The sequence below is a fragment of the Chenopodium quinoa genome, unplaced genomic scaffold, assembly GCF_001683475.1.
Source record: "Chenopodium quinoa cultivar QQ74 unplaced genomic scaffold, ASM168347v1, whole genome shotgun sequence".
NCBI classification, from domain to species: domain Eukaryota; kingdom Viridiplantae; phylum Streptophyta; class Magnoliopsida; order Caryophyllales; family Amaranthaceae; genus Chenopodium; species Chenopodium quinoa.
The window spans coordinates 599,045-743,223 of NW_018744589.1; the positions used below are offsets into that span (position 1 = coordinate 599,045).

The following is a 144,179-nucleotide window of genomic DNA, read 5'->3' on the forward strand; positions in this document are numbered from 1 at the left end:
ATATGGATTACTTATTTAGGGGTTACTTGTATTTTTAATTGTATTTTTTTTTCGGGGGTTACTTGAATGGGATAATTCAAGGGTTACTTTTATGAGTTACTTATTCAAGAGTTACTTGTATGAGTTATTTATTTAGGGGTCACTTATAAAAGTTACTTCAAAGGTTACTTGTATGAATTACTTATTCAGTGGTTACATGTTATTTATTCAAGGGTTGCTTGTAGGCCTCGTACCAAACCAGTAACACCCTACAAGTAACCCTTGACCAAAACCAGTAACATCGTACAAGGCTACAAGTAAACCATGACCAAACTAGTAACGCCCTACAAGTAACCCTTGACCAAAACCAGTAACACCCTACAAGGCTACAAGTAACCCTGACTAAACCAGTAACCCTTGATCAAAACCAGTAACACCTTACATGTAACCCCTGACCAAACCAGTAACACCCTACATGTAACCCCTGACCAAACCAGTAACACCTACAACTAACCCCTGACATAACTAGTAACAACCTACAATTTTTTTTACGTAGAATGTTCGATCTAAGATTCCACGAAGAAAACAAGCTCAAATTTCTTTGGTTCTCATCGATTTTACTACTTCAAATGTTGTTGATGATCTTAAGGAAAATTAACCACAATTTATCACAGCAATTTGACACCAAATTTCTACAATTTCGGGTTTTTATTGCAGCAATTTGGCAAAGAGGAGAGAGAAAATGGGTGGAGTAAAGATATGATTGTTGGTGATGTGTGGTTTGGCTTGAAGAAGAAGCTAAGAAAAGAGGAGAGAGAAAATGGGTGGAGTATAGATATGGTTGTTGGTGATGTATGGTTTGGCTTAGAGAAGAAGTTAAGAAAAGAGGAGAGAGAAGAGTGTGGTATTTTAAAAAAAAATAATGGATGGTCACACCGTGTGGCCAGCCACATACAAAAAATTGTTTTTAGCAAAATAACGCAAGGTTTTAAGCAAAAAAAAAAAATAAGACTTAGGCAAAATAAGACTTAGGCAAAATAACTAAAAAATATTGGGTATGGAGTACCGTGATCTAGAAATATATAATACTAACTCGGATAATTTGGCAAAAAAATCAATTACTAAAAAAGGAAATAGACATCTTATTTTAAAACCCTTTAAAAATAAAACTAAGCATCTAATTAAAGGATGGAGAGAGTATAACAAATGAATATTAATAAATTATTCATTGAGATGATTCCAACATGTATTTAGCTATAGTACTCCGTATTATATTTATTCTTGTATATAAATCACAAACAATTAACAGAGGGAGTATAATCAACAGGTAATATAAAAATTGGACAAAAGCAGCTCGTCAAACTAGCTCAAAGAAGCAACCTACAGTTAACATCTTGCAACCAATATATTTATGTCTATTATTATATGCTTATTCTGTTATTCATGGGATCTAAACCTTCTACCTTAACGAATTCAAAAAATACACGTATGAGCTAATAAATTCAGATGATCTAAACAAGTGCTCTATATCTAGACTTATCCTTTCCTAAGCCAAGATTATACATTCTAATTCGTGTGTCATGTGGTGTCTCACGGTCTCACCAATTTTTTTTTTCATTAATCAATTCAACTTTATTTAAAAAAATAGATGATCATGACAGCATAAATTATGACTCAATAATCAATGATTTATTATTATTAGTCACACATGTTATCTCCTAGTAAAATCTTGTCAATTATTTTGCCATATTTCCTCATACAGGGAATCCTACGCGCACGATGCACGCGATACATCTAGCCATCGTAGTGGAGTTATAAATTCGAATCTCAAAGTTTACGTACTTTGAGTTGCTGTTGAATAATACTTGTCTTAGGTCGATCAATAAGAGATTATATCTTAATTTATTTAATTGTGAAAACATGTTTTGTGTTATGATTATTTATTTTGAAAATGATTATACTACGTATATATTATAAGTCACCAATGTATGTATTACTATGTAAAAAGGCAATCAAAGCTATTGCATCATTCTATAACTACAATAGGAGTGTTATGGAGAGGACAAAACCCACATTGAACACCATGGCACAAAGGCTATGTGAATTATTATATTTCCCTGCAATTAGATAGTATTTGAACCATATAATGGAGGAGATAGCATTTATGAGCTACGAGTATTTAATTGATGATGTATGAGTACATCTTAACTCTTTCCTATAATCATAAACTATAAGCTTTTCCTAGGATCAAAATCGAGACAATGACACAGTAACTAAAGCAAAATACATCTTCAAACAACCTCTTAATCAAAAGCATAAGACTATAGTACCTCATATGTAAGACATAACTGCTACATTCCATAGAAGACTCATCAAATGAGTTGCTTTGTTTGACTCCCCTATAAACACAACTAAAAGAGATTACATTAAAAGTATTACTCTTATGTGTGTGTGTGTTTTTTTTTTTTGATTCATTTATTGGTATCCGAGCAATAATTACACTTTACAATCCACCACTACGAAGGTACCATTATTGCATTCATCCTTCAACTCCACCAATCTTGAGCTGCCCCAACTCTAACCAGATACAGGCGTCCGAATAGTATGCTTATTCACCTCTTCGTATAACATAAACAAATAGATTGCACAAACTTTACATTTCCTTTAATTAGTATAAAAAAAACAACCAGTAGGGTCATCATCCTTATAGAATTATCGCAACGGTGGGTGGTGACCGGGAGCAGTATTTTCCAGCAACCAGAAAGGAGTTCGTGAGAAAAGAGGAAATTGAGAAATTAGGATTTTTGGCCTTTTCGATGGAATGATAAGAAGGAAGATAAACAAAAGAAATTGAGGACAAAAATACGAAAGGTTAAATACTTAAATACATCAAAATTTTATTAATTTTAGTTGGTGGTAAATATGTCAATTAACTTTTTTAAGGGTATAATAGTCTTGACACTATTCATAAGAGTATTTTCCCACTTTTTATAAGGTAGGGAGTAGGGATATTCATTACAAATAATAGTATCAACTTCAATTGGACTTTTGGATCCAAAAGTTTTCCTTGTATATTCGCTTAAAAGTTAAAAACATTCTTTATAATCTTTTACATCTTTCCCATCATTTTTCTTAAGAAAATAACACCACAAAAATCACATAACTCCACAAATTTTAAAACTTTTATTATAACACCATCAGAAACCCCAAAAAAATTTGATTTCACCACCACTTAACTTTGTCATCCAAAAAGTCATTAATGGGCCCCATATTTTACACGCGTCAATTATTTAATGGATAAAAAAATATGAAAAAATAAGAACAAAAAAGAATTTTTTTAAAAAAGAAAAAACCATAAATCTTAACCTAGACACCACCAACGCCAATTCCCATCGCCGTCACACCTAGCCCCCACCGTCGTGATCCAATCCCAGCCGACCACCTTTGGCCGACGAAACCAACCCAACCGACCACCCTTGACCATCGAAACCAGCCCAACTATACCCCAACCTCAGCCCCAATTTGGTTTTTGGGTATGGGTTTGAGTTCAGGTAAGGATGATGGTGATGGTGAGAGTAAGGGTGAGGGTGAGAGGAGTAGGGTAGTTTGTGGGTTTGGTCGTTTGGGTATGGGTGTGGGTTGGGGTTTTGGTGGTTCGGTGACAGTTTTGGGTAGGGGGAGGAGTTCGGCGACGGTGGTGGGGGTAATGTGATGTTGTCGGCTGGGATGGTTTTGACTGGGGTTTCGGTGGTTTGGCGACAGTTTTGGCGGTTCGGAGACGATTTCGAGTAGGGGAGACGACGACGGGTGCTGGGTTAGGGTGACGACGGGTGTTGGGTTAGGGTGAAGAAAGTGAGTGGGAACCGGCGCCGATGGTTGGGGTGGGTACTAGGTTAGGATTTTAGGGGGTTTTTTTTAATGCAACATATGATTGACACGGGTACAATGTTGGGCCCACTTAACGGTTTTTTTTTTGGGATAGCAAAGCGAAGTGGTGCCGTGGTGGTGAAATCTAGTTTTTGGGTTTTTTTTTGTGTGGCGTTATGATATAAGTTTTTTTTGGTGTTATAATCCAAATAGTGACAATTTTGTTGTGTGATTTTCTAAAAACACATTTTTTTCATATTATAAATCACGTATAGCCCCTTCTTTTTAGGAGGTTCGGACTCAAGACTCATCTTTCATTCATTACATAATTTGGGAACTCACCATTCAAATTTCATCAATATTTTTTTTTTACAAGAAGAAAAGGGGTTTCATTAATAAAATATAGCCATACAACACTTACATATAATTTCTAAGAAATTCATAATTCCACCACAAGTACACACCTTAAAACTAAATACATCGCATATTTGATTAACGTAAGTTCGCACTTATTCGGCTTGAAATCCACTGGTGCGTAGTCGTTTGAATGAAAATACTCATGTGCTTTTTCCAGATTCTTGTAGAGATTATGAAGGCCTAGATCTTCAAATTTCACCATACAAACATAAAAAGAAAATAAACTCAAGAGGTAAATCATATCTCAAGGATGAGATCTATTTATTGAAAACAATTAAAAGGTTTTTTGGGACTTACCACCGGTAGAACACCAGTGGAAGCCCATACAAAGATTCACAATTGAAAGCAAGAGGAAAAAAATGGTAGAGATGGAGAAAAAAGGGAGAAGAGAGAAGGAAAACCTTCAACAAAATTGAAAAAACCTAGCAATTGAGGCTAGGAAAAACGCTCCAAAGAGAGAAAACCTGGAGGGAGCCAATCATATTTCATCCATATAGGCGGCGATTGTGTAAGGATGTTAAACGAATTTTATGAAGTAATTGTTTGATTTTTAATTCAATTTAATTGATTTACTTTAAATTTTTGTACAATTGGCATCATTGATTGTGTAGGTTAGCTAAAAAGTAACTACGATATATTTCAATCTTATTACACAATTACACCTATTTGATCTCTGCTTAACTTTAAATTTTCTATTACTTTTAAATATGTATATAATTTAAAAGGTGTCTTCCTAATTTTGATGATAAAAGATTTGTTTGCGTTATTCATATGTTTTGCTTCCTTTTCCTATTGTAATTGAATATGTATTACTCCCCCCGTTTTTAAATACTTGTTACATTTCTTCACGTGTAAAGTTTTAGAAGAAATTAGAGAAAGTAATAAAATAGGGAGGTAGTGGGGTAGGTGGAAGAAAAAAAAAAATTTAAAAAAAAAAGAGAAAAAAAAGGCAAAAGTAGTGAAAAAAATTGGAGGAGAGAGAATATGAAATTAATAAAATATGATTTATGTTGGGTCTACTAGTTGAGAAAAATGAATTAAATATTGTAAAAACTTTCCGAATAAGGAAATGGGGCAACTATTTAAAAACGGCCGGAAATGGAAAGCGGAACAAGTATTTAAAAACGGAGGGAGTACAATGTATGTCTTATTTAGGGAGTAGTTTTGTAATTAAGGCTCCGTTCACTTCACCTTATTTTGACTAAATTGAAATTATTTTTATTGAACTAAAATTATTTTTGTTGAACTTCAATTATTGTTACTGAATTGAAATAAATTTTACCGAATTGAAATTATTTTTGCTAAACCTAAATTATTTTACTGATTTTCTATTATATTTCTTCTTTAAGTTTACTGATTTTTACTGAACTGAAATTGTTTTTACTGAACTGAAATTATTTTTGCTGAACTAAACTAATTATTACTGAACTGAAATTAATTTTAATGAACTGAAATTATTTTTACATTATTTTATGGTGAAGTGAACAGAGCCTAAATGGGCATGTTTTTTAATTACGATGACTATTAGCAATACCTTAATAATGAAAAATGAAAGGTAAATCCCAAAATGAGAAAAGTATGAAAGGTGAATTCCCAAAAATGCATTTGGCTCTTATGTTTTGTCTAATTTGGAATCTTATAAGATCCTATTGAATTTGTCTCGATTATTAGTTTCCAAATGTGTAAATTTTATATTTAGTTTTTTTTTTTTTTCTGCAATACGTGATTTAAAGTCTTAATTACAATACTCCATTGAAAACAGTGTCAAAAAAGCTAATGAGACAAACATAATAATTTTTTTTTAAAAAAAAAGGACATTTAAAGGGAGCGGTATCAATAAGTAAGAAAATAATATATTTTAGTAAAACAATAACTTATGTAAAATTGGAAGTAATAAATATTCATGACAATTCAAATAAAGCAAAAGATGTATTGAGTATAAACAAAAAATAAGCCAAAATTAAAAATTTTGTATGTGAAGATAAAAATCATAGTTATTTTCATGCAATTGTGCATGCACGGGATCTATGCTAGTCATGCTATAAAAACGCATTTCTACTGCCCATTTCTAGACGAGGACGAGTATGTCACTAAACATTATCCTTTGAAAATTCCAAAATCCCCATTGTTCTTAAGTAGAGTACGTCAAAGTCATAAATTATATAGGTTAGTCATTTCTCTACACTACAAAACTTTGAGTCATTTCTTCACTCCCACCTAAACTTATAAATAGATGAACCTAAAAACTGTCCACCAAATGAATAAATAGTGTTGTCAAGGATTTTATATAATAAAAGACAAGAATTGACAACTCTTATCAAGAACCCCCATTTAACTTTCAATACATTGCTTACTAACACATGTTGAACAAATGAACTTTATTGGTACATTTCTATGTTTTCTTAAAAAAAAATAAAGAGCTTTAAATGTTTCACAAAATGTGGTTTTTGGTTGGGAGATTATTTATGAAATTATAGTTGTTGATTGGAGTTAGATATGAGAAGGGATATTGTACACTCATTTTCACAATTCAATTAGCCATCTTTCTCATTTATTGCCCTAATTTATTGCAGTAGGTAGCAGATTAATTTTTTTTTTTTCTTACAAATAATAAAATAAAATTAAAAACAAAAACACCTTAAGTTCTTGGCATATGGTTAACAACATTACAACAGCAAACATAACATTTGGTAGACATTAAATATGACTAGATCATGGTACAATTAAAGGGTTGACAACTAATATAGAGGTACAAACTGCAATGATTTTACAGTGTATAATCACTCTTTCACAACCCAAAATCTGGCCAAGAAAGCTGGACAATTCATCACAAGTTTATGCTCTGAAAGGTCTGTTGCCTGAAAATTATTAGCAGATAAAAACATAAATTAGATTCAGTATAAGAGATCCGGAATCGAAACTTCTAGCAAATTTGCCTGCAGATGCATGTCCTTATTATGCAGCCTGAAGTGAAAAGCACATTAACAGTTTTTAGTAGCCAAATCTCTGGTGAATCAGATAAAGGGAGTTACAGATAAACATGCACATTCAGCATGTAGCTCTTGCCAGATCTTCTAGAAAACGCACACAAAGACGCAAACCTTCACGTGTCATTTTATATTATATACTACTTGTATATGATTACGATAATCCTTGAATAAAACGACATACAACCACCTACTAACCTAGTGAACATCATCCATTCAAGTAAACAGCTTCTATAACAGGAAGTTTTATCTTTATGTTGAATTAAGGATGGACCGTTGGGGAGCGGGGTGTTCATCAGTCACCAGAATGAGTCTCTAAGTCAATATGCATACAACAGGACTAGGTACTTCCGAAACAAATCTATTAAAATTTGTGAGTGTCCCACTTGCTTAAAATTCATACGTAATTGATTACAATTATAGAAGCCTACAAAATGTAGTGCACATATTTGGAATACCCAACGTGACATAAGAAGGAATAACATGAGCAACCTTTCAAAAATTCCATTTCGCGCAGTGGCTAAAGGAGTAACAACAATTGATATACCAGGAAATAAACTTACCAAATATAAGTTGATTGATGCTTCCTTGGTTGGCTGCTAACCTGCAATAAGCGGTACAAGGTTACGATCTTAAATTAGTAAAAATCTGAAATCTTATTACAAACTGTTGTCACCAACGCTACTTCAGTATTAACAGCAGAAGAAACATAACTCAAATCTTAGAACAACCAATTAGAGTTGTTCAGTTTAGAGAGGGCATTTCTTACTAAAGTTACTGCCATGATCTATGTGATGACAATTCTGACAGTAAATAAATTCCTTTGCCTGTAATAAAATCACTGCAGGGGACCAAGTCAATTTCACAAGTGGCACATTCATTTGAGAGCAAAATAATCAGGAAAATTAAGTTTATATGACTGAGTGACTGACAAAAAAAATGAAATAAATAAATAAATTTGCAGACATCCAGCATTTTGAATTTCTATATGCCAATCCCATAGCAAGAAATAATTCTAACATTCATGATTACCTCGGTTCTCGGGTTCTCGTAGCAATCAATATTTTTTTTCCAATTACTTCTGCAATGCCCTATAAAGAAGCCTGAATTACAAATATAAACTTTAAAAGATCAGAAATTTGTCTAAACAATGTTTTGATCCAATGACATACACATTAACAGACAGTTAGATACAATATATGTCAGATATCCAGAATCTAAAAATACAAGAAAAAGGGAAAGGAAAAGTTAAAGGGGTATGGAGATTAAGTTTATCAATTTAGGGTTAGAGTTAATACAAAGTGGCCCACTGACTTTACCCTGTATAAATCTTATGAAGAACAAAGAATTGTTGAAAAACTTTTACTTGTATTTTTTACTGCTTAAAAAGAGAGCATAAAAAAATAAACAGCCTGGACCAGTAAAAATAAAAATAAGGGTGATTGTAGGTTGTAGTTGTTATTAATGCTTCCATAATCTTTTATGAGTCAAGCCCATGTCCTGAGTGATTGAGAGAGATACAGACAGATTGAAAGGGATAGGAAAGACACTAAAAGTTTACCTAAACAAGATGATATGTTTTTTATGCTCACAAATTCTTATAAAGAGGCACTTAAAGGAACAACTTTCCTTACAAAATAATATATCAAAAAAACACCAGTAAATTTTTTTTTTTTCCACTTAATTTCTCTCTATTTGTTTCCTCTCATGGAGCTTCTCACAGCACTCTATCTATTTCCCTTCTTGTACATCGCTTACCTTCTATGTAAGCGGGTAATTAATAAGAGGGATCAATGCTGCTACATGCTTCACTATGAGTGCTTCAAGCCTCCAGAAGATAGGAAGCTAAGCACTGAAAAGTGTGCCAGCATTGTATTCCGAAACAAGAGACTTCGTATAGAGGAATTTAGGTACCTCTTGAAAACTATAGTGAGTTCTGGCATTGGAGAGTCAACTTACTGTCCTAAAAATGTCATTGAAGGCAGAGAAGCAAGTCCTACTCTTAATGATGCCCTGGAAGAGATGGATGAAATCATCTTCGCAACACTTGATAAGCTATTCGATAGGTCAGGGATATCCCCAACAGATGTTGATATCCTTATCGTCAATGTCTCCTTGCTAGCAACAGTTCCTTCTCTCACATCCCGGGTTGTTAACCGTTATAAAATGCGGCACGACATTAAGACATTTAACGTCACTGGGATGGGTTGTAGTGCAAGCCTCATTGCCATTGATATTGTCCAGCAACTTTTTAAAGTATACAAGAATGTGAACGCTATTGTCGTTAGCAGTGAATCTATGGGAACACACTGGTACACGGGCAGAGACCGGTCCTTCATGCTCTCCAACTGTCTGTTCCGCACAGGGGGTTGCTCAATGCTCTTCTCAAACAACAGACATTTGAAACATCGGGCTATTATCAAGCTCAACTACTTGTTGAGAACCCACCTTGGAGCTGATGATGAGGCCTACAATTGTTGCTTCCAAAAAGAAGATGATGAGGGGTACCCTGGATTTTGTCTCACCAGGCATCTCCCAAAGGCAGCTGCTCAAGCCTTTACTGAGAATCTTAAGGTGCTGGTGCCTAGGATTTTACCGTTACGGGAGCTGATCCGATATCTACTTATATCTAGTAGTTGGACAAAGGGTGACCTTGAAAAAGTTGGACAAGGATTAAATTTCAAGGCTGGTATTCAACACTTCTGCATACATCCAGGTGGCAGGGCTGTTATTGATGGTACAGGAAAAGGCTTGCAGCTCAGTGATTACGATTTGGAACCCGCTAGGATGGCACTTCACAGATGGGGGAATACCTCAGCTGCTGGCTTCTGGTATGTTTTGGGTTACATGGAGGCTAAAAAGAGACTCAAGAAAGGGGATAAGATTCTCATGATTAGCTTTGGGGCAGGATTCAAGTGCAATAATTGTTTGTGGGAGGTGATGCAAGATTTAAAAGATAGGAATGCTTGGGATGACTGCATAGATGAATACCCAGTGAAAACCATAGTAAATCCTTTTATGGAAAGGTACAACTGGATCAATGACGAAACATTGAGCTTTGTTAGACTGGACTAGAGAGGCAAGAACACCACCAATACTGTTAGCATATTGTTTTTCATGTATGTTGTTCTTAATCTTGAACTTTATTTGTGTTTTCTTTTTATTATAAAAGTTTAGGTTTCCAGCATAATTGCTGATTATAGGGCCATATTATTCTGGTTATAGGTCCATGTAATTCTTACACCAATCTGATTGATCTAAAATCTCCCCACAAAAAAGAAACGAGAGAATAATGTTATTTACTTATTTTCTTGGTTTTATAATTAGAGTGAGTACCTCAATTTTTTTTGCAAGTATTTTCTGGAAAATGCCCTTATCACCATGTTATACTCGAAATTGAGCACCACCCAATAACCAAACACGACCCTCTGGAGCCTTATCCGCTAACAGTAGACTCAATTACTCCATAACAAACTCTACTACCAGACCATGGCTTAGGATGAGGATTATAAGGGAGAAACATGTCTAGTGGAAAATTAAATGTCACATAAAAGGTTGGGTAGCATGATAAAACACTTCCAAATATAGGTGATAGGTACTAAAACTACTCCCCGGCCCCTCTGTTCTTTCCCCTCCTGAAACCACCATCTCTGGTTCTCCACCAACCCTTCTTGTATGCATGGCTTCGGATCTAATAACCCTTACCCTCAAATGCGACTACACCAACGGGGTCACGTCTTGTTTTCCCAGTGAAGATTATGAAATTTAATTTACTTCCTTATATTAGAAACAACATACAGACATACAGTTGCTTGCTAATTCATTACATTACCATAACAAACATTCTTCTAGGATTCAAGCTAGCACACAATCTTATGAAAATCAATGGAACATTAGCTATTCTTAAATTGGTTTAATAAAATCAAAAAAATCAGTTTCCAACTAAACAGGACATAATTATTAAAATTAAACTGTTCACATCACATATGAAGCAAGTCTTTGTCTATAACCACGAAAAGCGATAGTCTGGATAATAAGAAATTAGGTGTAAATAAACAACTCATTAATCAACCTATTCCTAGAATATACATAACTTGCTTAAACATAACTTGGAAAGACAGCTATCATCAAAACAGTCTTTAATGCTTGACCAGTCAGTAAGTGAATTGAATAAATGGCTCCAACTCTAACGCTACTTTCAGAGGTTGACATTTCTTAACCAAATCAATATTATCCCTCCATTTCATAGAGGAGAAAGAAGGCACATTACTGTGGTAGGTCAAAATGCTACTAGTACCACAAGAGCTTCTGAAAGCAGAACTTAATTCAGTCATCAGAAGTCCACAGCCCTCAGAGAGTAGTTAAAAGGTTTGCTATAGAAAAAGAGACTCTAAAACTTCCTAGCATGGCAAATGCAACTTATCCTGAGTGCAACTAAATTTAATATTGACTGATGTATTTGGAGACGATATAGTCATCACACCTTCCTCACTAGGATATTGCAACTACTTTTGTATCCGTTGACTCAAAAAATTATTTGTATTGAAGTTCCTTCCAGTAACACGTCAAATATACCATTGGCGACATATTTTGGTTCTAACAAGTCTTTTCATTTAATTACCCATTCTTATGATATCTGTTAGCATTATTATTGAGCAGGAATCCACAACACAAATATACCTCCTACATGCACAAGCTTTCTTCTATTCTTGTTCGAGATATACTCTCTTTAACAAATTCTCCTCAACAAAAAGTGATTAACCCAAATGATCTTCATCTCTGGCCTACAACCAAATATACATCTATTCAATTCCCATACCTTCTCTCTTAGGGTCCCAACCCAGGACTAACTATACATCTTTAAAACAAGCACAGATGTCTAAAATGCTGTTATCAATAGCAACCCATAATCATTACCCAAATAGCTACTTAAATTCTAGATTATTGGCAACTGAACAAAAAAACACTAGGATGCAATTCATTAACCTAACTGCATCGCCAGATCTTAATCTAAGAATCATGAGCACACTATAAAATTTAACTGAATATTTCACAGAACAATATCATAATTGTCCCATAAGTTGTCACTTTCCCAAAGCAAAACTATAGATGAGGGACTAACTTTGATTAATCCATAAAAGGGGTATGACCACTCAAAGCATGGGTTATAAACATAACTGGGGTAATGAGAGACTGATAACCACTTTCATGGGCAATGCAGGTGTGGTTTGCAGCTGTTGCGGCCTTGTGTTTTAATCTCAGTAAGCTCCAAAATCCTTAACAATGTGGGTGTGATGCAGTAATGTTGCTGAAATTTACCACCATGACCATGATATAAGATTTTGACCGAATCTCCATATCGCAAATGGGTTTTGAGGTTAACACAACCAAAATATTTAGCCGCAACAGTCACGTACTGCCCAAGTTGCCGACAAAAGTGTTTGCGACCAATACGGCTATCACGTCCATATAAGAGATTTAAAACCATGCCATGGCCTAAAGTGTGCGATTGTGGTCACAAAGCATGAGCGACAGAATTTTCACCCGACAAAAAATAAGGAGAATATTTTTTTTTTTTTTTTTTTTTTTTTTTTTTGAGGGCAAGGAGAATGAATAATTTAGGAACAAAACAAAATGACCATAATCCCCTGTTGCCAACAGAGAGCCTTTACTCCCTTCAATTATCCAAGAATTCACTGATGCTAGAGTGCTGCTGTGACAGACAAGTAATGGAGGAGGGTCCAGAAGGCAATTTATGATTATACGTTCTGCATGTGCATAATAGAAAGTTTTAATTTCACAGGACCAGAAAGGACAGATGATGGATGTTCAGTAATAAGTAACCTCTTACAACCTTTCCTTCTACAACCACTTCTCCTAAGTCCTTTACTCCTTACTAATGAAACATGAAAAGTAAAAACAATACTAAATCTGCAACAAACTAAATCCTCAGATCTTTCACGTACCACAATTTACAAAAGCATATTGTGGGTCTTCATTAACATCCGCCCTATGAATTTTAAAAACATATAAGTGGGTCTTCATAAACATCCACATCCTCTATGATCATTAGATGAGCAATTTGATCATTTCTAATCTTCTTAGTTCTACATCTACTCTCTTAGAGTTCATCACCATCACATTGTTCCATCTCATCAAGGCATTCAGATGCCTCCTCTTAGCTGGTACTTTTATTTAACATACAATCTTCCTAAGGTGTTCCTCCATTCTAACAAAATAATTTCCAATTATTTGTCCATTGGCTAGGAATCTAGGATCTGTGTTACCTAATCCGTGATGCGTTTTGATACACAAGTATGCAGAACATGATTTGCTACCTAATTCTGTTCTAAAAGCCCAAAAGTGTTCCATCGTACCAGTACGAAATTTGTAGGGGGGGAACCGGAGTTTAGGTAACACTGGCTAGGATAATTGATACTACTTCCATATAGCTTTTACCCAAATAATTGAGTTATATAATAGGTCCTCCTTACTCCATAGGACACTCTTTGGTCTTGATGCATCCCCAGAAGATCTTAGAACGCCATTGAGATATGCTCTAGTGTCAGAAACAGTCTTAATAGAGAATAACATAAATCACTGTTCATACCTTCAATTCTCTTGGAAAGCATATAACTAAGTGAAGACTCCCACCAAAAGACAAAATTTAAACAAACTCCTAGCATATCAAATGAAAAACACAACTGTAACATAAATTTTAACTCCTTCCTATATACATGTGAAATGTCAGATGTAATATACCCTGTCAGTATGCAAAACCAATTCAAGGCACAAGCACATTCAGAAGAAAAAAAAAAAGAAATATTGCTACAAAGCTAGTTCCCCTACTGTATGAGGGAGGTACAGTATCAGATGTAGAAGCTAGAGGCCGGTTACATGCATTGTGGCATTATCTTCTATGGTGACCTATACCCTCTGCACAATACACATTAGATGCAATCAAGTATATTCCTATATGATATCCACCCATGTATCCACAATGAGCTAATGCCATGAATGTAGATCACTCTTTTCACCCAATCTCATACTCTCTCTTGTTTTTTTAAGTGTAACACTTCCCATAATCAGCCGTCTTTTTTACATGCAACAATTCTAAAAATGGAAATCTTGTACACTTTTGTATCATCACTCTCCAGTCCCCACCCATAGTCTCCACTCTACTTGTTTATTATTTCCTTTCTCTCACATCACTTACTTTAAAAAAATCATTCACCCACTTTCTCTTTTCTATAACTTTTAAATTTTCCAACAACCTTACTTCCATATTAGTTTAATAAATTCAACTAAAGCTCCAAAAACTACATAAAGTCAACTTGTTGAATTGAAAAAGAAAAAAAAAAAAAAAAAAGGAATTACTCATTTTAGTCATCCAAATGTGCTACACTACTAACTTCACCTACTTTTTTATAAAAGGGTCATGGGTCTTCTCTTCATAATTGTGAGAGATTACTGTTAAGATATATTAGTCATAATATATCTTTGACTTTGTAAATATTCTGTTTCCTAGTTTATAGCTTAGAATATTTTGTATATAGTTTTTACCTAGTTTATATTAATTAATGACTGAAGATAAGCCTTGTACATTGTATATATTGACTGTGAAATGCAATGAGAAACCCATGGAATACATTTCCTCCATATGACATCCACCCACGGTAATCTCTCGTCTTATTTTAATTTGAGCAACCATCATAATGGTATTGTTGTTGGTAGTGGTCATACTATTCCGATTCGTGGTTGTGGTAATGCTACTTTACCGTCCCCAAATCCTTCTTTATCCCTCTCTAATGTCCTACATGCCCCCAAACTCATTAAAAATTTGATTTCTGTTCGTAAATTTACCACTGAACTATGTGTCTGTTGAGTTTGACCCTTATGGTTTTTCTGTGAAGGATTATCGGACGGGGTGCCAATAATGAGATGTGATAGGGACATCCGGGATAGGGACATCCGGGATCTTCTCTTCATAAAGACTTTTTTATAAAAGGGTCATGGGTCTTCTCTTCATAATGCTTTTATCCACTCACTACCACTTTCTCACATTCTTCTCTATTAACCTTTACAGCTTTAGCATCTTCTTTTTGGCATGATTGATAGGGACATCCGGGATCTTCTATTTTAAAGACTCTTAGTAATAATAAAAGCATTGAATGTACTCACTCCTCTAGCTCTAGTGTTTGTCATTCTTGTGTACTTGAAAAACATATTAAATTGTCGTTTATTTCTTCTACTTCTACTACTACAAGTCTACTATGCCTTTTGATATTGTTCATAGTGATCTTTGGTCATCACCCGTTTTGAGTTCATCGGGCCATCGATATTATATGCTTATTTTGGATGATTATTCTAAGTTTTTGTGGACATTCCCATTAGCTAAGAAATCGAATGTTTTTGATAAAGTCTTTGCATTTCAAGCATTAATTCGAACCCAATTTGAACAACCTATTAAAACATTTCAATGTGATAATGGGAGAGAATATAATAACATACCTTTTTGGGCTTTGTGTGAGTTTAATGGTATGTCTTTTTGTCTTTCATGTCCATATACTTCATCACAAAATGGGAAGGCCGAGCGAAAAATTATATCATTGAATAATATTATTCGCACTCTTCTCGCACATGCATCGTTGCCTTTATCATTTTGGCATCATGCATTACCAATGGCAACTTGTCTTCATAATATACTTCCAAGTAAGTTACTAGAGTCTAAGTCTCCTCTCGAAATTCTCTATCAAAGGAAACAGTCTCATTCTCATTTACGTGTCTTTGGTTGTTTGTGTTACCCCTTATTTCCGTCCACTACTATAAATAAACTTCAAGCTTGATCTACACCATGTGTTTTCTTAGGGTTTCCGTCAAATCATAGGGGTTACAAATGTTATGATCTATCTTCTCATAGGATTTTCATAAGCCGACATGTTGTGTTTGATGATTTGGTTTTTCCTTTTGCTAAGTTGCATACACCCACCTCTCACACTTATGAATTTTTGGATGAGGGTCTCCATCCATCTATCATTCACCATATGCAACACACGTCTGGGCACCCACTGACACGGCCCAACCGTCACCTGGCAGGCTTCTCACACAAGCCCACCCACACCCCTCAGCGCTGACCGTGTCTCCCATCTCCTCCAACCCAAACCGCAGCCCATCGTCATCTCCAACCCAACCTCCTAGCATGGTTGGACAGAATAGATCACAAGCTGGGCCAGTTCAATCGGCCACAGCCCACTTGCAGTCTACCCACACAGCAAGCCCAAGTACTTCACCCTCCTCCCCTAGCCCACAAATTCACGCTCCAAATCAAATACCTACTTCTTCTATTGTCACACGAAGCAAAAACGGTATTATTAAACCAAACCTGAAATATAAAAAAAATTTCACGGATGCACTTGGTCAAGGTCAAGGTCGAGGTGTCCAACCAAGTTCCATCAAGGTCTATACAAGGAGAAGGCAAGTCAACCAAGATGAAGGGGAAAAGCATCAGCAGCAGCAAGCACCAATTAGGGAGGATACAAGCTCCAATTAAGAAGATGACAAAATTAATTAAGAGGAAGAGAAGGAAAGAAAGCAACTTAGTTTCTTTGTGCTATTTTATGTCTTTCTATTTTAGCCATGTATCACATGTAAGCTTCAAGGTCTTCTATGACCACCTTAGTATAAGTAGTGTAAGCTGTAATTTAGAGAGTTATCCAGAAACTGAGTGAAAAACACCTTGTGAGAGTGGTAGCCTCAAGCTACTAGAGAGAGTGATAGCCTCAAGTTATCAATTGTAACCCCTTCCTATCTTTAATCAATCAAGCTTTAAGCCTTCGTTCCCATTATTTGTTGCAGTAAATTATTATTAGTTCGTTCCCGGAAGTCAGTTCATCACAAAGTGGTATCAGGCGGTCTTGCGGCTGCCAGTGACCGGAACCACCAGTCCGACCACCAATTAAAAAAAAAAAAAAAAAAATGGAGACTAATACTTCAGAACGCCTGGACGCCATGGAAACAACGCTCAAGGAGCTGAAAACTCAGATGACGTCCATCGCAGAAACACTACAAACGCCAGACGACAACCTCACACGAGTAGTAGCGGCCGCCGTGAAATCAGCCATGGAAGAGGAGCAAAAAATCCAGAAGAGGCCGTGGCAACCGCGGTCAACAAGATGGACCTCCGCCTCTCGACAACCTCAGGGCCACTATTGACACTCGGGCTGCATTGATCGAGGGAAGGTCGCCAGACTTCAGCGAGAATTGGAGAAGACAAGGCCGCCAGACCAGCAACAACAACAACTTAACCCTACGTTCACACCGTTGGAAGATGAGAACCACCCACCACCTGAGTTTGAACGTGCTGCAACACTAATTGGTGGGCGGTCGTTCGGAGAACAGGACTGGCACCCACCGGAGCCAGGCGGGGGGCGCGGCGGCAATGGGAGAGGAGGTGGAGACGGCGGCGACTACGGCGGTGGTGGACGCTGGAAGCACAGAAAATTGGAGATGCCCATTTTCGACGGCTCCGATCCCGACAACTGGACTGCGAGGGCTGAGATGTACTTTGAGGTATATCGCCTATTGGAGAGGGAGAAAATGGAGGCGTCGGTGGTCGCCATGGATGGGCCGGCAATGAAGTGGTTCCATTGGGAACAAAAACGCCGGCCGTTCTATGGGTGGCCGGACCTCAAACAGAAAATTTTGAGTGAATTCCGTCCATCTCACCATGGATCGTTACACGAACAATGGCTGGCCGTAACACAGGAGGGGACGGGTTCGGTGGCGGAGTATCACCGGCGATTTATCGAGACAGCGGCGCCGTTAGAAGATGTGCCAGAGAGCATCATGTTGGGTCAGTTTATAAATGGACTGAGGAAGGAAATTAAGGCAGAGCTAAGGTTGTTAAATCCTCCAAATTTGGAAAGGGCTATGGAGGTGGCAGGAAGAATAGAAGAAAGGAATCGGTTTGCGGAAGAGAAGAAGACTACTGGTGGTGGAGGATGGAAGGCTGGGCTGAGCTACGGTGGGTCGAGTCACAATGGCCCAGTAGAAAAGAGTGGGGGAGGAGCTGGGCTTATAAGAACTTATGGGCTGCCAAGTTCCTTGGGCCCAAAGACTTGGCCCAAGGCTCCTGAAGCATCTCAAGGGTCCGTCAACCAAAATCCATCCCTCTCAAGCTCCAGCAGTAGGGCAGTAGGGTCGACGCGCCGATTAACCGAGTCGGAGATGCAAGAACGAAGGGCAAAGGGGCTTTGTTTCCGGTGTGATGAACGGTGGGGAGTTGGCCATCGTTGCAAACGGAAGGAGCTCACGCTCATGGTCACCGGTGAAGTAGAGGAGGAAAAGGTTGAGAGTGAGCTAAATGAAGAGGAAGAGGCGTGGGAGGCTAGTGAACCCGTGGTAGGGGTATCGTTGTGTTCGGTGGTTGGCCTTTCTAACCCGAAACCCATGAAGTTGGGTGGAGAAGTGAAGGGGCGACGGGTTGTAGTGATGATTGACCCGGGAGCAACCCATAATTTTATTTCAAAACAACTAGTATCGGAGTTATCATTAGAGGTGCACGGGAATGGAGAGTTCGGGATAGCCCTCGGAAATGGAGAAATGATAAAAGGGCGGGGAGTGTGTAAGAAGGTGGTGGTCAAGTTGGATGGTGGAGTTTCTATCACCGAGGAGTTCTTACCCTTGTCCTTAGGAAATGCGGAGGTAATACTCGGGGTTCAATGGTTAGAAAAGTTGGGGTCCGTGGTGACGAATTGGAGGACGCATGTCATGAGGTTCGCCGTCGCCGGAGTGGGCGACCCCACCCTCGAGAAGTCACAAGTATCCTTGAAGGCCATGGTGAGAAGTCTAAATAAAGAGAAGGTGGGCATCTTAGTTGAAATCAGCAAGATGGATAAGGAAGGAGAGGCCCAATCTGGAAGGCCCAATCCTGAATATGTTGGGGCCTTACTTAAGAAATATCATAATGTATTTCAAATGCCCAACGGTTTACCACCACAACGAAGCCATGAACACTCCATTACACTCAAGGAGGGAAGCAACCTCGTGAGTGTCCGACCTTACCGGTATCCTCAAGTTCAAAAAGACGAAATCGAAAAGCTCATATGCGAGATGATTGAGGCCGGAATCATAAGGCCTTCGACTAGTCCTTTTTCAAGCCCGGTTTTGCTAGTTAAAAAGAAGGATGGGTCATGGCGGTTTTGCGTTGATTATCGGGCTTTGAACAAGGAGACGGTGCCGGATAAATACCCGATTCCGGTCATCGATGAGTTGCTTGATGAGCTCCATGGGGCTAAAATTTTTTCGAAACTCGATTTAAAATCGGGTTATCATCAAATTAGGGTTAAACCCGATGATGTCCCTAAAACCGCATTTCGTACCCATGAAGGGCATTACGAATTCCTCGTTATGCCTTTCGGTCTTACGAATGCCCCGGCGACTTTCCAATCATTGATGAATGATATATTTCGTCCTTACTTGCGCAAATTCATCTTAGTATTTTTTGACGACATTTTGGTGTATAGTAAGGGTGAGGATGAACATGCAAGGCACTTGGAGTTAGTGTTTGGGATTTTGGCAGGAAACAAGTTGTACGCCAATTTGAAGAAATGTGAATTTGGTCAAGTAGAAATTGCTTACTTGGGCCATGTGATTTCTTACCATGGTGTGGCCATGGATAAGGAAAAGGTGCAAGCAATATTAAAGTGGGCCTATCCAAGAAACTTGAGAGAGCTTAGAGGCTTTCTTGGGCTCACGGGGTACTACCGAAAATTCGTGGCCCAATATGCCCTCACAGCGGGCCCACTCACGGCCCAACTCAAAAAAGAGTGTTATGGTTGGACCGATGAAGCCACTCAAGCCTTCAACCAACTTAAAGAAGCTATGGTTACCGCCCCGGTACTAGCAATGCCGGATTTTGAGAAAGAGTTCGTGGTAGAAGCCGATGCATCGGGCTATGGGCTCGGGGCTGTCCTCATGCAAATGAGGAGGCCCATAGCATACTATAGTAAGATGTTGGGAGTTAGGGCCCAAGAGAAATCCATTTATGAAAAGGAGCATATGGCCATTTGTCTAGCCATAGTTCGTTGGAAGCATTACTTGATGGGCCGTCATTTCGTGGTGAGAACCGACCAACAAAGTCTACGGTACATCACTCAACAACGAGAAGTCGGGGGGGGCTATCAAAAGTGGTTGCGGAAGCTTGTGGGATTCGACTTCGAGGTGCAATACAAACCCGAGGCCTCAAACAGAGTGGCAGATGCGCTGTCCAGATTAGGCCGGGAAATGGGCCAGAAGGTGCAAGAAGCCCAATTCGCTGCTCTAGTATCTTCAACTTGGGTGAATTGGGCTAATATGGAAAAAGAATTGGAAGAGGATATAAGGTTGGGCCAAGTCAAGAAGGGCCTTGAAAATGGTGAGGGTCCATCAGGCTTTACACTTCAAGGAAATAGGCTTCTCTACAAAGGCAGAATCGTGATCCCTAAAAGCTCAAAATTCATAACTGAGTTGTTTGAGGGAGTACCACGCCACCCCCACTGGTGGTCACGACGGAGAAGTCAAGACCTATATTCGAGTCGCGGCAGATTGGTATTGGCAAGGAATCAGAAAGGACGTGGGAAATTTTGTACGCGAATGTACAATTTGTCAACGGAACAAGGTGGCTCAACGCCACCCTCTCGGCCTCCTACAACCTCATCCAATTCCAGGGGCAATCTGGGAAGATCTTTCCATGGATTTCGTGGAGGGGCTACCCTTGTCCAAGGGAATCGATTCCGTGCTAGTGGTGGTGGACCGGCTATCCAAGTATAGCCATTTTATTGGATTAAAACACCCCTTTAATGCGCTACGGGTGGCTGATTGCTTTATTAAAGAGGTGGTGAGACTTCACGGGTTTCCGTCTTCAATTGTCTCGGATCGTGACCGAGTATTTATGAGCATTTTCTGGAAAGAATTATTCAGACTCCAAGGCACTCAATTGAAGCGAAGTACGGCCTATCATCCACAGACGGACGGCCAAACGGAAATTGTTAACAAGGGGCTCGAGGTATATCTCCGGTGCTTTGTAGAGGGGCAACCGAGGCAGTGGGCAAAGTGGTTAGCGTGGGCTGAATATTCGTACAACACCTCACCGCACACATCGACCAAGATGACACCCTTCAAGGTTGTCTATGGTCGTGATCCACCAAAATTGTGGCGGTTAGGGGCAGGGCAGACGCCGGTCAGTAGTTTGGAGGAGGATTTGAAAGCGAGGGACTTCGTGCTGGAGGAATTACGCCTCAATTTGGTAAGAGCTCAGCAGCTAATGAAGGAGTTTGCGGATCGGCGAAGAACAGACGACGAGTTTCAGGAAGGGGAGGCGGTATATTTAAAGCTCCGACCATACCGACAGCGGTCTCTGGCAAAGCGGCCGTTCGAAAAATTAGCGGCGAGGTATTATGGGCCGTACACGGTGGTTCAAAAGGTGGGCAGGGTTGCATACAAATTGGACTTGCCATCCTCGTGTAAGCTACACCCCGTGTTCCATATTTCGCAGCTCAAACGGGCGGTAGGGGCGGCGGCTGTCAATCCGAGTATTCCAGAGCAACTCACTGACGACATGGAATTGGTAGTCGAGCCGGAATCAGTCCTAGAAGTTCGGCCAGAGAATGCAAGCACAGGGAACGGGTGGGAAGTCTTAGTCAAATGGATGGGATTGCCGGAATTTGAAGCGACATGGGAGGACGGCGAGTCATTGAATCAACGCTTCCCGGACTTCCACCTTGAGGACAAGGTGAGTCTTTTGGGGCGGGGTATTGTCACGGATGCACTTGGTCAAGGTCAAGGTCGAGGTGTCCAACCAAGTTCCATCAAGGTCTATACAAGGAGAAGGCAAGTCAACCAAGATGAGGGGGAAAAGCATCAGCAGCAAGCACCAATTAGGGAGGATACAAGCTCCAATTAAAAAGATGACAAAACTAATTAAGAGGAAGAGAAGGAAAGAAAGCAACTTAGTTTCTTTGTGCTATTTTATGTCTTTCTATTTTAGCCATGTATCACATGTAAGCTTCAAGGTCTTCTATGACCACCTTAGTATAAGTAGTGTAAGCTGTAATTTAGAGAGTTATCCAGAAACTGAGTGAAAAACACCTTGTGAGAGTGGTAGCCTCAAGCTACTAGAGAGAGTGATAGCCTCAAGTTATCAATTGTAACCCCTTCCTATCTTTAATCAATCAAGCTTTAAGCCTTCGTTCCCATTATTTGTTGCAGTAAATTATTATTAGTTCGTTCCCGGAAGTCAGTTCATCACAAATTTCAATACTATGGTTTCTAATGTTACGAAGTCCCGTCTCCCTCGTAACCCCATTTCTGCTCTTCATGACCCGACTTGGAAAATGGCTATGGATGATGAATTTCATGCTCTTATTAATAATAAGACGTGGGAGTTGGTGCCCCGTCCACCTCATGTTAATGTTATTCGTTCTATGTGGATTTTTACTCATAAGGTGAAATCCGACGGTTCTTTTGAGAGGCATAAAGCCTGCCTTGTAGATGATGGAAAACACAATAGATTGGCATTGATTGTGGGGGAAACTTTTAGACCGGTGGTGAAACCGGCTACTATCCGTACTGTTCTTAGCTTGGCTTTGTCTAAAGCTTGGCAAATTCATCAACTTGATGTGAAAAAATGCTTTTTTGCACGGTGAGCTTAAGGAGACAGTCTATATGCATCAACCCCTTAGTTTCCGTGATCGGACCCATCCTGACTATGTGTGTTTACTACGGAAAATCATTATATGGTCTTAAATAGGCACCCCGAGCTTGGTACAAGCGATTTTCTGATTTTGTTGCTTCAATTGGTTTTACTAACAGCAGGAGTGACAACTCTCTCTTTATGTATCGTGTTGGCTCGGATGTGGCTTATTTGTTACTGTATGTTGATGACATTATTCTTACAACTTCTACTAATGCTCTAAGGCGCTTTTATTATGTCCCTTCTTAGCTTAGAGTTTGCTATGAAGGACTTGGGTCCTCTTAATTACTTTCTTGGCATTGCTTTGACAAGGCATAACGGTGGATTATTTTTGTCACAACGGAAATATGCTGAGGAGATCATTGACAGGGATGAGCTCATGTAAGTCTTCGGCTACTCCAGTTGAAGTTAAGACGAAGGTCATTGCTTCGGGTTCCCCGTGCAGATTCGACCTTGAAACGCATCCTTGCTGGGGCGCTGCAATATCTCACTTTTACGAGGCCGGATATATCTTATGTCGTGCAACAAGTATGCTTACACATGCATGATCCGAAAGAGACTCATATAAGCGCATCATTCAGTACATACAAGGTACTCTTGAGCATGGTTTACATCTTTATCCATCATCTACTTCTACACTTATATCGTATACTGATGCTGATTGGGGTGGGTGTCCCGATACGAGACGTTCCACTTCCGCATCTGGATATTGTGTATTTTTAGGTGATAATTTGATATCTTGGCCATTTAAACGCCAATCTACTCTTTCTAACTCTAGTACCGGGGTGTTGCCAATGTAGTTTCCGAGTCATGTTGGATTCAAAATTTGTTATTGGAGCTACATTGTCCGATTAAAAAGGCTACATTGGTGTATTGTGACAATGTGAGTGCTATTTACCATTCGGGTAATCCGGCACATCAACAGCGGACCAAGCATATCAAGATGGACATACTTTTTGTTCGTGAAAAGGTGGCTAGGGGTGAAGTTCAAGTCCTCCATGTTCCTTCTAGGCACCAAATTGCGGGACATCTTTACAAAAGAACCACCACGTGTGCTCTTTGAAGATTTCAGAGATAGTCTCTAAGCGTCTGTCCTCCTCCCGCTTTGACTACGGGGGTATGTTAAGATATATTAGTCATAATATATCTTTGACTTTGTAAATATTCTGTTTCCTAGTCTATAGCTTAGAATATATTGTATATAGCTTTTACCTAGTTTATAGCTTAATTAGTGGCTGAAGATAAGCCTTGTACATTGATAAGCCTTGTACATTGACAGTGAAATGCAATGAGAAACCCACATGATACATTTCCTTCAATTACAAACACCCTTTGGTTTATGTTCTTGAGAGGTGGGTTGTACACTTGTACTTTAAGGGGTGTTTTTGAGAGTTACTATAAATTTTAATTGATATGTGAGGGGTGTTTTCCTCGTAAACTCTCGTTTGCCATTACCTTCTATTCACATCTTATATATGTTCATCTCTCACACACACACACTAACACACTATGAATATTAATTCGGTGGTCAAAAGTATTGCGATGGCAACATAGACAAAACCTTAATTTCTCTTGAAATCCCTAAATCACTAGTACAACAAGAGTAGTAAACAAAACCGCCAAGGCAAGTCAATTCCATTCTATGTAGTTTGTATCTCTCTGTTTATACATTTGGTTTCTTTTTATATCTTTACTATGATTCTTATCTCCCGTCATTAATCTATACTTATACATTAAAAAGCATTCCTAAAATTGTTTATATGTCATGTAGTTCTACATTCGTTGTGTGCCACATCATCATTTTGTGCCGCATAACCACTAGCATGGCAGTAATTATTTTATGTCATCATTTTCTTGAAAAAAACATCCCACAAGTTTCGAACATTAAACCTCATGGATGTAAGATAACATTTCTTACAATCTTAGCCAATTGTAATTTATGTCAACTATTTACACATAAATAAATTTATCTTTACTTAAACAAAAAAAAAAAGATAAAGAATATGTGGAATAGTCTCAACAATAATTCAAAGACAATGGAGGATTATTCTCTTTAATCTACTTTTTTTATTATCATGTTTCAAAGTAACAATCCGGTGCAACGCTCGGGCCATATACTAGTTATTGTTTTAAAAAGAGAGTGGACAAACATGATACTAAGGGTTTTAACATTAAGATGTGGGGAGTTAAAATATTTTCTTATATATAGTAAGGAATGAGGTCAAGGAGAGGTTTGAGGGGGACTTTATGATCCCTATTATCAGTTCCATCAAAAAGATACAATCAAACATCCCTAGCATATTTTTGCAATGGTGAATTGGTGCTATTACTTATATCAAGGCCTTCACGGCCTTCAAGCTTTGAGTTTTAGATATTGTTTTTGTCTCTTTCTTATCTTAATCAACATGTGACAGCCATAGAGAAAAATCACAACTGTAAGTCAGCAACCATGGTCTCAGACTTTTCGATAGTGTGAAAAAGCAAGCACCTTGCTAATTATACAAACTCTTAAATAGACCTAGTTCACATTAATTTATAATAAACCACTAATAGTAGGATCTCTATGTTTAAATGTTGCAATTTAAACATAAAGGTTGTGATATTAATACAAAGGTCACTACGTTAATAGGAAAAATTGTGAAGAATAATATGACCTTTCACCCGTCTTCCATAAATAAAACGACATTTTGATTATTTCGAAGTAAAATGACCTTTGACATGGATCTGCTCAAAATAGAATGCAACCAGTTGTTGACCTATTTAATAGGTTAATGGTAACACCTGTAGTGCGGTGATTGGTCAATTTTTTACAAAACTATTTTCTCATAAATAATTTATATTATTATTAAAAAAAAAACAAAAAAAACAAAAACAAAAACAAATCCATCACTGCTAGTCACCAGTAGCTCCAGCCCATCATTGCCCAACCACCACCAGTTCTTACAATCATACCCGCCCTCCTGCTCCAGTCCTCACCCCTCACCGTAACCTCCATCCCCAGCCCCAAAACCCACCATCCCGACTAAAATCTGATCCCAACCCCCACCCTAAACCATATCCAACATCAAACACCGTCCTTTACCCGTACCCTCCACTACATCGACAAACTCGATCTTGCCCCCACCAGCCTTGCCAAAACTCCTACCCCATCTTTCCACCATGAACCCAAACCACACTTCCAAACCTCTACGAGCCCAAAACTTCGCAACGAAACCCCTTCTACCACCACTATTTTCAAACACAACCGTAAAATTGATTAGCCCTGCAGGGATACGAGAGGATTTTGAGAGCTGCAAGAAGTGGGAGATGAAGGGAGTTAGGGGGCCTTGCGGGAAAGAGGGAGGTGACTGGTGTCACCTTGGGTTATAGGCGGTGGCTGACATAGGGAAGGAGAGGAGGAGGCAGAGTAGTTACAGGTGGAAAGGGGAAGGTTTAACTTTTTTAAAATAAAAATCATTTCATTTAAAAGAAAATTGTAAAAATTCAAATAAAAATCCTAATCAATCACTATGTGACACGTATCTGGTTTAACCTATAAAACAGGTTACCGGTTATTCATTCTTTTTAAAGAAGATGTATGTCAAAGGTTATTTTATTCCAGAATAATCAAAAAGTTGTTTTATTTTTGGAAAACCGGTAAAAGGTCGTATTATTCCTAACAATCAAAATAAAAGTCATTGTATCATTGCGAGGTCCACTTTTCTTAAATACCGTGATAAAGTGCGCGTTGCAACTATAAGGAAATGGAGGAAGTAGCATATTAGATGTCAGTATAAAGAATATCAAGGCTGAATAGACCAATTCAATAACAGAATGGACTTAAATTAGTTCCATGAACACACCCACTTGGCGTAATTTAAGAAAACTTGCACAGGCAGTAGCCAATACTTATTGGAAAACCAAAAAGTCCATGACAATTGGTAAAAGAAGGTCATGAACAGCAATTCATATACAGATAAAAATTCCAAGGGAAATTACCAATTTACCACAGAGGTCAGAGGTACCCATAGAAACTGACATCTCTTGGGAAGTGAGTTCTCACGCAAAACACATAAAGGCCTTTGAGTAATTAATTCAGGTAAACTGAGAAATATTTAGGACCTCTCAAAAACAGGGTTAATCAGAGAGCTTTTAGCTTACCTCAGCAAAATATTCAGCTTTTCTTTTTTAAAAGCTGCTGCTATATACTAGTCACCAAAGTAGCCAGAAACTTCATTTAATATAGTTGCAGCATTGCAGTTATGTGAAATGTCAGATCTCATCTCAGCTGCATAGAAAAGGCAATACAAATGAGGCACAAAAAACCAACCAGCCCAAGGAAAATAAAATCAAACTCCCTAGTGGCACAACCTAGCTAAGAAAGAACATAGATTGCTCCTCAAAGGAATCATTTACAGTACAAATTTGCATACCCCCTTGATTTAGATATATGAACCCCTTGCAACCATAATGTGGACCTCATTAGTCTTCTAAGTCATTTTATAGTCGTTATCTCATCATCATGGTTTTACTTTCACCTCAAATAAATATGGTTAAATCAAAACAGGTGGAGAAATGCTCAGCTGTTCATTACTTCATAAATAAGTTTGATGAGTTCACATAGGTTTAGGTAAGGTCAAACAAGTTTCACTACTGAGTTTGGTGAAAAAGACAACACATTGATCACAATGTTACTCATAATTTAAACTAGAGTGCTTAAGATACACGCCATGACTTGTCTAGTCATCCAGATAATACATTGTCTCCACTTAGGCACAATCAAAGATTGGCTTTAAACATAAATTTAAGACTCAAACTGTAATCATCTATAAAATAATTTGGCCTGATAAAATCCTGTTCTGTGGCCTTGCAGTAAATCTACAGCAATTCCTCAATCATTCACCTTCACACAAACTAGTCAGAGTAAGGAAAATTACTAGTTATGGAAGAAGTGTCATCTATAATGTTTAAACTTAGCTCATTGAATATAATTAACGCTTTTCACATGTTATGAATTATGATCCTCAACATAAGTTTTGTAATCATCACTTTCCCTATGATAGCACATATTCATTGAGTAGTCCAGCTCAAAAAACAATGAAATTGAATAAATTAGACCCTGCAGAGTCCAAAAAAGTAATATTACTCAAAACTAAATCTTTTACACCTTAAACAAATTCTAAAAAAGAAAATCAACTTCATCTATTTATAAGTCTCAGAGTCCCATTTTTTTTGTTGTTACCCCTTTTCTGGATTGTTGTTCACATAATCACGTGGGAAACAATTTGTAAAATTCTTCTGCTAACCCGCTGAATCCTAATCGAACTTACATTGTTTTCCAGCGAAATATTAACTCGGAGAAAAATGAGGAACACCAATCTAAAAGACAACATATTGAATCTAAAAGGCACAATATGACATGTGTCTGTGTTAAGTATACAGGCAATGGTTCATTGTTGTCACAAACAAAATAGCACACGAAAGTCACAGGCTGCCATTCGGAAATAGGGTCAAGAGCCTCAACTTCAAAGACAAATATATGAGGTGAGACACAAATAAAAGTCTACATGACGGATTATCTTAAAGGTTTTTTATTAGCTCTGATATAATTTCATACAGGTTTTTGCTTTGCAAAATTATGTAGTTAACTATGTTCTATAGATTAAATTTCTTAGTAATTAGTCAATATGTTTTTATTTCTTTCCCTGTTATTGCATTAAATTAGCAGATAACTATTCTAAGGTTTAGGATAATCTCAAACCCATACCAAAAAAACAATTTCTTATCATCAAGCCATCCCTCACTTTTGTAAATAACAAGCTGGATCTCTCAGCACATAACTTCATCCTCTCCCTAATAAAGCACCAACTACCAAATGTTTGGAAGATACTCAACGCGCTTTTCCAATATTTATAAAGTAGTAACTTAAAATGACATTGCTGAACAACTGTCTTAAGCCCACACTCTGCATAACTGGTGCCTTTTTCATCCCAACTCGTCTACCTGTTTAGATTTGTGAGTTGTGATTCAAACACTTCCCCAACAAGTCAACTAACTTCAACTTGTCCAAGAGGTCTTCCCCAAAATCATCTACATCTCCTCATCACAAATACTCCCTCCATCCTAAAATGGATTTCATACTTACCTTCAAAAAAAAAAATACTTGCCATTCAAGTAAATTTTCTGTTACTCTCTCTCAATTCCTGTACTTTCTCTAACATTTTACCCTATCTACTATTCTAAATCTTCAAGTGACACCCAAGTACGATATCTATTTAAGGATAGAGGGAGTAATAAGACCTTAGTACTTGGCTTAGGATTCTCCACGCAGCCTCTTATAAACTACCTAAGAAATCAACAATCACTTGTCACCGTGAGATCTTCACATTCTCTGCAGTCTTCTCACCTTATTATTGCCTAAAATCCTCAAACACAAACCTGTCCTTAACAGTTGGGATAAACTTGAATTCATATCATCTTATAAAAATCAAGTGCCACACCATGAGTGGTCATTTGCCTGTTTTTAGCCTTAGAACTTTGAACAAGTCCTTCCAAAAGTGAAAATTATGCATAATTGTTTGATTATTTTAATTGGGTATTGGGTAGTGGTATGTACACCACATATGGTGGATATATTACATTCCTTTCCATCCCCAGTCCACTATCGAGAATTCTGCACCTATGCCATGGGCAGGTGCAGGGATATTAAGCATGTCAGCTGGGTTGTCATCCCTATTTCTTAGTACAAGAAATCGGAATGACCTCTAAAGGCTCTAATTGGGTTTTTCTCCCTTGATGGAACCCTCAGTTGGTTAACACTTCATTAAATGAGATGCCATTTTCTTAAGAACCTACATTAATAACATGGTAAGGAAATAACTTCTTACTTTCTTAGTATGAGTAACTAGACCTGCCTCTCTGCTTTAACCAATTAATATATTTGGTAGATAGCTACTATCCTGAAAAGTAACATACGAGGATACACTGAGGCTCTGAAAGGCAACTGAAATGCCTGGTTGTGTGAGCCAACTAGCCAAGTGGGTGTAGCATAAGTGGTAAGAGGAGCATGGGATTCTGGCAGAAGGTGTGAATACTGATGATTATAATATCTCTGTTGGCCAATATAACCCCGTGCCCTCCAAATTGATATGGCTTCGATAAATATTTTCCCTTGGTTTTAGCTGAGTGATTACATAACTGGTTGAGCTACCTAAGAGGATAGAGTTGTCGTAAATCCTTTGACTTTTCCATTAGGTTCAAGAAAGGGAGCCTATCTGAACTCTCAGATTTACTAATTTTCAATTAGACAAAGATAGATATTCCCTAGAATGGTTGATCAAAACAGTATTACACCAGATTCTGAAGTTGATCATAAACTAAACTGGCTTTACTGAAAAGTTTGATCCCCAAAGGAACACTTATTTTTGGGTGTAAATGTGCCACAAAGTGTAAATGATGCTACTGGGATTCTATCACTGTGTCTAATACAACGACTACTCCCCTCTCCCCAACTTCCAAGACTTTACCGTGTTTGATGGCAATCACTTCAGGAAAACTATATGCCATATTTGGCTCATCCTATCCTTGATCACATTAATTAGTTCTGAAGATACACGATATTGAGAAACATATCCAAGTCCCCATTTTGGCTACAGCCCAGAAGGAAATTGTTATCATGTGGCTCCAGTTTCTCAAAAGCGCCAGTGAACCAACTACTTAGGTCTTAAGAAACAAGAGAAAATTGTAGACAAACCCCTAAATTGTACTCCGTAATAAAGATTTTTGTAACAAATAAACCTCAATTTGCAAAGCCTAATCCATCATAAAAGAGCATGTACGAGAACGTCCGTGTAGCAACAAAAACACAATAGTTTTTCATCTAATCTCACAGTATCAACTTATAACAGTAAAATTCCGCTTCCTGGTCTTAAAAAAAATACTGAATTTATCTCTTATTTGATCAATTTCTACTGATGATTCTTCACTCCCCTCATTCAAACTCAAAATAACAGTTTTGCTGTACACTTTTTTTAGTCCCAAAACCGAACATTTTACCTTTTGAATTCAACAGATAAAATCTAAATTTACAATTTCAAAGAAAAAACCAAATCCTTCTTGAGAAAATTTACACTTTGTTTGGATAGGAAGAAATGGAAGGAAAAGAAGAGAAGAGAAATGGAGGGGGACAAAATCTCTTGTTTGGGTAAAAGATTGGGGGAAGGAAGGGGAAGGAGAGGGAGGGATCCATTTTCTCTTTCTCTATAATAACCATAATCTCTCTAAAATTGGAGAGATTTGGAGGGAAAATGGAGCTCACCTCCTCCTCCCTTTCTTTTCCCTTCCCTTCCTCCATTTTCCCTCCCCTTCTTTTCCTTCCTTCTTTGCTATCCAAACAAAGCGTTAGTACGCATATCTCTGCAATCAGTTTGTATAATAATATCAACTTTTCAGAAATAACTCCATAATTCTATAAATAATTGTCAATAACATAAACATGGAAATGTCACAAATACTTCAACTTGAACACCAAATTACTCAAAGAATATTAAAATCCACAACACCAACAAATAAAATCAAGCAATTTCACAAGAATTTGCAGCATTTCCATTTCAGAATATACTAACATAAAACCCCATTAATCCCCTCTTTATGAACAAAACCCCACTTCATGCAATCAACTTATACACCAAAAAAAATTAAAAATTAAAAATAAAAAAGTCAATTGGAAGAAAATTGTACATACCCAGTTGCAATTGAGCAAGATAAAATTCTTGGAAATAATGTGGGTATTTAAATTGAGGGTTTTTCAAGGGATTAAAAGACAGGAGTATTGAGTACTGCGTAGTAGCTAGTAATGGCGAAGCAGATTGAGAAAGAGAAGTGTGTAGAATAGTAAATGCGCAAAGTCTCGTGGCTCATGCATATGATTCCCTGAATTTGAACACATTCTAATGATTGCCAAATGCCAACCAAATTCTTTTCTTGTGAATAACTATTCAATTTAGTGGGGTCGTGCTCCGATGATGACCGACTTTGGCCGGTCCACCACCACCTTCCTATGTTCTAGTAATATTTGTATAGAATTCCTAATATTTAATTTAACACTAAAGATATATATTTTGTTATTTTATTTATTTTACGTGGTGCTTGAATTTAAAATCCCAAATATGTAATTAAATATACATTACTCCCTCCGTCCCTAAATTACATTCCTCCTTTCTATTTTTGGTATTTCAAAATTATATTCCTCCTTTCTATTTTTGGTAAGTTTTTTTTAGTAAATCAACTCTCTTTTTCTGTTTTATATTTAATGCTTTCTCACTCATCTTTACTTAATCTCACTCATAATCCTTGTGCCAAATTACAATAAATATGATTGGTTAAAAAATTTCAATTAGGAGCATGTGATTGGTCCTTTTTTTTTGCAAAGGATGGATGACATGTCATGAGTAATAACTAATCTATCTTTGTATTTTTCATTGCATTATCTAATTATTGTTATTTGTCTTATTCTTTCCTCCTTAATTCCCGTGTAAATTTCCAAAGAACAATGTAATTTAGGGACGGAGGGAGTAAATAATAAATTTATTGTACATGCCATTAATATTGCTTTAGGTGACAATTTAAATTTTTAATTCAAAAATAAGGGTATGTTCATATTTACTTAACTGAATTTAATAGAGCTGAAATGAATAATTTATGAGAGATGGAAATTAAGAGCTGAACTGAATTGAACTGATTGAAGATGAACTAAACTGAACTGAAATTAAGCTGAAGTGATCAAGCCCTAAATGACAAATCTTTTTTTATTGATTAAAATAAACTCTTTGCTTATGTGTTTTTTTATATATTCGTTTTGTTTCAAAATGTTAGTCTCGTTTAGAATCTTTTAATTATTAAAAATTAGGGAGAATTTTCTAAATTTCTCTCTCTCTCTGTGTATAAGGACAAATATAGTCCTATGAGATTTAGTTTTATTCGTCTCGATGAGTACATTATTAATATCTAATTTTTGTAATATTTTCTAGGGAGCGATTAAATATATTTGCGATCAAAGATTTGCATTGATATATGTAAAAAAATATAATTATTAGTTTTTTTTAATAGTTTAAAATTTAATTATTTACTATTCGTTGTTTTTACATATGTAGCAAAATTCTAAAATCTTATTTGTCACTTTTTCTTAGGTGGCGAGTGAATTTTTGAATTCTAAAATAAATTATTAATCTAATTTTTCATTGGTCAAAATAATACCCTTTCTTATGTGGCGCGCCGAATTCTCTCCAAAAAATGCCTACTTTATTTATATATATTTGATTTGATTATGTTTGTCATTACACAAATTCAAATGTTAATATCTTTAATCATTGATAAGCAAATATTATTAAAAGTTGATATTTTGAAAATATATACCGTGACAAATCTAACAAGACACCACGTGACAATATTTTTCATAACGTATAAATTACAAAATACGGTCAAAGGGGAGTGTGTGAATATCAATTGGCTATTGGTGTAGTGGTGATTGAGACTACACTTGGTATGGAGGACCCGTGTTCGATCCCCTGCAACAACAATTGGAAGGGGAGTGGAACCAAACCACCCAGAACTGATCCCCGAATCCGGATTAGCCTAAAGAGTGAAACGGGTATAACACCAAAAAAAAAGGAGTGTGTGAATAATGCTAGTCAAAACGTGTTAACTAAAAAAAACAGAGGTAGTATGTGTATACAATGCATATAGGATGTATAAAAATGTAAATTTGGCAAGCTTTAGAATTAAAAATAAAAATAAGTCCACTCTACATAACCATAAAAATATAAGTTGTCCTTCTTTCAAAAAAAAAAAAAAACCTCTGTTCTATTAATATTGCAACAAGGAGGAAATTACGCATCCCAAAACACTTATATGCTAAATATCTATAATTGTGTAAGAGTAAAAATTATAAAAAGTTGATATTGTGAAAGTATTAAATGAGATGAATCCAACAAGATCTCATTTGACTATATTTTGCTTAATGTATAACTCATATTATACGGTCAAACAAGAGTGATGAATAGTGCAAAAAATCCATTGTTGCAATATTAATAGAACGGAGGAAGTATAAGTTATCCTAATAGTGCTTTTTGTGTAGTATTATGCATGTAATGGTATTTTTTGTCATCCTATAGGCTGAATATTTTCCTCCAAAATGTCTATCATTTGTCACCTATTATATATGTAGGGTATGTTCACATTTACTGAACTGAACTGAACTGAACTGAACTAATTGCAGCTGAACTAAACTGAACTGAATATTTTATGAGAGAGGGAAATTAGGAGCTGAACTGAACTGATTGGAGTTGAACTGAACTAAACTAAACTAAACTGAACTGATTGGAACTGAACTGAAATGAAATTAAGTAAATGTGAACAGACTCGTAGTGGTACATTTTCCATTTTGTTTAGCAATGCGCTAAGAGTTAATCAACTCTCCCTAACTTTTTAAATGCAACACTTTGGCTTTTTTTTTTTAACGAAATACAAAATTTATAACCATTTAACTTTAACATAGATCACATACAAACTTACGGAGTTCATTTTGACTAGTAGTATTGCGTATCTAATATCATATCATATCACTATTGGGTCTCACAGCCACGTTAGGTCTCGCAGCCAGGTCATGAGATAGATACATTTGATGTCATGCCATATAAATGACAGCTATGCATAAAAACGTCACGTTGGATATTAGGGGAGCGTTACCGGATAGGTTTTTTAGGATATAAATCTATTTTTTTACTTTTTTGGAGTTTTATCTTCAATAATCTTATAATCTTTCACATGCAAAGAATAATTTATAGTTTCCAATACTATCTTATATTCCATGTGTCTCAAAATAATTAACACGGTCAAACTTTACTCACATGACAATGCACTAATTTGTCCTTATATTTATATAATTAAATATGAATTTCTATAAAAAAAAATATAATTAAATATTAACGAAAATTATACTGCCTCCTTTTTCTATAATTTGCAACAAAGGGGTATTATTTGTGACTTTGTGAGATATAAACATTCCTTTGTCGCAAATAATAAGAAATAGAGGTAATAACAAAATTATATTATTACCTACTCTCTCCAACAACATATTTTAATTATTCAACATTGAATTATTGATGGTGATTAATTATTCAAGAATTATTTTGAAAATATTGATTGCTAGAATGATTTATGTTTGTTTAATTAGATTGATACTAAATGAGTCATCACCATGTTAAAATGTAAATTCATAAAGTAAAAAAAGAATACGCTCTAAAACTCTTAAAACATTTTTACCCTGAGTATAAACATATTATATTGGAGGAGTTATGTGATTTTATATCTGATCATATTTTTATAGAGGTGCATGATGTTGTATTTTCCTTTTATATTATAATGCGTAGGAACGGAGGTACGTGCTATTTGATTAACTCTTGAGTAGTTTAGCCCAAATTTAAGGTCAATAATTTGGTTGAAAACTCCATCGATGCATTATCTAAAATAAAAATTAATTAATACATAGTATTAAGTCAAGTGAGTCATATTGCTTAACCGTTTAGTACCTTGTTTGGCTACTAGGTGTTAGTAAATAAGCAAATATAAAACGATAAATACTTATCTCAGCGTTGTGTAGACCAAATTGATAATAGCCGCGTCGTGGAGAACCACTGACCTAAAAGACGATTTTGCGCTACCTCCCAGTGCAGTAGACTAGAAGCGGTCGCCCTCCAGGATAAGCACGGCGCCGGAGTTTATGTGCACTCACAAACCTGACTGGAACCCAGAATACTTGCCCAAAAACCGAAGGGATATTTTTATGAGGAGATGATAATATTTCTTAATTTTTTTTTTTGTGTATCTTGTGGAAGCCAAGGATGTGCGTAGATCAGAGAAGAAAGCAATGGCCAACATCTATTACAAAGGAAAATTGCCAACTTTTATAAAGAGGAGTATCATGTGCCATTGACAACCTAATAAAATGGGTAATCAAAGAGGTAACAGCTAGGAATTAATATCGACTATGAATGAGCATAACCCCCGAATTATGAATGGATTCTCAACAACTTAATTCAAGCGAATAGACCACGAATATTGTAATAGATACAAAATATTCCAATAACAATAGCCCATAACCCAATTACCGCTTCTCAATCAAGTAGTGCAAAACTACTCCAAAGAATAATTGACATGAAGCTTTGGTAAATTATCAAAGTGGGACTCTCTCTATTATTTCCTCACCTTATTTGTGTTTCACTCAAGAACTTCCAACAATCCCCCACAGGTTCGAAGATGTGAAAAGAAAGAAAGAAAATTGGTTTTTGGGCAAAAACAAAACAATTGCATAAGTGTCAATGTCTCGCGACTTGAATTAACACATAGTGGACATCAAGCTATGATCTCTCACCTACCAAGTGACTTTCGTCTTGAACTCAATAGGGAGTTAGGGACCCGTCACTTTGAGCCACACAATTGAACATGTATAATATTTAGAAATTCCGCGAATAAAGGTGACGCATTATACTGGCCATACGTCCAGTCTGGATGCTCATAGGTGCTATAGAGTATAAGCCCACAAAATACTCATAGGAAGCGGCCACACTTCCACACCTAAGTAGGTGAACTCCATCAAGTGTAAGCTACAACACACCTCCAAAATATGGATATGGGTTCATTAAGAGTCTTATGCTCAACCTCCTTCTCATTTGTAGCTAAGCACAAACAAACATGTAGAGATGGACAAATAAAATAAAAATGTGCTTCCGAATTATGACATAATGTTCCCCTTTGAACTCATGGTGAGTAGGAGTTCACTATTTCACAATTCATACCACGGGCTTTAGCCCCATCTCTTCCGATGTTTCCAAAACTAGTTTTTTTTTTTCATAGGCCTTTAGTTAACGGATCCGTAACATTTCTTTTAGACTTAATGCACTAGGTGAAAAAAGGGCTTTGGCAGCGGTTCAAACCCGGTCGAAGGCACCGGTTTGAATAGCTGCCTATGTGGGGGGTGCCATAGGGTCAAATAGGCACCAGTTAACCGGTGTCGTATGCCTAATTAGGCACCGGTTAACCGGTGCCTTTAACTGCTCTCCCGCCATTTTTTTTTGGTGGTAGCTATTTTAGGCACCGGTTGGTGCCTAACCGGTGCCTATTCACCAAATTTTTTTTTCCCAATTTTCGTGCAATAATATTTTAAACAAAAAACCTGTTTCCAGCAATAATAATAACCTGTAATTCCAGCAATTATATTAAATATAATAATTTACAATATTATTATTATAATAACTAATAATAATAATATTATTAATTATTACAATAAGATACAAAAATAATATTAAAAACAAGAATTCAATTATATATATAGATATAAATATTCCCAAACGCAATACAAAAAAAAAAGTTGCTTACATATACAAATAATAGTAAGTAAATATATAATGAATAATAAGTTATATAGTTCAAAAGTTAACATAAATAATTTACAGTTACAATGTCATTTACATGTTGAAGGTGATAAAAGACGCCAACATGTCACGAACTTCATTAAGCTCCTTGATTGTCAATGGACCATCCTTTTGGACCTTGCAAAACTTGAAATACAAAAAAATTATGTTAAAATTAATTAATTAGGCAAAACAATATGTATTTTATCAAATATTACCTATATGACTTCTATGTAGCCCATTTTCTACATTACTTATTAAATGAACTATTTCTTTCTCATAACATGTTAATGTTGGGTAGTTGTATGTGTGTAAGCCCTAAAATTGTATAGGAGAGCATTTTATTAAGGTTTATAACGCTTTTTACTCAAAATGGCCCGAATATGGCCTATATGACTTTACTTTGCCCATTTCCTACATTTCTTATTAAATGAACTTTATTTATGTCATAACATGTCAATATTATCTAGTTATAGGTGTATAAGGAAAGAAATCACATCAAAAAAACATATTAACACAAAATGGCCAAATATGGCCCATATGACTTCTATTCAGCCCATTTTCTACCTTTCTTGTGAAATGGCATTTTTGTTTCTCATAGCATGTCATTATTGGGTAATATTAGGTGTCTAAGGCTAGAAATCACATCAATATAGCATTTCAATAAGTTTTAGGACTTACCTCATCAAGTTGTTGAGTGTCCGTACAATGAGTCACAATGTCAAGCATGAATCTCATCACATACAAAGCACAATCAAGTCCATTCTCTTGTTGTGCGCACTAGCATATGACAAACAAATCACATTAGTGAAACATGCAAGGAAATGAGAAAATATTTACTAACATAGATTTTCAAGATAATCACAATATTAGCAAAATTACCAACGGTGACTTCCATGTTGAATCCTTCGGAGCACGACAATGTAGCTTCTTCATAACACTGTAGTAAAAAAAAAGTACATTCAAATTTGATTAGTCGTATGATTACTAAATTAGTTATTATTAGCAATAATCATCACTAGGTTGCTATATATATTTACTTTTGCAATATAGACTTCACGAGCCACTTCTCCGATGATCGAGCTGAATCAAGGTGATAAATTGTGTTAGTGGAATTACAAATCACCATGAGGCTCCAATGCTCCCTACATAAGTTCAAAATAGACAAGAAAATTAATATTTAGGAGTCAACATATAATGAGGCCAAATCGATTGAATTTGACATGGTTAGTCTTACTCTCTATAACATGGGGCGAATATGAACTTGACTCCCGCACGCTCTGATTCCCTGATACTCTGTTCAACATAGTACAACACATCATGAGGTTTGCCTATGATTCTAGTAGTGGATAACTGCTCGGGGCATAACCACCCAACTTTACAAGGAGAATCAGTGTCAGTTAAGTGCTCCTGTAGTGCTCTGCGTGCATGAACATTGAATAATTAATCAGATGTAGGATAATCACCATCAATTTGAATAACTTGAAAAAATTATAGATTATGTGGGCATTGAAGTACCTCATGAATGTTTGAATGAGGGAAATGTTAAGCTTTGCACCACGTAGAAATTCCTTCATATCTTCTTTGCTGATCCATGCAACTGCATCCTCATCATAGTGGAACATTGTCTTAGGAAGTGCAACTTCCATGGGATCGACCAAATGACAAGAACGGTTGTGAAGAAAGGTCATGTCAGCAAAGAGCGATTGAAGAACAATGTCTTCAACAAGTGGAGTAGGTGGCATGGGCGAACCTTTCGAAGAGTGCAACTTCGACGCTTGTTCATTCTTGGACCGTTGTTCACTTAGCTTCTTCTTAGGTTGATCAATTCTTTTAGGCTTCTCCACCCTCTTTCTCTTTGAAGTTTTGCTTCCATGCGAAATCTAAAATAGTTTGAGAAAGAATAATTTTATAAGTTGAGAAATGAAGAAAATGGCTTTATTTTGATGAAATGGCCACAAAAACTTTAGAACTTTGCTTTTTTATGCAATTTCAACACACAATCACTAATAAATATGTAATTATGATATGGTTTGAGAATGTATAAGTTTATTAGTTGAGAAATGATGAAAATAGGCAAGTGAGTAGCCATTTCGGCTCAAAATGGCTTTATTTTGATGAAATGCGCCAAAAAACTTAGAACTTTGCTTCTTTTATGCAATTTCAACTCACAATAACTTATACATATGTAATTATTATATGGTTTGAGAATGTATAAGTTTATTAGTTGAGAAATGAAGAAAATAGGCAAGTGAGTAGCCATTTCGGCTCAAAATGGCTTTATTTTGATGAATTGGACCCAAAACCTTAGAACTTGGCGATTTTTATGTAATTTCAAATGACAAACATTTATAAATATGTCATTTTAGTTTTTTTGAGATGCAAGGAGTTTTAAGTTGAGAAATGAAGAAAATAGGCAAGTGAGTAGCCATTTCGGCTCAAAATGGCTTTATTTTGATGAATTGGACCCAAAACCTTAGAACTTGGCGATTTTTATGTAATTTCAAATTAAAAACACTTATAAATATGACATTATGAGTTTTTTTGAGATGCAAGGAGTTTATAAGTTGAGAAATGAAAGAAAATAGGCAAGTGAGTAGCCATTTCGGCTCAAAATGGCTTTATTTTGATGAAATGCACCAAAAAACTTAGAACTTTGTTTTTTTATGCAATTTCAACTCACAATAACTTATACATATGTAATTATGATATGGTTTGAGAATGTTTAAGTTTATTAGTTGAGAAATGAAGAAAATAGGCAAGTGAGTAGCCATTTCGGCTCAAATGACCTTGATTTTGATGAATTGGACCCAAAACCTTAGAACTTGGCGATTTTTATGTAATTTCAAATTACAAACACTTAGAAATATGTTATTTGAGTTGTTTTGAGATGCAAGGAGTTTATAAGTTGAGAAATGAAGAAAATAGGCAAGTTAGTAGCCATTTCGGCTCAAAATGGCTTTATTTTGATGAAATACGCCAAAAAACTTAGAACTTTGCTTCTTTTATGCAATTTCAACTCACAATCACTTATACATATGTAATTATGATATGGTTTGAGAATGTATAAGTTTATTAGTTGAGAAATGAAGAAAATAGGCAAGTGAGTAGCCATTTCGGCTCAAAATGGCTTTATTTTGATGAATTGGACCCAAAACTTTAGAACTTGGCGATTTTTATGTAATTTCAAATGACAACCACTTATAAATATGTCATTATGTGTTGTTTTGAGATGCAAGGAGTTTATAAGTTGAGAAATGAAGAAAATAGGCAAGTGAGAAGCCATTTCGGCTCAAAATGGCTTTATATATTTAAAATTGCTCAAAATTTTTTTTTTTTAATATTTGCAAGTTCCGCCGCCCCAGGATACCCGAGGGAGCCGCCCCCGCTGCCGGAACAGCGAAGGCAGCCCGCGCCGAGGCCACAACAGCCCCGACAGCCGCATGCCAAGGCTGTAGCAGCCACGACAAGTGGCTGCCATGTCTGCTGCAGCCTCGGCAGCAGCCTGCCTGGGCTGCTTCTGCCTCGACAGGTGACTGCCATGGCTGTAGCAGCACAAGCAGATGCTGCTGAGGCTGCAGTAGCCATGGCAGCCGTCTGTCGAGGCTGCACCAGCCCAGGCAGGCTGTTGTCGAGGCTGCAGCAGACATGGCAGCCACCTGCCGTGGCTGCTACAGCCTTGGCATGCGGCTGCCGGGGCTGCTGTGGCCTCGGCGCGGGCCGCCTTCGCTGTTCCGGCAGCGGGGGCGGCTCCCTCGGGTGTCCCGGGGCGGTGGAACTTGCATATTTTTTTAAAAAAAAATTTGAGCAATTTTAAATCAACTTGGCGGACCTTGCATATTGTAAACAAAAAAAAAATATTTGGCGGTTTTATTTTAAGAGTGCCTAACGGTTTAACACTTACAAAAATTGAGAAATAAATAATTTACCTCCTTAATCAACTTCACCCATGCACGTGGCCAATCAACGAAGCTACCTACAGCTTGCCAAAGCGTTGTTATCTCAACCTCCTCTATCGGTACGGGTAGTGGGATGTCTTCGAACCCCGCAACCACTGAATAGATCCCAACCGAGTAATGATGTGGCCCCGCCGTAGCACCCGTCGTCAGTTGGGCTCTACCATATGCCACCCAACTCAACGCTGTACTATTTGCATGCCCCGGGGCTAGAAGTGCACATCGGGTGTCTTCCTAGACAAGTATATATATAAAAAGAAGATAGTTAAATAGGACTTTTACAACAGCATAGATAATATAACAAAATTCATTAAGGTAGAGGGTTACAAATCACCTGTAACTCTGGAAATTCATGCGGTGTTGGATTTTCAAGCTCCCTCAAGTCCGCATGTGTAGGAGTAGGAACCTGCAACAGTACATCAATCATTGCACCTCAAATCTCAATTAACTCGGTATTTTAAAACTTTTAATAACCCAATTGATTTTACCTCAGGTGGCACATCTTCACCACGTATCTCATCTTCTCCATGTCTATCACCTTCTTCTTGTCCTTTTAGTTCAGAACATGAGTCGACCGGGGTACTCGTGAGGAACGACAAAGCGGTAAGTTCATCAGCTTCGCCCAAGCATTCAATTCACCAACTAACTCGTTGCGTACTTGTTCCTTAATTGATGCCACCTTGGCATCCAACTCCCCCGGTGAGTTAACACTGGCTCGAGATCTACCCGATTTTGTGTATTCGGGACCCATCACCTTATTCCATCCAAGCAATGACCCTCCCGAACCTACTACTCGTCCTGGATGGTATGGCCTTCCCAAAGCCATGGTGAAAGGGTCATTCTGCACACTTGGTTCAAATTTGCCTTCCACCATCTCTTGAGTGTGCTCAAGCTATAACATAAGGAAAAATGAGGTCAGTAAAACAGTTAATGGTTTGTACAGTGATTTAGATGCAAAAGTGACTTAACTTCAACAATTCATAGGTAACTTACAAGCTTATCCGCCTGTTTTTTGGCTTCCGGACCCTTGATGACCCATTTTCCGGTTTCCTTATCAAACGTATGGAGAGAACAAAAGAAATCACCGGCCGACTCACCAATGTAGTGACCGTGGAACTAGAGGGTTCCTTCGATGCCACTAGAAGCGATTTAGGGTATAAACCCGAATCGACCCACTCAGGTCTCTTTTCACCAAAAGTCTTAGGACCCATACGATGGACGTATTCCTTCTTTTCTGCATTCTTTTTATTTTGCTCTCGAAGTTCCTACAAAACTAAAAATGTTAGTGTCATTGCTACAAAAAGTGTAAAGCTATTATTCAATTGAGATCAGATTTACACAAACTTACAATGGCTTTCTTTTGAGTCTTCATTCTAACGAACTCTTCCCAATCATCTTTTGACACGGTAGGCCATATTTGCCACGGGAGACGGTCATCCTCATCAGCATTCTTCTTCTTTGATTTGTTCTTATTCTTGTAGATCCACCCATTAGTCAACTTGGTCTTAAAGCCTCTAAATCTTTCCGCTAATAAAGATTCAAACACCCTTCTCTTCTCAGGATCATTAGGAATAGAAAACAGCCTCTGCAAGCACAAATTAAAACCGATTATTAGTTTTTGTTTAGTAGCAACCATAAGGTTAAGGTATCTTAAATTGTCTAGATGTGCCAAAAACACACTTACCCTTGTATCATCCCAAAATGTTTGAATCAGACCCGGAGGTACTTGCCGCATTACAAGTGTAATGGGGATTTTCCGCGAACATATGCCAACTTGATTAGCATATTGTCGACGCCATTTGGGCCCGGGTTGGCCGTTGTTGTCATACTCCAAGACCATGGGACCGTCCGGTTTCTTAAAGCTTCTCGTCGGACCCCTTCTTTTTCTTTGAGCCGGTGCCTTTTCCCCCCCTCCACCACCTGTGTTGTTTTCATCTTGTCCTTGACCTTGACTTTCAGGATTCAGGTTCTCACCAACAATCTCACGTGTTGTATTTACAATAGGCGGTGCACGCTCAGCTGAAATTTCAAAATCGTCAAGCCTACGCTCGAACTCATCTTGAGCCTGATCCTCTGGCTCACCCAAGTCATCCTCCTTATTCACATCATAAGGCTCATCATCATCGTCCTCGTCCTATCCTCGTACTCGTCCTCATACTCATCATCGTCAATGTCCTCTACACAATGAGGATCATGATCGTCCGCCATGAGATATAAGCACCTGTCAAAGCAATCATAAAACAATATTAGTGTATACTAAAGTATATGCATGATAGTTATTATGTTTAAGTAGAAGCTATTTAAGCCATTTTCACCTACTTATTATGGTCCTATAACCTTGTATATGCATGATAATGAGTACAAAATGGCAATTTCAATCTACAAACATGTTAAATATAATGAATATAGGTTGTTAGAATGAATAAATGTTAGTTCATACACAAAACAAAAGGAGTTGGGTTAAGTAGAAGCTATTTAAGCCATTTTCACCTACTTATGGTCCTATAACCTTGTATATGCATGATAATGAGTACACTTAGGCAATTTCAAACTACAAACATGTTAAATATATTGAATATAGGTTGTTAGAATGAATAAATGTTAGTTCATACACAAAACAAAAGAATTGGGTTAAGTAGAAGCTATTTAAGCCATTTTCACCTACTTATGGTCCTATAACCTTGTATATGCATGATAATGAGTACATTTAGGCAATTTCAAATTACAAATATGTCATTTTCACCTACTTATGCTCCTATATACATGATAACTAAACTATATTTGCAATGAAACCATTACTAACTTTTAATCAAACTACCTCAATCTGAAATTCCTTCGTTGTGGTCTGATCGCATATAACCTGCTTCGTTGTCTATGTCATTTAGTACAACAGGTCTAGGAACAGTGAAAGGTGCTGAATCATCAAACGCATCATATTCTTCCTCATCCTCAACATCTCCAATGCCTAGGATTCTTCTTTTTCCAGCTAGCACTATAGACCATTTTGAATCCATTGGGTCAGTTACGTAGAACACTTGCTTAGCTTGAGATGCAAGGATAAATGGTTCCGCACTATCATTCAAGTGGCCAAGATCTACAAGAGTAAAGTCCTCATATTTGACGTTACGCCTGATATTATCAACCCACTTACACTTGAAAAGAGCAACCGTGAAGTCACAATAATCAAGCTCCCATATTTCTTGAATTCAACCATAGTATGACAACTCTGCATCGACAGGTGATTTATCCTTAGAACTTGCAAACTCCCTTGACGATGCCACAAGAGTTACACCACTGTTTTGGGTGGAGGAAGATTTCAAATCACGACCCTCGGTCCAAAAAGTGTACCCATTGATGTCATATCCCTCAAATGAACGGACATCATCCCTAGGACCGTACGCAAGCCAGCGTACTGTATCGATCACATTAGTATCATTCAATCCACTCATTACTCGATCACGAAACCAATCAACAAACCTCTTATTATGCAACTGCATAAGTTTCCTTTCACCTTTGGATGGAAATTTGTCACGCAAACTAGCCATGTGCTCGTCTAAATATGGGTGCACATCTGAAACATGGTGCAACACATAAAGGTGTGCTTGTAAGAACTGATCTCGGTCTGGTGACATTCGTTTCGACCCAATTGTGCCATGACCATCAAGTCTACCTTCATGTCGAGAAGTAGGAAGACCAATAGGTTGAACAAGGGCTATGTAGTCCGCCACAAAGTTACCTATCTCCTCACCCACGGTCCCTTGCATCATACTTCCTTCAGGGTGAGCCCGGTTCCGTACTTTATCTTGTAATGTACCCATGTGTCTTTCAAAAGGGTAGCACCACCTCATGAACACTGGACCGCACAACTTAATCTCACGCACCAAATAAAGAACCAGATGAACCATTATGTCAAAAAATGAGGGTGGGAAATGCATCTCAAATTTGCACAAAGTCACAACCACATCTGCTTGCAAAGCATCTAGTGTAAAAGGATCAAGAACTTTGCTACAAATTGTATTGAAAAATGAACAAAGGCTTGTAATCGCTTCCCTCACGTGTTTTGGTGGAATACCACGGATCGCAATCGGTAGGAATACTTGCATCATAATGTGACAATCATGGGATTTCATACTTGTCAGCTTCAATTCTCCATTTAAGGTTACAAATCTTTTCATGTTAGATGAGTACCCTGATGGAACCTTAATGTCGTACATACATGCACAAAACATACGTTTCTCTACCCTTGACAATGTATAGCAAGCCGGGGGTAAATAATTCTTTTCATCCTTCCCTTTACCCTTAACTTTCTTCTTTGACGCATCTTTGGCCTTTCCCTTTCCCTTGCTCTTCTCCTTCCCTTTTTTCGAAATATTTTCATCTTCTATTCTCGGCTCCTTCCCCTTTCTAACCTTTTCTCGAGGCCACAATTCTGGACGAATCCCCATCTCTTTCAAATCTAACCGTGCACCCTTTTCGTCCTTTGTTTTGCCTGGGATATTCATAAGCGTCCCCAAAAGAGCATCACACACATTCTTCTATATATGCATCACATCAAGACAATGCCTAATTTCATGTTCTCTCCAGTACGGAAGCTTCCAAAAGATTGATTCTTTCTTAAACAGAGCAGCTGAGACCACAGTTTTTTGTGATTTTCCAAACACCGTTCGTATCCCTTTCACCCGAGCACTAATCTCAGCACCAGTCAATGGTCTAGGCGCAGTATCCTCTTCCACGGTTCCATCGAAATCCTTTTTCTGCCTACGGTACGGGTGATCACGCCTAAGGAACCTTCGAGTCCGTAGGTAGACATCTTTGTGAGAATGAGTCAGGTATACGCTTGATGTGTCATCAATACATATGGGGCATGCTTTTTTCCCTTTAACCTTGTACCCACACAAGTTGCCATATGCAGGGAAGTTATTCATGGTCCACATCAGGGCTGCACGCAATGTGAACATCTCATTCTGATGAGCATCAAAAACGAAAACCCCTTCGTCCCACATCTTTCTCAAGTCGTCAATAAGCGGCGCAAGGTTAAACATCTATGTCGTTTCCAGGTTTCTTAGGACCAATTATTAGCAATGAAAGCATTACATACTTACGTTTCATGCATAGCCAAGGAGGCAAATTATAAATCACTAAAAGTACCGGCCATGTGCTGTGTTGGGTACCAAGAGTGCCAAATGGATTCATCCCGTCCGTGCACAACCCAAGCCTTAAATTTCTGACTTCATTACCAAATTCCTCAAACTTCAAATCAATGTTCTTCCACTGTGGAGAGTCAGCTGGATGCTTCAGCATTCTGTTTTTCTTTCTTCCCTCTGCATGCCACCTCAAGTTTTTAGCGACTTTTGGTATTGAGAACAGACGCTTAAACCTTGGAATAATGGGAAGATACCACAACACCTTAGCAGGAGGTCCCTCGTGCCAGGATTGCAACTCATGCGCTTGTACCGCGACTGCTTGCATCGTGGACACTCCTGCAGTTGTTCATACTCATTTCGATACAAAATACAGCCATTAGGACATGCATGTATCTTCTTATACTCCAAACCAAAGGGACACATGAGCTTCTTTGCGTAATAGTAAGACTTAGGAATTTCATTCCCATCAGGCAACATATCACTTAATGCGGTCAACAAAGAAGTAAAACTGATGTCCGTCAACCCATGCTTCGACTTAATGTTGAAAAGTGTTAGCACGGCCGATAGTTTGGAGTATTTTTTGCACCCGGGATACAAAGGCTTTTTGGAAGCCTCCGATAATAACTCAAACACTTCACCTTCAACACCATGCAACATCTCATCCACTTGTTCATCCTCGACCTCATCCGCCAGATCATCATCGACTCCATCCTCACCATTATCAACAATATAGTCATCATTCTCGTATTCCTCGTCCACATGAATCTCATTGCTTCTAACACGCACATCATTCCGATCAAGATCCCCACTGTACTCTCCACTTTCTCCGTGCCAAATCCACACATGGTATAATTGCCTAAACCCACGACATAATACATGATCTCTAATGATTTCAACACTTATCGACCACATTCACATTATTACAATCAACACAAGGACAATAAAGGCCTTTGCCACCCAGTTTGCGTTGATAAGCTAAATCCCTCTCGCAAAACTCTTGAACCCCATTTCAAAATTCCAATGTATCGTGTCTACCATACATCCAACCACGATCCTTCTCCATTTAGTAAATTGTCTCTAAACATATATAGCACCATATAATTTATAATGTGTAAGTGCTACATATTTTATGTAAATCAAATTCAAGTACAAAACGTGAATATACCATTCATATAGTGAAAAAATGCGTGTTTCCAAAGGGTCCTTATCACTCCAACCTAACCCATCCTTGAATGTCTACTCTCACTAGTGAATGTATGTCAACTTTCCAATTTTAAGGAAAATTCGGCAGCTTTTCCCCCTATTTCTCCAAGTATACGATGTAGATAATTAATTACCCACATATGTACCCAGAGAACATAGTGAGGAAATGGTAAGCCAAGATGTTCCTTAAAATCGAAAAGAAAACATACATTCACCACCTAAGTGAGAGTACACATTCAAGAACAGTCCCAACCGGGGACTATTAAAGACTTTCTCCTAATGAGAAAGCCTTGAACGGGTATCTAGGCATATGATGATGCAAGTATTCTATATATTGTTGTATTTATTTGCAATTAAACAATACACAAGTTGCAATTTCATGAATAAACTTTTATTAAATAGATAAATAGAAAGAAATATAGCTAAGTAAAGTTTATAAGTCATACCAATATATCAACTACCCACTTGAGCTCAATATGTAGTCCTCAAGCTAATTAAACTCGTGCTTCAATTCACAAATCTATTAAAAAAAAACAATAAACAAAAATTAGGTTAAATATAAGGTTTGTACTATTTCTTTCTCATAACATGTCAATTCACTAATTTATTTATAATCTAAAACACATCATTCATTGAACTAATAATTGCTAAACTAACATGGTTACTAATCTCTAATTTTTTTAAAATTACCCATCAAAACAACTTAAAAGTAACCATTCACCCATTCCAAAATTCATCTACTTTAGTAACAATCAAGGTTACTAATCTCAAATTAATTCAAATATACCCATCAAAACAACTTAATATTAACCATTAAACATTCCAAAATTCAACTAATTTAATAACAAAGTTAACTAATCTCTAACTTATTCAAAATAATCCATCAAAACAACTTCAAATTAACCATTAAAAGTAAAATACCAAATTTCACCTATTTAAGTACCAAGGTTAATATATATTCTATAATTATTTCAAAATTATCCACCAAAACACATTAAATTAACCATTAAAACATAATAAAATCCAACTAATTGAGTAACAAGGTTACTAATCTCTAATATTTTCACAATTTCCCAATTATATTCAAACCTAAAATTGAGAAAAATTATATTCAAACCTAAATTTTAATTTACTGACAATGGTTCAAAATGCAAAACAAATTAATATATATAATTATATAATTGGAAAATAATGTTAAAAAAAAATTAAAAAGAAACCTTGAATGGAAGGAGATAAGGAGGGCAGCAGCTAGGAGGAGACAAGGAGGGCAGCAGTTAGGAGGACGACCCTAGTAGTGGAGGAAGCAGCGGTGGTGCGCAATGGTGGAGGCAGCGCTGCGGTGGAGTGGTGGAGGCGGTGCGCGATGGTGGAACAAGCAGCAATGGGTGCGCGGTGGTGGAACAAGCAGCAATGGGCGGTGCGCGGTGGTGGAACAAGCAACAAAGAGAAAGAAAGGGAAAACAGAAGGGAAGGGGAGGAATGACAGAGAGGGGCGGTGATTTTCGACACCTCTGGTGGCCGGTGAAGGTGGCGGCTGTGGTGGAGGGAAAAGGGGGAGGCACTTCAGAACGAATGAAAGAGAACGAAAGAAGGGATAGAACGAATGAAGCTAAGGGAATGAAAGAGAAAGAGAGGAAGAAGAATAAGGAAAGCCGCGGTTTTTTTTTTTTTTAATTTGGCACGGGTTCAAATGGCACCAGTTCAAACCGGTGCCTTTTTAATTTTTGGCACCGGTTCAGGCCAAACCGGTGCCTTTTCTCTTTTGGTAAAATCCCGCCCATTTCTAGACCGACTTTGGCCACCGGTTTAGCCTGAACCGGTGCCATATGGGGGGTGCCTAATGCTTTTTTTCTACTAGTGATGCAGTCTAGTGATATCACCCCCATTCAACAAATCATCTTTGACATCAACCTTATAAGCATGGTTCAATCAAAAGTAACCATGATTGCAAATCTCAACGACTTCCCCTTCAATGGGATATTTGCAAACACATTTGCTCATAAGAGCCATATACTCTTGATGATCTTGCCTCATAACCTGTCAATTCAAGATCAATAAATTTAGATTATTCCAAAACAAACATAGCAAAACAAGGTTGCTTTGCACAATTTCCAAAACATAGCTCCACCACTTAGTGGTGCGAACATAACCACTTGAGTTTGAAATCATTGTCGAACTTCAAGACCTCATGGAAACTTCTTGCAATATAATAGTGCAAACTCTTATCTTTTGTAATTTTCAAGTACTTATGCATCCTTCTCAAAACTATCTGATGGTCATTGCTCGAGTTAAGAGTATACTTGCTTAATCTACTTACATAAAAAGCAATGTCAGATTAAGCATAGTTCCCAAGAAACATAAGACTACCAAATGGACACAAATTGCTCCCATATAATTAATAAATTCAAAAAATTTATCTGAGCAATGACTCATCCAAATCACAAGTTTAGCCTTAAAAAAAATTTCAGCAAAACTCAAATGTATTAACAACAAAATCCATAGAAGAAATATCAAGCATTACAATCCTAAGGAAAAGATTGTAGAATTCTACACATAGTTAGAGCATAACCTAACTCATAATCAAGGACTTCTTCCATGAAAACAATCACTCATGATATTCCACTGATTTAAAGTTAATACTCTAAAGACATAGAGATACCAAAACAAACTTGTAAGGATAACTCAATCATAAACCATCTTTAGCTCAATTAACCACTTTTAGGCTTTGCATTAAACAATAGAAAATTCTAACATTAATGCCTCTCATTCCTACTAGATTCAAGTAATCCAGCTTGGATATCCAACCACTTGAAACATAGTAATAATACATATATGCTCAAAGACAATTTATTCAATAAAGAATCAATTAGGATATGCAATTTATCAAGCAAAAACTAAGCAAGACTTTGAGTCCAACACTGATTCTTTATTACTTCCCCCACATTGGACAACAAAGTCCGATTCAAAACCCTTACCAATGCACCCACATTCTCAATGAATGAAATATTTGGATATAAAAACCTCCTTCCAAAAATCACATGGGGTCTTTATTAATATAGATTTCTTATAAAGAAAACGCATAAGTTTATAAAACATGAACCCCCACATGAAAGGACAAGGTTCAAATACCAAAATAGAGTATAAACAAATACATGGTTGGGAAAAAAAAATCACAACTATGTCGTAACACTGGGTATAATAACATATAAGGTGGACAAGAGCAGAGATATTTGAAACATTGAATTTTGAAACATTGAATTAATCAAAGATAATAATTCAACAACACCTCAAAATATTAACTCCCAAGCCACCATATAAAATTCAAGGCATTTACAAATTACTCATGCTTTATACATAAAGAATTATAACACAGTAAAGAGTCACAGGCGGTAACAATAAACCATCATAAATTTTGGAAAATCGTAGTCAATTCCCAAAATAGTACTTTACTCGAAAATTCTCCGAAGAGAAAGCCATAAAATATCCTTAAGTAAAATTATCACATAATTTCCCTTCACAAAACTCAACAAGTTTGAGAATTATAAGTTTAACACAAACATGTTAAACCGAGGATAAAGTAATGAGATCAATTGAGTTATGAATAAAGCTTCTCAATACGAGTATTTCATATCATGGATTCAAGCAATTGACATATATAGTACATCTCAACTCCATACTCAACACATACATGAATCATGATAAAAGTAGTACTCGGAGTACATACATGCACCTCAATAAAATGTTAAAACATTGCTCAAAAGCATCCTACTGAATAACAAGTTACTCCACAAAATGTAGAACCAACAAATTAAAGGTAACTGATTATGTGCAATATAATGTCATACTCATAAAATATCGACATTATAACTTTTACTTTCTATTACTCATTCAACAAATATTTAATTGACAAATTCAACATTTAATGTACTTTGTCAACACCCACAAAAGCATATATTTGTCAAGATGATTACTAAGAATTAAATCATATGATAAACATAATAACACGAGACTTGGTTTAGAATGAACCTTCCTTGAATTAAATCAAGTAACATGTGTGAGACCTTTATGAGATGTCCAACCTTCCTCGTTGTAAATAAGGGCCTTAAGATGTCATCATAACTCCCTAATCTGAGCAGCTAGTGAGAATCCAACCGTTGAAAAATAAGCATCATGTGTCCCAAACATACTCCCAAAATTTCAGCCCAAACCGACCAAGGATGACCTTTGATCGGGGGTCATCTTTGGGACTGCTCCCGAAAATCCGCGAGTAAGAACCTAGTCCTAAAGTCTCAAAAATATAGCATATTACAGGAATTAGAAAATGTCAACAAAAACTCCACAAAACAATGAGATTTGGGAAACACTAAATCTCAAAAAAAAAAAATACGATGTAAAATTAAAAAACATTGTACAACTCCTTTAAGATTGCAAATTGTTACAAATACAAGTGCATCCAATAGCATTATAATTTCCACTATTAGTCATTGAAAATAAACTAGTAGTAGGCAGAATCAAGCAAATGAAGAGGAAATCAAAATCCACCCGTCGTACAACGAGTAACGTACAACATTAATAAGCCATAAAAAAACTAATTAAATGGGTAATTATGGCTTAAATTAGTCTCACCTTGAACCGTTACTAACATGCATGTGTAGAAGGATAATGACCAAAGAAAGCTATAACCAAGCCAATCATTTTTTAAACAAAGCAGACTCAAAGCTATTCTTCCACACAGTATATAGCAACCACTCAAATATGTCAAGAAAATCAATTAAAAATAAAATAAAATAAAGAAGTGGCCATAATCCCATAAACATACATATATACTACAGTTGACCATAAGTCCATAACATATTAGGTAGGTCAAATTTACAAATGGCCTACCAAAGCAATATTAAATCAAAAAAGCATGCAACTTTATAGTTTTAAGCAATATTCTCTGCAATTATTAGCATTACCCCTAGTAATTAGAGATTGGAGGAATATCAACTAAATCACACAAAAATATAAATTGAGCAAACAAGTAAAACACATGATAACTGATAACAAAAGTATAATTCTCATTTCAATACAATTCATCAGCATCGTCACAAACTCACAATCGCAACAAAATATGGTCTAAATAAAACCGAATCACAACATTATTTAAACTTGACATAAAAATTCAAATATTTAGAGGTCAATCAATCGTCTTTTAGATTGTTAGTAAATAAGCAAATATAAAACGATAAATACTTATCTCAGGGTTGTGTAGACCAAATTGATAATAGCCGCGTCGTGGAAAACCACTGACCTAAAAGACGATTCCGCGCTACCTCCCGGTGCAGTATACTAGAAGCGGTCGCCCTCCAGGATAAGCACGGCGCCAGAGTTTATGTGCACTCACAAACCCGACTGGAACCCAGAATACTTGCCCAAAAACCGAAGGGATATTTTTATGAGGAGAAGATAATATTTCTTATTTTTTTTTTTTGTGTATCTTGTGGAAGCCAAGGATGTGCGTAGATCAGAGAAGAAAGCAATGGCTAACATCTATTACAAAGGAAAACTGCCAACTTTTATAAAGAGGAGTATCATGTGCCATTGACAACCTAATAAAATGGGTAATCAAAGAGGTAACAGCTAGGAATTAATATCGACTATGAATTAGCGTAACCCCCGAATTATTAATGGCATTCTTAACAACTTAATTCAAACGAATAGACCACGAATATTGTAATAGATACAAAATTTTCCAATAACAATAGCCCATAACCCAATTACCGCTTCTCAATCAAGTAGTGCAAACTACTCCAAAGAATAATTGACATGAAGCTTTGGTAAATTATCAAAGTGGGATGCTCTCTATTATTTCCTCACCTTATTTGTGTTTCACTCAAGAACTTCCAACACTAGGTAAGTGTGTTTTCCTATATCATGGTATATGACCCATTATGGTGAGCAATCAGACAGGATAAAAGGTTTTGCAGGTAGTCAAGCATGGAATTTTTATTTATTTATTTATTTATTTTTTTAAAAAAGTAAGATACATGGAAAAATTAAGTACGTCTTCTCCCAAGATTGTAACCTAAATTATCAAAATATGTTGTGATGAGTGTTGAGAGCTACTTGCATTTATGTGAGTTGGAGTATTGTTGATTTGATTATGGTTTGGTGATCTAATATTATTAATTATTAATTGTTGGTTATGTAATATACTTGTTGGTAAGTTGGTTTGGTTTTGGGCCTTCAATGTTCCAAATTATGTTTAATTTGGTTTTGAAATGATTTTTTAGATACCTTGGGTTTGAAGTGTTGGTTTGTTTAATTGGTTTTGATTTAGTCATCTGCTGTATTATATTTGATTATAAAAGCGTTATCCGTTATCACTTATCACAGTAACGGTAATAATTTAGATTTTTTTTATTTCAAGGAAATAAATTTCTAGGGTATTACATAAATAACAATTTTATTATTTTGTAGTTTTATTCTACCATAAACCCGAATTCACAATATATTTTCTTAAAAATATTTATAGAATAGCCTAGATTATACAATATGCTCTTTTTTTTTGGTGTTCTACCCGTTTCACCCTTTGGGCTAATCCGGATTTGAGGATCAATTCTGGGCGGTTAGGTCCCAGTCCCCTCCCAATTGTTGTTGTGTGGGATCGAACACAGGTCCTCCCTACCAAGTGTAGTCTCAATCACCACTACAACAGTCAATTGATATACCATATGCTCTATCACATAAGCTAAAGTATTGATGTTTTTGTTTCCTATAATTCTTCCCATATGAAATTGAATCACTATTTATTTTTAAAAATATTAATTTAATTCGTGTGTTCTTTTAATAAGTAAAAAAAAAATAAGATTTCACTTTCACCGATTTTTACTAGCAACACTTTGACTTTTACAATATTCATACATTTTTTTTATTTAAAACATACACTATTCATATATTTCACTTTGAGTAACTTTGGTGATTTATAATTAAGAAAAAATATAGTCATGTGAAATTTTATTAGACTCTTATACTTTATTTACTAATGTCAAATTTTATAATTTTTACATACAGAGTATTGGTCTATAAAAAATATTATTATATTTACATATTGGTAATTGTAACACCCCAATAATTCTCCCATTTCCAAACCACTTATTTTAAATAAAAATAGCGGAGAACCATTGGCATGTTACCGCCACGTGTTAAAACGTTAAGGTTTTATCAAAGTATTGCAGCGGAAATCCAACTTACATCTTAAAATAATATAATTTAGAAAACTAATAAGTCAAAGCTTACAAATTGAAACCATAAAGACCCTTATTAAAACCAAACCAATATTCCAAAATCCCAAAACATAATTAAAATAGTAAAACATAAATAAGTTCAACACAAAGAACGAATACTCTCAATCACACCAATCCCTTGACAATGCCTATGTCAAATCCCCGAACTTCACATCATCAAGCTAACCTGTGCAATACTGCTCCCCAATAATACAAGTGTAATAATTGGATCATCACAGGGTCATTGAAAGGCGAAGGCCATGACCAAAAGAAAACACACAAAAGCACGCAATCAGCAAAGCCGAGTACATACAAGCTACAACGCACAAAACCTGACATGCTCAACTAATTAAGGAAAATTTGTAAATTACCACCCAAAAAGAGGTCCTGTTTTGATATTACCACCCATTAAAAAATTTATTTTAAATTATCACCCATTAAATTTGAACAATTTTCAGATTACCACATTTTTTGGATTTCCAGTGGAAATTTCGTTTGAGAGCCCCACATAACGGCTATAAACGACTAATTTCACTATTTTGACTCTCTCTCTCCCCCATTTCTGTCGTTTAAAAATTGTACAACTTCAAGTCACAAATTTTGCCCCAAATTTCATTCAAAATTCCTCAAATTTCAACTGCTACTGTGAGAAGAAGTTATCTACTAAAGATCGTACACTCAATTACATCAAAGGTATGATTCCACTACTTCATAATTTAGGCTTTTTTCGCAAATTTAGGAATTAGGGTTCATGAGTCAATTAAATTGGGGGTTTTTTGCAATTAGGCTATCTGTTTGCAATTAATTGTGCGATTTTGTTAGAATTCTGCTAATTGGAGTTGATGTTGTCCAAATTTGTTGAATGATTGTTTACTATGTTGAATAATTGTATCTTATGTGCTGTGTTTTGCGATTGAAAGAATTGAATGATTCATAGTTGCATGAAGTTATAAGCTTGTTCTTTTTCTTTTTTTGTTTTTGGATTATGTTTTGCAGAAATGGAGGAGTCGCCATTGACATTAGCAATTGACAAAAGCTTCAACTATACGCTTCTGAACACTTCGAGATTGCGCAATCAACAATACATGCAAGTACAACCAAAGCATTAAATTTGCAGAAAAAAGTAGAGTTAGGGTTTTGATTCAATCCTAAGTGGGTAGTTGAGAATTTGACAAAGAATTAAAGGAAGAAAGAGGGAAAAAATTAATGATTTTGGAAGAATTAAGTGAAGGGATTGAGGAGAGATGAAGTTTTTAGAGTTTAATGTAACAGTCAGAATGTTAGTCGAAGAAAAGAAAAAAAAAGAAGGAAAGTTAATAAGGTGGGGCCCATAATCGCAAATTCCACCGGAAAACATAAAAAGGTGGAAATCTGAAAATTGTTTTAATTTAATGGGTGGTTATTTAAAATAAAAGTTTTAATGGGTGGTAATTTCATATTAGGACCCCTTTTTGGGTGGTAATTTACAAATTTTCCATTAATTAAAGTAAATAAACATAAAACTTGAATTCATTAATCAAGACTCCACACTTAAACAATTCAATCGACTCAACATACTTGCTACTCAATTCCAAACACTTGACTCTTTACATTTAATTTAATTAATTTTATTTGGAGTAAGCAATAGACGAGGTTGTCCAATCCACCAAATCATTTTGGACCAAAATGACCATTTAAAATAAAAGTTTAGCGCGATGCAAGAATGGGCGCGACTCCATTCTCACAAAGTTAGTCTAGGATCCCATCTAACTTTCATTATAAAATACAAATGTAAATACCAAAAGAAAAGAGGACATGTTGATCAAACAAGTCTCGAAAATCCACGGGCTACCACCGTGTACCCCAACCGATAATTGTCAATACTTTAGAGAAGTGCACGCTTTCTAGAGTTTTATTGCTCATCCATGTTTCACTTTACGTGATTACAATTTTAATTAATAGTCGACTCAATCAAATAGACCATACATAAAAATCATACATCAATTTACTTTTAATCTTATTTAGGACAATGGTGATCACATCACAAATTGACCTTTTATTTCATTAAACTTCCAAATTATCCAAATTATTGAACATAGTCAACCCACCTAGCCATTTCGGCTTAATCCACTTTTACTCAACATACTAACAAGTCATGCTTGATTAATAAATAAAATAAATAACAACCTTGTGGAATAATTAATAAATTCATTCCACTTAAACCATTTAATTCCAATCCTTTAATAATCCAAATGTGGTTAACAAACCAATCCAATAAAATTATGCTTGTGTCAACATTCCATACAAACAATTAATCCAATATAATTCAACATGTTTGCATCCATAATTCCATACAAACATAATCAATTCACCAAAACATGTCTCATAAACATAAGCACATGAATTAATTAAATGTATAACCAAACAATTTTCATCCAAGTGTTCTCTAATCATGAAATTAAGTTCTTTTCTTTGGTGCCTAAACATGATACTACTTACAACGAAGTAGACATGTACGTACCTCGTATAAACATCCTTTGTGCCACTTTGAATCACTTAGAAGTCTCCTAGAGAATAATCACCTCCTAGAAAACAACCAATAATCACAAATTAACACTTAAACAAATTTCCAACAATATAAATTTGATTAAAAGTTCTTAAAACATGTTTTTATGCTTAATTAATCATTAGAAATGCAATAGAAACAAAAGCACCAATTTAATTAGTCATAAGAACCCTAAAATCCCAATTTAAACAAATTAAAACCCTAGGTTTTATAATCACAAAATCTGAAATTTTATAACATAATTAAAATATGAAATTATAGGTTTAAGCTATCAAAAACATGATTTTGATACTAAAAATATAAACTTTATACTATAAAATCAAAACATAAACCAAAATTAATAATTTAAGCAAAATAAGAAAATCAAAGGGAAGAGTGAAGGGAGCAGCCACGAGTGGTGCTGCTGGCAGCTGGTCGGTCACCGACTGACTGGTGGCCGGCGTCAGGTGGGCGGCGGCGGCGAGCAGCGCCGGTGGTGAACAGTAGCAGTGGTAGCAGCGTGAAGGAGAAATGAGGGGAAAGAAAGAAAGGAAAAAAAAGAAAGAGGAAAGAAGAAAAAAAAATAAAAGGAAAAGAAAAATAAGGGGGAAAAAAAATAAAGAGAAGAGAATTTACTAACCTTTTTATGTGGGGAAAAATTTGGGGATGTATGGGGTATTTATAGGAGAGAGAGTGGTGTAGGGCAAGTTGTAAGATTGGGCCTCATAAAATTAATGGGTCAATTAAGTAAGTAAAGTGGGTTAGGTTTGTTTGTTGGACATAAATTATAGAATGATGGTCCATAAAAATCATATTGTAATAAAAATAATTTTCCACCCAAAATAATTTGAAACTTTTGAAATTAAATTCCGGAAAAATACAAATAAATATTATAAATGAAATAAAATTCCATTTATAAATTATTTTAAAAATACGGGGGATTACAGTAATACTCCCTCAGTTTTTAAACACTTGCTCCATTTTCCTTTTTCCGGCCGTTTTTAATACTTGCTCCATTTCCTTTTTCTGGAAAGTTTTTACAATATTTAATTCATTTCTCACACTTAGTGGACCAACATAATACTATATCTCATAATACTATATTTAATTCATTTCTCACACTTAGTGGACCAATATAATAGAGTACCTAAATTGGTTATTTTATTTAATTTATTAACTTTACAAACATTAATTAGTTATTTCTAATAATAAAATAAAAATTATATTTAACTTAATTGTATAATTAATACATATAGGAAAGAGAAAGTGTGGTGGCAAACTTTTTTTTATACCACGGGTGGGGTGATTTTTGGAGAAAGTATATTGTACTATGGTATAAATGATGTGGAGGGGTGAGAAAGTGGTAGAGAGAGATGGGGGCGGGTCGGATGGGATGATGGTACCTCCATACCCGACCCATACCCGCCTAAAAATCTTATACTCATCCCCGCCCCACCACCCGTGGCGGGTACAATATCTACATCCATACCCGCCCCATCGGGTACAATATAGGATCCATCCCCGCCCCATCACCCACTTGGATATTCATACTCACCTCATACTCGCCCCAAAATTGTCCCAAACGCATTGCCATGATGCTCTATTGTATCACATTAATAACAATTATATCAAATTAGGTTAAGAAAATTGGAACTTTCACTATTGAAGCTTATTGGGTTTTAGGGATATTAAGTTTCATAAATTCTAAACTCTTCTAAAAGAAATATGGTGTGGGTATAAGGTGGGTACGGGGCGGGTCGGGTACACATTTTATACCCATCCCCGCCTCATCACCCGCCAAACCTCCCTCTATCCCCGCCCCACTTGGGTGGGGATGGGGCGGATCTTCCATTTAATCCGATCTACTGCCATCCCTAGGGATGATATAAATTTTTATACCACGAGTAATTGAATTGACAAAATTTGTTTTATACTCTAAATAATCGACAAAATTTGTCCATCAAAGAGAATTTTTTATTTGATATATTTCTAATTTTTCAATCAAGATAATACTCGTACTGCGTAATAATTAAAAAAAAAAAAAAAAAATTCTCAGTTGTTGGGGTTGGGTTCTCTACTTCTCTGCAGCTTCCTTGTTCTGTCGTTACTCAATCTATCGTACTCATTTATCTATCTCCTCTAAAAAAGCTTCAACTTTACTCTTTTTTCCTCACTCCATTGAAATGACATAATTATTCATTTTATCCAATGATTTTTTGCTAATTATTCATTATATTCAATGGCTTCATCGATTCAACATGGTAATACTATTTTATTCATCTCTTATATTTGTTGGAATTTATTTTTTATTTTTTATTTTTAGATTGATTGATTAATTGTTATTAGTGTTTATTGATTGTGAATCTTGAAGTGAGAATTTTGATTTTGAATTAGGGTTTAAGTGAAGTTCTTATGTAAGATCAGTAGAATTGTATGATTGAGGGAATTTTGGTTTGGTTTGAATTAATTACTTTGGTTTTAAAATTGGGATAAATTAAGCTCGTTTTGAGATGCTTGATGATGAAATTTATGAAAATTTTACGGAATTAGAGAAAATTGGATGCTTATAAGTATACATGATTAATTTGTATGATACTTGGGGATTATATTATTGTTGGAAATCATTTCTACTGAAAATAATTGATGAATTGGATAAACAACTGTAGTTAGTGAGTAAATTGCATACTTCTGGATCTTCTTGGAACATTTTACGGCAGAATTGGTATTATTACCGTGTTCATGTTGTTTTTAGTAATCGATTACCAGGGAATAAAGTCATGAAGTAACATTCCAAGAGTTGTTTAATGTTTCGATTTAATGTGATTCACCTCTTTTTATTAGGTTGTTATGGGTTGTAGATATGCATCAATTATTACTGATACATTTACTGATACAGTTGAAGATCAAGACTTGGAAATGGGTCATATCACACCCACACCTAACCGAACACCAATGGAGCCGTCCCCTTCTCCATCGCCAACCTCTACGTCGGCCCCTGCTTTGGTTCTCTCTAATTCTGGTAAACGCATTGACCAAGCAGGCAAGAAGAAGTATGTGAAGCAGGTAACTGGTCGCCACAATGACACTGAGCTGCACTTGGCTGCTCAGCGAGGTGATTTAGAAGCTGTAAAGCAGATATTGGGTGGGCACATAAATTCACAGATAGGGGAAAATCTAAGCGGTGCTGAGTTTGAAGTGGAGGCTGCTGAGGTACGAGCTTTGGTTGTGAATGAGGTTAATGAGTTGGGAGAGACAGCACTTTTTTCTGCAGCTGAAAAGGGACACCTTGATGTGGTTAAAGAGCTGTTGAAATATGCCAATAAGGACACTCTTACTCAGAAGAATCGTATAGGATTTGATCCTTTGCATGTTGCTGCTAATCAAGGACACCTTGGTGATTAGCTAAACTTCTTCTATAATTTATTTCTTTCCTTTTATTGTTAGTAGTAGGCATGTGAAATTCTTAAAAAAAGTGCTCTTGGTTTACCTATTGTTGTTGATTAATAGGCTTGTCTAAGGCAATTTAATTCTAACTTCTATTGGTTTGGCCTCTCAAGTCTTAAGCCACTAATGTTGTTATTTTGCTCATTAAAATTTAAGCCCCTTCTGATCATGTGATGGGAAAACTTGAAAAAGCCTTTGCGAGGCATTGGGATGGGGCCCGCTAGCTCTTCTGTTCAGACATTTCGAGTTCATTTAAAATTGAAATGGAATCGGTAGCCTTTGATCTTTAAAGGTGAATTTTTTTGTAAGGGACTTAAAGGAAATGTTGCTTGCATGTATAGTTGGATTTAATCTTATGGGATTATAACTCACAAATTTCAATATTAGGTTTTGAAGAATGACTAGATCCTAGTATTTTCTAACACCGCTCATAGGTCAACCAACCAGTTACATAGGTCAGCGCTTGAGAGTAGAGGGGGAAGATAAGTGAATTTCCTACTCCCAAACAAATTATATGGCGGGGCTTGAACTTGTGACCTCAAAGTCGCAAGATGAATCCCCACTACCTCCACCAAGCTTGTTTGGTTTTCCTTCTGCTAGTTTGTTGAATCCGCTACAATTACTTATCTTTGAAAAATGAAAAATACGAAATATAATGCACAGATAAAGTCAAGTTTTTAGGCTTATCTTGTAGTAGTTTTTATGCTTTGCTATTGACTAGGTCAATTATTCCATCTGTTTCATTGCAGCAATCGTCCAAGTGCTGTTAGACCATGATGCTGGGCTAATAAAAACAATTGGACCATCAAATGCTACTCCTCTGATATCTGCAGCTACAAGAGGACATACAGCTGTAGCTTATGAGCTTCTGTCCAGGGATAGCAGCTTAGTGGATTTATGTAAATCCAATGGGAAAAATGCGCTTCATTTTGCTGTCCGCCAGGGCCATGTGGACATTGTAAAAGCATTGCTTGATAAGGATTCAACATTGGCTAGGAAAACTGACAAAAAAGGTCAGACTGCTTTACATATGGCTGTAAAAGGGAATAATTGTGATGTTGTGAGAGCACTTCTTGAAGCAGATGCAGCCATTGTTATGCGCACAGACAAATTTGGTAATACAGCTTTGCATGTGGCTACCAGGAAAAAGCGGGCAGAGGTATATAATATCGCCCTTAGATTTGCTTGTCTACCTCTCCATATAGTACTTGATTTGAAGGAATGAAAGATAGGCTAGTTATCTCTTTCTGTCATTTGGTGACTTTCTACCTAGTATGCTACAAATTTAATTGGTCATTTTTCAATTGTCATATTCCGAAGGAATTTGAGATCATAGACTTAGGCCCTGTATAGTTCACCTTATTTCAGGTACTATTTACTTATTTCAGATTAGATCATAAAAATAAGCTCAGATCAGAATAACAAAAAAAAAAGGTGAAATAAACATAGCCTAAACTAAGTTTTACTTAATGTCTTATAGATATGACGACATGAACATATATAGAACTATAAACTTATGTGTTCTGAAAAAGTATGGTTTTACATGGTCAATATCATCTTCTTGTCCATACCATATTACCTAGGGTGGCTAACATATTTAGGAGATTGGAAATGTAAGTTCCTGTATCACAACTAAACGTCAACGAAAAATTTGAGGTTTTTGTTTATCAAATTATAATAGCTGCTTAAGCCATTATATGGGTAAGTAAGACTAGGAACAACATCTTCCTTTTGCTATCCAGTTGTTCACTGTTTGTTTGTTCTCATTAACCTGGCAAGAGGAAAGAAAAAGAAATGTTTGGAAAGTATATATTTTTTTTATTAAAGGTATCAATCATTAAAGATAATTGTTGGAGCATTGGATACAGTGACCATAGGCCAGGTTTAGCCTGGATTTGATACACAATCTTGTTGTGGATGTTTCCAAAGCTAACTCAATATAGAAAAATAGTAGAGATTATTGATTATGAAACTGGCAAATCTTGAATGTGTTGAATTTTTCTACCTATAATCTGACCTTTCTATCTTCAATTTCTTGACAAGATGACTTAATAATACCCTAGTTGAAGCTTTATTTTCTCCCTTTATATTGATAGCATGAAGCTGATACATTAATGAAAAAATAAAAAACTTTAAAAATTCTACCCCTTCAAATAATCTTTTCATATTTCCTACTGTCTAGTGAAAGCGGTCGCCATGTGCTTTAAGTTTTTTCTTTCCTTACCTAGCCTTTAAGGAGTTCCTTTCTTTAGCCTTTTTTTTAAGAGTCTTTCCTAAACCTTACAAGGAAACAAGAAATTCTTTTTGGCAAAAAGCTTTAGCTCTTGAACATTCAATATGCCAAGAGTCCATCTTTGGGTTACATTGTTGCATGACAAAACTAATGTATATTATTATTAAATGAATTCCCTCTTCTGCTTAAAGCACTTAGGGGCTAGAGTTATCACTAGTTTTATATTGAAAGCTCCTTATTCTTCCAGGTGGCAATTTGTAAAATTAATTGTGAACTTTTGACATGCTAGATTGCTAGCATCTAAGGCCTAGGGTTGTATGCTGAAAATCGTCCGAAACTTGCCACTTACTAAATCCTGATTCTGGTTGGGGTGTGAACTGTATAGTGATTGAGAGACTTGAAATGAAGTACACAAAATGTAGCGATTAAAAGGACTAACTTTTCAACCGATTGTGACAAAGAGAGTAAATTGGCCACCGCTAAATGAATAGATGACAGTGAAACCAAAAACTAGTAACAAAAGAGAGACATAAATTATATATGCAGGGTATTAGTATTCTTAATTAAACTTTGATACTTTTGTAATCTTGCTTCTTTGATTTTATTTGGTAGGTCTATTACCAAACTTTACTTAGTGCTACAGCTGGTACTAGGTCGTCTACTTTCAATTAGACACCACAGAAAGAATATTGGCATTTATAAAAAAATAACTGATAACAATATCCCAACATAGATTTGTGCATCCTTATAGATGGAGGGGGAAAAGAGCTAACCTTAGTTACTGGAATCAGGTTTTGAACTCATATGCAGGAACAAATAGTTTGGCTTATGAACAGCAATATAATTTAGTTTGGCTTATCAGGACTAACTGTATAGTCTCACAACGGTTATTAATAGTACTCTGTATTTTTGCTCAAGAAATGTATGTGTAATAGTATTTGTAAAAGCCTGAAACTATCAGTAATAGTATTTGAGTTTTTTTTTTAATGCACATACTCTCATTTTATATTATGAAGTATTTAGCTGGATATTTTTCTGTTTTTTTACTTGTGTCATTATTATCCTTCGAAATTTTCTACTTATCTTAAACCCTTATACATCTTATCCACAGCCGTGGTGGCTTGTTTAATCTATTAGCTGTCAGTTGCAGCTTTTGTTGCCTCTTGTACCGTTGAACTTGTAGAGAATCATTGTTATAATTTTTTGTCCATTTGTTTCCAGACTCCAGAATAATGATTACACAGTATAAAATCCTCGCCAGTTTTGCATGCTCTTTAAAATCAAGCTAGTTATTGGGCCCAGGCAATGCCCCAGACTGTGTTATTGTTTGAGCAAAAAATATTTATTATCTCATACATAAAATCCATGATTGAATCCCACCTCATCTTTTCCTTTTTTACATTTTTTCTTGATTATTATTTATTTGGTAAATGATGACATGAAATATGACATCTTCAACAATTAAGTCTCTATCGTTAAATCTTGGATCATGTGCTCACATCTTGTAAAAACCAAATGGTCAAGTCTCTATCATGTATATGGATGACATGGACTGGGGGGGGGGGGGTGGGGGGATGTCGCAGGGCATATATATTTGCTTAAATTATTTTTGTATGCCATTATTCTGTTAGATATCGCAGTTTCTGAGCTGAACCTTTCTGTTGATCTTCTGCAGATTGTAAATGAGTTGTTACAGCTTCAAGACATCAATGTTAATTCTTTAAACAGTGATCACAAAACTGCACTTGACATTGCGGAAGGACTTCCCCTCTCTGAAGAATCCTCAGAAATCAAAGATTACCTTGTTAGGAATGGTGCTCTTAGGGCTAATGAACTGAATCAACCTAGGGATGAGTTAAGAAAAACTGTGAGCCAGATTAAGAAAGATGTGCATCGGCAGCTCGAACAAACAAGGCAGACCAACAAAAATGTTAGTGGAATTGCCAAGGAGCTCAGAAAACTTCACAGGGAAGGGATAAACAATGCCACTAACTCGGTAACTGTAGTAGCTGTGCTTTTTGCGACTGTTGCTTTTGCAGCAATTTTCACTGTTCCAGGTGGTGATAATGATGATGGGATGGCTGTAGCTGCTAGAACAGCTTCTTTCAAGATATTCTTTATCTTCAATGCGATTGCACTTTTTACCTCTTTGGCAGTTGTGGTAGTTCAGATCACTCTTGTCAGAGGTGAGACAAAAGCAGAGAGACGAGTTGTGGAAGTTATCAACAAGCTGATGTGGTTGGCATCAGTTTGCACTTCTGTTGCATTCATGGCATCGTCTTACATAGTTGTTGGACGAAAGCATGAGTGGGCTGCAACACTTGTTACGGTTGTTGGGGGTGTGATAATGGCTGGGGTTTTGGGCACAATGACCTATTATGTGGTAATATCCAAGCGGTCTCGGTCCTTGAAGAAAAAAGATAGAAGTGCAAAGAGAAGCGGGTCTAATTCATTGTATCACTCTGAGTTTTCCAATTCAGAACCAGATCGATTTTATGCCCTCTAACCCTTTTTCAGTTTTTCTGTTCGTACAATGAGGAATACCCCCTGTTGCAATAGTTATGAAGGCCAGAAACCTGTCTTACTATCAGGCAATTTGTGGGAGGATTGTGACTTGTATTTATATTAATAATAACTGTAAAATATGGTGATCAATCGTGTTTTATTGTCTCTGTGCTCTGTTAATGATGGACTGCAGTATCGAGTTAGAAGAGCGGGTGTAGTTGCAACTTACAAGAGTGGTCAGCTAGGTGTGCTGTCTACCCCATCTTGACACTGGTAAATATTCTTCTGTTAATTATGCAAGAATGGTGGTCTGCCATTCTTTACGGTGCTGGATCTTTGATCTTTTATGTTTCTCTCTGTTGTATCAACTTAAACCTTAGGTGAATTTTAATCATGATCACGCATTGTTGTTGATGTAACCTGAATATATTTGTTTATATCACATGTAGTTAGTGTCGTATCTCTGTAGAGAATAATTATCATTTTCCTTTCACAAGTACTTTTCACACTTAGCTCTTCATGTTTGAATCCCTCTGAGTTGATATCCTCAAAAGGCAAGAAGTTGTGGATACAAGGTATAAAGGAAACCCATAGCATGATTGTGTATAGACTTGTGTACACTGAGCGCTAATGTAGAGGGCGTGTACGAGTATGACCCTGGCTCGCTTATAACTGGACAGTTGATTTCCCAACTTTAAGAGAATGCAAATCCATGATTCATGGAAAATCTACTTTCATTCAAACATAGCTGAGATTATGGTACTACAGTTTCACAGTAGCAGTAAAAATAACCAAAAGTGACTAATGGAATGAGGCAAATGACCCACCATCTTTATTGGCATGGTTTGATGAAACTAGAACAGGAGTTTCACACAAGTAACATAGTGTCTAGCTCTTGCCTAGTAGCTGTTAGTATACCACCAGCACCACCTCTAATTTATTGTGTTATTCACTACCTGACTTCGGAATGAGGCATGATAAGCCCAGCAGCACGCAGGCCAGCACCGTGCATGTCTCGGACTTAAAGTGTGCGAATATAAGTGTATAAATGCACAGACTCGAATGTATGCCTTGTGCTAAGGTTAGGATTACTTGTGCAAAAGGCCGGTATGTAGGCAGCAAGAAGATCGACGCGAGTCCAAATGTGAAACAACAAAAGGATATTGCAGAGTCAAGTAAACTGTAAGGAGTACAAGAATCTTGTTGACCATATGCTCATTCAATCTAATTCAATCACTCTGGTTTTAAACTTCTATTTCCTTGAAACTCCAAGACAGTGAAATAATTAAAAATCAGACCCTGTACTTAAAATTTATTTCAACCCAAAAATGATGATGTATGTTGGCAATCTCTGAACAATTAATTTGTGTCAAGTACACTGAAAATCATGAATATTTGGTTGACTATTAAAGAGAGGACAGAAGAATAAAACAAGAGGAAAAAAAAAAAATCACAAATCAAAGGTAAATTAAACACTCAGTTTGCTAATTATGCAATGAGCCAAAACCATATTAGATTAGCATACAAGTATCTTAACATAATTCACTTGATTATCTTTAAAGTAAGTTTTAAACACCCACTACCCCTTTTTCCTAGAATTTTTTTTCCCTTCTATCTTAGCCCCTGCATATGCTTGTTTGATCATCAAGAACAGCAAACCTCGAAGAAGGGAACGAATGACAACCGGCTTCACTCAATGTTTTTCGAGATTGTAGTGCTTGCTGAGATGACTGCTTGCAATGAGCAATGGCTCCTTGGATCAATGAGGTCTCAATCTCTGATTTCGCGCTGCTGCTTCTCTTAAGAAGTGGAAAATCCTTCAACCCATTTGAATTACTTGTCGAAACACCTGATGAAGATGAGGAAGACGAAGAAGAGGAAGAAGACCCTGGTGAAGATGAGGAAGATAACTTTGTTGCTGTTGATGAACGTCGCTTAAATGCACCAGAGAATGATCTCCTGTGACAAATTTTACCTTCTTTAGCATCATTTTGTCTGTCAAATCTATCCTGAGAAACAGCTTGATCGATTTGTTTGCATGAAATTTTCTTACTTCCCTTCATTTGTTTCTCTATATGATCCTCCTTTGACCTCGAAATGGAGCCCTCCTGTTTGTTTTTGGCTACTGAGGAAGAAACAGATAACTCATCTGATTTTCCAAACAATGACTTAATCTTAGTCTTCAGCTTTCTAGTCCAAGACTTCTTTACATTATTATCACCAATAAAACTTTTATGAAAATCTTCTCCATTTGCATAAACACTGAAATACTCTTCAGGATTAAGCTCTCTGCTAACCTGACAAGATTCAACCGGAGATATATTGCAGGACTCGAAAGGAGTAGTGCTTGTTAATGGCGTAGTTGCAGCATTTGTACCCAAAGGAGTGCTGTAAAACTCATTAAAATTCTTTGGTGTTGAGTCTTGAAGAAGTTTTTCAACCATCTGTAATCGAGGCGGAAGGTGTAGAGGGAGTAACTTCCCCATGTAGAAGAGCTCATCAGCAGGGGATGTGGTGGATTCCCTCTCTACATTCACTGTCGACGACATTTGGAACTCGAATTCTCTAGGATGCTGTGGTGAAGACATTTTAGCATTCTTTGAGAGCGAAAAGAAGTGAGCAAACGCGCTCACTTCCATATCTATGTAGTCTTCTTCATCTTCTTCTTCCTCGACTTCAACTTTATGTTCAGTATGATTGTATGAGTAGTAGTCCACAGCCATTATCTCTTAGTTTTCCTATGTGAAGTGGTAAAACTGTGAAAGACTGAAGAATGAGGGGAAAAGGATATATAGAATGCTTATTTCTTGTTTAAAAAAAAGTAGAGGATGATGCCAAAATGATGAAAAGAAAAGGGTGTGTTTTTTACCCTCTTTTTTGATCTATTTTATAAGTGTCAGAACTCAGAAGTATTGTGAAAACTCTGAAAAACTCCACATATAAAATTCAGAGCATCATGCAGAAGAAACTTTTCTAATGTGTGATAAACTGATGATGGCCCAGTTTCTGACTTATCTGTCTACAGTTTTTAGTGGTATACTGTAAAACCTATGTTGCTCGGACTTTGTACAGTATGTGTCCAAGTGTCTGACTCGACTATTTTGTAACTATTATTCATAATTTTGGCCCAAAAATGACGTTTCAAAGTGCCCTACCTATGTTTTGGGTTGAAAATCTAACATAGGTGCTTGAAGTAAAATGAAAAGTCCGAGTAATACAATTAAAGACATAATTTTCCCTTGTTACAGAACATATTTTTATCAGCTGTGGGTCCTGCTTCACTTAGAAGAAAATCATGACTTGTTTTAGAAGGTGAATGATCACTTAAAATAAAGTACTTAATTATCTTAATTGCTACTTATGATGTTACTTTTTCTTTAATTGGGTTCTTTATTCATACCATATAATATGAATAAAATTTCATCATTATTCAAATTAAACTAATGTCACTTGATTTTCCTAATCAGGGGCTCGACGAATCGATAAAGTCATCGGTTTTCTGCATTTCCCCTTGCTCATATGGTGGCTGACAAAGGCCTTATCAGAAGTTACTCAAAAGATGAGAATGTTCCTAAGCACAATCTTAAAAAATGCAAGAAGAAAGAAGGAGAATTAAAGGAAAAAAGATGATAAAAAGGAGAGTTAATAAAGAAAGAAATACATGCTTAATGTATATGTTTTGGCTGACAAAGCATCTTAATTAAAAATTAAGTACTCAACACCTTTTTCTTTCTTGGGGGTAAAAAATTAAAAGGAAGAAAAAAGCATGATTCTCTTGGAGCAATGTGACTGAGATTATCGTATTAATTATATCATAATCTTTCTATGTTTTTTTAGCAAGATTGCTACTATAGTCTATTGACTCAAAATTTGAACTTCAATGGCCTAATAAAACCAAATTTAGATTATAATAATATGCTAAGGCTATAGGTTTTTATTTTTTACTACAAATTTTACTGGAATCATGGAGTGTTTCTTGTCTTCTTTTTACTCCTTTAATGTTTTTTAAGAGTATAAAATATGCACATCTAGGCTTTTTCATAGAGTATCATTTTTACTGTGTTTGATTAATTTAATACTAAGTGTTAGATCGTCTTTTGAAATTGCTATCCACCTATTGCAGCCTTTGTAGGTGGGTAATTTTTTACTCGGTATTTTTTTTTTTTTATTATTATTTTGGACAAGAAGGTGGGATCAAACAACAAATACCGAATTTTTTTCATAAAAGTTTAAACTCTAATTAGTAATTTTTTTTTCCACAACTTTAATTTCCAAATAAAGTCTATAATAATACATCATTAAATGCTTTACTCCATGACAACTATCAACTAAATTGATTGACATTCCCGGATACCTAATGATTGACTCGATATTACACAAGTTCATCACATAGTGTCATGGTGAGTATCATATCATCCTTGCATAATTAAATGTTTTACTACGTACCAACTAAACTGATTGACATTTCAGTATAACTAATGATTGGCTCGATTTTACACAAGTTCATCAATGGTGACAACAATCACTCTAGCTGTTGACTTTTAAAACAGTTAAAACCTCAAAAGATGAAGATTAAAAATCCAACATATAATGGTGGAGAGTTTAGGAAGATTAAATTCAATGCAAAGCTCGAGAACTTTCTTATTTGGAGTCCTCTTTCTCAGGGTTCTTTTCTCTCCCTTTTTTCCGGTAATACTTTTGTTCTTTTGTTTAACAAAAAGGATCTTGTGTAGCTATTTGACATTTTGAAGGGACATTTTCTTTTTATTATCATTTTTGGTTTATGTTGTTGTGTCTTGTTAATACATCACCATCTAAAATATTTAGTTAATTATTATTTTCTACCTAATTTTTGCACTCCATATTTATTTAGTACAAGATTTACTCTTGTATTTTGGGATCAATTAGATCACAATCTTTCCCAATACAAAACAGTTGGAGATGACATAACCCGAGGGAATTTTATTTTGATAAGCTAAGATTAACCAAGGAGTGATGATACTGCTTGAAATCCCGGAATTTATTTGATTCACATCTTATTATGTACATATTTGGCAATAAAGGTTCACATGTTTTTTTTTGGTGTTTAGTGAGCCACAAGGGCGGAAAATGAGAATCGATCCAAGATCTCTTGAAATCGGGAGGGGAGCTCTAACCACTTGAGCTATCCCTCACTCTCATAAAGGTTCACATGTTGTGTTAGCGGGACTTGTACTCGAACGAGCATACTTGAAACATGCTAAGAAAAAGTTGAGACATACTGATCTTGCATAGATGAAGCTGATATGCAGTGGACGTGTTGTGTTATTGAGATCACTTAGTAATTTATACTCTATACATATTTTATTAATAGATTAAAAAGGAGCAAACTGACCATTAGGTTCATGTTAAGATCGTGCCAAATTTGAAAATGATGTGTATACAACCCATGATCCATTGTTGTGTCTCTCATAGTTTCATGTTATGTCAGACTTATAACAGACACGTGTCGTAACGAGTAAGAATATTTTTTGTGGTTGAATTGAATAAATCCAAGCGACCCTTTATTAAATTTATGCAATCTTTTCGTAAATTAGCCCGAACGACCCTTATGTCATACTCAATTTTTAAAATTTTTATATGATCAGAAATCATAAGTTTGCGTATTTAAAGGAAAAATTAAGACAAGTATTCAATAAAATAATTTCTCTTGCACGTGCAAAAATATGACCTATGCACAAATTAGGTAGAGGAATTCTATAAATCCTTTTGTTAAACTATTACTAATGCCATGTACTCAATATTAGGATTAACTATACAAAACTAATAGGAAACCATAAGTAATAATTATGCATTTACAACACGTCAACACCAAGTGAGATAAATTTGTAAGAAAATCATAGACTAGTAATACATTAAAAAAACATTTTTTTTATTATTATTGTAATCCCTTAAAAGACTTTAAAACCAATATAAAAAGTGCAAAGTTATAGCTCAAAGCATTTCCCTAAATTAAGATCACATTGTCTACTCTATAATATGAAATAAAGCTGTGATTATGGTGGTTACAGTATTACAGTAACAGTAAAACAAATAAAGAAAGCCGTAATAGAAGAAGGTAAATGACCCACCATCCCCACAATATCAGGAAAGGCCAAGGCTTTATTTAGTTCGATTCAATATTAGTGGGAAGTTTAACAGTTCTACGCAAGAAACATGGTGCATCTCTTTTTCTTATCTTTTATTTTTGCCCACCAAAAAGGATCTTTAGAAGAAGAAACTTGGGAGTCAATGGGGCTACAAAACCACTAAGCAGATGAGCCCTCTTGTGCAATGATACTGTCATTCAAAAGGTGTAACAAGTTCCTACTCCGATACCGGGAACAGTATCGAGCAATTCACAAATGGAGTAACAAAGAAATCTCGAACCCCCACCATTTTCTTCCCTACCACCATGAAACCAATGCTAATTTTGGTAGTTGGAAAGCTCCAGAAAACAAGTTAATAAAAGCAAGCTTTATGGTCGACAAATCCGCATGTAGCACAAAACGATACTTCACGATGATTTGTACAAGGATGGGACAGTAAGATACAGAAAAAAAAGATTATCAAATGCTAATACAATCAAGAGTTAAGACAGTGCCTAAGACTTTACAAGGGAGCAAGCACAGAGGTTACAAGTGACAGTAATTTCCCTTTCAGCTAAAAACAATGCTTGTTAGGGAGATGACATGGTCAGTAAAAAAAGTAGCAGAAAAATGGCACAGCCGGTCTGGTTTATTGCACACATATAACATGATTTTTACAGAGTGGTAACTATCGATCTATCTACCTTTTTCCTGTCTCGCTATTTGTCAATTCTTTCTCAAGCTCATCAAATTCCCAGCCACCAATCTCTTCGGATGTGTAATCTATACCGACCTTCCCAAATTCAGACTCCAATTTCGCCAACTCTGCTTCATGGTCATCCACCTGCTCTTTTCCTGCTTTTGAAGGCTCAGTTTGCTTCTTCTCACTTTCCAAACCTTTTGCTGGTTCTATAGATGATTGAGAAATAATTTCCTGGGGTTTCTCACTAGTTGGAGTCTCTGGCTCCCTGCTTGGGGATTCCATCTGCAGAACCGGCCTTTCAATTGAGTCGAATTCCCTTCTCAACTTCTCAATGTCATCAAAAAGCTCCTTGACTTTTGAATCATCTTTCCTGAATGAAATAGAATAAAAAACTCCCACTTGAGAATATTGAAATATACACATTCATAATCAATACATACTCCCATAGTCTGAAAATTGTTAGATTTTCCAGATTCTTCAGGTGTAAGATTTTTTGATAACAATCCATATATATTTATGCTCAAGAAAGTCTGACAAGTTTTACCAAAAAAAAAATATATACCCTTGGCCGTGTGACAATTATTTACAGCGCAGAATTAAGGAAAATAAGAAAATATAACCTTGAAAATTTTCTTTCTTTGGAATACATGTGCTCTTTCATGTTGTCCACTACACTGAAGGTGGTCACTATCTGCAAATAGAGGGAAAAAGTCTCATCAGATAAAGTCTCCCATCTAGGAAAAATATTTATGTTCCTACAATCCCAACAATTCCCAAATTTCAAATAATTTAAAGTCAACACTGAGAAAATCATCAAACCTTGGCCTCATAATCCAGGTATTCCTCCTCCAAATTTCTTCTGGGATTTGAATCTTCATCATCACCATGTGATGTTACCTTAGACCTGTGTCAGAATTACTACACAATCAGAATCCAATTCCCTTTGATCCTCATGGAGAAAATTGTAGGGATATACAAGCAAGAATGGGAGCTAAACAACTAGTGTCAAACATTACCCTCCACTTAAAGACTTGAGATTCTCCACATATTGGCTAATACGACCAATTGAAGGCTCCAGTTCTTTCTGCAGAAACACATGAAAAAAGGGGCTTCAAACTTAAGCAATACATGTGTAATACAATAAACACACTAATAATCGAAGACTGAGCTAAAATAATTTAGTACTTGCATAAGTTGAATGATACTTAATTCCTAGGCACCCGCATGTAAACATAACAAACTAAAGCGCAAAATTACCTTGTACCCAGAGAGAAGTTCAATGGCCAAGTCCACAAAAAAGTCCTCATGTTTCTCCAATTCATCACTTGCAAAAAAGTCAATAAGATATTATTAGTTAATAAACATGAAGAAAGGAACAATATCATAGTAAAAGAAGGGCTTAAGAGGGGAAATAAAAAAAACGTAAAAAGCCACAGAGATAAGGGTGCGCATGGGGGGTGCAGATGCTATGCATTAAACAATGCTCACCAAAAAGAGGACTCGCAAAATAGTCAATTACAGTTTTATTATCTTAAGTAAAAGCATAATTTGTTGAAGGTTTGTGAAAGGCAAAACTTTTTTTAAGCCATGAATTAAGTTCAACAGAATTTACACACATACTTCGCCTGCTTTTCCTTGGACTCCACGAAAGTGCATTGTAGAGCCCAGGTATCTTCAAGAAAATTGATCCATGTCCTTAGTACATCAGCTTCTGCTTTACAAGATCCAACTGATCTAGTAAGCTCTTCTTCCTGAGAAGAATAACAATCAATATGATGTAATGCCTTTTCCTCACAAGATTGTTGAGCATTGGGGGGATTTAACAATAACAAAAATATACTACCTCCGGTCCAAATTACTCGCAACTTTGGAAAATTTTATATCTCACAAATAATACCTCAAAGTTGCGAGTAATTTGGACGGAGGTAGTATATAAATCAAACCTTTGTTTTTAGGTGTTCTAGAATCTGATTGTTAGCCTCATCAAATTGGTCTTTCTCTTCCCTGGAAATTTGAAGACGTTTTTTGAGCAGCAACCAAGGAAACAGTCACCTGAACCACATTTTCACTTAAAGCTGACAGTAAATATAGCATATAAATACAAGAAACTAATATGAAATGGAAACATATACGGGCACTGAAAATATAGGAAGCAAGCACAAACAGTTTGTTTGGAAAGAGGGATTTAGAGGTGGGAAAGGATAGGGTGTATTTTACTTTATTTAGATACAATGTATGGGGGTAAGGAAAATGGAAGGAATTGCTTCCCTTCATAGTTTAAGAAAGAAATCTCTCCAAAACGTATTACATACAAAATATAGAAGGAAGATAGAAACACGGGCCTCAACAACGGGGAAAAGACACTATTATTCTTAGAGGTGTCAAAAGCACACCGACCCGACCCGATCCGAAACCGACCCGAAAAATATCCAATTCAGATTTGGACTCGCGTAGGCATAATAATTTAGTATAACTCAGCTTTAAAAATTTACCCGACCCGACCATATCAGACCCGATCCGATTATCCGAACTGACACCCCTAATTATTCTTACTAATTAGTACTCCCATCTCTACTCCACTGACACTCTCCCCACTCACTTCTCATTTCCCTCTCTTCTAACCTCTCCTTTATGTCTATATCAATACATATAATTCAAACTGCTACCCCAAAATAAAACTTGAAATGAAATTCAAGAATTGTCAGAGAAACTTTTTGAGGAGCGATAACCACCGAACAACTAAAAAGAGCTAGGTAGTCGAGGACGATTTTTAGTGAGAGAGGATGGTCTAGCGATAGAAAATGAGGGATTCAAAAGGTGAACATCAAAATAGTTGAATAAAGTGGAGGTACTGGGGATCTGTCAGTGGATATTCTTCCGCCATTGATGAAGGATAGAGTGGTACACTTGTGAACTGGTAGGGGGGGGGGGGGGAGAGAAAGAAAAAAGTACCTCAAGGCTCAAGCATAGTTCCCTTCCCAATTTCTCATCATACTCCTAAGGAATTTTTCTCCTAACCTCCCCCTCCCCCTCCCTTATCTTCACTTCCCCATTTTTAAAATGCCTATCCAAAGATATCAAACAAGCTGTAAAAGAGACTAATCAAGTGGTCAAAAACTTATTTATTTCTTTTACACCATATTCAAGATTACTAAACGATCAAACTGTAAAGATTCTGTAGGAGTTATAATCATTTGGGTATAATCCACCCCTGTCCTCCATAGACATATTAAGCAAGCACATTTGTAAGAGCCTGGTCTCAATTTAATAGAAAAAGAGAATCTTGTCAAATAACAAAGAGACAGAATTAAACAAAATAAAGATTTTTTTTTTTTCCTGAGAACTGATAATTCTGACAATTTTCATTGCCAACACCTGATGAAGGAATAAGATAATGTTTTATGTCTGGAAATTTTAAGGTTTGGAAATCTGGAGGATGTTTAACAATGAAGGTGAAAATGATAATATTTCAAATCTAATAAACAAACTCGACATATCAGATCCAAGCTGAAAAGTTAAATGCCTGAAACCATCACCCGTAAGCATTTATGAGTATAAAAGATTACTTGTACTAAATTTTAGCAACCCCACCCCTCCCCTCCCCTTCACCCCCACCCCCCAAATAGCAAATAGACACACAAAATCATAAAAAGGTTGAATAGAACATTAAAAGTATCTGAACAAAAAATAAACTGCAACCTTTACATCCATTTCGTTGCAACTATCCACAAATTTGTTGACAAATTATGATTGAAAATACAACTCTTGTCAAATAACCTAAGCAGGTCTCTTTGATAAATGGGTTTAAAACCTCCTTAAGAAAGACGTGTTCATTTATCTTTATTTATTAGAGTACTCATTTTGAACATATATCTTTATCATTTTTCTTTATCAGGTTTTAATTTTTATTTTTTTATAATAACCTTTTTCTTAAACTTGCTGATTTTGTTAAGCTTTCTGAAGTTTTGTAATTCTTAAATATGCACAAATGATAATTACAATAAAAAATAGTCAATGTAAACCTAGTAATTGTTGCTGTAATATTTTATTGTTATTATTTCAAAATATTAGTTGTCGTTGTAGTAGTAGCAACAGTCAAGCACTCCGGTCACTGAATTCTGTTTTTTCTACAAAACCTAAATCGAACAGATGTTTTGGATTAGAGAACCAAAAAGCTCACAAAAGACAAAAAAAAAAAGGAACCTTTTTCAATTCTGCTTCAAGCTCTAACTTTTTCTTCTCAAGTTCTGCAATTTCAGTTCCTAATTCCTGGACAGACAAGAAAATTTTAAGTGAGAGAAATTAGATAGAAGCAAGCAAAAAGTAGAATTCTTTTCCCGATGGTATAAAGTGTTATGATAACTGGAAAAAACCGCTAATCCTCAATTACAGGGTAAAGTGCCACTCAGAGATTCTAATTAATTCTCGTAGATAATATAAGCATAACATAAGGAACTTCACACAGGCAAATGCAAATCTGCATACAAAAGCCTCAAACAGCTAATTAAGAAACAGCAAGATCATTAAAGTCCCCAAGCTCCAACCCCTATAGTGACAGTACCATGCAAAATGAAAAAACAGAAGATGATCAACAACCACTGCTTTGCAGGGCTATAATAAAAAGTACCTTCTCCATCTCACTATTTTCACTTTCTTTAGACACACGAAATTTCAGAGCCTCCTCTTTCTGGGATCTGTCAACATTGGCAAACATATAAGGTCAGTAATCATTTGCTATGCTAACAAATAACCCTTACAACAACATGGTAAGTTCAGTATTTGAGCATGCATAACCTAATAACAACAGAGGAAGAATTTCGACAAATTGGTAACACTTTTTCAGTAAGTGACACAGAAACAAACTAGAAATAAATGCATAAACAAAAACACACCGCACTAGGCTACTTGCATATAATGAACTATTGTGTATGTAATCTTCTGCATGACAATGCTGTCCTATGCCTTTTGTTGTGGAGTATCAAATTAGTGTACTTACCCGTCTACTCGTCAAGAACTTTAATGAGAATAACTTCTATCCTATAGTAGCTTCAGGACCGTTGCAAAAATAATATTTGTATAATTTGCTATTGTATGGTACTTAACTGTCGCATTGCCCTATTCATGTGCTTATTTTGACTGATTTGTTCTAATATAAACTACAAATGTTATTATAAAAATGTTCTTGGAATATTTAAAATGTACAAAGTATATTTTACAATATCAATTTTTTTTGCAAAATTTATTGATATTTAAACATAAAAATGTTCAAAGTTGTGTGTTGGCAATGTGCCAAGTCAAAATTGGATAAGGTATCATAGGTTCCAGAAACTTATCTCAAGGGTCTGTTGTCAAGTAAAAGAGAACAACAGAGTGCATATAACAAAGTAACACACAAAACGGCAGAAAGTGGTACGGAAACATGGAAAGTGCCCATGTCCTCTATGATACTTTTCCATACTGGAAGGTTGAGATCAAGTCAGATATTTCCCATCCTAAGCAAAGGTTCAAGGTGTTCACGTTCATCCATAGGCCCAAGAGTTGCAGTTCTAAGAGGGTCCAAAGAACAGTAAGTTTATGTAAAACGGAACAAAGCCCTGTTCTGTTGCTAATAGTTAGCAAAATCAAATACCAAAGTAACAAAACAAGTCACCTAGGAAACAGAAAAGTACAAACCGATTGGTAAGGATAACTGGATAAACATATGAAAGCATTCACCCTTTTTTGGAAAGTGCAACAAAACGCTGATTAAGGCTTAGTTTTCCTCAGCATGTTAAATAGGTTTCAGACATTTTTTCCCAGCAAAAAGAAGATAAGTTTAGCAAAAATAAGTTGCACATTAAGCTGAAGAGGACCGAGCAATGAATAAACAAGTGGTGAATTCAGGACATTAATTTAATTAAAAAAAAAAAAAGGAAGTATAATGTCTCAAAGTGAGACTGGATTACTGGAATATGAAATTATTGCCGAAATTTGCGCCAAAAAAATAAAAATTTACCAAATAATCTACAAAGAATAAGAAAGAGTAAATTACGAAACATCAGGTACATACTAACATACCAATTCTTACCTGGTATCTAAAATTCGCTTCTCAGATTTTGTAGAAGAATTCGCCAGAGACTCAGATAAGACTTTGAGCTTATCAATCTGCTCTTCAACATGTATAAACATAGCTACATCAGTTCAAACTGTCTAATCTCAACTCAAAAAGCTCACATGACATGCTCTAAAATCAAAAGGCCATACTTTTTTCACTTTTCACCCTCAATTGTTATATTGTGATCAGAGGTGAACATTTAGACTGCATCCCATCTTCAATGAGGATAGCTGTGCATCGAATATTATTGTTCATTTGCTATTTAAACTATATATTTTCATGCAATCTAGGTATTCAAGCTACCATGCAGTGTTCTATAAGGTTAAGTAATTAACAAAAGGCCAAATGGAATCCTTTTAGAAAAAAGAGATGGATTAAAAGAAAGGAATATATAAAGGGCATAAAGCTATGTACAGGGAAAAAGAGAGGAAGAAGGAAAGAGTTAAAGACAGAAAAGTTTCACAATTTGTACCAATGTTCAAAGCCAATCAAAATCTAACCAAAAAATTGCGTATTCCGGTCAAATCCAATAGTTCAGGCATTGAACAGAAAACATTTGTACAGTTTAATCACAGTTTCAAATCCAAATTATAAGGAGAGACCTCTAAATGAAATAGCAGTGCACAAACTGAAGTTGTGAGTCAAGACAAACTATTAATAAGTATTAACTAAAAAACTTTCCGATTCTCTGAAAATAAGTTACAACAATGCCATAAAATAAGCAAGACAATAGTGTCAACAGAGAGCATCAAAAGACTGCAATGAATAGAAAATCACAAAAAACATTTAACAGCAAAAAGATTACACACCTTTTGAGCATGAATTTCAGGGGTGTCTCCGTTGTGTAATGATTGCTTCCTAACCAACAAACCTTCCAGCGTAGAACAAAGGCGGATTTGTGCAAGTGCTTGTTTTAAGCCCTAAAATGAATCATTAGATGAAAATAATGAACAAATATCTTATTGGGACCATATCACATAGCTACAAAAGTAAACAACCTAACATTGCAACACATAAAGCAAAGACCGATAAGTAACTAGAATATGAGAGATCGTAAGCTGATAAAATCTAAACACATACATCTACATGAATATCTCTAACTCGTTTCCACCAAAGCAATGTAGGAAATTTCCATCTTCATTAGCATAAGAGCTAGGCTAATCCACATGCTACATGCTACATGCTACATGCCACATGCCACATGGCCTAACACCAACCCCCAGTACCCTCACAAGAGTCACAACCTTAATAAGCTTACACCAAAACAACAAGCAATATTAAGAAATAGGTAGTCTCACTCCCACCACTAGCAAAATATAACAAAAACATTGAGAGCAAGGGCTCTACTTGAGATCCAAATGATAATATACTTAGTACCATAAGTTTAGAATATTCCATAACTGTTCTTGAACCAAAACCACTCACCAAATTCACACAATTATAAGAAAAAATAAGATAACCACACATATATTTTAAACTACAAAAACCTTGCCTAATGCTTAGATGAGTTAAAAAAAAGTTTACAAACAATCCAAGAATATCTACATGTTCAACTTTCAATTTATATCTTTTTGACAACAAACTTTCAAATTGTCATATTATCAATCACAAATTAATTTATTGTTTTGATTCTTTCAAGTCAAAATCACGTCAAGTACATGAGCGAGGATAAATAAATTCATGAAACCATTTACCTTATTAAGGTGATTGATAGTGGAGGTTGAGCATTTATGCTTTAAATTTAAAACGCATAGCAAGTGTTTTGAACAAGCAAAGAAAAATAGACCCTTTTTTTTGGCTAATTTATATTCTCTGGAATATAAAAGTCTACTCATCTCATTTTTTATTATATGCTTATTCAGCAATAATATATAAAAATTTCTAATAGATTTGTAGCTATAATTACTAAATTCACACCCATCACCCCTATACAACCTTCTTGAAATTTAATGAACCAGTTAAGAGGCCTAGCATGGGCCCAACTAAATTTCACAATTAAAAAAAAAAAGTTATTTTGTGGGAAACTACCTAAGAAGTATTTTACCTTTGTATTTTTTTTTTATCATTTTTTTTTTGGGTTCTACACAACGTAGATACGTAGATTAACAAAATTTTAAAAAAGGGTGTAACCAAAAGGTAGAGAGAATGAGTTAAAAAGTCGATGGGTGAAAAAAAAAGGTATATAAAATAAGAGAGCAAGAATGGAAAGGTGTAAATATTGTAAGGTTAAAGACGCAAGATAGAGGGGCTTAGTTTTAAAAGGCGCAAGACGCACCAAGGCGCAAATGGTTCTTCTAGGCGCGAGGCGCAAGGCGAAGGCACGCGCCTTTTGTATGCAAGGCGCATGTATTTATATATTTATTTCAAATTATTTTTTACTTAGATTGTACTTAATACCAATTAAAAAGATTCATAATAAATTAAATAATGATATATGTAAAACTAAGGTAGTCTGAATTTGAAAAAATGTCCACCATTCTTCAATTTATAACTTAAATCTTAGTTATTTTCCTTGAGGCGCAAAGGCGCACCTTACCAAAGGCGCTTTGAGGTGCACGAGGCGCGCGCCTTCCGTAGGTGACTGAGCCTCGCCTAGCTAAAGAACATTTCCCAGAGCCTGGGAGTGAGGCGCACCTGAGGCGCGCTTTTTAAAACCAAGTAAAGGGGGTGCCAAAAATGATTTCCATTGTTGAAACCATGTCCAAATCCAATCCAAAATTGAAAACAAAATCTAAAATGTCCACGCCGGATTATTCAATGCTGGTTTGCTTAAACAGAATTTATGGGAGTATTAATTATAAAAGATAAAACAGTTAAAATTACCACAGATGAAGTTAGGTTTTCTTTATCTTTTTTCTATTTGGGTATTTGGGTATAAGAGAGTTGATACTTGGTACAATTGACTATGTATGTACCATTTGGGTTACTAATTGGTATGAATACAACGTGGATGGCAAAGGGGAAATAAAAATTCAGTTCATTTGGCACTTCTTTCACTTCAAATCCAAACAACTTGAATCCACATCCAAGATGAAAAGTGCATAAGTCCAATAAAAAAAAATTAATTGAAAATCCAAAATGCATGTTCCATGAAAGTGTAATTCAACACATTAAAACATGGTACATATACACTAAGCAACTTTATTGACTCTATTAGTGTTAGATGACTAGAATCAAATATGTCTGATAAACTTCACACTCATTTCTGCCAGAGTGCCAGCAATATGCCATCCATGAGCTCCAAAAGAAGTCCACTAACACATTGTAACTCTAACTTTCAACTCTCAAGGGTTGCCTCATCAGCAGTTGTCACCGCATAAAGATAAAACTAGGGCAAAAGATATTTTACTAGGTAAATACCTAGTAAAGGATCAAATTTTAATTCAGACCTACACATGGACTTTGTTAGATTTTATCATTCCAACTCAAGCCAAAGCTGACAAGATATATTTCCAACACACTTTAAATCAGAAAATATCTGCAACATGATCCTTCACAATCAAATCCAATTTTCCAACCTTGCTACTAATATTCTGTACCTACATATGGACATCATGATGTTTGGCAATCCCTGATGCTAGAATGATATATCCTTTCATACAAGACAGCATTTACGAATAGATTTGCACTTGTATAATGGTGTTAATAAATACATGAAATAGCCATGATTATGCAAAATATCACTTTTCCCTATTGTATAATATCAAGACTTTACAGATGAGAATACTTCCACTCGCCCTACACTTACAAAGTCATCCCCCAGTCCCCCCCCCCCCCCACCCCACAACAACAACAACAACAACGTCTTAGGCCCAAAATGATTTGTGGTTGACTAATATGAATCATCATAAGGAACCGTCCGATATATAAAAAAGGGACATAACAAGATAATAAGTTGGAGTATAAAAAAGGTGTGTAAAGTGAGAAAAAGAAAGAACATCCAAGTAAAAAAGTAAAAGAGTTTTACAAGAGAGCTAAGAATAAAACTCAAGAAAGTTGTAACAGAGTGGTAAAACGTGCGAGTAAAAAACACAAGGTTCGAGAAGACTTTAACAAAAGAAATCAATACAAACACGAATTGGATAAATTAGTGAAAGATACATGGAAACAAATCATGACAAAAACAATAAAACAGAGAGACAAAAGAACCTTAATCATGACAAAAACAAATCAAAGGCAAAAGAAAAGCACAAGTGACGATGTATCCACACGATTACAGCATCAAAGCTTCTCAATTCCCTCACACATTATCGTACAAAATTAGTGAAAGATAAAGTTTTACAACATATGGAACAGCTACCAATTCTAATAATGGCATAGTATCATGGCAACTAAAATCATTTAACTAAATGCTTATATCACAAAAGATTGAGAGGTGAAAAGAACAAGAAGGAGAAAAAATAAGATTAGAAATCAAGTACCATGTCAGATCATCAGTTTGCAATTGAAAGAGACTTGACAATGGAATACCTCTATCGTAGCAGTAGCAGAATCAGTTACAGGTGGCTGGATAGGACCTTGACCTGAAAGCTCTGGCGAGTTTTTCATCTCATCAAGTTTTTTTCTGAGATTTGAAACTTGATTTTCTACTCTGCATTCATATATATTAAAGTAAAAATCAATCAGCATAGCTTTTTTATACATTAAGAAAATATATATAAAAGGATACACTGAAGAAAACTTTGAAATATATCATGTAATCTTTCCCCAAATAAAAGTATTCTATTTCCAGAGTAATTCAATAGTTTCATAACACAGCCAGTTCTTCTGAGAGCCCATGCATTCATGCACCATTCTACATTGCTACCACTTAAATTTTTCAAAAGGAAGAAAGACTATATTAAAATTACCCAAATGACAGTTGACTTCTAAATATCAGGAATCTTGAGAATGAAAGTAGTAGGTATAAAATAGAGGATGCCAACAGCCTACTCTTTAAAGAAGGTTGTACGGATGTCATAACAATTTGAAACAGCATTAATTTTTCGACCATATAAACTCTAAATAATTAGGAAACAAACCAACAAATATTATCTCCCTAACCTCACACCCCTAAAGGTATTAGTCAAAGTTCAACAGCCGCCATCTCCCTCTGTGCTCTGTCTATCACTTCACCACCTAACTATCTCCTTTAGAAGCAAGAAGCTAACCAACTTTTTCCCTCTATTTCTTCCTTCTTCCTATCTCCCCTCTGCAGACAACTACAACCTCCTTTTTCCATTATAACCAACTAATCACTCATGCCACTCAAAACTGAACCTCTAACGATAATCTCTACCACAAGCAAGAAAAAGGTCTGGTGCAAGGCTAAATGATCAAAGAAAAAAATTGCGACTCTAGCACCAATCTTTCCATCTGCATTTTTCATCTCTTTGGTAGAGAGGGCAATAGTATATTTTAATTGGGGAGTGTCGCAGATTGCATATTTTTAGGTGGGGAAAGCTGAAACTGGTAGATTTGAAGGGGTATACAGAACTCCACAGATTCATAGAAGAAGTTAGGGCAGAAGAGACTAAGAGAAAGGTTAGAATGAGGTGGTGGGTAGGTGGAGATCATGCCGGTTGGGGTAGCAACAAGCCGACAATGATGCCATGAGGGACAGCAATGAAACAAGTTGGTTTTTGGGAAGACTCGAAGAGATGGTTAAAGGCTTGGACCAAAACTTACTTGTATTTTGTTTTTATTTTTCCCTTTTATTCAATTTACTGAATCCATTAGATCAATAATCCAATATCAACCCCAAGGGAAGATGTAGGTTAAGCAGATCCACCTCTGGCATTTCTTTGGTTTTCCTTTTCTACCTAGCAGCACTGACTCACTGAGGATTCAGGTGATTCCAACCCCATATCAAACAATTACTATCCCACCAACCAAATTCTCCCCCTTAGAGTTGTAGAAGCACATGCGCCAAGCACAATAACTTTTGTCACCTTTCGCATTTGTTCCACAGACAATACCCAAACAGCCACCTTGGGGGGAGGACGGAAGAAAAGTGTAACTCCTTAGATCACAGTTAGCAATAAGAAGATTATCAAGAATTACATTAGGAATAAAAAACTAACTAGTTTCCAGCATGCTACATTAGCAGTTTCCAGGGAGTATATCTTAATGGGTATCTAGCCAATTATTATTCAGTATAACTTTCTGACAGGTAGACGAATACGCTAAAAAAAAAAAGGGCAGCCCGGTGCACATTGGTGTCCTCGCTAGGCGAGGGTCCGGGGAAGGGTCCCACACAAGGTATAGGGGGCAAACCTTCCCTTGTCAATTTTGACAAGAGATAAATGCCATATTGCCATCTATCCAGCGAACTACCTATTTACTACTATAAGAATCAAAATAATAAATGAGCCAGTCTAATGCAATGTTAAATGAAAAGCCTGAGTTTATCAACTACCTCAGCAGTTCTGCATTTATTTTCAGCCCTGAAATTGCACCTTGAGCAAACTGTAGCAACTCCTCACGTTTTACCTGCAAAGTAGAAAAATAATGAAAGTAAAACATACATACATTTCCCTGGCATCAGACCCAGGAAGTAAAATATGTAGAAAATCAATATTCTACCATCAGGTCAGCCACTAAAGAGAGCAAGGCTTGTCACTGGTAAAAATTTGTTGTAACACATTAATCAATACATCTAAATCAATCACTGAAAAGAAAAAGGATTACCATCAATCAGCATTCTTACCAATACTTCATCTTCATAGCTTGAGAAAACTTGTGCCAGATCCTGAATACTACTTACTATAGCATGATGGACTTCTTTTCCACCAGTGAGACAGAGCCTGCATTCATTTGCTTTTTATTCAAATTATCTCCGACAACAAGCAAGCAAATTTCATGATCAAAATGCTAGAGCATAAAAATTAAGTTAAACACCAAAATTATATACAAGACAGAGAGATACATGAAAAGCTGGTGATAGAATCATGAGTTCAGCTGATCAAACATGTCTCTGCATAAAGTACTACCTACATGAGAATAATGAATTGTGTCCATAGGGATATTCTTGCAAATATAAGGACAAAGGAAACAATATTGGTTTCTATGTTTTCTATAACTGTCATTAAGAAGGAGAAGAGGCTAAATGAGTTCCACTTGCAGTCTCATGCAAAAGGAAGCCCACAAGCACTTTTGTGAGGGCAGGGGTGGAAGAGGTAGTTATAAGCAACTATATATTCACAAGCAGAACGCTTCACTGGTAATATTTACAAACATGAAATTGACAAATAACTAACCAATCAATTCCAAACCAGATGGAAGCACAATCATTTAAAGCCCTGTGGATAAATTTTCATTGTTTCTGTGATGATGGAAGCTAAAACTTAAGCACTAATATGAGAATTGAAAACACTTCAATTTCTGATGTGCAGCAAGGGCATCCCTATTACCAGCTCAAACATCTACCACCTTCATTAAAGCATCCTGAATGTATAGAGCTCATCACTGCCAAGGGTATAAGATGAGACGAATGATACTGGCATTGTGATCTAGCCCAAATCTGGGTAACATCAAGATCCCTGTGGACAGTAACTTCTCACTTTTCATATGATCACCAAGTTTTCAAAAATTTGACTGCATAGTAGCACGCATAAGTCTTAAGCAATGTAGACCTAGAATCAAAAAATTTCCTCCATATTACAAAGACTCTTAAATCCTCTATTACCCAAAAGTAGACCCTACTCAGTACTCACTATAACATAGGTGTGGATTGGGGTCGCAACAGAGCGGAGCGTTGCTAAAGGAGGTGCGCGCTCTGCCGGAACTTGACTTTCTTTTTTTTTTTTACCAAGAACATGGAAAATATTTATTACATAGCCAAGTCAAACACTCATACACTCACACACACACACACACACACACACACAAGTCTGACACAGCCAATTGAATCTGAGTAACATAGATAGCCTTTGGTTGACACACTAGAACAAAATTTGATCCACTGCTAAAGTTGAGTGCATGTAACATTCAGCCACCAATGAGTAATAGCATCCTCATACTCTCATAGTGATCCTTAATTATTTCAAAATCTTAGAAATTTTCTTCAAAGAATGTCACAGATATTTTCCCGGCAATTCTGTCCTATTCTTATAAATGTAATGCCTAATGGAAGTAATCAAATATAGGCTATCATGATTCAAAGTAGTAAGAACCGAAACATACTTAATCATTCACAAACAGTTCCATTCAGACACTTATTAAATACTGCATAATTTTATATCAATGACAAAATCATAGCTTTGTCTGCATGAACAAAAATTTATCACTTGTGGAACCCAAAAAGATCCTCTTTCTCCAATCATTTCTATCTAGTGCTATATGCAACTGCAATTCTACAATTCCCCTTTCTTCATGTCATATTTAACTCCCTCAATCTAACCCATCTTCACTTGACTCCTTTTGAAATCTCAATTACCCTAATATCTTCATTTCTTTGTAAACTTCATCCTAGATACTTGAAATATTCACAAGCAGGCTATATTCCATGAACACAGGTACGAGTATCCAACACAAGTGCGGATCTGAGTTAAACATGGTAATTCTGAAATTTATGGATATAGGGATTAGAGACACAATCCTAAATTTGAATACATTCAAAAGAATACAGAAATTATATATTACTCGTGATATTGTAAATTTAAATCTAATCTACTCTTTCTGTCACGGGCAGCACAAGCTCTGCAAATTGCGAGTTGGTTGAGGTGGCCAAAGTCAAGCGCTTTTTGTCACCTTCTGTAACGCGCTCAGCACTCCGCCTGACAAGGTCAAGGCGTATTAACCTGCACCTCAATTCACCTGGCACCTAAGGGCTTTTTAAAACTAAATTTATATGCACTTGTAATTAAAGAATAGTACTTCGTACTTGACTTTGGCTTTTCAGTTCTAGATATAGAGCAGATACAAAGCTGGTAAATGTCCGATTGTAATGCAGTATAGTACAGCACATTACACTCACCACACAGTAACTCATAATACAAACAAAAAACAGCTTAATATAGCTTAGACTCTGTTCTCTTCACCTAAAAAAATCAATTTCAATCAATACAAAATAATTTCATTTGCTTCTTATCCAATAAAGATCTATTTTTAAGATTTAAAAATTCATAGAGCACGTCAATAGTGAGTGAGTAACAATTAAAATACATTGGCAAAAATAAGTCCAACTTTGTAAACATCTATATAAATAAATACGGAGCAAGTAAAATAATGTCAAAGTTCAGTTGAAATCAAGTGAAGAGAACAGGCTTTAGTCATGAATTCCTGACTGCTCTGTCTTAATCCTAATATTTTCCACAGAAAATGATGTCTATCCAAATCAATAATACACAGTTTAAATCTAGGAAGAATCTGGGTTGACTTAACTCAAAAGATTTTTAAACTTTCCAGATTAACAACTCACCCAAACATCTCCAAAAGTAAGGAGACCTCTTCCTCACTTGGTGCCTCAAGGATCTGGATCATAAAAAAGGTTGAGCTGTTAACATCTTTCATCAAGAAAAGCAAAGTTCAATAATCTACTGACTTTTGTTCTAAAAGACAACATAAATCCAAGTTTAAAGGAGCTTTTTAGTTCAAGGAGTTAAAAATTAATTATATAAACACACCTAGTCTGAGTTGAATAAGAGACAAGAGGCATATAACAGTTATACAGCAAATTTACTGAGCGCATACCATTGACAGAGTTATGCCCTCAAGAGCCTGACTGTGAAGAAAAACATCCCGGAAGTTCATAGGTTCATACTGATCATCAGAATCATAAAACAGAACCTGCCCATTTACAGGAAGCAAGACAGTCAGAATTGATGCTCAAAATGAATACACAATAATACTATCACAACTCAACATAAATATAATGGATTGAAATATACAAATACCAGTAAAAACACAAGTTCAAGGGTATAAAGCAGAAAATTCACAAATTCTTGAAACTTGAAAGGATGTATGTTCTGAAAAGTTAACCATCTGAAATACAAGGTCAAGCCTTTATGAACAATTACACCGCATTACACACAAAGAGAACGAGGTTAACAGCATTACACTGATGCAAGACTTGATAAACAGGGTGGGTAAACCAAGGTTAACATTGCAAGTATTAGTTTAGCATACAAGAAAGTGACTAGACTTACAGTTTAAGAGAAAATAATGATACACAATGTAACTTTGATTTTTTATCTACCAAAGCAATAACATATAATGTACTTATCATGAAGAAACAATTCGAGAAATCAAAGATGACCATTATATTATACTTTAAAGATAAGAATATATTCATCAATATAAGAGATGGAAGAACCAAGCTTCAACTGGACCAAGCACAGGACTAAATAGAGGTTTAATATAAAAAATAAACAAAGAGATAAAAATAGAATTAAATAAATTAAATAAAAAAGGGCTATTCTACAAAGGAACCGGAGTTAGAAGGGAAAGAAAGAAGCATGCCCTCAATTTGCAAGCCTATATATAAAAACCCCACATTCTTGTAATCAGCATTAATTTAGTTGGGAATAAGGAGTATAAGGGAAATAAACCTATGTAAAAAAAATAAATAAATAAATAATAATAATAATAATAATAATAATAATAATAATAATAATAATAATAAAATATAAATAATTATAAATAAAATATAAAATAAAAAATTCCAAAATTATATTAAAAAAAATAATAAAAAAAACACATTGCTCCTTTGAAGAGCTGAACCCAGGCAATCAGGCTGATTGACAAAATTTGGTCAATCAGTCCTGGATGTGGGCCCCACAATGTACCATATAATATTATTGTATTCAATTGTAAGGATAATGGTAACGGACGGATTTGTGCCGTTAATGTGGGCCAGACAACTTGGCAGCTTCACAAAGTTTCAATAAATTTTATAATTTTTTTTTTTAAAAAAATTCAGCAGAACCTTTTATCGCTTTTGCTAAAGAACAAACGCCATTGTCATCCCATTTCTAATTTCATTCAGATCTAATGGCCGATCCTTCTCATTTTTGATTATCCAATTTGCGTTGAATTGACATTTAGAGATCCGTCTGCAGTGTAGGATAACCCAATTGCAGTGATGCGATACAAATTGAAGTTCAACCCTAGTTGAAATTCAGTACCGCAATTGCATAAACAGAAAGACGCGATTGTTGAATGGCAATTGAGTTGTATGAGTACCCAATTGCATGAAACCAGAGCTGAATTTGTGCTGTCGGAGAAGAATAAAGTGACATCCAAATTCAAACTGATGTCGGAAAATATGATACAGGTGACAATTTAATTTTGGGGAAGGAGTGAGTTTGGTAAAGTGAATAAACGGCAGATAATGGCGTTAATGCGTTGACCATATGCATCGTTAGTCAGCAATTTGGAGTTAAATTTTCCGAAGTAGCACCATCCGTGGTAAGTTACGTAGTTGTGCGTAGCATTTTGCTCAAATTACAGAAATTGCCACCTGATGTGCCTGTTAAGTCGATCAGGCTGATGGTCTTATATTTCCTCCTCCTTTGAATTCTCTTGCAAAACAATACTACCTCCATCACTCACCGCTTTACCAATTTTACCATTTAGAGATGTTTTAAAATATAACCAATTTCTTTTTTGGGCTAGGAAAACATCTCAATTCTCAAGTCACCTACTTTTATTCACATTTCAATATTAAATTATAAACTACCTTTCATCACATCTACTATTTCCATCTCACAATTAAAACAGTACCCACAATCTTTAACCATATACTTCCTCTGTTCTTTTTTTAATCGCAACGTTTGGAATTTGACACTAACCATACATACTCCTTTCACCTTCTACTGTGATTTATAAGTTGGGAAAAATATATTCATGAGGAATCATGTTAGATACATCTCAATCTATACTTTCTATTTTCTAAATATCAACTTTTTATAATTCTCACTAAAAGATATTAAAGATACTAAATGTGCAATGACAAGCATGAAACCCTCAATGTTACAATTATAAAAGAATAGATGAAATATACTTTTTCTCAATATATTCTTGTTCAATATATAGCCAAGACTCCAAGAGTGCCATCTAAAGCCCTTGTCTCTTAGTGTTTGTATCATGTACAACATAGGCTAATTTATAAGTCTTGAATTTTCACTTTGTTCTACTCGAGTAGACAGGTGAGAAGGTTAAAAAGGGGAAGCAAACATTGAGGGTTGTTTGTACTTGTATAATAATTTGAGGGGCTAGAAAAGGAGCGTGACGAATGTAGCTTACATAATACTAGAGGACTTCTGTTAGAATGGGATCATGTAAAGTTCAAATATCAAGTGTAATATTATAAGAACTTTTTGAAATTAACTACAGTCTGTAGAGTTCTACAATAACTACCTTTCACATACTCTTTCTCGTTTTTCGTCATATTTAAGGCAGCACGGCCTAAGAAAGCATGATCAATTCCAACCATTAAATGAACACCATTTTTCCAAACAAGGGTGAGCAGGAAAAGTGCTAGAGTCTAATCAGAAAATGTAAGGATAGAAAAATGGTGATGGCATCTGGCTCCAATGGTCAACTTAGATTCACACGGTGATAAATTCAGGGACAATTTAGGGTTTTTAAAAGATTAAAATATAGATAGTAATTAACAAGAACAAGTCAGAGAGAGTTATATCATAGAAAAAAGAAATCTTACCAAACAAGTTTCATTCCAAATCTATACCAAAAGTACTTTTTGACAAAATTTCCAAAATTTGCACACATCTTAAAACAATGTGAATGTAACTATATATACATGTGGCAATCATGAAGAAGTGAGGGACTGCCTCACAGTCACACCTACACTCCTCATACCTCACAACTGCGCTACAGAAGACTATAGTTAGAAAAGAAATATATATATATATATATATGTGTGTGTGTGTGTGTGTGTGTGTGTGTGTGTGTGTGTGTGTGTGTGTGCTAGCACAGATTTACTTACCAAAGATGGTTTCCTTGCATTATCATTGGTTTCATCATATTCAAGATGCTGCTCAAGAGTCATTACAGTATCTTCAGTCGAATCTCCCGATAGCTTCTCAATTTCTTTTAAAAGATTCAACCATCTCCTCAACAGCTGAACTCTTTCTGGTCCTTTGCAGCTGACAGAGGCCTCCTCCAATCTCTTGACAGCAAGCTTAAAGCTTTTATGGTTCCGAGTTCCCTGAAATTGAGTTTTATTAGAAGATTTAGAAAGCCTTCAAAGCAAAAGATTCAGAAACTTTAAACAGGTAAATTATACTTAAGACAATAGTATATGCTACACAAATAACCATTTGTTATCACAGAAACAACAAGTAAACTCCAATCACCCAATAGGATCCCACTTCAATGAAACAAAGAACTTACACAATGACATCTTCATTGTTTTGAGGTAAACAAACCAAATTTCAGATACACATAGGAGTACATATTGAGTTTATAAAATGTTAAACCTTTTATTTATCAGATAGAGAAAATCATTAATCAAATTATCAGCCTTTACAACAGTGGTGTGGGTTATAAGTATTAAAATCTATGCACCTCTAAGTTTAATAGAAAACAAAGTATTCTTGTCTAATTTCACAGAAAGAGTATCTTTTTAAACAAAAAAAATGGAACATTTGTCTGCAAAGCTCCATTTTTGTGTGCTCCCACCAGTTGATTAAAGACCAATTGCATTACAGATAGAGTTCTCTGGCAAACAATCCTCGCATTACGGACCTGAATTTGATGGGCAATGCACCAATGTTCACAATGAAGAGATATATCATACTCTCTAAGATTAATTGTCAAATACTAGATGAGGCACTTTTTGAAACAATGACATATTTTATTAAAAAAATTAGTACTTTAAAAGCAATAAAAGTTTGACTAGCACTACCTCATCTAAATATCTTCCCATATTTCTTCATCTATGGGACCCACATTTCAATTTTCTCCCAAGTAACTTTTGTTCTGTGAAGAATTTTTTGTATTTGAGATTGTTTTTACAAAAACCTCACTCTAAAATTCACACTTTAAAAGGTTTAGCTACAATGAGCACTCAAAATTGAGTGAGATTACATCTAACATGTACTTTTCTTTAATTTTTAAATTATTGATTGATGTGCAATTGAAAATCTAGGGTTTTACTTAAGTTAACTTTATACCCATTTTTATTTTAAAAATTAGGGTTTCAATTTGGGTGTTTTTAGTTCATTAAAAGGTTTGCAGATTATGGTTACTGGATAGAAATAACTAGTTTATAATTGATGATTGAGAAGAGTATTGAATAAGGGAGACGTTTGAATTTTCAATGAATGAAAACTCTAATGTTCATATTTTATATTTTTGTTGTGAGGCAATCATTATATTTGATTTCTAATATTATTGTGCTGAGCATCGTGAGAAAAAAAGAACATATTGATGATAATTATGAGTGGGAAATGAGTGTTGAAGATACTGAAAATTTAAGAAAAGAAGAAAATTGAAGTGAGGAAGGAATTGAACGCGGATATTAAGAAAATGGAATAAGGATGATGAAGACAATATATAGGAGCATATATGACATTTCAAGTGGTATAAAATAGATGGAGGTGAAAAAGTGGAACCCTTAGAAGGAAAAAAGTGCTACAAATCAATATTTAGGGGGTAGAAAATTTTGGTATTTGCATTATGTGTTAGTAGCGCTGAATAAGAAGATAGTTAATTAGAAGGAGAGCTATATATATTTAGCTAACTAGAGACGATGAATATTGTGAATTATAGAGAGAGAGCCTTGGAAGAGAATCCACCTCTGAAAAGTGAAATTATCCTTTACTTGTGATTTTAACTTATATCAGCTAAATGCCTCCTCCTTGCTAAATTCTTTCATTTAATTACTTAAATCAATCCATAGCTATGCAAATTCATATAAAAATGTCACACAAACCACGATTAGGTAATGTTACCGAAAACTTTTGTTTTTTCAAAAGTAGTTTATATCTGTCAATCAATCAATCAAAGCTTTAATCCAATAAGTGGGGATTAAGACCAATGACAAACAGTGTAAAATTTTGTCACATCCCATGACATGAGCCAAAATGATATTTTAAAAGTAGTTTGATTAAAACAAAATATAAACAAAAGTTTAATATTGAAATACCACATGACTATGTTATTGATGTATTCATGTACCCGCTTTTATTTTCACACTTTTCAGATAAGACACCACATGAATACTAGTCAAGATTCATGGTCTAACTATAAGCTCTTCCATCGGAGTACGTAGTTTCCAACAAAAATTACTACTCCTTATTCATTATTTTGAGATGCGACTATAATTACGCAAGTTAGCTTAATGCGGTATTCAAGCAAGCACATGCACTCATTTACACACCAAAATAGATTAAATTTTTAAAAGCAAAATGCGTAAAATCCAAAAGCAAGTTTGAAAAATATGATTAGTTCCTAAACAAGAATCTTACTTGTGATCAACATTAAAATCCAAAAGCAATCAACATTAAATATTTCACCACCTTTAGGGAAGTAAGGGCCTGTGTTGTTCACATAATTTTCTCTTATTTTAGGTCTAATAAATTCAGTTAAGATCACAGGAAAAATAAGATAAGGGTTACCCAAGTTTAATTTACAACTTAAATAAGTTCTAATAAGTTCAGATAATAGGTTCGGTTAAGTTCAAATAAATTCAAGTAAGTTCGAATAAGTTCATATAAGTGAAAAAAAGGTGAATATAACACATCCTAAGAGTGCATTAGGTTTCTCATCAATAAACATCCTTGGATTCATGTAGAGTTAAGAAAATGCCTTCGCTTTTCTAGTCCACCAAAAAAATTAGTTAATGTCATTGTGAGCCCCAGAAGACTTGCATTAAAATAATGTTGTTTATAAACTTTCTGTTATTCTCTATCCTAGTTCATTTTGATGTTGTTGTCTACTTAACTCCATTAGTAGCTAATGTGCTGTTAATTATTTTAAAAGATTAAAACTTATAAAATAAACAAATAAATAATAAAAACTTAAACAAGAACAGGCCCTTACTTTAGTATGTGCCATTGTTGGAGCTTGTTGTATAGATTTACAATAAACATATTTTCACCAATTTCCACCCTAAGAGCCTAAAAATGCCTATTTTAAAACCGATACCAATAGCAATTTGCTTATATTCGATTATCGAAACAAAAATGGTTAACAAAAGGGTTTCTCCTCCATCAATTTTCAGCATATTCCACATTCTTAATCCAACGAAAGTTGGCTTCAAACAATTACATTCACTTGGACTCAAATAGGCTTAATTTCCAACAATACAATCAACGTCACGAATCACCATTAACAAAACATAACCCCAATGGCTTCACAAAAACAACAAAAATGTTTACCAATTCAGCACTAGGGCCACACTAACCCGAACTCAGGTAGAACGAGAAGGTGCTACGGTATTGTGGTATCTTATAGACTCATACAATTATAATGTTAGTATGTGCAAAATTTACCAAAAATTGATGATACACATTACGTGCAACAAATATTTTCTTTCCTAATCACATGCATTTGTCTCTTTCTCTCTCCATTTAATACTCACAAACAAATTTTGTCTAGGAGCCCGTCTCAAGGCCTTTGTTGCACATAGTATGAAACGGAGGTAGTACAACTTTACAAGTATATTTAACAGCAGTGCTTCGGATAATTCCGGTCCTATATGCCTTAAACAAACATCCAGTATCGAAACACACAAATTCAATAACCTAAGAAGTGAAATTTCCAAATGCTGCACTAATTAAAAATAACATACAAAAATCACCAACACATTATCATTTAAATAGCTAAGAACTCCAATAAAATGCAATTGACAGAAAAAAAAAAAAAAAAAAAAAAAAAAAAAAAAAAGTGGGAAAACTAACAATACGATCTTGGAGGAGCTTGGCGCCTTCAGCAACAGCTTGACCAGCATGCTGAACGACAGAATCGGCGTAATTTTTGACGGTGCGAGTGATATTGTTCTTGTTTCCAACCTCCACTGCCCTGCTCACCGCCGTCCTCAGCCACGACATTTTTCTTCACCAAAATGATCCGAATTTCTTCCAGAAATCGTTAATGGCGGTTACCAGAGAAATCGAATTGAAACTTTACGAACAAATTGGGGGATTTTGTAGCTTTGATTTGTAAATTCGATGATTAATTAGGGATTTTGAATTGTTGTTTGAAGGTCAAAATGGTGGTTTTGGTTGAGAAAGGAGAGAAATTGGGGGAATTTTTGGAGAAATGAGACAATTTCAGCGTTTTCCTTCAATTGACAAATGCGAATCCCCGACCCGTTTGAATGCGGGTTTTTGACTTGGTTTTACTCTTTGGCGCTCCTATTTTGGACCCAAATTGTTTTTGGTGGCAAATTTGTCTATTTTTTTAAAAAAAAATCAAATAAATATTGTGCTTTGTAGCTTACTCACTTCCAACTACGGATGTCAGTGGGGCGGGTCAAGTAGGAGACCCGCCCCATTCCCGTCCCAATGGAGCGGGGATGGGTCTCGGTTTGGCGGGTGGTGGGGCGGGGATGGGATAAAAACCATATCCGCCATGGGTGTTGGGGCGGGGGTGGATTTTAAGTTGTACCCGCCCCACCCCACCCGCCTCACTTCGTACCCGCCCCATCCCCATCTCATACCCACATCTATATATCTTTTAAAGCAAAATTACATACTTTTATTCTATTTATAAAATAATTACATGAACTACAATATTAATTATAATACTTTGTATGACACTTATATTATAGCACAAAAATATGTATAGAATGTTTTATTTTATAATTCGTATTAATTATGTAAGATTGTGTATTTGAGATACGGATATTATGTGGATCTTGGGTGGGGATTAGGCAGGTCTTTGGTGGGGATTAGGTGGGGATGGATATCCAAGTGGGGGTGGGGCGGGGATGGTTTTGGAGTTGCACTCGGTAGGGCGGGGATGGGGATGAAAATTAGACCCGCCGCGGGAATGGGGATGGGGATGAGGATGAAAATATTAGGTGGGGATGGGGATGGGGATGGGAAGGCCAACATCCACCCCGCCCCGCCCCATTGACATCCCTACTTCCAACGTTATTTTTTACTCCGTCTAATTTGACTTTTACGCTATTTACACACTCGTTTTTGTCCTTTTTTATGATCTATACCTAAGATAAAACATACTCATATAAGATTTTACTTGAATCGTTTTAATAAATTCTATCATAATATCTACTTCCTCCATTTTTATTTATTTGCAACACACCACTTAAATAAGCATTTAAAAAAATATATTAGACTAATGGACAAATTAATGTATTAAAAAAAATGGACAAATTAATTAACAAAAGGAAAAATTTGTCAAAAATAATGCAAATTTTGGGTGATGGTTAACTTTAAACAAGACAACAAGTTATCCATTGTACATGTCGTCATATAAAAATTTTGATTTAAAAAATAAATAAATAAATAATTTGTCTAATTTAAAAAAAAAAAAAAAAAAAAAAAAAAAAAAAAAAAAAAAAAAAAAAAACTCATTCTAAGTTCAGTTGCCTCCTTCGCCAACCACGGTGGTCCACCCACCCTAAGCCTACCTTCTCGCACACCCTTGACCCCAACCGTACTCTCCCCTAATCCCTACCCAACTGGCCGACTCAACTCTCCTCCACCCCAACCCCGTTTGAAAGGGTTTCAATAATGGAGGAGGTGTAGGGTTTGGGGCACGTGAAGGGTAGGGTAGAGGGTTTCATGAGCCGATGTAGGGTAGGGGTAACGGGGTTGGTGAAAAGTTTTACTGTACATTTTTTTTGTTTAGCTTTTCAAAATAGTTTAGGTAGTTTATAAGTTGGATAATTTGCCAATTACTACCGTAAGTTAATACCACTTTGTAAATTACTACCGCAAATTAAAAAAGTTGTGAATTACTACCGCAAAAAATTTTAAGTTGTTGCGATTACTACCAAACCCCCATTAAACCCAACTATGACATCATTATATCCCTTTAAACCGTGTTTGACCATGGTTAAGGGCTTTAACCAGCCACCCCAAAAAATGAAAATGGTTTAGGGATATAATGACGTCGTGGTTAAGGGCTTTAACCATGGGTTAAACTGATATAATGACATTATAGTTGGGTTTAATAGGGGTTTGGTAGTAATCGCAACATTTTAAAATTTTTTGCGGTAGTAATTCACAACTTTTTTAATTTGCGGTAGTAATTTACAAAGTAGTATTAACTTGCGGTAGTAATTGTTAAATTTTCCTTATAAGTTAGACATCAATTAACATTTTACTTATCCTCTCCCCTTGGCTTATGTAATACTTCCTCCGTTCTTTTAATATTGCAACAATGGAATTTTTGCACTATTCATCACTCTTGTTTGACCATATAATATGAGTTATACGTTAAGCAAAATATAGTCAAGTGGGATATTGTTGAATTCGTCTTAAATACTTTCACAATATCAAGTTTTTATAATTTTTACTCTTACACAATAATAAATATTTAGCATATAAAATGTGTTTTGGGATGCGTAATTTTCTCCTTATTACAATATTAACAGAACGGAGGAAATATATAATAGGGATAGATTGCCTAATGAATTTAACTTAACAACAAAACACATTTGAGTGGGAATTGATGATTACATATGCATTATGCTTTTGGGATGGCGCCATATAATTTTGTTATAATTTTGTTACATTCCTAATGTTTAGAAAGAACCGTTTACCAAATTAATATAAACTAGGTTTTTGGCCTGAGTTTATTATGGGGATTATGAGGGAAATGGGGTAAGGCACTTAGATGGATGTAGTGTATTCAATTATTAAATAGTAGCATGCACTATTCCCTCTGTGTTTTAATAAGTGTTACACTTAAATCAGCACATAGTTTTAGGCAATTTAATTGACTTAAATAAAATAAGAGGTAAGTGGGTAGTTAGAGTATTAAAAAATTGGAAAAAAAAATAGTGGGATAAATAGTTTATTGAGAAGTAATGAATGTGAGAGAAAGGAAATAATAAAAAAAAGTAACAGTTGGTTTAGGACCACGAGAGGAGAGATATAAAATATGAAAATGTAGTTATTTGCCAAAAAAAGGAAGTGTAACGCTTATTAAAATAGGGAAGGAGTACTAGAATTCGATCATATTGCGATCGTTTCTCTGCGACCGTCAATAAAACTGATAATTAGTCGTAAAAATGTATGTTTGCGTCCAAGTGAACAACGACCATCATGTTACGATCGTCAACGATCGCAAATGTTTTTAGCGACCGTTTTTCCTATTTTCAACGATCGTTCGAGGCGGTTGCAAATATCTTATTTTTTTAGTTGTGATGAACATATGGTACGGTTGAGGTTGTTAGTTAATTTGTGAGCGGTCTTAATTTTGCCTCTCATACAATCGATGTATTCATTAAATTATGATTATTTAACAATAGTTTGTTATAATTTCTTTCTTATGCATAGTTGTAGGGAATATTTCAAGCGTTAACCCCTAGCTTGAACCCCACTGTGATCATACACTAAAGTACGGTGGCATCCAAAGGGAAAGAAGATAGAGCAAAAGAGTCGCCAGCAAGTTTTTTTAGGAACTTGTAAACCGTTCACGAGGTGAAGGTTACATCCCTTAACGATCCAAGAGATCGTCAACTCCATAAGGTCTTGAACCAAATAGGGTTCGGGGATGAAGGTACAAATCCAACCTAAAAGAGATTAAACCTGCCCTAATAATAGGTGTAGGGAATATTTCAAGCGTTAATCCCCTAGCTTGAACCCCATTGTGATCATACACTAAAGTACGGTGGCGTCCAAAGGGAAAGAAGATAGAGCAAAAGAGTTGCCAACAAGTTTTTTAGGAACTTGTAAACCGTTCATGAGGTGAAGGTTACACCCCTTAACGATCCAAGAGATCGTCAACTCCAATAGGTCTGGAACCATGACTGGTAGTTCGAGGATGAAGGTACAAATCCAACCTAAAAGAGATTGAACCTGCCCTAATAATAGGCCTCTACTTTATTCTGATCGTATTCATGTGCGCTTTCTGACTAACATGCAATCATTAGGTTTACCCTAAACCTGTTTATCTATGTTGGTTGAATATTAATGCACAAACAAATCTATTATTGGCGATCACTTGAATTATAATCAAATTAACCCTAAACAAGATTATTAATTATCTTATTAAGTGTGATTACAAGTACAAATTCCCTTTAAACATGCATAAAAGGTGTGATCAAGCAATAACAATAAAAATCAAGCAACATAATAATAATCATAAAAATAATAATAATAACATTATAACAATCACAAAATTATAATCATAATCAAAATAATCATGAATCATGTTAAAGCATAATAATAGCAAGATCCTAGGCATGATACTAACAAGATTAATAACAAACCCTAGCATGTCACTAAACAATAAAAATCAAATCTTTAACCCTAACATGATACTAACAATCATAAATATTAGGAAGAAAATAGGAAGCATCATAGAAATCATAATTGACATATATTCTTTACCCTAAACATGATACTAGGAATCATAATTGACATTATTGTTGTCACCCTAAACATCAAATTAAGAAAAACATCCTAACATGATACTAGGAATCATAATAACAACCTAGACATGATTTCTACATTATAATATCAATAAATCAATTAAAAGCACTTACTTAGATGCCTCGTACCTCTTTCTAATAACAAAATACACACGTTAGTAACTTCAAGGAAAATAATAAAACAAAACAATTAAATTAAATAATGGAAAGAGAGATTTGGGACCAAACCCTCATAAATTAAACCTTTCACGTCTAGGGCGAAGGCAACTTTGTATATGGCTAGGTGTACTAGATCTAATGGATGCGGAATTTTTATATTTGAGAGAAGCTAGTTTAGAAAAGAGAGAGTAATCAAGAGAATCTTGATGAGAGTTGGTGATTGTAGGCGAAAACTGGTTATCGAAAACGGAGTTTTTAGCACGTTATTTATAAAGAAAATCATCCAAAAGGATAAAATATCAAAACAGAGTCTGGCGCACATAAAACTGGATCAGCGTCAACGCTGGCTATTGGCGCCAGGCGCCAACATTAGCGCCAGGAGCCAATGCTAATGCCAGGCGCCAAGCGTAGCGCCAGAGCTGGCGTTTGGCGCTGATTTGGAAATTCACGCGTTTTCTTAAAATCAGATAAAATTGTCGTACAGGAGGATAAAATCGTATCTTTCCTCAAAAATGCTCTTTGATTTTAATTAAAACTCTAAAAAGTCAACAAAAGTTTATTTATCAATGCTAATTGAATTAGGAATGCAAAGAACATTCTAGAAGAATCTAGAAGACTAAAACCATTCCTAATTGCATTAGGAATGATAAATCATATTAGGCCCTCCCCTAGATCATTGGGCCGCATATAAGGCTCAAACCGGGCCCAGTTTAGTAAATTGGCCATAACTTCCTCAATATTCATCGGAATTGGGCTTATAATATATCGTTGGAAAGCTTTTGTCAAGCCCCATCCAACTACACTACTATTGGACCCATATCATGGACCAACAAAAATGGATTGGCTGTTTTCTTAAAATAAGTTTTCAAAAACAGAGAGAAGAGAAGAAATTAAAATTATTCGCAACACTAAACTTTGCAAACTTTCACTTCATTCGATTATGATTCGACGCGAAAGGTACTCATCACTGGGTTTGGTTTTGGGGAGACACAAATGGGTGTCTACAGAAGCCCCCACTTTGACTGAGTTTGGAGAAACGCAAGTTTCGAAAACAAAAGTCAAAGTATCGATAGGGACGGAGAATGATTCAGAACGTTCTGCGATCCTAAATCATTCTTGTAACGCCGATACCTGCAAACTAGCGTTAGTTAAACAGATAAAAGAGTTAAGAAACGCGTATCTTGCACCGTCGAGCACACATCTCTAAAAGTAACCGATTTGCTGCCGCATTGCTGTTGTTTTGATGACCTCCTGCCAAGAGAATGCCATCCCGCTTGAAAACCGCTACGCTTGTAACTGCCTCCAATATAGAATATTGCTTCTCTTGAAATTATCCTCTTCCACTTTGATAATATTCCACGTCCAAGGGAATACTATCAAAGATTGCTTCACTTGAAACAATCCTCTTCCGCTTTGATAATACTCCACGTCCAAAGGAATACTATCGAAGATTGCTTCACTTGAAATAATCCTCTGTTGTTTTTGACAACTCTCCACAATCTAGGGAACGCCATCTTGCTGTTTCAATGTTCACTCGTCTCTGAACAAAGAGCTTCTCTTTTTTTGGATATGTTCACGCGCCTATGAACAAAGAGCTTCTTTTTTTTTTTTGGATATGTCCATGCGTCTCTGAACAATAGAGCTTCTTTATTATATTCTTTTTTAATATGAACTTCTGAATGATGTGTCCACGCGTCTCTGAACAAAAGAGCTTGAAAATAGGATGCCAACGCGTCTCTGGAGCAAAAGAGCTTTGATGATATGTCCACGCGTCTATGAACAATAGAGCTTTGATAATATGCCCACGTGTCTCTGGAGCAAAGAGCTTTGATGATATGTCCACACGTCTCTGAACAAAAGAGCTTGAATGATATGCCCACGCGTCTCTGAACAAAAGAGCTTGAATAATATGTTCACGCGTCTCTGAACAAAAGAGCTTGAATGATATGCCCACGCGTCTCTGAACAAAAGAGCTTGAATAATATGTTCACGTGTCTCTGAACAAAAGAGCTTGAAAATAGGATGCCCACGCGTCTTTAAGCAATAGATCTTGAAAATAAGATGCCCAAGCGTCTCTAAAGCAAAGAGCTTGAAAGAAAATGTTCACGCGTCTCTGAACAAAAGAGCTTGAATAATATGCCCACGCGTCTCTGGAGCAAATAGCTTGATGATATGTCCACGCGTCTCTGAACAAAAGAGCTTTGATGATGATATTCCGAAGAAAAATTTCCGAAGACCAACGCTTACCGATCTCTAAAGCTCGCTTGAACTTTGCTCCCGCTAAAACCAGTATGTCGGTGTCTCCGTGATGAGCCAATTCTTAGGCGCTTTAAGCTAAGTGAGACGATCTTTCATCAAGTCGATCACTTATTGTGATTGTAATCAAACTGACTACTTAATCATGTCAAATTGCTTATAGGGGCTAACTGGCGCACCAAGGAACCCGAAATTGATGTATGAGGTCGAAATCACCTTTCTGAGAGGCTTCGAACTCTGTCGCTGCTGAAATATCTCTAGCGCCAAGAATTGACTCTGTCGCCAGACGCTAAGATGTTTTCGCCTGGCGCTGGAGTAGTGTAGACACCCATTTGTGTCTCCCCAAAACCAAACCCAATGATGAGTGCCTTTCACGTCGAATCATAATCGAATGAAACGAAAGTGTGGAAAGGTCTAGTGTTGCGGAAAGTTTTAATTCTTTTCTCTTCTTCCTGTTTTTGAAAACTTTATTTTAAGAAAACAGCCAATCCAGTTTGATTGGTCCATGATATGGGTCCAATAGTGGTGTAGTTGGATGGGGCTTGCAAAGACCTTTCCAGCGATATATTATAAGCCCAATTCCGATGAATATTGAGGAAGTTATGGCCAATTTACTAAACAGGACCCGGTTTGAGCTTTAAGTACGGCCCAATGATCTAGGGGAGGGCCTAATATAATTTATCATTCCTAATGCAATTAGGAATGGTTTTAGTCTTCTAGAACATTCTAGAAGGTTTTATCATTCTTAATTCAATTAGGATTCTTCAGAGTTTTAATCAAGATCAAATAGCATTTTCGACTGAAATTATATTATTTTATCTTCCAGTACAGGAAATTTATCGGATTTTCGGAAACGCGTTGAAATCTAATTTGGCGTCCAACCCCAGGCCTTGGCGCCTGGAATCAGGATTGGCGCCAGGCGCTAGCCACTAGTCCTGGCGCCAAGTTAGTTTTGTGGTCTTCAGACTCTGTTTTGATAAATTATCTTTTTTGGATGATTTTCTCTATAAATATCGTATCTAAAACTCCGTTTTCAGAATCAATTACCAATAATCAACTCTCTTCATTCACAAAATTATTCATCAATTACCATTCATTAATTCTCTTCATTCATCATCTACATCATTCATTCATCAATTTTCAATAACATTAATTCTTTAGAATTCTTTCTTTCTTGCTTTTTTAATATAAAATTCCGCATTCACAAGATTTAGAAGCACCTAGCCATATTCAAAGTTGCCTTCGCCCTAGACGTGAAAGGTTTTAATTTCTGAGGGTTTGGTCCCAAATCTCTATTTCAATTATTTAATTTAATTGTTTTGATTATTATTTTCCTTGAAGTTACTAACGTGTGTATTTTGTTATTAGAAAGAGGTACGAGGCATCCAAGTAAGTGCCTTAATTGATTAATTGATATTATGATGTAGATATCATGCTTAGATTGTTATTTTGATTCCTAGTATCATGTCTAGGATAACTTTAATATCAAGTATGATTAAAAGTATGATGCTTCCTATGTTCTTCCTAATGTTAATTCATGTTAGTATCATGTTAGGGTTAAAGATTTGATTTTTATTGCTTAGTGACATGCTAGGGTTTGTTATTAATCTTGTTAGTATCATGCCTAGGATCTTGCTATGTTTTAACATGATTATGATTATGATTGATATTATTATTATTAATGATGTTGATTATTTATTATGTTGCTTGACACATATTATATTTATTGTTATTGCTTGATCACCTTTATTGAATGTTAAAGGGAATCAGTACTTGCAATCACACTTAATAAGATAATTAATAATCTTGTTAGGGTTAATTGTGATTATAAATTCAAGTGATCGCCAATAATAGTTTATTTGTGCATTAATATTCAACCAACATAGATTAAACAGGTTTAGGGTTAATCCTATTGATTGTATGTTAGTCAGAAAGCGCACATGAATACGAGTAGAATAAAGTAGAGGCCTATTATTAGGGAAGGTTCAATCTCTTTTAGGTTGGATTTGTACCATCATCCCTGAACCCTTATTTGGTTCATGACCTTATGGAGTTGACGATCTCTTGGATCGTTAAGGGGTGTAACCTTCATCCTCGTGAACGGTTTGCAAGTTCCTTAAAAAACTTGTCGGCGACCCTTTTACTCTATCTTCTTCCCTTTTGGACGCCACCGTACTTTAGTGTATGATCACAGTGGGGTTCAAGCTAGTGGGATTTTAAGGCTTGAAATTATTCCCTACAGTTTTTGGCGACTCCAATGGGGAGGATTTCTATTTTAATTCCTGAATTTGTTTCGGCAATGATTTAGAATGAGTGGATGTGACTCGAAAAGTTCTAAGTATTTCATGTGCGTAATTTTGATTAACATTATTGTCATATGCATAAAAAGGTTCTCATTGGAAAGACCATCCGTAATAAGTAAAAAACATAGGATTTTACACGTAGGAAATTTGAGAAATGTCTTTCACAACTAGGACTGAAATAACACCACGCGAAACTGGATGATTTTATTGAGCACAGAAAGCTGATGAGGCATGTGGGAAGTAGCGTCAGGGGCCAGAGCTTGGCGCCACACTTTTAGCCGTAGCGCCAGACGCCAATATTGGCGCCAGGTGCTACAGTTAAAAGTTGGCGCCAGTCTCTCCGCCAATTTCCCCCAATACCGAGCCAAAAATATGCGTTCTAATTTCGACCGGTTTTTCGTATTGTTTGCTCGATCCTACTTCCTGATTGAATATTTTCTCACTTTTCTGAAACCCATATGTGTTCTACATATGGACATAACCCTCTGGAATTCATGCTCTATTTATCCGATTGAACGCTCCTGGCAACAAAGGGTACATCTGAGAGGTTGAATTCACCAAACCATGGAAGTGAGTTTTTTCTAAAAACTCGCGGTGTTCTATCCACACGCGTTAACCCTTCACGGTTAGGCTTCTACGCGGTGCATCTGGACAATTAACCATGGACCCTATTTGACTAAACCATATCCCGAACTTTAGAGAACTAGAGCCATGGTTAGGTTGCAAACTCGTTACATCATATCGTGCCTACTTGACTAATTGTGCATATATATTCTATGTTCCTCTTAACCGTTTTTTGATTTGTGTTGAGATTATAATTAATGACTTAAAGAACTTTGCCTAATTAATTAATTAATTAATTCGAGTCAATAAAGTTTTTTCTTCTTTTAATCGGAATCGACCTAGTATGACTTTAGGCATACCCCAGTTGACTAATAATACTGAAAACAGTCCCAGACCGAAGCCCCAATATTGGTGCCAAAATCTGAGCTGTAGCGCCACTGTATGGTGTGTAGCGCCAGACATTTACTAAAAAGTCTGGCGCCAATCACCATATTGTGATGCCAGTCCTGTTGCTTGGCCGACAGTTCGGATTATTTGTCGAGTCATCACCTAATGTATAATTAACTAGTTTGCTAATTAATTCGGTTATTTTCGCTGTCAATAACACCTTGTCTGGTCATTAATCGAGTCTTGGTCACATAGTCTAGCTACATGGTCATGACACGAGTCTTAACATTCACCTACACTCACTAGTATTAGCACACACTTTGAGTATACATCACCATGGCCATGTCTTAGGTTTATGCATGAGTCGGTCTTTTCCGTCATTTGAGTTGGGGTACATTCTACTCCTAATCCTTCATAATCCTTCATCTAAATCCTCTTCACATTCTATTCCAATTTTTCTTTACTTCCTCCATCCATTGTATGTTGAATAAAGTTTGAGTCAAATAATTAACAATAAGTATCCCCAAATTCCTTTCCCACAGTACTTGGTCAAGGAGAGAAGGGCGATTAATCAAGGACAACCGCTTTATTCAAGTCTCGCTTTTTGATAAACCGATTCGTCAAAAGAGGAAGGCTAAAAAGATAATGGCAACTCAAGAAGAAGTCAATGAGCTTAGGAACCAATTGGTTACCATGACTGAAACACTGAAGCTACTCACCCTCAAGGTTGATGATCCCGTGAAGCAACAACAGATGAACCTCATGCAAGAGAGTCTAAGCAAGCTATCTAGTGACTATAAATTTCAGGGCATGAGTTCGCAAGGGGTCTCGCTGGACAAAGAACTTCTTCCGCATAAGTTCAACGCCACTGACATCCCTAAATTCAAGGCAACAGATAACCCTTACTTCCATCTAAGAGCTTTTGAAACTATAATGAGCATTAAGGGTATCGATAAGAAGGTTTTCCCCTCTCTGTTCCCACTATCTCTTGAAACCGTTTGTCAACAATGGTTCTTCTCCCTTGACAAGGAGAAAACCTCTACCTGGGAATCAATAGTGAACGCTTTCGTTGATAGGTACAAGTGCAATATCCAAGTTGAAACCGACCATAGACAACTTGAGATGCTAAGACAAAAAGAGAATGAAGGCTTTACTTCTTTCTTTAATAAATGGAGGGAAACTTCCGCTAAGATGATTGAAGTCCCCATCGAAAAGGAATCCGTGAGGATGTTTATCAAGAATCTCCAAGAAAAGTATTCAAAGCACCTAAAATATCAACACAATTTGAATACTTTCAAGGCCGTTTATGACATCGGAATTGAAATCGAAGATGACCTTGCAAAGCAAAAAGCTACTAACAATAGCAACCACGGTGGCTGGAAAGGAAAGAAGAACGACAATCCTTCTTCTTCCGAAAACGCCCACTCTAGTAACAATGTTAGTACCTTTGATCTCAGTGAAGTTTTAGCCATAGATAACCAAGGATCTAAGAAGCAACTAAGGAAAGACTTCACCCCCATTGGGATGAGCTACGATACTGCCTTCGATCGACTCCATGCCAAAGGACTCATTACTCCCATTGGCCTATTCAAGACCCCGCACCTGAAAAGAGATTGCCTAGTTGGAATCCAGACGAACACTGCAAGTACCATCAAGGTAGGGGTCATACTACTGAGAGCTGTTGGAAGCTAAAGGAGGCTATCCAACATTTGATTAATAATAACAAGCTTCCCATGCCTCCAGTTAACAAGAAGAGCGAGTGATGATAAAGGAAACAACACAAGACAAGAGGCGAGCTGCTACGACAAGATTTCGTGACCTCTTTTTCTATTTCTTTTTCATTTTTTTCCTTTCCCCAATAAGTCTAGCATAGGCACCTTTTCCTTTCCTTAGATTAACTTTGTAGATTCTTTATTTTCTTCTAATGAAATGAGCATCTATTTCCTTGCACATGATCATCACATTGCATTGCATCAAAAAAAAAAAAAAAATCCATGTCGAACTAAGCACAAGGTATACCAATGATTTGAGGCACCCCTTGTAGCCACATCATATCTCCTTTCACCTTTCTAATTTACAAATCCTTTCTTCATAAACCACTTTGAGCCTCGTCTAACGATAGACCTTTCTTTTTTCAACCTACATCTACCTAACCTTGGGATGGGATGGTGTGCAACTTATGCAATTCTAAAGAAAGCTTGAGCAAATTCAAAAGAAAGCAATAGCAAAAATAAGCAATAATAAAAAACGAAAACAAGTGTATAAAAGGGCAAGTGTTCCAATGTCTTTGATATGAAAATATCTTCGATAAGAACACGTCTCAGATTGCGTATCTTATCGAGTCCTCGGTACAGTGCCTGAGAAACATGAATGCCAAGTGAGTGATAGACCGCATGATCAAGATTGCCCACACTTATAAAAATAAAATAAATGCTAGAGCAAAAAGAGCTAAAAAAGAGTAGAAAACCTCAAGCATAAAAGTACAAATATTCAAAATCAAAGTTGCACACCTTGGGGGGCTTATCTAGGGTCTTGAGCCTTTATCCCCTTCTTCTTCGGCCTTTATCCAAACCACGTTACAACCCTTAAAAGACCTTTTTGAGGTATACACACACTTGTGCGAGGTTTAGCTAGAGCTACGTTCGGCCTGATTCCTAATGGATACGTAGGCAACCTCACATCGAGGTGCGGCCGTAATAAACATGCATTCATATTCACATTCACACACTTGCACCATGATCATATCAAGGAATTCCCTATGCTCATCCCTATTCATTTAGAGCTAGACTTGGGGGCTTGATCTTTACATCATTAGCTTGCCTAGCCTAAGAGTCACCACCATTTGACTCTTTTCAATATATTTTTCCACACACTTAGCTCTTGCGGCCTAGATTTAGTGTCACTATCACACACTGCACAGATACATGACCAAATATACTTCCCTTAGGAACCCTCTGTCATGAAATCTTAACATAACGATGAAGCATGCCTTGTCATATCAACATCTCTCATAATTGTCATTGCATCACGAAGTATGAAGTGCTTAGCCTCCGTGCCTAAGTTACCCAAATACTTTCATTATGGAGTCAACCATTGAGATATCCTAGGATGGATTAATCCTTGCACCTCGAGAGATAGTATCAAACAACATTTGACTAAGCTCATTCAACATGCATCTTCAAACTTTTGATTTTCTTTTTCACGTCTTTCTTTTTCGGCGGTACCCCTCCACAATTGACGGAAAATTTTTGCAATTTTTGCTTTTTTGCATTTTCGAGTCGCACGATCACATTCAATGCACACACGGGTCATGAGTCTAACACATGTGTCAAACACTTTGAGTCGAGTCAACCTCGAGTCAATCACAGCGAGTCAAGCTTTTGCCTTGAGTCATGTCAAGTCGATGAGTCAAACAATGCTAAACCTTAGGTCAACCCTAAGATAATTAAAGAAATTGGCAAAGTTCTATAGTCAAAATAAATACAGGTGCAGCAGAACAGGGGAGACCCTATCACAGCGTTCGGCGACAAAATCAATTCTTGGCGCCAGAAATATCTCAGCAACGACAGAGCTCGAAGCCTCTCAGAAAGGTGATTTCGACCTCATACAGTAGTTTCGGGTTCCTTGGTACGCCAGTTAGCCCCTATAAGCAATTTGACATGATTAAGTAGTCAGTTTGATTACAATTGCAATAAGTGATCAACCTGATGAAAGATCGTCTCACTTAGCTTAAAGCGCCTAGGCATTGGCTCAAAAGCAGAAAAGGCACCGACGTATATGTTCAAAGCAACGAAAGCGCTGACTTACAAACATAGTGGAAGCAAAGTTCGAGCGAGCTTTAAAGATCGACAAGTGTTGGTCTTCGGTAATTTTCTTTGGAATATTATCGCAACAACTGAGGATGACTTCAAGTAAAGTTATTTTCGACAGCATTCGCTAAAGGTTGTGGAAGTTGTCACCAAAGATTTGAGAAGATAGCACGAGATGGGCGGTCTTCGACAGCATTCGCTAAGATTGTGGAGGTTTTCACCAAAGATTTGAGAAGATAGCACGAGATGGGCGGTCTTCGACGGCATTCGCTAAGATTGTGAAGGTTGTCACCCAAGATTTGAGAAGATAGCACGAGATGGGCAGTCTTCGACGACTTTTTCTATGATTGGAAAGTAGGGTCTTCGCTATTCTGCTGCACCTGTTTTTATTTTTGACTATAGAACTTTGCCAATCTCTTTAATTATCTTAGGGTTGACCTAAGGTTTAGCGTTGCTTGACTCATTGACTTGACACGACTCAAGGTATAAACTTGGCTCTCTGTGATTGACTCGACTCGAAGTGAAATGACACATGTGACTCATGACCCGTGTGTGCATTGTATTATGATCGTGCGACTCGAAAATGCAAAAAAGCAAAAATTTTCCGTCATTTTTTGTGGAGGGTACCGTTTCTCCCGAAAAAGAAAGACGCGAAAAGGGATCGAAGTTTTGAAGGTGCATGTTGAATGAGCTTAGTCAATGTTGTTTGATATTATCTCTCAAGGTGCAAGGATTAATCCATCCTAGGCGATCTCAATGGTTGACTCAATAATGAAAGTATTTGGGTAACTTAGGCACGGAGGCTAAGCACTTCATACTTCGTGATGCAATGATGAGTGATGAGCGATTTTGACATGACAAGGCATGCTTCAACGTTGTGTTAAGATTCCATGACAAAGGGTTCCTAAGGGAATTATATTTGGTCATGTATCTGTGATGTGTCTGAAAGTGACACTAAAGTTAGGCCGCAAGAGCTAAGTGTGTAGAGAAATATTATTTTTAGAAGAGTCAAATGGTGGTGATTCTTAGGCTAGGTAAGCTAATGATATAGGGATCAAGCCCCCAAGTCTAGCTCTAAGGATAGGGATGAGAATTGGAGATCCCTTGATATGACCATGATGTATGAATGTGAATGTGAATATGAATGCATTTTTATTACGGTCGCACCTCGATGTGAGGTTGCCTACGTATCCGTTAGGAATCAAGCCGAACGTAGCTCTAGCCGAACGTCGCACAAGTATGTATACCTCAAAAAGGTCTTTTTAAGGGTTGTAACGTGGTTAGGCTAAAGTTTATAGAAGAAAAGGGATAAAAGGCTCGAGACCCTCGATAAGCCCCCAAGGTGTGCAACCTTGCTTTTGGATCTTTGTTTTTTTTATGCTTGAGGTTTTCTACTTTTTTTTAGCTCTTTCTTTTACTTTAGCATTTATTTTATTTTTATGAGTGTGGGAAATCTCGATCTTGCGGTCTATCACTCACTTGGCATTCATGTTTCTCAGGAACAGTACCGAGCACTCGATAAGAGACGCAATCTGAGACGTGTTCATATCAAAGACATTGGAACACTTACCCTTTTGCACACTTTTATTTATTTTTTGCTTTTGCTTATTTTTGCTATTTTAATCTTTTGAATTCGCTCAAGCCTTTTTGAAATTGCATAAGTTACACACCATCCCATCCCAAGGTTAGGTAGATATAGGTTGAAAAATGAAAGGTCTATCGTTAGACAAGGCTCAAAGTGGTTTATGAAGAAAGGATTGTAAATTAGAAGGGTGAAAGGAAATATGATGTGGCTACAAGGGGTGCCTCAAATCATTGGTATACCTTGTGCTTAATTCGACAATGTTTTTTTTTTTTTTTTTTTTTTTTTTTTTTTTTTTTTTTTTAATGCAATATGTAAGAGAATAAATGCTCATTTTATTAAAAAGGGGAAAAGAAAGAATGTACAAAATTAATCTAAGGGAAAAGAAAGGTGCCTATGCTAGACTTATTGGGGAAAGGGTAAATAAAGAAAAAGAAAAAGATTTCATGAAATCTTGTCGTTGAAGCTCGCCTCTTGTCTTGTGTTGTTTGCTTTATCATCACTCGCTCTTCTTGTTAACTGGAGGTATGGGAAGCTTGTTATTATCAATCAAATGTTGGATAGCCTCCTTTAGCTTCCAACAGCTCTCAGTAGCATGACCCCAACCTTAATGGTACTTGCAGCGCACATTTGGATTCCAACTAGGCGCTCTCTTCTCAAGCGGGGGATCTTGAAGAGGTCCAATAGGAGTGATGAGTCCCTTGGCATGGAGTCGATCGAAAGCATCATCGTAGCTAACTCCAATAGGGGTAAAATCGCTTTTTGGTTGCTTTCTAAATCCTAAGATCTCATTAAGGTCGAAAGTACCAACACTGTTGCTAGAGCAGGTGTTTTCGGAAGAAGAAGGATAGTCGTTCTTTCCTTTACAGCCACTGTTGTTATTGTTACTGATTCTTGGCCTTCTTTTCGTGCGGAGGAACATGAAGGAGATTTGAATTAATGAAGTCTTGAACACAATCCTTGAGGGTGAGACACTTTTCAGTAGTGTGACCGCGACGTCTATGTTATCGACTATAGGAATTTGGATCCCAATTGGGAAACCGTTTTCCATGTGGAGGGTCTTGACTGGGACCAATGGAGTGAATATGACCTTGATCATGAAGACAGTTAAAAGCTTCATTGTAAGTCGTTCCTATTGGTGTGTATTCTTCAATGGTCCGTTTTGCGCGTTGCTTAGGAGCATTGAGTTCTTCATTAAACCCTTGGCGAGGATTTTGTTCCATGACCATCACCCGATTTGCTAGTCCTTCTACCATGTTCAAGAGCATGGCAACGACATCTTGCAGTTTTCGAACGTCCTCTTTTAGACTTGACGAGTCTTCCCTGGTATTATCTAAGAAAAGACTTTCATCCTCCTCAATCATGGCCACTTCATCAAGAGAGGTTATATAAGATGTCTTGATCATGGGCTCTCCTACAGGTGTGATAAGAAGTGATGGATCGAAGGATGCTTGATCTTCTTCGATGGCTAGAATCTCGGAAGTTTCATTGTTATCGATCAGGTCTTGAATAGCTTCTTTGAGTTTCCAACACTCCTCAGTGTTGTGACCCTTTCCTTGGTGATATTTGTAGTGCTTATTAGGGTCCCACTTGGGTGCCTTGGCTTCTGGAACTAGATCTTTGATAGGCCCTATGGGCATGACTAGTCCTTTGTGGTGTAGCTTCTCGAAAGCCGTTTCATAACTCATGCCAAGTGGGGTGAACACTCTTTTTGACCTTTGGATTCGTGATTTAGAGGCGTTCGTGGCATGCACTTCATTAATGGGAGAGGAAGAAGAAGGATGGTCGTTCTTCTTTCCTCTCGCACTATTTCTTTCAGAAGGTCATCTTCCATGTCAATGCCTATGTTATAAACAACCTTGAAAGTATTCAAGTTGTGTTGGTACTTTAAGTGCCTTGAATACTTCCCTTGGAGATTCTTGATAAACATCCTCACATATTCTTTTTCGGTAGGATCTTTGACCATATTAGCGGAAGTTTCCCTCCATTTATTGAAGATAGACGTGAACCCTTCATTTTCCTTTTGTTTTAACATTTCAAGTTGCATATGGTCTGTTTCGTCTTGGATGTTGCATCTATATCTATCTATGAAAGCGTTTGCTATGGATTCCCAAGAAGAGGTTTTTTCTTTCTCGAGAGAAAAGAACCATTGCTAGCAAACGGTCTCGAGAGATAGTGGGAACAGAGAGGGGAAAACCTTCTTATCGATACCCTTAATGCTCATTATAGTTTCGAAAGCTCTTAGATGAAAGTAAGGGTTATCTGTTGCCTTAAATTTAGGGATGTCAGTGGCGTTGAACTTATGCGGAAGAAGTTCCTTGTCCAGCGAGAACCCTTGTGAACTCATGCCCTGAAATTTATAGTCACTAGATAACTTGATCAAGCTTTCTTGCATAAGATTCATTTGTTGTTGCTTCACAGGGTCATCAATTTTGAGGGTTGAAGCCTTTAACACCTCAGTCACGTTATTCAATTGACTCCTAAGTTCATTGACCTCTTCTTGACTTGCTATTATCTTTTTAGCCTTCCTCTTTTGACGAATTGGTTTATCAAAAAGTGAAACTTGAATAAAGAGGTTGTCCTTGATTAACCGCCCTTCTCTCCTCGACCAAGTACTGTGGAAAAGGAATTTGGGGATATTCATTGTTAATTATTTGACTCAAACTTTATTCAACATACAATGGATGGAGGAAGTGAAGAAAGATTGGAATAGAATGTGAAGAAAAATGATGTAGATGGAGGGATATGAAGAATTAGGAATAGGATGTATCCCCAACTTAAATGACGGAAAAAACCGACTCATGCATGAACCTAAGACATGGTCATGGTGACATATACTCAGAGTGTGTGCTAAGACTAGTGAGTGTAGGTGACATGTTAAGACTCGTATCATGACCATGTGGCTAGACTATGTGACTGGACTCAATTAATGACTTAACAAAGTGTTACTGACAGGGAAATTTAACCGACTTAATTAGAAAACTAGTTAATTAGACACTAGGTGATGAATCGACCAATAATCCGAACTGTCGGCAAAACGACAGGACTGGCGTTGCAATGTGTAGTGTAGCGCCATACGACAGAGTTGTCGCCAGGCGCCACACTCTACAGGGTGGCGCTACAGTCCAGAATTTGGCGCCATTACTGGAGCTTTACTCTGAGACTGTTTTTGGTGTTATCAATTAATAGGGGTATGCCTAAAGTCGTGCTAGGTCAATTCTGATTAAAATATTAGACTTTATTGACTCAAATTAATTAATTAATTAATTAATTAGGTAAAGTTCTTTATGTCATTAATTTATTAAATCTCAACACAAGTCAAACAAACGGTTAAGAAATCATAGTATATGCACAACAAATAATGCACAATTAGTCAAGTAGGCACAATATGATGCAATGAGTTTGCAACCTAACCATGGCTCTAGTTCTCTAAAGTTCGGGATATGGTTTTGTCAATAGAGGGTCCATGGTTTATTGTCCGGATGCACCGCGCGAAAGCCTAACCGTGAAGGGTTGGCGCGAGTGGATGGGACACCGCAAGTTTTAGAAAAACTCGCTTCCATGGTTTGGTGAATTCAACATTCGCGGATGTACCCTTTGTTGCTCAGAGCGTTCAATCAGGTAGATGGAGCATGAATTCCCAAATGGTTATGTCCATATGTAGAACACATATGGGTTTCAAAAAAGTGAGAAAAAAATTTAATCAGGAAGTAGGATCGAGCAAACAATACGAAAAACTAGTCGAAATTAAAACGCATATTTCTGGCTCGGTATTGGAAGAATTTGGCGCCAGCAAACAGAGCTTGGCGCTAGGTTTTAGCTATAGCGCCTCGCGACAAGCCTATCGTCTGGCGCTACAGTTAAATGTCTGGCGCAAATGCTCTAGTCGTTGACGCTAATTCCTACATGCCTCAGCAGCTTTCTGTGCTCGATAAAATTTTCCAGTTTCGCGCAGTGTTATTTTGGTCCTAGTTGTGGAAGATATTTCTAAAATTTCCTACGTGTAAAATCCTATGTTTTTAAGTCATTACGGATGGTCTTTCCAATGAGATATTTTTTATGCATATGGCAATAATGTTAATCAAAATTACGCACATGAAATAATTAGAACGTTTCGAGTCTCATCCACTCATTCTAAATCATTGCCGAAACAAATTCAGGAATTAAAATAGAAATCCTCCCCAGCTGAGTCGCCAAAAACTGAAGGGAATATTTCAAGTGTTAATCCCCTAGCTTGAATCCCACTGTGATCATACACTAAAGTACGGTGGCGTCCAAAGGGAAAGAAGATAGAGCAAAAGAGTCGCAAACAAGTTTTTTTGGAACTTGTAAACCGTTCACGAGGTGAAGGTTACACCCCTTAACGATCCAAGAGATCGTCAACTCCAATAGGTCTGGAACCATGACTGGTAGTTCGGGGATGAATGTACAAATCCAACCTAAAAGAGATTGAACCTGCCCTAATAATAGGCCTCTACTTTATTCTGATCGTATTCATGTGCGCTTTCTGACTAACATGCAATCAATAGGTTTACCCTAAACCTGTTTATCTATGTTGGTTGAATATTAATGCACAAACAAATCTATTATTGGCGATCACTTGAATTATAATCAAATTAACCCTAAACAAGATTATTAATTATCTTATTAAGTGTGATTACAAGTACAAATTCCCTTTAAACATGCATAAAAGGTGTGATCAAGCAATAACAATAAAAATCAAGCAACATAATAATAATCATAAAAATAATAATAATAACATTATAACAATCACAAAATTATAATCATAATCAAAATAATCATGAATCATGTTAAAGCATAATAATAGCAAGATCCTAGGCATGATACTAACAAGATTAATAACAAACCCTAGCATGTCACTAAACAATAAAAATCAAATATTTAACCCTAACATGATACTAACAATCATAAATATTAGGAAGAAAATAGGAAGCATCATAGAAATCATAATTGACATTATATTCTTTACCCTAAACATGATACTAGGAACTTATTGTTGTCACCGTAAACATCAAATTAAGAAAAACATCTTAACATGATACTAGGAATCATAATAACAACCTAGACATGATTTCAAAATCATAATATCAATAAATCAATTAAAAGCACTTACTTGGATGCCTCGTACCTCTTTCTAATAACAAAATACACACGTTAGTAACTTCAAGGAAAATAATTAAACAAAACAATTAAATTAAATAATGGAAAGAGAGATTTGGGACCAAACCCTCAGAGATTAAACCTTTCACGTCTAAGGCGAAGGCAACTTCGAGTATGGCTAGGTGTATCTAGATCTAATGAATGCGAAATTTTTATATTTGAGAGAAGCTAGTTTAGAAAAGAGAGAGAGAGAGAGAATAATCAAGAGAATCTTAATGAGAGTTGGTGATTGTAGGCGAAAACTGGTTATTAAAAACGGAGTTTTTAGCACGTTATTTATAAAGAAAATTAGCCAAAAGGATAAAATATCAAAACAGAGTCTGGCGCACATAAAACTGGATCAGCGCCAATGATATGTCCATTTTATATAGTAATTTACCCCGTCCCTTGGTCATAATTAGTAGTGTTTTTGGCTCTTTCGAGCCACTTTTATTACTAATTGGTGTTTTCTAGTGTTTTCGTAGTCTTTGTTGAGTTTTGTAGGAAATTGCGCCTTTGGAGCATTTTCTCGGGTTTTTCATGGAGGGACTACGGGAATTAGAAGTGCACGACCATCTTTGAAGCCCAAGACCGGTTAGAGTCATCGAGCCGGTGATTAAGGGCTCGGTAATTGGGATTCCGAGGTATTTGGATCGGGTATTCAAGATCCGAAGAGGAAATCCGGATTGGGCCGAGAAATCAAGCCCAATCAAAGTCCGAGCCTCAAAGTGAAGCAAGGGCCCGATCGGGCAAGTATTAGCACGATCGGGCGCGACATGCTTAGTGCTGTGCGTGGCTTATAGCGCGCCCGATCGTGCGAGTGTCTAGCACGATCGGGTGATGCTGCTGAGAAGGAGCGCAAAGAAAAAGGCGGGCCCGATCAGGCGGCCCTTCACCCGATCGGGCGCGTGTTTCTATAGGACCTGATTAGTTTAGTTTTAATTTTTATTTTAGGGAACGTTTAAGTACGAGATTTGTACGTAATTTTGGATTACCTTCTTTCTTAGACTTTCTCTCTCTACATAGAATATTTTATCTCTCTTAAATTCTCTCTCAAATTTTGTTCTTAATTACTTCCATTAATCCAGTTTTCTTTTGGTAACAATTTCTTCCTTTTTAATTTCAGCTATTTTACTTACTTCTTTGATTATGCTTTTATTTAGTTATTTGATTAGTTTAGTTATGATGATGCGTGAGTAGTTTCATTCTAGGGTTTATGGGGATCCATAATTAATATGAAGGTGTAATTTGTTATTATTGATTATTGATATTGCATGATAATTTCTTATTGAATTGTTTTAATTCTTTGCAATTAGATTATGAATCGAGCAGATGTAATTTGATTGTGAATGTTTAGCAATATTGAATTGAGAATCGAGCAGATGTTAATTTAATATTAAAGGTTATTTTCAATAGGAACTTAGATCTAGTAAATTGCGAGAGCCTGTTAGATCTATGTTAATTAATAAATTGCGAGAGCTTGTTAATCATGTTATTTGTGCATTGTTAATTATTAATTACTTCGTTTTATCCCGGAATATTAATTATTGGTGAACCTGTGACCCTAGGCTTCCTTATTATTGTTTCTTTTCTCCCTAAACTTATTCTTCATAGTATAGAATTTATTTTCAAAAATATTGGTTACTTAGATAATTTAGATTATAATAAATAATTAGGAGTAAAAAGACTTTTTTCCCTGTGGAGTTCGACCCTACTTCCCTATCTACATTAGTTAGAGGATTTAGATATTACTTTTGATTAGGGGATACGACTTTACCTTGTCAGCCAACGCTAGCTATTGACGCCAAGCGTAGCGCCAGGCGCTACAGCTGGCGTTTGGCGCTGATTTGAAAATTCACGCGTTTTCTTAAAATCAGATAAAATTGTCGTACAGGAGGATAAAATCATATCTTTCCTCAAAAATGCTCTTTGATTTCAATTAAAACTCTAAAAAGTCAACAAAAGTCAATTTATCAATGCTAATTGAATTAGGAATGCAAAGAACCTTCTAGAAGAATCTAGAAAACTAAAACCATTCCTAATTGCATTAGGAATGATAAATCATATTAGGCCCTCCCCTAGATCATTGGGCCGCATATAAGGTTCAAACCGGGCCCAGTTTAGTAATTTGGCCATAACTTCCTCAATATTCATCAGAATTGGGCTTATAATATATCGTTGGAAAGCTCTTTTCAAGCCCCATCCAACTACACTACTATTGGACCCATATCATGGACCAACCAAATTGGATTGGCTGTTTTCTCAAAATAGGTTTTCAAAAACAAAGAGAAAAGAAAAGAAATTAAAATTATCCGCAGCACTAAACTTTGCACACTTTCACTTCATTCGATTATGATTCGACGCGAAAGGTACTCATCACTGGGTTTGGTTTTGGGGAGACACAAATGGGTGTCTAAAATAGGCCTCTACTTTATTCTGATCGTATTCTTGTGCGCTTTCTGACTAACATGCAACCAATAGTATTAACCCTAAACCTGTTTATCTATGTTGGTTGAATATTAATGCACAAATACATCTATTATTGGCGATCACTTGAATTATAATCAAATTAACCCTAACAAGATTATTAATTATCTTATTAAACGTGATTACAAGTACCAATTCCCTTTAAACATGCATAAAAGGCGTGATCAAGTAATAACAATAAATATCAAGCAACATAATAACCACAAAAATAATAATAAAAATAATTAAAATCATTATAATCATGATAAATTATAAATATTATAATCATAATCATATTCATGTTAATATTAAAGCATGGCAAGATCCTAGGCATGATACTAACAAGATTGATAACAAATCCTAGCATGTCACTAAATATTAAAAATCAAATATATTGCCCTAACATGATACTAACAATCAGAAATATTAGAAAGAAAATAAAAGGCATCATAACAATCATATTTAATATTAAAGTTACCCTAGACATGATACTTGGAATAATAACAACCTAAGCATGAACTCTATATCATAACATCAATAAAAACCATTAAAGTACTTACTTTGATGCCTCGTACCTCTTTCTAATAACAAAATACACACGTTAGTAACTTCAAGGAAAATAATAAACAACAATTAAATCAAATAATTGAAAGAGAGATTTGGGACCAAACCCTCAGAAATTAAACTTTTCACGTCTAGGGCGAAGGCAACTTCGAATATGGCTAGGTGTATCTAAGTCTAATGAATGCGGAATTTTTATATTTGAGAGAAGGCTAGTTTAGAAAAGAGAGAGAGAGAGAGAGAGTAATTAAGAAGATCTTGATGAGAGTTGATGAATCAAAACGGAGTTTTTAGCACGTTATTTATAGAGAAAATCAGCCAAAAAGATAAAACATCAAAAACAGAGTTCTGAGCAAAAAACCAAGTTAGTTCCAAACGCTGACTTTAGCGCCAGGCGCTAAGGCTAGCGCCAGGCACCAAGCGTAGCGTCAGGCGCTACAGCTGGTGTTTGGCGCTAACTCAGAAATTCACGCTTTTTCTTAAAATCAGATAGAAATTGCCGTACAGAAGGATAAAATCGTATTTTCCTCAAAAAGTTCTTTGATTCTGATTAAAACTTTAAAAAGTCAACAAAAGTCAATTTATCAATTCTAATTGAATTAGAAATGAAAAGAACCTTCTAGAAGAATTTAGAAGACTAAAACCATTCCTAATTGCATTAGGAATGATAAATCTATATTAGGCCCTCCCCTAGATCATTGGGCCGTATATAAGGCTCAAACCGGGCCGTTTGGTAATTTGGCCATAACTTCCTCAATATTCATCAGAATTGGGCTTATAATTTATCGTTGGAAAGCTCTTTTCAAGCCCCATCCAAATACACTATTATTGGACCCATATCATGGACCAAACAAACTGGATTGGTTGTTTTCTCAAAATAGGTTTTCAAAAACAAAGAGAATAGAAAAGAAATTAAAACTATCTGCAGCACTAAACTTTGCACACTTTCACTTCATTCGATTATGATTCGACGTGAAAGGTACTCATCACTGGGTTTGGTTTTGGGGTGACACAAATGGGTGTCTACAGAAGCCCCCCACTTTGACTGAGTTTGGAGAAACGCAAGTTTCGAAAACAAAAGTCAAAGTATCGATAGGGACGGAGAATGATTTCAGAACGTTCTGCGATCCTAAATCACTCTTGTAACGCCGATACCTGCAAAACTAGCGTTAGTTAAAACAGATAAAAGAGTTAAGAAACGCGTATCTTGCACCGTCGAGCACACGTCTCTGAAGCTAACCGATTTGCTGCCGCTTTACTATTTTGATGACCTCCTGCCAATAGAATGCTATCCCGCTTGAAAACCGCTACGCTTGTAACTGCTTCCAATATAGAAGATTGCTTCGCTTGAAACGACCTTCTTCCGCCTTGATAATATTCCACAAACCAGGGAACACTAGCGAAGATTGCTTCGCTTGAAACAATCCTCTTCCGCTTTGTGACCATCTTCCACGTCTAAGGGAACATGATCGAAGACAACTTCGCTTGAAATCACCTTCAGTTGTTTTTGACAACTTTCCACAATCTAGGGAACACTGTCGAAGATATCTTCGCTTGAAGCTATCCTCACTTGTTGCGATAAATTTCGAAGGAAATTACCGAAGATCTCTGCTTGTCGATCTTTAAAAGTTTGCTTGAACTTTGCTGCCGCTATGCCTGTACGCTGGCGCTTTTACTGCTTGAACCTATATGTCGGTGTCTTTTGCGATGAGCCAATGCTTAGGCGCTTTAAGCTAAGTGAGACGATCTTTCATCAGGTCGATCACTTTATGCAACCAAGCCGATTACTAAAAATCGTGTCAAATTTCTTAGAGGGGCTAACTAGCGTACCAAGGAACCCAAAATATATTGCAAAAAGTTAGAACTACCGTACTGAGTGGCTGACTGTTCTGCCGCCGCTGAAATAACGTCAGCGCCAAATAATGGGCTGTAGCGCCAGACGCTGGAGCTAGCGCTAGGCGCCAAGCCTATCTGTCGACGCCAAGGTCTGGCGCTTGGCGCCAGAGTCGGGTTTTCCTTAAATACCCTTCTCTTCTTCATTTTCGCTGCTATTCGTCGCGTTTGTTGCTCGAAAATTCCCAGAAATTTATTTGCTTTATTCTTGCTCGTTTCTTAACCAAATTTGCTCAAATTTATTGCAAATCAAAGCTTATTTCATCCATTTTCCCGATCTATGTAAGTTTTCTTCAAACTCACAACGGTTTTTATGAATTTTGCATGTGTTTATTATTGAATTTCATGAAAATTCGAAACTTAGAATGCTTAATTCTCTTTGTTTGTCAAATTTTATGCCATGAAATTGCTTAATTATGTTTATATATTGCCTTGGGAGTAATTTGAGACTTGTTTGACTAAATTTGGTGAAGAACTGAACGAATTGCCATTGTTGGACCTCTTAAGGTCGGGAATACAATGTGGCTTGTTCTTGATGTTTTTGCTAGCAATTCTTGTCCAATTTGTCACAATAACTACTATAGTTTTGCAAGAAATTGTTTGATTTCTTGAAAAATGCCGCTATGCTCAATTTGAATTTGTGCTCTGTTTTAGTACTAAGTACTCTGTTTTTTTTTGCGAACATAATATCATAAGGCTAGGCAAACTTTAGATACTGTAGAACCTTAATTTATGATAATTTTGCGCAATGTAGCATGGCTAGACAGCGAGGTTCCGGTTCACGGTCCCGAGACGTTCGACGGGAGCATGAGCCCGTAGAGGACGATGCCGAGCCGTCGAATTCGCTTGGTCGACTTCCCAAGTGGGATGAGCGGACCTTGTACTTTTCCCCCGTCCACCACATTTCTGAGAGGGTGAAAAGGGGCATCACTTTTGGGAGGACGCGCTGTCATCATGGTTCCGGCTGTGAAGGCTTGGGCGATCTGTACAAGATGTACATCGCCAGAGACGATCAAACGAGACTTCTATGGGAGTCTTGCGGTGTTACTGCACTGTATGAGATCTCCGAGGCAATGGTTGCCTTCAGCGGGGGTCACCATGTAGTTCGTGCTCTAGTGGAGTTCTTTTGGGACACCACCAACACTTTCCACTTTTCATGGGGTGAGATGACGGTCACTCCTACCGACTTCAGCCTCATCACAGGACCGGAGTTTAGTTCCGTGCCACTGCCGCTTGACAGCGGGATCGACGTCTTTTCCTCTGAGGTCGAGGAGATGTTAGGTCCGATCGCTATTCGGGCTTGAGCTGAGGTAGAGTCGTCTCAGTTCAGCGCTAGGGGGATTCGCCGCTCGACTCTAGCAGCGGATTTGGACGATGGTGCGACCACCCGAGAGCAGCGGGTGCACATCTTTGCACTTATTTTGCTGTTAGGGACGTTCTCCCCTGATAAGGGAAGTAGGGCGCTGCTTTCCTACTTTCCTGCCGTCCGCGATCTACACCGGATCGGGACTTATGACTGGGCCAGCTTGGCCTATGCTGATTTCATTCGAGCGCTGAGGGACTCGTGTCGACATCGGTCCTTTGGGACGAATGTTGCTTTGTCCAGCTTTTGGAGGGTCGTAGAGGTAAACCTTATTCCCTATAAAGTTTAGCTCTACATTTTTTAGCATTTACTGATAACTTTAGCTTCTTGTAGATCTGGTTCTACGAGTATTTCCCCTCAGCTGCGCCGGCGAGACCGTCGCCGCGCAGGTTTCCAGTTAGTGCTTCCTAGGGCAGCCATGTGGGGATGTCCACTACATACGTCCGAGATTGGATCATCTCGGTATGATTCTAGTCTTTTGACATTTTGAGATGCTTTAGATAGATTCTTGTCTGATTGACGTTCTTTGCAGGAGCCTGAGGTGTTGTATCGACCGTGGGGCGACCTGACAGTCCTTGGGTTAGCCGCGCAGTATTCTGCTGAGCGTCGCTATTTCTTAGGGACCTGTGGAGCAGTCGCGTATCTTGGAGAGAGGGTTGCTATTCAGCATTCCTCCGATACCTTTGTCGTTCCTGCTCCTCCACCACGTCACATGTTTAACGCCGCGAGGTTGTTGAGCATGTGAGAGGGAGCTGGTACCCCTTGGCGATCTTACACAATCCTTGGGCGATGCTATGCGGAGGAGCTACTGCTGTTGTTAGCTCCAGATCCTGTATCGGCTGAGGATGTAGCGGTACAATTTTTTACCTTTTACCTTTCGTTAATTAGCCCCAAGTGATGCTTCACTGACTTTGTTTTGCTTTATCAGGACGATGCTGCAGAGTTCGTGCCACCCCGAATGTCTATCCATTACCAGGGGACATATGGGCCGATTGAGGAGATGATTCCTCCGGCTCCTGAGGACGAGCGCTTCGTAGAGCGGTCGATTCCTCGCCACCAGATTCGGGTAAGCTTGTTTATTTGCAGCTTTTGTCCATATATATTATGCATGTTTACTGACTTATTTCTTTGACAGTTCTCACACGAGGTGGTTTCGGCGATGGAACGATGCATAGATGCCTTCCGGAGCCAGCTTGTCCGGATGAGGAACGTGGCTACCTGCCGTCGGGACGACGCCGTTCAGGAGGTAGTCTTTCCTTTATATGTTTTGCATTACCGCTTCGATTTTGCCTGTTTCTGATTTTAATTTATTTTGCAGGGTCAACCCATTCCTTCTCGTACCCGTACGAGACCTGAGGTGCGAAGGGATCCGGCGAGATCAAGCTCGAGACTTTGCCGCACTACTTCGGGAGGTAGGGGCGGTCGTTCTGAGGCTGCCTGTACTGATGTGGTAGAGGGATCAGGTTCTTCCTCTAAGGGTGCACATGTTGCGCTGGTAGGCCAGGGAGAGGCTACCTCGGCTCTTAGAGGTGGTGGGATGTACGAGGTCGGCTCGTCATCGCAGCAACCTCCGCAGCCTCAGCCTTAGGTTGATCTCGGGTGGACTGGTCCTACGTTGTTCCTCCTCCTGCGGAGACTGGAGCTGATGCTGGAGCTGGAGCCGGAGCTGGTGGAGAGGTTACTCCTCGTACTGCGGAGTTTTATGCGATGATGGGTTTACGTCCCCCGCCGCCGTAGTTTGTTCCTGTGCTTTTTATTTATTTATTTGACTTTGTATAGAACTTTGCCTTTTATTAAACTCATTTTTTTAGACATATTTTGTACATATATACTAATATGAGTTTATTTTATTTATCATGTTTTTTCAATTATTATTATTATTATTATTATTGTTATTATTATTATTATTATTATTATTATTATTATTATTATTATTATTATTATTATTATTATTATTATTATTATTATTATTATTATTATTATTATTATTATTATTATTATTATTATTATTATTATTATTATTATTATTATTATTATTATTATTATTATGTGCATGTTTGTATGTGCAAGAAAATGTGACAAATAATTTTGCGCAAAAATTCCGTCATTTTTATTATTGATGGAGGGTATCCGATTGTAGGGAATAATTTCAAGCGTTAATCCCCTAGCTTGAACCCCATTGTGATCATACACTAAAGTACGGTGGCGTTCAAAGGGAAAGAAGATAGAGCAAAAGAGTCGCCAACAAGTTTTAGGAACTTGTAAACCGTTCACGAGGTGAAGGTTACACCCCTTAACGATCCAAGAGATCGTCAACTCCATAAGGTCTTGAACCAAATAAGGGTTCGGGGATGAAGGTACAAATCCAACCTAAAAGAGATTGAACCTGCCCTAATAATAGGCCTCTACTTTATCCTGATCGTATTCATGTGCGCTTTCTGACTAACATACAATCAATAGGTTTAATTCTAAACCTGTTTATCTATGTTGGTTTAATTTAATGCACAAATAAATCTATTAATGGCGATCACTTGAATTATAACCAAATTAACCCTAAACAAGATTATTAATTATCTTATTAAGCGTGATTACAAGTACCAATTCCCTTTAAACATGCATAAAAGGTGTGATCAAGCGATAAAAATAAATATATCAAGCAACATAATAATAATTATAATAATAATAATAATGATTAAATAATCATGTTAAAGCATAATAATAGCAAGATCCTAGGCATGATACTAACAAGATTAATACCAAACCCTAGCATGTCACTAAACAATAAAAATCAAGTCTTTAACCCTAACATGATACTAACAATCATAAATATTAGGAAGAACATAGGAAGCATCGTAACAATCATATTTGATATTAAAGTTACCCTAGACATGATATTAGGAAAGAAAACAACAATCTAAACATGATTTCTACATCATAATATCAATAAAAACCATTAAAGCACTTACTTTGATGCCTCGTACCTCTTTCTAATAACAAAATACACACGTTAGTAACTTCAAGGAAAATAATAAAAACAATTAAATTAAATAATAATTGAAATAGAGATTTGGGACCAAACCCTCAGAAATTAAACCTTTCACGTCTAGGGCGAAGGCAACTTCGAATATGGCGAGGTGTTTCTAGATCTAATGAATGCGGAATTTTGTATTTGAGAAAAGCTAGTTTAGAAAAAGAGAGAGAGAGAGAGATAGAGATAGAGTAATCAAGAGAACTTGATGAGAGTTGGTGAATGATTATTGCAGAGAATCAGAGAGAATTGAAACTGGTTATAGGTGAGTATCAATTAAAACTGGTTTTTTTATGAAACCTGGTTATCGAAAACGGAGTTTTTAATACGATATTTATAGAGAAAATCAACCAAAAAGATAAAATATCGAAACAGAGTCTGGCGCACAAAAAAAGAACCAGCGCCAACGCTGGCTGTTGGCACCAGGCGCCAACACTAGCGCCTGGCGCCAAGCGTAGCGCCAGGCGCTACAGCTGGCGTTTGGCGCTGATTTCAGAATTTCAGGCGTTTTCTTAAAATCAGATAAAAAATTGCCGTACAGGAGGATAAAATCGTATTTCCTTCAAAAATGCTCTTTGATTTCAATTAAAACTCTGAAAAGTCAACAAAAGTCAATTTATCAATGCTAATTGAATTAGGAATGAAAAGAACCTTCTAGAAGAATCTAGAAGACTAAAACCATTCCTCAATATTCATCGAAATTAGGCTTATAATATATCGTTGGAAAGCTCTTGTCAAGCCCCATCCAACTACACTATTACTGGACTCATATATATCATGGACCAACCAAACAGGATTGGCTGTTTTCTTAAGATAAGTTTTCAAAAACAGAGAGAAGAGAAAAGAAATTAAAACTATCCGCAACACTAGAATTTCCACACTTTCACTTCATTCGATTATGATTCGACGTGAAAGGCACTCATTACTGGGTTTGGTTTTGGGGAGACATAAATGGGTGTCTACAGAAGCCCCCACTTTGACTGAGTTTGGAGAAACGCAAGTTCGGAAAACGAAAGTCAAAGTATCGATAGGGACGGAGAATGATTCAGAACGTTCTGCGATCCTAAATAATTCTTGTAACGCCGATACCTGCAAAATAGCGTTAGTTAAACAGATAAGAGAGTTAAGAAACGCGTATCTTGCACCGTCGAGCACACGTCTCTGAAAGTAACCGATTTGGTGATGCTTTCTGTTGTTTCGATGACCTCCTGCAAGCTAGAGAATGCCATCCCTCTTGAAAACTGCTATGCTTGTAACTGCTTCTAATATAGAAGACTGCTTCGCTTGAAACGATCCTCTCCCGCTTTGATAATATTCCACGTCCAAGGGAACACTATCGAAGATTATTTCGTTTGAAACAATCCTTTATTTGCATTGATAATATTCCACGTCCAAGGGAATACTATAGAAGATAACTTCGCTTGAAATCACCTTCAGTTGCTTTTTGATAACTTTCCACAATCTATGGAACGCCATCTTGCTGCTTTTTTTGACGATCTTCCTCAATCTAGGGAACGCCGTCAATCAATGTTGCTACATCTTGAGCCTTTTCTTGAATCATATTGACAACCTTTCCAATCATAGCAAAAGTCGTCGAAGACCACCTCATCATGAACCGCTCTTCTCCTATCTTGGTGACAACCTCCACAATCTTTGCGAACGTCGTCGAAGACCGCCCATCTCGTGCTATCTTCTCAAATCTTAGGTGACAACCTCCACAATCTTAGCGAATGCCGTCGAAGACCGCCCATCTCGTGCTATCTTCTCAAATCTTTTCTCAAATCTTTGGTGACAACATCCACAATCTTAGCGAATGCCGTCGAAGAACGCCCATCTCGTGCTATCTTCTCAAATCTTTGGTGACAACATCCACAATCTTAGCGAATGCCGTCGAAGACCGCCCATCTCGTGCCATCTTCTCAAATCTTTGGTGACAACTTCCACAATCTTAGCGAACGCTGTCAAAAATAACTTTACTTGAAGTCATCCTCAGTTGATGCGATAATATTTCGAAGAAAACTACCGAATACCAAGCTTGTTGATCTTTAAAACTCGCTTGAACTTTGCTTCCGTTAAAACCAGTACATCGACGGTTTGCTGCTTGTGACGCATTATGTCCGTGATTAGCCAACGTTTAGGCGCTTTAAGCTAAGTGAGACGATCTTTCATCAGGTTGATCACTTATTTGCGGTTGTAATCAAATCGACTACTCAATCATGTCAAAATGCTTATAGGGGCTAACTGGCGTACCAAGGAACCCAAAATTGCTATTTTGAGAGGCTTCGAGCTCTATCGCTACTGAAATATCTCTAGCTCCAAGAATTGACTTTGTCGCCAGACGCTATGATCTAGCGCCAAGCGCTGAAAGTTATTTCCATACGCTAGATGTTGTCGTCTGGCGCTGGAGTAGGGTCTTCCCTATTCTGCTGCACTTGTATTTATTTTTTACTATAGAACTTTGCCAATCTCTTTAATTATCTTAGGGTTGACCTAAGGTTTAACGTCGCTTGACTCATTGACTTGACACGACTCAAGGCATAAACTTGACTCGTTGTAATTGACTCGAGGTTGACTCGACTCGAAGTGAAATGACACGTGTGACTCATGACCCGTGTGTGCATTGTATTGTGATCGTGCGACTCGAAAAAAAACAAAAATTTTCCGTCATTTTTGTGGAGGGTACCGACTTTCTCCCAAAAAATAAGGATGTGAAAAAAAGAATCGAAGTTTAGTTTTTCGAAGATGCATGTTAGATGATCTTAGTCAAATGTTGTTTGATACTATCTCTCAGGGTGCAAGGATTAATCCATCCTAGGCTATCTCAATGGTTGACTCAATGATGAAAGTATTTGGGTAACTTAGGCACGGAGGCTAAGCACTTCGTACTTCAATGTGCAATGACAATTATGATCCATGAGTGATGTTGATATGACGAGGCATGCTTCAGCGTTGATCCATGACAAAGGGTTCCTAAGGGAAGGACTATTTGGTCATGTATCTGTGTAGTGCGTGAGCGTGACACTAAAGTTAGGCCGCAAAGGCTAAGTGTGTGGAAAGATATTATTTGTTAAAAGAGTCAAATGGTGGTGACTCTTAGGCTAGGTAAGCTAATGATGTAGGGATCAAGCCCCCAAGTCTAGCTCTAAATGAATAGGGATGAGCATAGGAGATCCCTTGATATGATCATGGAGTAAGTGTGTGAATTTGAATATGAATGCATGTTTATTACGACCGCACCTCGATGTGAGGTTGCCTACGTATCCGTTAGGAATCAGGCCGAACGTAGCTCTAGCTGAACCTCGCACAAGTATGTATACCTCAAAAAGGTTTTTTAAGGGTTGTAACGTGGTTAGGCTAAAGGTTAAAGAAGAAAGGGATAAAAAGGCTCAAGACCCTAGATAAGCCCCCAAGGTGTGCAACCTTGCTTTTGAATCTTTGTATTTTTATGCTTGAGGCTTGCTTTTCTTTTTTAGATCTCTTCTTTTTTTTTTCTTTAGCATTTATTTTATTTTTATAAGTGTGGGCAATCTCGATCATGCGGTCTATCACTCACTTAGCATTCATGTTTCTCAGGCACGGCACCGAGCACTCGATAAGAGACGCAATCTGAGACGTGTTCATATCAAAGATATTTTCATATCAAAGACATTGGAACACTTGCCCTTTTGTACACTTTTATTTATTTATTTTTGCTTATTTTTATTTTGATCTCGAGCTTTTTTTTTTTTTGGAATTGCATAAGTTACACACCATCCCATCCCAAGGTTAGGTAGATGTAGGTTGAAAAAAGAAAGGTCTATCGTTAGACGAGGCTCAAAGTGGTTTATCAAGAAAGGATTGTATATTAGAAAGGTGAAAGGAGATATGATGTGGCTACAAGGGGTGCCTCAAATCATTGGTATACCTTGCTCTTAGGTCGACATGGAATTTTTTTTTTTTTTTAATGCAATATAATGAAATGATCATATGTAAGGAAATAAATGCTCATTTTATTAAAAGAAAATATATAATGATCCTACAAAATAAATATAAGGAGAATAAAAAAGGTGCCTATGCTAGAATTATTGGGGAAAGAGTTAATAAAAAAGAAATAGAAAAAAGAGGTCACGAAATCTTGTCGCTGAAGCTTGCCTCTTGTCTTGTGTTGTTTCCTTTATCATCACTCGCTCTTCTTGTTAACTGGAGGAATGGGAATATTGTTATTATCAATCAAATGTTGGATAGCCTCCTTTAGCTTCCAACAACTCTCAGTAGCATGACCCCTACCTTGATGGTACTTGCAGTGTTCGTCTGGATTCCAACTAGGCAATCTCTTTTCAGGTGCGGGATCTTGAATAGGTCCAATGGGAGTAATGAGCCCTTTGGCATGGAGTCGATCGAAGGCAGTATTGTAGCTCATCCCAATGGGGGTGAAGTCTTTCCTTAGATGTTACTTAAACCCTTGGTTATCCATAGCTAAAACTTCACTGAGATCAAAGGTACTAACATTGTTACTAGAGTGGGTGTTTTTGGAAGAAGGATTGTCGTTCTTCTTTCCTTTCCAGCCACCGTGGTTACTATTATTAGTAGCTTTTTGCTTTGCGAGGTCATCTTCGATTTCAATTCCGATGTCATAAACGGCCTTGAAAGTGTTCAGATTGTGTTGATATTTTAAATGCTTCGAATACTTCTCTTGGAGATTCTTGATAAACACCTCACAGATTCTTTTTCACTGGGCACCTCAATCATCTTAGCGGAAGTTTCCCTCCATTTATTAAAGAAAGAAGTAAAGCCTTCATTCTCTTTTTGTCTTAGGATCTCAAGTTGTCTATGGTCGGTTTCAACTTGAATATTGCACTTGTACCTATCGACGAAAGTGTTTACTATCGATTCCCAGGTAGAGGTTTTCTCTTTATCAAGGGAGAAGAACCATTGTTGGCAAACAGTTTCAAGAGATAGAGAGAACAGAGAGGGGAAAACCTTCTTATCGATACCCTTAATGTTCATTATAGTTTCTGAAGCTCTTAGGTGAAAGTAAGGGTTATTTGTTGCCTTGAATTTAGGGATGTCAGTGGCGTTGAACTTATGTGGAAGAAGTTCCTTGTCCAGCGAGACCCCTTGTGAACTCATGCCCTGAAATTTATAGTCACTAGATAGCTTCCTCGAACTTTCTTGCATAAGGTTCATTTGTTGTTGCTTCACAGGGTCATCGACCTTAAGTGTGAGGAGCTTCAGTGTTTCAGTCATGGTAACCAGTTGGTTCCTAAGCTCATTGACTTCTTCTTGAGTTGCCATTACCCTTTTAGCCTTTCTATTTTGACGAATCGGTTTATCGAAAAGTGAAACTTGAATAAAGAGGTTGTCCTTGATTAATTGCCCTTCTCTCCTCGACCAAGTACTGTGGAAAAGGAATTTGGGGATATCTATTGTTAATTATTTGACTCAAACTCTACTCAACATGCAATGGATGGAGGAAGTGAAGAAATATGGAATAGAACGTGAAGAAAAAAGATGTAGATGGAGGGATATGAAGAATTAGAAATAGGATGTACCCCCAACTGACGGAAAGAACCGACTCATGCATGAACCTAAGACATGACCATGGTGACATATACTCAAAGCGTGTGCTAAGACTAGTGAGTGTAGGTGACATTTTAAGACTCTTGTCATGACCATGTGGCTAGACTATGTGACTAGACTCAATTAATGACTTGACAAGGTGTTATTGGCAGCGAAATTTAACCGAATTAATTAGCAAACTGGTTAATTGGACACTAGATGATGACTCGATCAATAATCCGAACTATCGGCCAAACGACAGGACTGGCGCCGCACTGTGTAGTGTAGCGCCAGACGACAGAGCTATCGCCAGGCGCCACACTCCACAGAGTGGCGCTACAGTCCAGACTTTGGCGCCAATGCTGGAGCTTCAATCTGGAACTGTTTTCGGTGTTATCAATCAACAGGGGTATGCCTAAAGTCGTACTAGGTCAATTCTGATTAAAATATTAGACTTTATTTACTCAAATTAATTAATTAATTACTTAATTAGGCAAAGATCTTTAAGTCATTAATTTATTTAATCTCAACATAAGTCATATTGTGCCTACTTGACTAATTGTGCATTATTTGTTGTGCATATATTCTATACCTAACCATGGCTCTAGTTCTTTAAAGTTCGGGATATGGTTCAGTCAAAGAGGGTCCATGGTTAATTGTCCAGATGCACCGCGCGGAAGCCTAACCGTGAAGGGTTGGCGTGAGTGGATGGGACACCGCGAGTTTTAGAAAGACTCGCTTCCATGGTTTGGTGAATTCAACAATCTCGGATGTACCCTTTGTTGCTCAGAGCGTTCAATCAGGTAGATGGAGCATGAATTCCCAGAGGGTTATGTCCATATGTAGAACACATATGGGTTTCAGAAAAGTGAGAAAAAATTCAATCAGGAAGTAGGATCGAGCAAACAATACGAAAAACTGATCGAAATTAGAACGCATATTTCTGGCTCGGTATTGGAAGAATTTGGCGCCAGCAAACAGAGACTGGCGCCAGGTTTTAGCTGTAGCGCCTGGCGCCAATGCTGGCGTCTGGCGTTACGGCTAAAATTCTGGCGCCAATGCTCTGGCCCCTGGCGCTAATTCCTACATGCCTCAGCAGCTTTCTATGCTCGATAAAATTTTCCAGTTTCGTGCGGTGTTATTTCGGTCCTAGTTGTGAAAGATATTTCTCAAATTTCCAACGTGTAAAATCCTATGTTTTTAACTCATTACAGATGGTCTTTCCAATGAGATCTTTTTTATTCATATGACAATAATGTTAATAAAAATTACGCACAAGAAATACTTAGAACGTTTCGAGTCTCATCCACTCATTCTAAATCATTGCCGAAACAAATTCAGGAATTAAAATAGAAATCCTCCCCAGCGGAGTCGCCAAAAACTTTAGGGAATAATTTCAAGCGTTAATCCCCTAGCTTGAACCCCACTGTGATCATACACTAAAGTACGGTGGCGTCCAAAGGGAAAGAAGATAGAGCAAAAGAGTCGCCAACAAGTTTTAGGAACTTGTAAACCGTTCACGAGGTGAAGGTTACACCCCTTAACGATCCAAGAGATCATCAACTCCATAAGGTCTTGAACCAAATAAGGGTTCGGGGATGAAGGTACAAATCCAACCTAAAAGAGATTGAACCTGCCCTAATAATAGGCCTCTACTTTATTCTGATCGTATTCATGTGCGCTTTCTGACTAACATACAATCAATAGGTTTAACCCTAAACCTGTTTATCTATGTTGGTTGAATTTAATGCACAAATAAATCTATTATTGGCGATCACTTGAATTATAATAAAATTAACCCTAAACAAGATTATTAATTATCTTATTAAGCGTGATTACAAGTACCAATTCCCTTTAAACATGCATAAAAGGTGTGATCAAGCAATAAAAATAAATATATCAAGCAACATAATAATAATTATAAAAATAATAATAATCATAAAATAATCATGTTAAAGCATAATAATAGCAGGATCCTAGGCATAATACTAACAAGATTAATAACAAACTCTAGCATGTCACTAAACAATAAAAATCAAGTCTTTAACCCTAACATGATACTAACAATCATAAATATTTGGAAGAACATAGGAAGCATCGTAACAATCATATTTGATATTAATGTTACCCTAGACATGACATTAGGAAAGAAAACAACAATCTAAACATGATTTCTACTTCATAATATCAATAAAAACCATTAAAGCACTTACTTTGATGCCTGTACCTCTTTCTAATAACAAAATACACACGTTAGTAACTTCAAGGAAAATAATAATCAAAACAATTAAATTAAATAATAATTGAAATAGAGATTTGGGACCAAACCCTCAGAAATTAAACCTTTCACGTATAGGGCGAAGACAACTTCGAATATGGCTAGGTGTTTCTAGATCTAATGAATGCGGAATTTAAATTTGAGAAAAGCTAGTTTAGAAAAAGAGAGAGAGAGATGGAGATAGAGTAATCAAGAAACTTGATGAGAGTTGGTGAATGATTATTGCAGAGAATGAGAGAGAATTGAAAACTGGTTGTAGGTGAGTATTAATTAAAAATGGTTTTTTTTATGAAATCATGTTATCGTAAATGGAGTTTTTAATACGTTATTTATAGAGAAAATCAACCAAAAAGATAAAATATCGAAACAGAGTCTGGCGCACAAAAAAACGAACCAGCGCCAACGCTGGCTGTTGGCGCCAAGCGCTACAGCTGGCGTTTGGCGTTGATTTCAGAATTTCACGCATTTTCTTAAAATCAGATAAAAATTGTCGTACAGGAGGATAAAATTGTATTTCCTTCAAAAATGCTCTTTGATTTTAATTAAAACTCTGAAAAGTCAACGAAAGTCAATTTATCAATGCTAATTGAATTAGGAATGAAAAGAACCTTCTAGAAGAATCTAGAAGACTAAAACCATTACTAATTGCATTAGGAATGATAAATCATATTAGGCCCTCCCCTTGATCATTGGGCCGCATATAAGGCTCAAACCAGGCCCAGTTTAGTAATTTGGCCATAACTTCCTCAATATTCATCGGAATTGGACTTATAATATATCGTTGGAAAGCTCTTGTCAGGCCCCATCCAAATACACTACTGTTGGACCAATATCATGGACCAAACAAACTGGATTGGCTTTTTTCTTAAGATCAGTTTTCAAAAACAGAGAGAAGAGAAAAGAAATTAAAACTATCCGCAACACTAGACTTTCCACACTTTCACTTCATTCGATTATGATTCGACGTGAAAGGCACTCATCACTGGGTTGGGTTTTGGGGAGACACAAATGGGTGTCTACACCGACTTTCTCCGCCAAAAAGAAAAAAATGAAAAGTCAAATGAAATATTGGATTTATAAAAACTTGGGAATAAAATCCATTAAATAATATAATTAATATAATAGCTATGTTAATTAAAAAAAAATAATAAATGAATATTTAGAAAAAGATAAGGAAGCCGCAAAGTCCTTAGCAGACCCAAATTAAGTTAAAAACGCGATTTTTAGAAAGCGCGTACGATGAGGCAATTTGGCGCCAGCTGGCGCCATGCGTTTTGGTGTAGCGCCAGGCGCTACACTTAGCATTTGGCGCCAGGCTATGGCGTCAGGCGCTAATAGTAGCGTCTGGCGCTAAATAGCGCTGGCTCCAAATCCTTCCCAGATTAAAACTGCTCCGATTTCGTGCATAAATAGCCCCCTGCCCAGCCGATTCTTTTCATAATTTCAACAAATAAAATAATTCTTAGCTTTAGAAAAATAATATTATGTCTCTAGTCACCAAGACTTTCACCAACTAAACCCATGAATGGTGTCGGTCTCTTAATACCAAGGAAAGAAAAGAATTAGATGTATTTCACTTGGGGGGTATTTATGGTATCAAAGGGGTAGATCTTGACTTAGATTTTATTCATACCGCTCTAGAATATTGGGATGTAGATACTCATTGCTTTAGAATAGGGTATGATGAAATTAGCCCTTTGCCAGAAGAATTTGGTGCTATTTTAGGTTTTCCTGCAATAGATCTTGTAGTAATCCCTAGAATAGATGCATATTATTATAAGGATTTTTAACGCTTCTATCAAAAATAGTAGATGGCAACAAAGTTAATTTGAAAGAATTTGCTCGCCATTATTTTGATAAACCTTACTCCGAATCTTTTCATGTTTATGAAGAAGGGCTTTCTTATTTTGTATGCTTAATCAATTTTTTCTTACTAGTGGTAAAAATAATGAGGGTCAATCAATTATAACCACCGTGCTAGAACAAGTTGAGTCAGGGAGAAATCCAATGCCATTGATAGTTGGAGAGACTATGATTAGTCTCGATGAATTAAAGAGGAACCCAAAAGCACCTTTCCGGGGCTCTCCAATTTTATTACAGGTAGAAAAATAATATTTTTAATTACAGAAATAAAAAAATATATTTTTGTATAGTAATAATAATTTATTTGCATTGTAAGTTTTTTTTACAGATGTGGCTAATGGAAAGGCTGAAATTAATTAGCCCTCCAGACAACATTGAGAAGTATACTCCAAATTGCTTCGTGAGGAGGAAGAAACGCTTCTCTAAGATGGGGGCCACGAATGGAAGAAGGTCTTCGAATCCTGCAACTTTGCCATCAAGTTGGTCATCCCTTGGTGGAAAATATAAAGGATGGTTGGTGTCAACAAGCAACCTTTCTGACGTCTTCCAAGCTTGTCCCGTATGACTTTTTATTATCCCTGCAGGGTAAATAGACAATACGGCCTACTTCAGACTATTCCTTCCGGAGATCTACGTCCTCCCTACGAGTTCCCTGTCTCCCAAGAAGTAGACAAACGAAGGCTTCACCTCCTTCTTTAACAAATGGAGAGAAACCTCAGCTAAGATGATCGAGGTGCCGAGTGAAAAAGAGTCTGTAAAGGTTGTTCATCAAAAACCTTCAAGAAAAATATTCCAAGCATCTCAAGTATCAAAACAATCTCCATACCTTCAAGGCCGTCTATGACATTGGAATCAATATTGAAGACGACCTGGCTAAGTTGAAAGCTGCCAACAATAACTCCAACAGTGGCTGGAAAGGAAAGAAGAACGACAATCCATCTTCTTCCAAAACCACCCACTCAAACAACGTTAGCACTTTATTTTTTTTTTGCCGTGACATGGGAATTTATCCCGTCTGACGAGAGAAGTGTCCCGTGCCACGTCACCCCCTATAAAAAAAAAAATCCCGTGCCACGTCATCATCTACCGTGGCACGGGAATGGCTGCCGCGCCACGAGAAACCCTACCGTGTCACGGCAAATTTCCACCGTGACACGGTGGAATTTTCAAAAAAAAAAAAAAAAAGTGTCAGTCAAGTCTTCCGTGTTAATTTGGTCCTCGCGTAAGTCATTTTGGTTATTGTTCACATGTCTAGCTATACGATCATACCACGATTCTTATAACATCACTTAGTCACTCACGAGTCAAGTATAGTCCACACACTTTCTTTATGTTCCGACTCGAGTCGTGCACCAGGTCGTTTATGATCGTATATTAGGTTCATGCACCCTTTTTTTTCGTCATAATAAAAAATGAGTGGAGTTTTCTCACCTGTTTTCAAATGTCTATTTTTTTCCTTCCTTTCCTATCTTAAGCAATGAGTCAAACAATTAAGTGAATTATTTTATTTCACAGTACTTGTTCAAGGAATAGAGATAGATCAATACGGTTCGAGCCATTACCGCAACAATCTCTCAGATCTAATAGGCGTTCAAAGAGAACTTTGTTATCTCCGTTACTCATCACCTTTCAATGGCCACTAAAGAAGACATTGAGAACATCAACAAATCCATTGAGGCACTGTCTTCCATGATGCAAACCCTTGCCACTAGGGTTACTACCATGGAACAAAACAAGGTCACTGTTTCCACCCTTGACAAACTGAAGGAACAAATGAGTAAGATTTTTAAGGGTTTCACTTATGTGGAACGACCTCCCACTCCTTTGAATGTGAAGGACAGACTCCCTGAAAAGTTCTCCACTACTGATATTCCAAAGTTCAAGCATACTGACAATCTAATATTCCATTTGAAGGCGTTCTCTGCAACCATGGCTCTTAAGGGATTGGACGTAACACTCTTCCCTACGGTGTTCCCTCTCTCCTTAGAACATGCTTACCAACAATGGTTCTATTCCCTAGATGCCAAGCGTACTGCGACTTGGCAAGATGTCACCGAAAGTTTCATGAATCGTTACAAGTGTAACATTCAAACTAAAACTTCTGAACGTGAGCTCTCCATTCTCAAACAGAAAGAGAATGAAGGCTTCACCGCTTACCTGAACAGGTGGAGGGAAACAGCTTCACTCTTGGTAGATCCCCCCAAACAAAGAGAGATGGTTCGCCTCTTTATTCAAAATCTGACTCATAAATATAGGGAACATCTTAAATTTCTTCCACTGAACACTTTCGAAGCTGTATACGACATCGGCATCAATATCGAGGATGAGCTAATAAAGACTTCTGGTAGTAACAATAATAACACTTGGAAAAACAAGAAGAACGACCATCCTTCTTCTTCGTCTTCTAAGCACGAAAATACTACCAACAATATAAGCCAAGTTGATCTCAATGAAGTGTTAGCTCTTACTCCATTGCCCAAGAAGAAAAGAACTTACACTCCTTTAGGAATGACTTATGATGCGGCATTTGATCGCCATTACAGTTAAGGCCTGATCACACCTATTGGACCATTTCCAGAGCCAAAACCTGAAGAAAGGAGCGCCAAATGCAATCCCAATGCCCATTGCAAGTACCATCAAGGAAGGGGCCACACTACGGAGCAATGTTGGAATTTGAAGGACGTCATTCAAGACTTGATGGATGCAAATAAACTTCCTATCCCTCCAGGCGGCAAGAAGTAATGAATACAAGGCACACAGATCCTTCGTGCAAGATTTCATGCTTTTTTTTTATTCTTTTGTTTCGACCCTCTCCCCCAATAAGTCTAGTATAGGTTCCCGTTATCCATGTGTCTATGTGTCACATTTCTTACCTTCTTCATAAATGAGCATCTCTTTCTTACATTCGATCATGTGATTAGCAAAAAAAAAAAAAAAAAAAATTGTCGAACTAAACACAAGGTACACCAATGATTTGAGACACCTTTGCAACCCTGTCATTCCCCATTAACCACTCAATCACATATCCAGTTCTTCATCAACCACTTTGAGCCTCGTCTAACGTTTGGCCTTCATTTCTTCAACCCACATTCACTCAACCCTGGGATTTGAAGATGTGTAATTGTATAACATTCAAAAAGAAAGTAAAAAAAAAAGTAGCAAAGCAAAAATAAAACAATGTCTAAAGGCAAGTGTTCCAATGTCTTTGATATGAACACGTCTCAAATTGCGTCTCTCATCGAGTGCTTGGTACCGTGCCTGAGAAACATGAATGCCAAGTGAGTGATGGACCGCATGATCTGAGATTGCCTACATTGATTCACAAGAATGAAAAAAAAAAAGAAAAGAAGAAAAACATATATATTGAAAATAAACTTACAAAATTCAAAATTTTCAAATTCAAAATTACACATCTTGGGGATTCTCTCGGGTCTTGAGCCTTTTATCTCTTTCTTCCTTAAACCATTAACTTAACCACATTACAACCCTTGAAAGACCTCTTTGAGGTGTACATACACTTGTTCAAAGTTCGTTTAGAGCTACGTTCGGCTTGATTCTTAATGGATACGTAGGCAACCTCACATTGAGGTGCGGCCACATTCATATTCATATCCATGCATGATCGAGTCAAAGAATATCCAATGCTTATCCCTACCCATTTAGAGCTAGACTTGGGGGCTTTAACCCAAATCACATTAGCTTACCCAGCCTGAAGAGTCATCATCTTTAACTCTTCTCACATCTCTTTCCATCTCTATAACTCTTGCAGCCAGCCTTAGTATCACATTGACACACTTCACTCACACATCCATATCCATATCAATCATCCTTCCCTTTAAGAGCCCTTTATCATGAAATCTTGTTTCAACACTGTGCATGCTTCATCATATTTAAAGACAAAATTCAGTAGAAGAAACATTGCATACTTGCTTAGCTTCCTGACCTGAGAAATGTTCATTGTTTCGCATAAGAAACATTTATATGTCAATGATTTTTAATCATACAAAGCATATCGTGCTTAGCTCCTTGACCTAAGCAACGTTCATTATGCAATAATCACTATACGTGCTTAGCTTCCAGACCTAAGTGACGTTCAAAATCACTTCTTTACACCATATATGATGCTTAGCACCATGACTTAAGTTCATTCATCTATCGTGTCACATGATGTAAATGTCCTTAGCCTCCTGGCCTAAGAACATGCATCATGCACACATTATTTTCAGGACAAACAATTCAATCCATACGATTCATTTCGTCTTGCTCAAAGAGGAAGTTCAAAACTTCTCTGCCTTTTCATTATTTTATTTTGGGGAAGTTCAAAAAACTTTTTCCAAGTTTTCATTGAAGGAAGTTCAAAAATAAAAGTTCAGTTTTTACATCTTTCTTTTTCGGGAGAAAGTCGGTACCCTCCACTCATGACAAAAATTGACGGAAAATTTTTGCTTATGCATCTTCGTTTGCTTGTGTCCACACACACACATATACACACACACACACACTCACAAGTCATACACATGTCATGTCACATCAAGTCAAACTTGGTCAAGTTAGTGGTCAAGTCAATCACAGTATATACGAGTCCATTGGCAAATTTATTTTTGCAGGTCTTATCTACAGCCCACGTCCGGGGACAAGCGGACCATCTACAGCCCACGTCCGGGGACAAGCGGACCATCTACAGCCCACGTCCGGGGACAAGCGGACCACCATCATTTCATGACGCAAGGTTCTCGATACATAGAGACTTGCAATCTCATCATCTTTCGACTTTCCTCAAGCATGGAAAGTATTATCCGGTGGATTTTTCTTCAAGTATAGAAAACCGCCAAGTCGGCTTTCCTCAGGCTTGGAAAGCGTTATCGGTGGATTTTTCTTCAAGTATAGAAAACCGCCAAGTCGGCTTTCCTCAGGCTTGGGAAGCGTTATCGGTGGATTTTTCTTCAAGTATAGAAAACCGCCAAGTCGGCTTTCCTCAGGCTTGGAAAGCGTTATCGGTGGATTTTTCTTCAAGTATAGAAAACCGCCAAGTCGGCTTTCCTCAGGCTTGGAAAGCGTTTTTGGTGGATTTTTCTTCAAGTATAGAAAACCGCCAAGTCAGCTTTCCTCAGGCATGGAAAGCATCATCAGTGGATTTTTCTTCAAGTATAGAAAACCACAAATATCCTTTGTCGGCTTTCCTCAAGTATGGAAGGCATTAGCGGTGGATTTCTTCTAGCATAGAATGACACCAAATTCGTTCGTCGACTTTCCTCAGGCATGGTAAGTATTATCCGGTAGCTTTCTTCAGGCTTAGAAAGGTACCAAACTCTTCAGTCGGCTTTCCTCAAGCATGGAAAGCGTTTCAACCAATGTCACTCGGTAGATTCCTTCAAGCTTAGGAAGCTGCCAAATTCGTTTGTCACCGACACACTGGTGCCAGATACGTATTCTATCCCGTTACTCTTTTATCTGTGGAATTAACATTTTTCTGCAGGTATCGGCGTATACAGAATGATTTAGGATCGCAGAACGTCTTAAATCATTCTCCGTCCCTATCGACTACTTTGACTATCGTTTTCGAAACTAACGTTTCTACAAACTCAGTCAAAGTGGGGGCTTCTGTAGACACCTAAAAATGTCTCCCCAAAACCAAACCCGATGATAAATAACCTTTCACCGCCTCTATTGGTCGGGTTTAGTATTTAATCCCAAGAGTGCTCAAAAAATCGTATTTTATTAATTCATACCTTTGAAAGGTCCATGGATTAGTCTTGATGTTTGGTAAAAGCATAGTTTTAATTTTAGCCCAAGCTTATTAATTAATTTTAAGCCCAAACCTTTTTATTTTATTATTTTATTATTTATTTTTGGCCCAAACATTTTATTTATTTTTATTTTATTATTTTCTTATTTTAGCCCGAATAATAAAAGTCAGAAAAAGGCCCGAAATTATCAATCGGCACTTAAAAAGCCGAAAGAAATTAGGGTTAAAAATGAATTTAGACGGAAAAATGGACTGGAACTGACCGTGTCACGGTACAGCCTGACCGTGTCACGGGAACCCTTCCCGTCTGATGGGGGGACTTCCTGTGACACGGGAGGTCTGCCGTGATACGGGAAGTTCCGTGTCCTTTCCGCGTAAACCCTTAATGCGTTTTCCGTTCCGTTTTCTGAAAATTTCCCGCGTCACTCCAAAACTGTACCGTGTCACGGGAATATGTACCGCCTGACGGTACTGTCTAACCGTGTCACGGTACAGTCTGACCGTGTCACAGGATAATTTTTTAGGATTTTTATCATTTTAGGGTTCCGTGTGCTCCCTCAGCACATTTCCCTATAAATACCCCCTCATTTCAGATGTACGGGGCAACCAGAATTTTGTTATTCTTATTTTCTCTCTTCTATGCTATTAACCTAAACACTAGCCTACCCTTTTTACTTCAAAATTCCTTCTTCAAGCACTCAAAGGAGTCCATATTTTACTTGAGGTTCTGTCCTTAAGCCAAGGCGTGAAAGGTAGAATCGTTTGAGGGTTTGGCCCCAAAATCAACCTTATTTTATTTAATTTAATTTAGTTATTGTTTTATTATTTCCTTGAAGTTACTAACTCATTTATTATTTTGTAGTTGCAAGCAAACAGATTCAAAGTAAGGATCGTGCTCTTTTATTATTATTATTATTATTTTTCTAACAATTTTACGTTTTTGGAATTGTGATTAATTGGTTTTAATATTAATGTTTATTCTATTATTTATTGATCACCATATTGCATGTTAAAGGGAATGTGTAATTGAAAATCACGACTAATAAGATAATTTGGACAATCGGTTTAGGATCCCTTTTAATCTTATTATTAATTGAAGTGATCACCAAATTTTTAGAATTATGTGTGCATTAATTTTGAACCAATTTAGTTAAATAATAGTTTGGAGCAAATTGAATCTTTGTTTGTATGCCTTTGAGATCGCAGGAATGCTTTTCAATATAAGAATCGAGTAGAGGCCAATACGGGCGAATGTGACTCCATGACTCACTTCGTACCATCATCCCCGATCCTCCTTTCGTGGTTCCGAACCATATGGAGTTAGTAATCTCATGGATTATGAATGGGGTGTAACCTTCACGGGTCAATCGTTGTTGCCTATCGTTGTCCCTTATCGTGGTTGCCTTTTTATGATCCGTGAACGGTTTACAAGTTCCTTAAAAACTTGTTAGCGGCTCCCTACTTTATTTGTCCCTAATCGTAATGTCAATTCCCACTTCCTATGAGTGCCAAGCATATTCACACATGCTTTTAACGTAGGCGCACTTCGAGCGATGACTACACCGCATTCGATCGATTTAATGCAAAAGGTCTTATAACTCCTATTGGACCATTTGGGGACCCACCAGTAGAAAAGAGGTCGGCTAATTGGAACCCCAATGCACACTGCAAATATCACCAAGGTAGGGGCCATCTCACCAAAAACTGTTGGAAGCTTAAGGAAGCTATCTAAGACTTAATCGACAACAACAAGCTGCCGTTGCCCCCAGCCAGTAAGAAGCCAAGTGTTGATAATGCACCTCTCGCTCATGCCTTGGCTATCTCTGATAAGGAAAACGAGGTTGACCCCTCGTCTCTCATTAAACCTGTCAAAGAAATCCATGTCATCGAAGAAGAGGAGGAGATCTTTTTCGACGCCATGGATAACCTTCAAGAACCAGAAAGCAAAGAGACATACAATCGCACATTGTCTATGATGGAAGGATCGCACTTACTACGTGAAGCTCTCAAAGTTGTAAAAGAACTTCAGCAGAAATATGACGAGGTTCCACCCTCGAAAAGTAAACCCAAGAGAGAATTCACACCCATGGGAATGACCTATGATGCTACTTTTGATCATCTCTATGATCAAGGACTAATCAAACCTATTGGTCCTACAGAGGATCCAACACCAGAACAGTGATCTTCAAGGTGGGATCCCAAGTCCTACTGCAAGTACCATCAAGGAAATGGTCATACCACAAATGAATGCTACAGGATTCAAAACCTCATTCAAGATCTTGTGGAAGCCAATAAGATCTCATTACCTCTAGCTAGCAAGGGAACAACTTATGGGTCAAAGTGTTTTCCTCTATAAGTCACTGAAAAACCCAAGAAGAGTAATAGACTCTACACTCCAATTGGGATCCCATATGTACAAATGTTCGAAATGCTCTCCGAGAGTGGCGAGATCAAACCTCTCGAACCGAGACCATTCGAATCATTGAAAAGGACAAATAGATACTGCTGTCAGTATCATCAATCAGGGGGTCACACCATCGAAAACTGTTTTAAATTTAAGGATTTAATTCAGAAAATGATTGATGAAAAGAAACTAATCCAAGTTCCACAAGAAGACGATGCAAGCATTAATGGAGTTTGGGACAGTGATGAAGAAGACGTCTACTTAAAAGACATAGTAGGATCTCCACCGTCTGTGTCATACACCATGGATGACTTTTGGGCTGAAGAAGACTCATCGATAGATGTCCTCACAAGATCCGGGAGAATGCAACCTCCCATTTCAATACAACCCATGCCAACCACACATCAAGTTCCCATACCTATCATTGAAGACAATGATATCGTCAAGCAGTTTAAGAAAACAAAAGTTGAAATGAACGTATGGAAACTTTTGGCGACATCCCGAGAACATAGGTTGGCTGTAATGAATTCCTTGGACAAAATAGGGATAGATTCTGACACCACTCCTGAGGGGTTGGATAACTTCCTCATGAGTGATCTTCCTAGTCCAATCAATTTGATCACCTTTTCTGACAAGGATTTACCTCCAGAAGGTGACAAACATTACAAGGCATTAAACCTCACGGTAGTTTGCA

General features: G+C 36.7%; 4 protein-coding genes, 1 long non-coding RNA gene and 1 pseudogene across 5 annotated transcripts; 3 read left to right on the forward strand and 3 right to left on the reverse strand.

Annotated features, from left to right (window-relative positions):
* The first annotated feature begins 8,545 nt into the window (after positions 1-8,545).
* Positions 8,546-10,591, forward strand: LOC110699526 (3-ketoacyl-CoA synthase 19-like). Its single transcript, XM_021877019.1, has one exon. It carries the CDS (start codon positions 8,958-8,960, stop codon positions 10,323-10,325), a length of 1,368 nt encoding a protein of 455 aa, XP_021732711.1. The 5' UTR covers positions 8,546-8,957; the 3' UTR covers positions 10,326-10,591.
* An 11,958-nt stretch (positions 10,592-22,549) lies between these two features.
* Positions 22,550-23,365, forward strand: LOC110699538 (uncharacterized mitochondrial protein AtMg00820-like). Its single transcript, XM_021877029.1, has 3 exons — positions 22,550-22,929; positions 23,103-23,159; positions 23,230-23,365. The coding sequence occupies exons 1-3, from the start codon at positions 22,550-22,552 to the stop codon at positions 23,363-23,365; spliced, it is 573 nt and encodes a 190-aa protein (XP_021732721.1).
* A 15,855-nt stretch (positions 23,366-39,220) lies between these two features.
* On the reverse strand, positions 39,221-41,759 carry LOC110699540. The gene is made up of 3 exons (XR_002506914.1): positions 41,718-41,759; positions 41,357-41,617; positions 39,221-39,310 (listed from the first exon to the last, which is right to left on the reverse strand). It is a non-coding gene; the product is annotated as an uncharacterized LOC110699540 (long non-coding RNA).
* A 17,777-nt stretch (positions 41,760-59,536) lies between these two features.
* On the forward strand, positions 59,537-66,224 carry LOC110699527 (ankyrin repeat-containing protein ITN1-like). The gene is made up of 4 exons (XM_021877020.1): positions 59,537-59,783; positions 60,419-60,916; positions 61,716-62,125; positions 64,875-66,224. Exons 1-4 carry the CDS (start codon positions 59,762-59,764, stop codon positions 65,703-65,705), a joined length of 1,761 nt encoding a protein of 586 aa, XP_021732712.1. The 5' UTR covers positions 59,537-59,761; the 3' UTR covers positions 65,706-66,224.
* Positions 66,225-67,089: 865 nt separating this feature from the next.
* On the reverse strand, positions 67,090-68,706 carry LOC110699528 (probable membrane-associated kinase regulator 4). Its single transcript, XM_021877021.1, has one exon. The coding sequence runs from the start codon at positions 68,425-68,427 to the stop codon at positions 67,321-67,323; it is 1,107 nt and encodes a 368-aa protein (XP_021732713.1). The 5' UTR covers positions 68,428-68,706; the 3' UTR covers positions 67,090-67,320.
* Positions 68,707-72,222: 3,516 nt separating this feature from the next.
* Positions 72,223-95,834, reverse strand: LOC110699529 (annotated as a pseudogene).
* Between the last annotated feature and the right edge of the window lie 48,345 nt (positions 95,835-144,179).

Coding starts and splice junctions, on each gene's coding strand:
- LOC110699526 (XM_021877019.1), top strand. CDS start 8,958: ATGGAGCTTCTCACAGCACTCTATCTATTTCCCTTCTTGTACATCGCT.
- LOC110699538 (XM_021877029.1), top strand. CDS start 22,550: ATGGTTTCTAATGTTACGAAGTCCCGTCTCCCTCGTAACCCCATTTCT. Junction 22,930..23,102: donor AAAAAATGCTTTTTTGCACG/GTGAGCTTAAGG, acceptor TACTAACAGCAG/GAGTGACAACTCTCTCTTTA. Junction 23,160..23,229: donor GATGTGGCTTATTTGTTACT/GTATGTTGATGA, acceptor GTCCCTTCTTAG/CTTAGAGTTTGCTATGAAGG.
- LOC110699527 (XM_021877020.1), top strand. CDS start 59,762: ATGGCTTCATCGATTCAACATG. Junction 59,784..60,418: donor GGCTTCATCGATTCAACATG/GTAATACTATTT, acceptor TTACTGATACAG/TTGAAGATCAAGACTTGGAA. Junction 60,917..61,715: donor TGCTAATCAAGGACACCTTG/GTGATTAGCTAA, acceptor GTTTCATTGCAG/CAATCGTCCAAGTGCTGTTA.
- LOC110699528 (XM_021877021.1), bottom strand. CDS start 68,427: ATGGCTGTGGACTACTACTCATACAATCATACTGAACATAAAGTTGAA.